A 144,179-nucleotide genomic window follows, 5' to 3' on the forward strand; every position below is an offset into this window, starting at 1 on the left:
AGATAAACTGATAAAGATAAACGAACATAAATAGCTCCTGAAGAGAAGATTGGTAGGAGACTGGATGCAGTGTGGGAACATGGCAGAGGTAGAGGATCCAATGAGTGACCTGGAAGAACTAGTCTAGAAAAAAGGAAGCAAATTCCAAAAGAGAAGGAAGAATGACGGGACATGACAATGAGCTTAGGGAATCATCATTTCCAGGAATTGAAAGAGGTGCCTCTTGTAGGAGAAGTAAGAGTGAGTGAAAGAAAGAGGGCTGAACATGAGGGCTGAAAATGACCCTCATCTGGTAGCACAAACAGACGTCCACAATCAGAGGCAAGGAGATACTACCATCACCTTCCAAAGAAGCAGAGCACCAAAAGACATAATGTCCTTCCCCCTGGAAAATCTAGGCATGTAGGAATTCTCTTTAGGCAAATAGGCATCGGAGAATAGTTTGTCCATAGCCCAGTCACTGACTTCAAGAGGAAAAGCTATACCAGCTCTCGAAGCAGGCCGGATAGCTCAAGCAACACCCGGCCAAGCCAAAATCCTTATCCCCTGCATTTCTGAACAATGACAGAGCAGCGGTTCTTGTCTAGAACCAGGAGGTATTCAGAAGTCAAAGGTTGGGTCCCTTGTTGTGTCCATCAGTTCAGATGCGGCCTTCAGATCAACTCATGATTCCAGCGTCTTGGCAATGAGTGTGGTCTCAGGTTCTCTGCTCAGGGGCAAGTAAGCTTCTCCCTCTCCAGCTCCAACCCCTGATTGCGATCTCTCTGTCTATCTGTCCAATACGTGCATGTGTATAATTTGACAAGATAAAAAAAAAAACCAGGGTACAGTAATTGATTGGTGCCAGAGGATGTTTTCTTGAATTTGGGCCTACGTTCCTGTGGAGGGTAGCCAGGTACAGAGAACCTCTCACCATCCTAAAATGCCCGACCTTCGCTTCGAGCTCCCTCATTTATTCTACTGCTCTTTGTCTCCCTGGATCTCCTCACCAACCTGAAGCATCTGCTGTCTGTCGTGCTGTACTGACCCCTTGATAACAATTGTGCATCTTCTCTGGGCTCCATTAGAACATGCTCATCTTCTGCAAGAGGCACTGTTTGCTTATCTCATGAAACAATTTGGGGATGATCATGAGAGGGTGAATGCAGGCTTGTGCTGCCACAGTTCCATGCAGTTCCTCAGAGGGTAGCTGCTCCAACCTGAGGGAGTGCTCAAGGTTCTTCCACATTAGAATCCTCTTCAATGTGTCCTTTTGAACATAAAAGTTGTCTTCCTGAAACGGTTAGGAAGTCTTTCAGATGGCTTCACTTGGGTTTTAGGTCTCTTCAAACATGCTCTCCATTTGCTCCTGTGGACTCCAAGTACATGAGTCCATCCTGGACCTAAGGATAAGGGTCTGCCTTGATGCATGGTCATTTTTGAGGATTGGGAGGCCTTGTTGGCACCGTTTGTGGAGACGCTCAAGGTACTCGTGTCCTCGCTGTGGAAGACTCCAGACATGCTTTGGCACGGTTGCGGGGGTTCATTTGGAGCTCTCCTTGGGTGGCCATTTTCCTGTTCAGAAGCACCGTGATAGGGTGGGAGGGCCTGACCCTTTTGCTGGGCTCAGATTTCCTCCCCTGAGTCTTTGCTTGAGGCCACATTGTTTCTAGGCCTGTCATGGTTAAGATGGAATGGTGGATGATTGCCTTTCTCTGGAGTCCAGAGGACTGGAGCTGACAGTCATGACCAAACACTACGAACTTGGCCATGGAGAAGGTGACACCAACTCGCATTGCAAACTGCCTTGATTTGAGACCCAAGCAGCTCCAGCAGTTTAGGACGGCTTGGTGTCCTCTTGTCCCACCCATGACTACTCCAGCCAAGTGTAGTGATCAGGCGTGGGTTGATGAGGAGTGGTTGCTATGACCTCAAAGCTTTGTGACATCACAGATGCTGGCTTCACTGTAGCAGCTGTCCCTCTCCAATGACCTTGGCGTCCTATGGCTTTAGGTAGGAAGCCCCGGGAAGGACAGAAGAAGAGCCCTCTGAGTCTGATGAAATACTCAGGTTGTCTTGGGGGTTAATGTCCCACTTCCCCTTTCTAGACTAAGAAGAAAGAAAATGACGTTCAGTATACCTTTCTTTAAGCCAACATTTCCCCAGATACGGAAAGGTGTCCTATTTCCACTAAAATCTCTAGAGAGCTCAAGACACAGGAGACCTCGTGTGTATCAACAGCTCTCCGTGGGTTTTGTCATCCTGTGGGTGAGAGCGTCCTTTGTCAGCGTCTTTTGCCTATGGGTCAGTGATGAGTAAGGTTGGAAGGTCCCTTTTCGAGGAAAAGGGTGAGGGCTTCGATATCCGGTGCTGTCTGTGGCCTCATCTCCTAGTGTTCTGAAATGCATGGCCAGGGATTAGGACTCTGTCTCCCTGGTTTTCCCTTAATTACCTTTGCAAAGTCTTCGAGGAGACTGACCTTCGGCATCACAGCTAACTCTTAAGGGAGAGGCCTGGACTGCACCCGTTGTCATCATTAATTAACTATACTTGTTGTGGTACCGGGTATAGACACGCAGACCAAGTCTCTTTAGTCAGAATGAAAGGGACAGCCTATGCTGACGACTTGCAAGTCACATTCGAGCAGACCTTTGGAATGAGCCACAATGCCCTTACAAGGACTAGTGGATAAGGAAGGTTCAGTCCATTTTGGCAACACAGTATTTCTCAGCCGTTGAAGAAAATGAACCCCTGGACCTTGCCTTGACATGAATGTCCCATACCCTGCTGATGGGAAATGGAAAAGGCAAGCAGACAAAGGGAAATGTCATATGGCTTCCCAAAATATGTGCTTCGGGAGGAATACCTTGGCCCTTAGTAAAGGAAGGGAAAACTGAAGGGCAAGAAGTCAGAGAATGAGAACCACCAGGAGTGACTCAGGACTCTGAGAACCAAGCTGAGTGTTACAGAAAAGAGAACTGTTAAAGGGGTGTTCAGGAGTTGTGGCATATATTAGGAGGAGCACTGGGACGTACATGCAACTAAAGCATCCGTGAATACTCTGTCAAAAACGGATGATGGATGATAGGCAGGCTTTCTCAACAAAACAGCAACAACAACAACAACAAAAATTCAGAGGAAAATAATCTGGCCCTTTCAAAACCAAAGGAAGTCACAGGGAGAAAAGGAAAGCATTATATTGTTTATTATCTTTCCTTATTGAAATGACATGGGATTGCTTTACCAAAATGTCCTTCTCTGAATTGTGTCTTTATTCTTGTGACTTATAGTCTACCCGCCTCTTCCATCTCTGGAATCGATGAGAGAACATGGCAATGTTTTCGCTCAATACCTAGAAGAGTGGCCCAGGAAAATGACTTGGACCTGGCCTTCTGTGTGTTGGCAGGTGTTGGATTACTGATTCAAACGCTTCAGTCACTACTAGAGAGCTGAGATTTTGTAAGTTTCCTGACCTAATCTTGGGAGTTGCTATGTGTCTGATAATTTATCCTCTTCTCTCCGGTCTTGGATTTGCTAGCATAAATGTGTGGATGTGTCTCTTAGGATATTCTTTTTTCCTTTCTACCAGTTCTCAATTTGTTTTATACTTTCAGCTGTGTTCTTGTCTCCCTTTTTATCCCAGTAATGGCTTCTGCAGTTTCTTCATGATAAAGACACTGAATTGTGAGATCTCCTGATTTTTTTTCCTATTGGTTTGTTTGTATTTTCTTTATTTCGATAACTATATGCATTATTTCATTTTTTCTGTTAACTTTGGAATTTGGTTCTTCTTCTTCTTGTTCCTTCAACATCGAGGTGGGTTGCTTTACTTTTTTTTTTTTTTTTTGGTGTTTTAAATTTTGGAAATGCATGCATTATCCCTATATGGTTTCCCCATGAAATGTTTTGGCATCACCCCATAAGTTTCTTGACATTCCTTTGTTCATAGCTCTTTCTGTTTTTCCTTTGGATTTTCTTTCTTACATTCATTGCTATTTCGTGACGTGTTGTGTTTTCCAACTTTTAGTGTCTGGCTGTATTTCCAATTTGAAAGTGATATCTTCCCGTTTTCATACCTTCATGATCATAAGTGCACCAGATAGGTTTTGACTTCTCTTCCATTAATTACCACTGGATTTGGACTCCAGATCATGACCTGTGATATACAAAGTTTGGTCTGCCTTTGAGAAGAACATATCTTATTGTCCTCAGATATGCAATCTTACTCATGGATCCCCAAAGCTCAGGAGGTCTAGAGAGCCAATGTGGACGTCCGTTATTCCTTAACACCTTTCCATCCCGATGATCTGTGCTGTGCTTAACGTGGATATCATAGTCCCCAACAATATTGGATTAAAGTCCCCATCTCCCTTCCTCTCTGTTCATATGCTTCCAACGTTTAGATAAACCAATGTTTTTGGTGTATATGTTGGCAATTCTTCCAGGTTTCTGGTGTTTGGATGCTCCATCAAGACAAAACACCTTCTGCTAATCTTTTGTCACTCGGAGGCATAAAATCGCTCCATTTGACGTAGGCACAATCACTTTGGCTCTCTTCCCCTTGGCAATAGTGTAACCTACGTTTTCCCAATATCTTCGCTTTCAAGCCATATGTATGTTTATATAGGAAGGAAATTTCCTATTGTCAACAGAAGGTCGAGCTTTTTAATATTTTTGTTTTTTTATGGATCTTTTTTGCCTTTTTTTTTTTTTTTTTTGGTGATTTCAAGCACACTTATGAAGTGCTTGTATTGTCGGGAGTCTTTAATCCTGAATACTGAATTACCTATTGATAGGTAAGTAGTTCACATTCTCATTTCAGTTGGCTTCTGACTTGGATTCTCTTTGCATTTCCCCTTTATGGTATTTTCTTTGGGGTTGCTTCCTTAGTGTGATTCTGACTTCTTCTCCCTCTTTAGCGTGTCTTATCTGTGAGTGTGTTCAGGTGTGTGTGCATGTGCCAGTGTTAATGTGTGTGTGGTCTGTGTGTGTTTCACATAACACTTATAATTAAATTTCAAGTGATAAGAATTCGGTCTCTTAAGGATAGCAACTGAATTTGAAATGCCTTGAAAAATCACATTCCATTCATTTCGGAACATCTTCTGCAAGGGACGTGATCTATTTTCCTCTTCGAAAAACACGTATTCTCACAAAACTGCCTTTAAACAAACACCAAATTTTTGTGCCTCATAAGAATAGATTTTTTGTCCCTATATCCCTTGCTTTTTCATATATTTCTTGACTGTCTTGAGGCAGTGAAATCTTCTGGTTTTTGTCCTACTGAGACAAACAGTTTGTTTGTTTTCTTTTTGAGAATGATAGATGTGTTGAAGCCCAATGGTCTCCGCAACCCTGCCACATGAGACAAGTGGAAGAATTCATTCTGGCTTATGTCTTAGTAAGAATTTGCAGTGACATGGAGGACAGTGAGATGGTAGTAGTGTCTAATAACCTCGTGTTTGTCTTCAGCCATGAAAGCAACAGAAAGAAGACAACATAAACTGCAACAGGGTGGATATTGACCTGAAGCCTACAAAGTAATCTCCACAGCGAAGAGAATGGAAGTCGCAGAGACTAAGGGAGAAGGTTGGAGACATGGCTCAGTGGAGATTTGTGTGGTTCATGCATCAGAGGGCAGAGATACCATTCAAAGGACAAAGGCACAGGAAAGCAGGGCTCACTGGGAACCCACAAGGAACCTGTATCCCAGTGCCATTGGCTGTTATGAGCATAGGATCTGAAGGGCACAAGTTCTTGAAACACAAGTCGTGAGGGCTAGATTTTTCAAATCAGCAGACTTGGCAGACATTGGCTCGAAAGAACACCACGTTTTTCCTGCATAGGACACCAACAAGCAACCAGGTGCAGACAGCCTGGAGACAATGATCAGAGACAATACCAGGAGAAGAAGTGGGAAGATGGTGGTACCTGGCAGTGCATCCATGAGAGGCAGTGTTCGTGGAAATGACTCAATGGGGGCATAAGAAATTTAGGGCTCTCTCACCAGCAGCATCAAGACAGAGCTATTGGCCAAGAAGGACAGTGAGGACATTTGCTGCCAAGCCTGCCAACACGAAATCCCAACCATGGAACACTTGGAGGACTGCCTTCCTCAGTCCAAGATGCTTAGTCCACGGAGAACAGACTCTCCCATTGGGCACGAGAAGAAAGCCTTGACCACATGCTCTCTTCTGAACACAGCATTGTGCAGGCCTGCATTCTTTAGAGTTGGTGGAATGTCTCCTTTCACAGGCACACCAGAGCCCACCTAGGTAAACCTCAGCATATTCAGCCCAGACCAAAAACACATCAAACGTCAGGAAAGGAGGGCCCTAGCAGTTGACTGATCTCAAGGAAGGGTCAGACGTACACAACAGATGGCATGCATGCCATACACATACACAAACACACACACACACACACACCAAAATCCCTTAAGGGTCAGCCCTTGGTCACTCCGGGATCTCATCTTTATAAAGAAATTAACCTCAGGATAGAAGACAGAATGAGATATTCAAATACAGAGAGGTATACAGAGACCTAGTTCCAAGGCAAAGATGGAAGAATCAATTGATGCCAAGGTAAAAGAACAAGAAATTATCCAGGCTAGGCAATCGGGGTGAAATCTCTACATATAAAAAGCCTAAGGGGATTGAAAGCAGCGGCCTGGATACTCCCTGTACATCAGAAAACATAGAAGATATCAGAGAGTCTCGAACCACAGAGATAAAACTAAAAATATAAAAGAACATAAAGAGCTACTGAAGAGAAGATTGGTAGGAGACTGGATGCAATGCCCGGGAACATGGCCGAGGTAGAGGATCCAATTAGTGACATGGAAGAACAAGCCTAGAAAATAAGGAAGCAAATTCTTGAGAGTAGGCAAAATGATGGAACATGAGAATGAGTTTAGAGAATCATCAACTCCAAGGAATTGAAAGAGGTGCCTCTTGTAGGAGAAGTAAGAGTGAGAGAAAGAAAAGAGGGCTGAACATGGATTTGAGAAATCGGGGATGAAAATGACAATCATCTGGGAGCAGGAACAGAAGTCCAGAATCAGAGGCACAGGTGATTCTCATCAACTTATACAGAAGCAGAGCGCCAAAAGACATTGTGTAATTCCCCCTGGAAAATCTAGGCATGGAGGAATTCTCTTTAGGCAAATAGGCATTGGAGAATAGTTTGTCCATAGCCCAGTCTTGACTTCAAGAGGAAAAGCTATACCAGCTCTCAAAGCAAGCCGGATAGCTCAAGCAACACCAGCCCAAGACAAAACCTTATCCCCTGTACTTATGAACAATGACAGAGCAGCGGTTCTTGTCTAGAAACAGGAGGTATTCGGAAGTCAATGGTTGGGTCCCGGGTTGTATACATCAGTTCAGAGGCGGCCTTCAGATCAACTCATGATTCCAGGGTCTTGGCATTGACTCTGTTCTTAGGTTCTCTGCTCAGGGGCAAGTAAGCTTCTCCCTCTCCAGCTCCACCCCCTCACTGTGATCTCCCTGCTTCTCTGTCCAATACGTGCATGTGCATATATTGATAAGAAAACAAAAACAAAACCAGGCACAATAATTGACTGGGGCCAGAGGATGTTTAATTGAATTTGGACCTAGGTTCCTATGGAGGGTAGCCAGGTACCGAGAACCTCCCACCATCCTAAAATGGTCGACCTTCTCTCAGAGCTCCCATGTTCAATCTCCTGTTCTTTGTCTTCCTGGATCTCCTCACCAACCTGCAGCATCTGCTGTCTGTTGCGCTGTACTGACCCCTTGTTGACACATTGTACATCCTCTCCTGGCTATATTACAACATGCCCATCTTCTGCAAGAGGCACTGTTTGTTTATATCATAAAACCATTTGGGGGATGGTCATGAGATGGTGAAGGCAGGCTTGTGCTGCCACATCTCCATGCAGTTCCACAGAGGGTAGCTGCTCCACCCTGAGGGAGTGCTCAAGGTTCTTCCACATTCAAATCCTCTTCAATGAGTCCTTTTGGTCATATAAGTTGTCTTCCTGAAACGGGTGCGGATGTCTTTCAGATGGCTTCATTTGGGATATGGATCTCTTCCAACATGTTCTCCTTTTGCTCCTGTGGACTCCACATACATGAGTCCATTCTGGATCTTAGGGTGTAGAGTCTGCCTTGGATGCATGGTCATTTTGGAAGTTTGGGAGGTCTGTTGGCACCGTTTCTGGAGACGCTCGAGGTAATCGAGTACTCCCTGTTGAATTCCAGACATGTCTCTGAGAAGGTTGCGGGAGTTCACTTTGAGCTTTCCTTGGGTGGCCCTCTTCCTGTTCAGAAGCTCCATGATTCGGTGGAAGGGCCTACCTTTACAAAGGCCAGGATTTCCTACACTGAGTCTTTGCTTACAGTCTGATTGATTCTTGGCCTATCCTGGTTAAGATGGAATGAGGGATTCTTGCCTTTCTCCAGAGTCCAGAGGGCTGGTGCTGAGAGTCACGACCAAACACTGCGAATTCGTCCATGGAGAAAGTGAAACCGACTCACTTCGTAAACTACCTGGGTGAGAGACCCAGGCGGCTCCAGCGGTTTGGGACGGCTTGGGGTCCTCTTGGCCCACCCAAGACTACTCTAGTCAAGGGTTGTGATGCGGTGTGGGTTAAAGAGGAGTGGCTGAAATGACATCAAAGCTTTGTGACATCACAGATGCTTGCTTCACTGAAGCAGCTGTCCCTCTCCCATGACCTTGGTGTCCTATGGCTTTAGGAAGCCCCGGGAAGGACAGAACAAGATCCCTCTGAGCTTGAGCAAGAACCCAGGTTGTCTTGTGTGTTAATGTCCATCTTCCACTTTCTAGACAAAGAGGAAAGGATATGACGTTCAGTATAGCTTCCTTAAGCCAACATTTCCCCAGAGATGGCAAGGTGTCCTATTTACACTACAGTTTCTAGGGATCAAGACACAGTGAGGCCTCATGGATATCAACAGCTCTTCATGGGGTTTGTCATCCTGTGGGGAGAGCGACCTTTTTCAGCGTCTTTTGCCTATGGGTCAGTGATGACTAAGGGACAGAATCCCCTTTTCAAAGAAAAAGGTGAGGGCATCGATACATGGTGCTGTCTTTGGCCTCATCTTCTAGTATTCTGAAGCATGCAGCTAAGGGATTAGGGCCTGTCTACCTGGCTTTCCCTTAAACCCCTTTGCAAAGTCTTTGAGGTGAGTGACAATCTGCATTAGAGCTATCTCTAAGGAAGAGGCCTGGACCGCACCTATGGTTATCATTAGTTAACTGTACTTGTTGTGGTAACGGGTATAGATATGTTTAACAAGTCTCTTTAGTCAGAAGGAAAGGGATGGCCTATATTGATGGCTTGCAAAGGCCACTCGAGCAGACCTTTGGATTGAGATGCAATGCTCCTGCAGGACTAGTGGATAAGGAAGGTTTGGCCCATTTTGGCAGCACAGTATTACTCAGCCGTGGACGAAAATGATCCCCTGGACCTTGCCTTGACATGAATGTCCTATGCTTCGCTGATGTGAAATCGAAAAGGCAAGCAGACAAAGGGAAATATCATATAGCTTCCCACAATATATGCCTCCAGAGGAATACCTTTGCCCTTAGTAAAGGAAGGGAAAACTGAAGGGGAAGATGTCAGAAAAGGAGACCCACCCGTAGTGACTCAGGACCATGAGAACCAAGCTGAGGGTTACAGAAAAGGGACGCATGCAGGGAATGAGGGAACTGCTAATGGGTGTTCAGGAGTTGTGGCATAAATTAGGAGGAGCACTAGGTCGTAATGCAACTAAGGTATCCGTGAATACTCTGTCAAAAACGGATGATAGATGATAGGCAGAATTTCTCTACAGAATAGCAACAACAACTACAACAATTCAGAGGAAAATAATCTGGCCCTTTCCAAACCAAAAGAAGGCACAAGGAGAAAAGGAAAGAATTATTTTTTATTTATCTTTCCTTATTGAAATGGCATAGGATTTGTTTTCTTAAAATGTCCTTAACTGAATTGGGTCTTTATCCTTGTAAATTGGAGTCTACCCGCCTCTTCCATCTCTGGAATCGATGAGAAGACAGGACAATGCCTTCGCTATATACCTAGAAGAGTGGCCCAGGAAAATGACTTGAACCTGGCCTTCTGTGTGTTGGCAGGTGTTGGATTACTGCTTCAAACGCTTCAGTCAATACTAGAGAGCTGAGATTTTGTAGGTTTCCTTACCTAATCTTGGGAGTTTCTATGTGTCTGGGAACTTAAACTTTTCTCTCTGTTCTTGGATTTGTTAGCATAAATGTGTGGATGTGCCTCTTTGGTTATTCTTTTTTTTTTTCTACCAGTTGTCATGTGGTTTCATACTTTCAGCTGTGTGCTTGTCTCCCTGTTTTATCCCAGTAATGTCTTCTGCGGTTTGTTCATGTTTTCAAAACTGAAGTGTGAGATCTACTGATTTTTTTTCCTATTAGTTGGCTTGTGTTTTCTTTAATTCAATAATCATATGTATGATTTCATTTTTTCTCTTAACTCTGAAATTCGGTTCTTCTTGTTGTTCCTTCAGGCATCCAGTTAGGTTGCTTTTTTTTTTTTTTTCGGTGTATTTAAGTTTTGGAAATGCACGCATTTAACCCTATATGGTTTCCCCATAAAATGTTTTGGCATCATCCCATGAGTTTCTTGACATTCCATTTCATGGCTCTATCTGCTTTTCCTTTGGATTTACTTTCTTGCATTCATTGCTCGTTCGTGAGTGTGTTGTGTATTCCAACTTTTAGTATCTGGCTGTATTTCCAATTTGAAAGTGATATCCTTCTGTTTTTATACCTTCGTGATCATAAGTGCAGAGGATAGCTTTTTACTTCTCTTCCCTGAATTATGACTGGATTTGGACTTGAGCTCATGACCTGGGATAGACAAAGTTAGGTCTGCCCCTGGAAAGAACATATCTTATTGTTCTCTGAGACGCAATCTTACTCATGGATCCCCAAAGTTCAGGTATTCTAGAGAGCCCATGGGGACGTCTGTTATTCCTTACCACCTTTCCATCCAGATGATCTGTCCTGTGCTTAACGTGCATATCATAGTCACGAACAATATTGGATTAAAGACCGCATCTGTCTTCCTGTCTGTTTATAGGCTTCCAACGTTAAATACACCCATGTTCGTGGTGTATATGTTGGCAATTTTTCCAGGTTTCTGATGTTTGGATGCTCCATCAAGACAGAACACCTTCTGCTAATCTTTTGTCTCTCGAACGTATAAAATACCTCTAGCTGCCTTAGGCACAATCATTTTGGCTCTCTTCTCCTTGGCAATAGCATAACCTACGTCTTCCTAATTTCTTCACTTTCAGGCTATGTGTATCTTTATAGCCGAAGGATATCTCCTATGGGCAACAGAGGACGAGTTGTTTAATATTTGTAGTTTTCTTATGGATCTTTTCTGTCTTTTTTTTTTTTTTTTGTAATTTCAACCACTTCTACAAACTGTTTGTATTGTTGGGAGACTTTAATCCTGAATGCTGAATGAATTTTTGATAGGTAAGTAGTTCACTTTGTCATTTCGATTGGCTACTGACTAGGATTCTCTTTGCCTTTCTCCTTTATGGTATTTTCTTTGTGGTTACTTCATTAGTGCGATCTCACTTCCTCCCCATCTTTTGCGTATCTTATCTGTATGTGTGTGTTCGTGTGTGTGTGTGCATGTGCATGTGTTAATGTGTGTGTGGTCTGTGTGTGTTTCACATACATTACTATTAAATTTGAAGATAGGAATACGGTCTCTTATGGATAACAATTCAATATGACATGCCCTGAAAACTCACATTCCATCTGTTTCAGGAACAAACCCTGCAAAGAATATCATCTTTTGTCCTCTCCAATAAACACGTATTCTCACAAAACTGCCTTCAAATAAACACCACATTTTGGGTAACTCATTAGAATCTTATTTTTGTCCCTATACCCCTTGCTTTTTCATATATTTCGTGACTGTCACGAGGGAGTGAAATGGTCTGTTGTCTTTATGAGAATGATAGATGTGAGGAAGCCAAATGCTCTCCACAACACTGCCACATGAGGGAAGTGGGGGAATTCATTCTTGCTTATGTGTCAGTAAGAATTTGCGGTAACTTGAAGGACAGTGAGATGGTAGTAGTGCCTAATAACCTCGAGCTTGTCTTCAACCATGAAGGCAACAGGAAGATGACCACAACAACTGCAATGGAGTGGAAATTGACCTAAAGCCTACAAAGTAAAATACACAGAGAAAGAAAGGTAGTCACAGAGTCTATGAGAGAAGGTGGGAGACATTACTCATGGCACCTTTGGGTGGTTTGTGAAGCAGAGGGCAGTGATCCCATGCAGAGGACAAAGGCACAGGAAAGCAGGGCATACTGGGAACCCAGGAGGAACCTGTTTCCTAGTGCCATTGGCTGTGAAGTGCACATGGTCTGAAGGGTACGAGTTCTGGACAACACAAGGCTTGACGGTGGCAGTTTTCAGATCAACAGGCTTGGCAGATATCAACTCGGAAGAACACCATCTTTTTCCTGCATAGGACACCAACAAGCATCCAGGTGCAGACAGCCTGGAGACCATGATCAGAGACAATACCAGGAGACGCAGTGTGAAGATGGTGGGTCCTGTCAGTGCATCCGTGAAATGCAGTGTTCGTGGTGATGTCTCAATGGAGACATAATAAATTTTGGGCTATCGCACCAGCAAAATCAAGACCAAGCTACTGGCCTAGCAGGATGGTGAGGACATTTGCTGCCTAGCTTGCCAACACGAAATCCAATCCGTGGATCACTTGGAGGACTGCCTTCCTCATTCCAAGTTGCTTAGTCCAAGGAGAACAGATTCTCCCATAGGGGACAAGAAGAAAGCCTGACCACGTGCTCTCTTCTGAACACAGCATTCTGCAGGCCTGCATTCAGCTGAGTTGGTGGAATGTCTCCTTTCACAAGCACACCAGAGCCCACCAAGGTAAACCACAGCATATTCAGCCTGGACACCAAACACATCAAATGGCAGGCCAGGAGAGACACTACAGATGACTGGCCTCAAGGACAGAGTCAGCCACAAACACAGTGGATGGCATGCATGCCACACACATGCACACACAAACACACAAACGCACATACACACAACGCACACACTCGACAAACCTTAAAGTCTAGTCCGTGGTCACTCCAGGATCTCTTCTTCCTAAAGAAATTATCCTCAGTTTAGAAAACAGAATGCGTTTTTCGAATACAGATCGGAGATAGAGATCTAGATCCAAACCAAAGATGGAAGAATCAATTGATGCCAAGAAAAAAAGAACAAGAAATGATCACGGCTAGGCAATCAGAGTGAAACCTCTACATAGAACACGCCCAGTGGTGTATTGAAAGCAGCGGCCTGAATACTCTCTGTCCATCCGAAAACATAGAAGATATCAGAGAGTCTCGAACCACAGAGATAAAACTGATAAAGATAAAAGAACATAAAGATCTCCTGAAGAGAAGATTGGTTGGAGGCTGGATGCAAAGTCCGGGAACATGGCATAATTGGAAGATCCAAATAGTGACTGGGAAGAATAAGCCTAGAAAGTAAGGAAGCAAATTCTAAGAGAAAAGGCAGAATGATGGAACATGATACTGAGCTTAGGGGATCATCATCTCAAGGAATTGAAAGAGGTGCTCTTGTAGGAGAAGTAAAAGTGAGAAAAAGAAAGAGGTCTGAACATGGATTTGAGAAATCATGGTCAAAAATGACCCTCATCTGGGAGCAGAAACAGAGGTTCAGAATCAGAGGTACAGAGGACTCTCATCTCCTTTCACAGCAACAGAGCACAAAAAGACATAGTGTCATTCCCCCTGGAAAATCTAGGCATGGAGGAAAATCTTTTGGCAATAGTCATGGGTGAATAGTTCGTCCATAGCCCAGTCACTGACTTCAAGAGGAAAAGCTATACCAGCTCTCGAAGCAAGCCAGGATAGCTCAAGCAACCCAGCCCAAGCCAAAATCCTTATCCCCTGCATTTTTGAACAATGACAGAGCAGCTCTTTTTTCTAGAACCAGGAGGTACTCAGACGTCAATGGTTGAGTCCCGGGTTGTGTCCATCAGACCAGAGGCGGACTTCAGATCAACTCATGATTCCAGGGTCTTGGTATTGAATCTGGTCTCAGGTTCTCTGCTCAGGAGCAAGTAAGCTTCTCCCTCTCCAGTTCCACCCCCTGATAGGGATCTCTCTGCCTCTCTGTCCAATACGAGCATGCGCATAGTTGTACAGGATAACAAAGACAAAACCAGTGAACAATAATTGACTGGGTCGTGAGGATGTTTTATTGAATTTGGACCTAGGTTCCTATGGAGGGCAGCCAGGTACAGAGAACCTCCCACCATCCTAAAATGCCCGACCTTCACTCAGAGCTCCCTTGTTCATACTCCTGTTCTTTGTCTTCCTGGATCTCCTCACCAACTCGCAGCATCCGCTGTCTGTCATGCTGTACTAACCCCTTGTTGACACATTATGCATCCTATCAGGGCTCCAAGGAACATGCCCATCTTCCACAAGAGGTACTGTGTGCTTATCGCATGAAACCATTTGGGGGATGGTTATGAGAGGGTGAAGGCAGGCTTGTGCTGCCACATCTCCATGCAGTACCACAGAGGATAGCTTCTCCACCCTGAGGGAGTGCTCAAGGTTCATCCACATTCGAATCCTCTTCAATGCGTCCTTTTCTACATACATTTTGTCCTCCTGTAACGGGCACGGAAGTCTTTCAGATGGCTTCACTTGGGCTACGGGTCTCTTCCAACATGCTCTCCATTGTCTCCTGTGGACTCCAAGTACATGAGTCAATCCTGGACCTAAGGTTCTAGGGTGTAGAGTCTGCCTTGGATGCATGGTCATTTTGGAAGATTGGACGCCTTGTTGGCACTGTATCTGGAGACGCTTGAGGTCTCATTCCTCACTGTGGAAGACTCCAGACATGTCTTTGGCATGGTTGTGGGGGTTCACTTTGAGCTTTCGTTGAGTGGCCCTGATGGATTGAGGGATGCTTTGCCTTTCTCCGGAGTCCAGAGGGCTGGTGCTGACAATCACGAGCAAACTCAAAGAAATGGGCCATGGAGAAGGTGACACCAACTCGCTTCGCCAACTGCCTTGATGAGAGACCCAGGCAGCTGCAGTGGTTTGGGACGGCTTCTGTTCCCCTTGCCCACCCATGACTACTATAGACAAGTGTACTGAACAGGCAAGGGTTGATGAGGAGTGGTTGCTACGACCTCAAAGCTTTGTAACATCACAGATGCTGGATTCACTGAAGCAACTGTCCCTCTCCCATGAACTTGGTGTCCTATGGCTTTAGGTAGGAAGCCCCGGGAAGGACAGAACAACAGCTTTCTGAGCCTGAACAAGAACTCAGGTTGTCTTGTGGGATAATGTCCCACTTCCCCTTTAGAGACAAAGAGGAAAGAAAATGACATTCTGTATACATTCATTTAGGCCACCATTTCCGCAGAGACATTAAACTGTCCTAGTTCCACTACAATTTCTAGAGATCTCAAGAAATGGTGAGGACTCACAGGTATGAGCAGCTCTCCGTGGGGTTTGTCATCCTGTGGGTGAGAGCATCCTTTTACAGCGTCTTTTGCCTATGGGTCAGTGATAACTAAGGGAAGGAAAGTCCCTTTTCAAGGGAAAAGGTGAGGGCACAGATATATGGTGCCGTCTGTGGCCTCGTCTCCTAGTGCTCTGAAACACGCGGCTAAGGGATTAGACCTCTGTCTACCTGGCTTTCGCTTAAAGCGCTTTGCAGAGTCTGCGAGGAGGGTGACATTCTGATCAGAGCTAACATTTAAGGAAGAGGCCTGGACCGCACCCATTGTCATCATTAGTTAACTGTACTTGTTGTTGTAACGCGTATAGACATGTTGACCAAGTCTCTTTAGTCAGAAGGAAAGGGATGGCCTATACCGATGGCTTGCAAGGCCCATTCGAGCAGACCTTTGGAGTGAGCCACAATGCCCTTGCAAGGATAGTGGATCAGGAAGTTTGAGTCCATTTCGGTACCACAGTATTCCTCAGCCGTTGAAGTGAATGAACCCCTCGACCTTGCGTTGACATGAATGTCCCATGCCTGGCTGATGGGAAATGGAAAAGGCAAGCAGACAAAGGGAAATATAATATGGCTTCCCACAATATGTGCCTCGGGAGGAATACCTTGGCCCTTAGTAAAGGAAGGGAAAACTGAAGGGCAAGAATTCAGAGAAGGAGACCTGCCAGGAGTGACTCAGGACCCTGAGAACCAAGTTGTGGGTTACAGAAAAGAGAACTGCTTAAGGGGTGTTCAGGAGTTGTGGGATATATTAGGAGGAAAACTAGGACATATATGTAACTAGCATCCATGAATACTCTGTCAGAAATAGATGATGGATGATAGGCAGGCTTTCTCAACAGAACAGCAACAACAACAAAAATTCAGAGGAAAACATTCTGGCCCTCTCAAAACCAAAGTAAGTCACAGGGAGAAAAGGAAGGAATTATATTTTTTATTATCTTTCCTTATTGAATTGACATGGGATTGCTTTACTAAAATGTCCTTATCTGAATTGGGTCCTTATCCTTGTGATTTAGAGTCTACGTGCCTTTTCCATCTCTGGAATCTATGAGAGGAAATGACAATGCCTTCACTAAATACCTAGAAGAGTGGCCCAGGAAAATGACTTGGACCTGTCCTTCTGTGTGTGTTTGCAGGTGTTGGATTACTGCTTCAAACGCTTCAGTCAATACTAGAGAGCTGAGTATTTGTAGGTTTCCTGACATAATCTTGGGAGTTTCTATGTTTCTGGGAATTTATCCTTTTCTCTCAGTTCTGGGATTGCTAGCATAAATGTGTGGATGTGCCTCTTAGGTTATTCTTTCTTCCTTGCTACCAGTTGTCATGTGGTTTCATACTTGCAGCTGTCTGCTTGTCTCCCTGTTTTATCCCAGTAATGTCTTCTGCAGTTTTTTCATGTTTTCAAAGCTGAAGTGTGAGATTTCCTGATTTATTTCCTATTGGTTTGTTTGTATTTCCTTAATTTTGATAATCACATGTATGATTTGAATTTTTCTGTTAACTTTGGAATTCGATTTTCTTCATCTTGTTTCTTTGGTTGTCCAGTTAGGTGGGTTTCTTTCTCGGTGTTTTTAAATTTTGGAAATGCATGCATTTAACCCTATATGGTTTTCCCATAAAATGTTTTGGCATCATCCCTTAAGTTTCTTGACATTCCTTTGTTCATGGCTCTTTCTGCTTTTCCTTTCGATTACCTTTCGTGCATTCATTGCTAGTTCGTGAGTTTGTTGTGTTTTCCAACTTTTAGTGTCTGGCTTTATTTCCAATTTGAAAGTGATATCTTCCTGTTTTCATACCTTCGTGATCATAAGTACACAGGATAGGTTTTGACTTCTCTTCCATGAATTACGAATGGATTTGGACTCGAGCCCATGACCTGCGATAGACAAAGTTATGTCTGCCGCTGGGAAGAACATATCTTATTGTCCTCAGAGACGCAATCTTACTCATGGATGCCCAAAGTTCAGGTGGTCTCGAGAGCCCATGTGGACGTCTGTTATTCCTTAGCACCTTGCTATTCGGAGGATCTTTCCTGTGCTTCACGCGGATATCATAGTTCCCAACAGTATTGGATTAAAGTCGCCATCTCCCTTATTCTCCGTTCATAGGCTTCCAACGTTTAGATACACCCTTGTTCGTGGTGTATATGTTGGCAATTCTTCTAGGTTTCTGTTGTTTTGATGCTCCATCAAGACAAAACTACTTCCGCTAATCTTTTGTCTCTCAAAGGCATAAAATCACTCTCGTCTACTTAGGCACAAACACTTTGGCTCTCTTCTCCTTGGCAAGAGCATAACATACGTCTTCCCAATTTCTTCACTTGAAAGCTATGAGTATCTTTATAGTCGAAGGAAATCTCCTATGGTCAACAGAAGGTCGAGCTTGTTTAATATTTGTTTTTTTCTTTGGATCTTTTCTAGCTTTTTTGGTTTGTTTTTGAATTTCAACCACTCTTACAAAGTGTTTTTATTGACAGAAGACTTTAGTCCTGAAAACTGAATGAATTATTGATAGGTAGTACCTCACTTTCTCATTTCGGTTGGCTTCTCACTTGGATTCTATTTGCCTTTCCCCTGTATGGTATTTTCTTTGGATTTCCTTCATTAGTACGATTCCTCCCTTCCTACCCACCTTTTGCATGTCTTATCCTTTTGTGTGTTCGTGTGTGTGCATATGCATGTGTTAATGTGTGTGTGGTCTGTCTGTGTTTCACATCACACTTATTATTAAAATGCGAGTGATAGGAATTTGGTCTCTTATGGGTAGCAATTCAATTTTACATGCCTTGAAAACTCACATTCCATCAGTTTCAGGAAAATCTCCTGCAAGGAATGTCATCTCTTGTCCTCTTCGAGAAACACGTGTTCTCACAAACTGCCTTCAAACAAACACCACCATTTTAGTTCTGCATAAGAGTCGTACTGTTTGTCCCAATACCCTTGCTTCTTCATATGTTTCTTGACTGTCATGAGGGAGTGAAATTGTCTCTTTGTTGTCTTTCTGAGAATGATAGATGTGATGAAGCCCAATGCTCTCCGCAACACTGCCATATGAGACAAGTAGAAGAATTCATTCTTGCTCTTGTCTCAGTACGAATTTTCGGTGACATGGATGAAAGTGTGATGGTAGTAGTGTCTAATAACTTCATGCTTGTTCAGCCATGAAGGCAACAGGAAGACGACCACAACAACTGCAATGGGGTGGAAATTGACCTGAAGCCTACAAGGTAAACTCCACAGTGAAAGAGAAAGGAAGTCGCAGAGATGATGGAAGAAGGTTGGAGACATTGGCTCAGGGGATATTTGGTTGTTTCGTGGATTAGAGGGCCGTGAGGCCATACAAAGGACAAAGGCACAGGAGGCAGGGCACACTGTGAACCCACAAGGAACATGTTTCCCAGTGCCGTTGCCTATGAAGCTTAGAGGGACTGAAGGGTACAAGTTCTTGACAACACAAGTCTTGAGTGCTGGAGTTTTCAGATTAGCAGGCTTGGCAGACATCGAATCTAAAGAACACGTCTTTTTCCTGCATAGGACACCAACCAGAAACCAGGTGCAGACAGCCTGGAGGCAATGATCAGAGACAATACCAGGATATGCAGTGGGAAGATGGTTAGTCCTGGGAGTGCATCCGTGAAAGGCAATGTTCCTGGAGGTGTCTCATGTGGACATCATAAATTTTGTGCTCTTGCACCAGCACCAACAAGACAGAGCTACTGGCCAAGACAGGTACGTGAGGACATTGTCTGCCTACCCTGTAACACGAAATCCTAACCATGGAAGACTTGGAGGACTGCATTCCTCAGTCCAAGATGCTTAGTCCAAGGAGTACAGACTCTCCCACAGGGGACGAGAAGAAAGCATTGACCACATGTTCTTTCTGAACACAGCATTCTGCAGGCCTGCATTCTGTTGAGATGATGATTCCAGGGTCTTGGCATTGACTCTTGTCTCAGGTTCACTGCTCAGGGGCAAGTAAGCATCTCCCTCTCTAGCCCCACCCCCTGATTGGGATCTTTCCGCCTCTCTGTCCAATGTGCCTGTGCATCGTTGGACAAGATACCAAAGACGAAAGCAGTGCACAATAATTGACTGGGCCTGAAGATATTTTATTGAATTTGGACCAAAGTTCCTATTGAGGGCAGCCAGGTACAGAGAACATCCCACCTCCTAAAATGCCCGACCTTCGCTCGGAGCTCCCTCGTTCATTCTCTTGTTCTTTGTCTTCCTGGATCTCCTCACCAACCTGCAGCATCCACTGTCTGTCGTGCTGTACTGAACCCTTGTTGACACATTGTGCATCCTCTAGGGGCTCCATTGGAACATGCCTATCTTACACAAGAGGCACTGTTTGCTTATCGCATGAAACCATTTGGAGGATGGTCATGAGAGGGTGAAGATAGGCTTATGCTGCCACATCTCCATGCAGTTCCACAGAGGGTAGCTGCTCCACCCTGAGGGACTGATCCAGGTTCTCCCACATTCGAATCCTCTTCAATTGTCCTATAGACATACGAGTTGTCTTCCAGAAATGGGCACAAAAGAGGTACACATGGCTTCACTTGGGCTATGGGTGCATTCCAACATACTCTCCATTGGCTCCTGTGGACTCCAAGTACATGAGTCCATCCTGGACCTAAGAGTCTGCCTTGGATGCATGGTCATTTTGAAGATTGGGAGGCCTTGTTGGCCTCGTTTCTGGAGACGCTCGAGGTACTCGTGTCCTCGCTGTGGAAGACTCCAGACATGTCTTTGGCACGGTTGCGGGGCTTCACTTTGAGTTTTCCTTTTGAGTCCCTTTTCCTGTTCAGGAGCTCCGAGATTGGGTGGGAGGGCCTCATTCTTGCGCATGGCTAGGATTTCCTCCCTTGTGGCTATGCTTCCGGTCTGATTGTTTCTTGGCCTGTCGTGGCTAAGATGGAATGAGGGATGCTTGCCTTTCTCCGGAGTCCATAGGCCTGGTGCTGACATTCACAACGGAAACTACGAATTGGGCCATGGAGAAGGTGACACCGACTCGGTTCTCAAAATGCCTGGTGAGATACCCAGGCGGCTCCCGAAGTTTGGGACGGCTTGGGGTTTTCTTGTAACACCCATGATTACTCCAGCCAGTGTAGTGATTAGGCATGGGTTGATGAGGAGTGGTTGCTATGACCTCAAAGCTTTGTGACATCAAAGATGCTGGCTTCACTGAAGCAGCTGTCCCTCTCCCATGACCTTGGTGTCTTATGGCTTTAGGTAGGAAGCTCCAAGAAAGTCAGAACAAAAGCCTTCTGAACCTGATCAAGAAATCAGGTTGTCCTAAGGGGTTATGTCCCACTTCCCCTTTCTAGAGAGAAAGAGGAAAGAAAATGACATTCAGTATACCTTCCTTTAGGCCAACATATTCCCGGAGACGGCAAGGTGTCCTATTTCCAGTACAATTTCTAGAGATCTAAAGAAACAGTGAGGCCTCACGGGTATGAGCAGCTCTCTGTGGGTTTTGTCATCCAGTGGGTGATAGCGTCCTTTCTCAGCGTCTTTTTCCTTTGTTAGGTGATGACTAAGGGACGGAAAGTCCCTTTTCGAGGAAAAAAATGAGGGCATCGATATATGGTGCCGTCTGTGGCCTCGTCTCCTAGTGTTCTGAAACACGCGGCTAAGAGATTAGGCCTCTGTCTACCTGGCTTTCACTTAAAAACCTTTGCAAAGTCTTCGAGGAGTGTGATATTCTGCATCAGAGCTAACACTTAAGGAAGAGGTCTGGACCACACCCGTTGTCATCATTATTTAACTGTACTTGTTGTGGTAACGGGTATAGACATGTTGACCAAGTCTCTTTAGTCAAAAGGAATGGGACGGCCTATACCGACGACTTGCAAGACCCATTCGAGCAGACCTTTGGAGTGAGCCTCATACCCTGGCAAGGTCTAGTGGATCAGGAAAGTTGGGTCCATTTCGGCACCACAGCATTCCTAAGCAGTCGAAGTGAATGAACCCCTGGAACATGCCTTGACATGAATGTCCCATGCCTCGCTGATGGGAAATGGAAAAGGCAAGCAGACAAAGGGAAATATCATATGGCTTCCCACAATATTTGCCTCTGGAGGAATACCTTGGCCCTTAGTAAAGGAAGGGAAAACAGAAGGGAAAGAAGTCAGCAATGGAGACCCACCAGGAGTGACTCAGGAATTTGAGAACCAAGCTGAGGGTTACAGAAATGAGAACTGCCTAATGATGTACAGGAGTTTTGGCATATATTAGGGGGAGCACTAGGACGTACATGCAACTAAAGCATCCATGAATACTCTGTCAAAAACGGATGATGGATGATAGGCAGGCATTCTCAACAGAACAGCAACAACAACAACATAAATTCAGAGGAAAACAATCTGGCCCTCTCAAAACCCAAGTTATTCAATGGGAGAAAAGGAAAGAATGATATTTTTAATTATCTTTCCTTATTGAAATGACATGGGATTGGTTTCCTAAAATGTCCTTCTCTGAATTGGGTTTTTATCCTTGTGAATTAGAGTCTACCCGCCTCTTCCATCTCTGGAATCCTTGAGAGGACATGACAATGCCTTCGCTAAATACCTAGAAGAGTGGCCCAGGAGAATGCCTTGGACCTGGCCTTCTGTGTGTTGGCAGGTGTTGGATTACTGCTTCAAACGCTTCAGTTAATACTAGAGAGCTGAGATTTTGTAGGTTTCCTGACCTAATCGTGGGAGTTTCTATGTGTCTGGGAATTTATCCTTTTCTCTCAGTTCTTGGATTTGCTAGCATAAATGTCTGGATGTGCCTCTTAGGTTATTCTTTTTTCCTTTGACATGTTGTCATGTGGTTCCATACTGTCAGTTGTGTGCTTCTCTCCCTGTTTTTTTACAGTAATGTCTTCTGCGGTTTTTTCATGTTTTCAATACTAAAGTGTGAGATCTCCTGATTTTTTTCCTATTGGTTTGTTTGTATTTCCTTAATTTGATAATCACATGTATGATTTCTATTTTTCTGTTAACTGTGGTGTTCGGTTTTTCTTCATTCGGTTGCTTCAAATGTCCAGTTAGGTGGCTTTCTTTATTGGTGTTTTTAAATTTTGAAAATGCACGCATTTTACCCTATATGGTTTCCCCATAAAATGTTTTGGCATCATCCTCTAAGTTTATTGACATTTCTTTGTGCAGGCTCTTTCTGCTTTTCCTTTCGATTTTCTTTCTTGCATTCACTGCTAGTTCATGAGTGTGTTGTGTTTTCCAACGTTTAGGGTATGGCTATATTTCCAATTTGAAAGTGATATCTTCCCGTTTTCATACCATCATGATCATAAGTGCCCAGGATAGGTTTTGATTTCTCTTCCATGAATTACGACTGGATTTGGACTCGAGCTCATGACCTGCGATAGACAAAGATAGGTCTGCCGCTGGGAAGAACATACCTTATTTTCCTCAGAGATTCAATCTTACTCATGAATCCGCAAAGTTCCAGTGGTCTCAAGACGGACATCTTTTCTTCCTAGGCTCCTTCCCATTCAGATGATCTGTCCTATGCTTAACGTGGATATCATAGTTGACAACAGTATTGGATAAAATTCGCCATCTCCCTACTTGTGTGTTCATAGGCTACCAACGTTTAGATACACCATGTTCTTGGTGTATATGTTGGCAATTCTTCCTGGTTTTGTTGTTTTGATGCTCCATCAAGACAAAACACCTTCCGCTAATCTTTTGTCTCTCGAAAGCATAAAATCATTCTCGCTGATTTAGGCACAAACACTTTGGCCATGTTCTCCTTGGCAAGACCATGTCCTGGGTCTTCCCAATTTCTTTTCCTGAAAGCTTTGCATATCTTTTTAGTCGAAGGAAATCTCCTATGGGCAACAGAAGGTCGAGCTTCTTTAATATTTGTTGTTTTCTTATGGATCTTTTCTACCATTTTTTTTTTTTTTTTTGGTATTTCAAACACTGCTACAATCTGTTGTATTGAAGGGAGACTTTAGGAATTATTGATAGGTAATAGTTCACTTTCTCATTTCGGTTGGCTTATCATTGGATTCTATTTGCCTTTCCCCTTAATTGTATTTTCTTGGGGTTGCTTCATTGGTACGATTCCTCTCTTCCTCCCCATCTATGGCATGTCTTATCCTTCTGTGTATTCATGTTTGTGTGCATGTGAATGTGTTAATGTGTGTGTGGTCTGTGTGTTTTTCACATAACACTTATGATTAAATTTCGAAGGATAGGAATTCAGTCTCTTATGGGTAGCAATTAAAATTGACATACCTTGAATACTCACTTTCCATCAGTTTCAGGAAAATCTTCTGTGAGGAATGTCATCTCTTGTCCTCTTCGAGAAACAGGTGTTCTCACAAAACTGCCTTCAAACAAACACCACCATTTGAGTTCCTCATTAGAGTCGTACTGTTTGCCCCAATACCCTTGCTTTTTCGTATGTTTCTTGACTGTCATGAGGGAGTGAAATCGTCTCTTTGTTGTCTTTCTGAGAATTATAGATGTGACGAAGCCCAATGCTCTCCGCAACACTGCCATATGAGACAAGTGGAAGAATTCATTCTTGCTTATGTCTCAGTATGAATTTGCAGTGACATGGAGGACAGTGAGATGGTAGTAGGGTCTAATAACCTCGTGCTTGTCTTCAGCCATGAAGGCAACAGGAAGATGACCACAACAACTGCAATGGGGTCGAATTTTACCTGAAGCCTACAAGGTAAACTCCACAGCGAAAGAGAACGGAAGTTGCAGAGATGATGGGAGAAGGTAGGAGACAAAGCTCAGGGGTGATTTGGTTGGTTTGTGGATCAGAGAGCCGTGATTCCATGCAGAGTGTAAAGGCACAGGAGAGCAGGGCACATTGAGAACCCACAAGGAACCTGTCTCCCAGTGCCCTTGGCTGTGACATGCAGAGGGTCTGAAGGGCACTAGTTCCTGACAACACAAGTCTTGAGGGCTGGAGTTTTCAGCTCAGCAGGCTTGGCAGACATCGACTCGAAAGAACACTGTCCTTTTCCCTTATAGGACACCAACAAGCAAGCAGGTGCAGGAGCCTGGAGACAATGATCAGAGACAATATCAGGAGACGCAGTGGGAAGATGGTGAGGCCTGGGAGTGCATCCGTGAAAGGCAGTGTTTTTGGAGATGTCTCAATGGGGACATAAAAATTTTGGGCTCTCGCACTAGCAGCATCAAGACAGAGCTGCTGGCCAAGAAAGGTAGTTGATGACATTGGATGCCTACCCTGCCAACATGAAATCCCAACCGTGGAACACTTGGAGGACTGCTTTCCTCAGTCCAAGATGCTTTGTCTAGGAGAAAAGACTCTCCCATAGGGGACGAGAAGAAAGCATTGACCACATGTTCTCTCTTAACACAGCATTCTGCAGCCCTGCGTTCTGTTGAGTTGATGATTCCAGAGTCTTGGCATTGACTCCTGTAGGTTCTCTGATCAGGGGCAAGTAAGATTCTCCTTCTCCAGCTCCACCCCCTGATTGGGATCTCTCTGCCTCTCTGTCCAATACGTGCATGCGCATCGTTGGACAAGATAACAATGACAAAACCAGTGCACAATAATTTACTGGGGCCAGAGGATGTTTTATTGAATTTGGACCTAGGTTCCTATGGAGGGCAACCAGGTACTGAGATCCTCCCACCATCCTAAAATGCCCGACCTTCGCTCGGATCTCCCTTGTTCATTCTACTGTTCTATGTTCCTGGATCTCCTAAATAACATGCAGCATCCGCTGTCGCGCTGTACTGAACCCTTGTTGACACACTGTATCCTCTGAGGCTCCATTGGAACGTGCCCATCTTCCGCCAGAGGCACTGTTTGCCTATCGCATGAAACCATGTGGGAATTGTCATGAGAGGGTGAAGGCAGGCTTGTGCTGACACATCTCCATGCAGTTCCACAAAGGGTAGCTGCCCCACCCTGAGGGAGTGCTCCAGGTTCTTCACATTCGAATCCTCTTCAATTGTCCTTTTAGACATACAGGTTGTCTTCCTGAAACGGGCACGAAAGTCTTTCAGATGGCTTCACTTGGGCTATGGGTCTCTTCCAACATGCTCTCCGTTGGCTCCTGTGGACTCCAAGAACATGAGTCCGTCCTCGACCTAAGGTTCTAGGGTGTAGAGTCTCCCTTGGATGCATGGTCATTTTGGAAGATTGCGAGTCCTTGTTGGTACCATTTCTGGAGACACTTGAGGTACTTGTGTCCTCGCTGTGGAAGACTCCAGACATGTCTTTGTCACAGTTGTGGGGGTTCACTTTGAGCTTTCCTTGGGTGTCCGTTTTCCTCTTCAGAGCTCCGTGATTGGGTGGGAGGGCCTCACCCTTGCGCAGGGCTCGGATTTCCTCCCCTGAGCCTATGCTTTCGGACTGATTGTTCCTTGGCCTGTCGTGGCTAAGATGGAATGAGGGATTCGTGCCTTTCTTCGAATTCCAGAGGGCTGGTGCTGACAGTCACGACCAAACACTACGAATTGGGCCTTGGAGAAGGTGACACCGACTCGCTTCGCAAAATGTCTTGGTGAGAGACCCAGGGAGCTCCAGCGATTTGGGACAGCTTGGGGTCTTCTTGGCCTACCCATGATTACTCCAGCCAAGTGTAGTGATCAGGTGTGGGTTGATGAGTCGTGGTTGCTATGACCTCAAAGCTTTGTGACATCACAGATGCTGGCTTCACTGATGCAGCTGTCCCTTTACGATGATATTAGTGTCCTATGGCTTTAGTTAGGAAGCCCCGGGAAAGACAGAACAAGAGCCCTCTGAGCCTGGTCAAGAACTCAGCTTTTCTTGTGGGTGTATGTCCCACTTCCCCTTTCTAGACACAAAGAAGAAAGATAATGACATTCAGTATACCTGCCTTTAGGCCAACATATCCCGGACCAGCAAGGTCACTTATTTCCACTACAATTTCTAGAGATCTCAAGAATCAGTGAGGCCTCGTGGGAATGAGAAGCTCACCATGGGGTTTGTCATCCTGTGGGCGAAAGCGTTCTTTGTCAGCGTCTTTGCCTATGGGTCAGTGTTGACTAAGGGACGGAAAGTCCCTTTTCGAGGAGAAAGGTGAGGGCATCGGTATATGGTGCTGTCTGTGGCCTAGTGTCTGAAACACGCAGCTAAGGGATTAGGCCTCTGTCTACCTGGCTTTCCCTGAAACACATTTGCAAAGTCTTCGAGGAGAGTGACATTCTGCATCAGAGCTTACTCTTAAGGGAGAAGCCTGGACCGCACCTGTCGTCATCATTAGTTAACTGTACTTCTTGTGGTAACGGGTATAGACATGTTGACCAAGTCTCTTTAGTCAGAAGGAAAGGGAGGGCCTATACCGATGGCTTGCAAGGCCCATTCGAGCAGACCTTTGGAGTGAGCCGCAATGCCCTTGCAAGAACTAGTGGATCAGGAAGTTTGGGTCCATTTCGGCACCACAGTATAACTCAACCGTCTAAGTAAATGAACCCCTGGACCTTGCAATGACATGAAGGCCTCATGCCTGGCTGATGGGAAATGGAAAAGGCAAGCAGAGAAAGGGAAATATCATATGGCTTCCCAATATGTGCCTTTCCAATTTGAAAGTGATATCTTCCTGTTTTCATACCTTCGTGATCATAAGTGCACAGGATAGGTTTTGACTTCTCTTCCATGAATTACCACTGGATTTGGATTCAACCTCATGACCTGGGATAGACAAGGTTAGGTCCGTCGTGGGAAGAACATATCTTATTGTCCTCAGAGACGCAATCTTACTCATTGATCCTCAAAGTTAAGGTTGTCTTGAGAGCGCATGTGGACGTCTTTTATTCCTTATCTCCTTCCCATCCAGATGTTCCGTCCTGTACTTAACGTGGATATCATATTTCCCAACAGTATTGGATTAAAGTCACCATCTCTCTTCCTGTCTGTTCATAGGCTTCCAACGTTTAGATACACCCTTGTTCGTGGTGTATATGTTGGCAATTCTTCCAGGTTTCTGTTATTTTGATGCTCCATCAAGACAAAACAACTTCCGCTAATCTTTTGTCTCTCGAAGGCATAAAATGTCTCTCGCTGACTTACGCACAAACACTTTGGCTCTCTTCTCCTTGGGAATAGCATAACCTACGTCTTCCCTGTTTCTTCACTTGCAAGCTATGAGTATCTTTATAGTTGAAGGAAATCTCCTATGGGCAACAGAAGGACGAGCTAGTTTAATATTTGTTGTTTTCTTATGGATGTTTTCTAACTTTTTTTTTTTTTGATTTGGAATTTCAACCACTCTTACAAACTGTTTGTATTGATGTGAGACAGTGAGGTTACAGAGACCTAGATCCAATGCAAAGATGGAAGAATCAATTGATGCCCAGGTAAAGGAAGAAGGAATGATTACGGCTAAGCAATCACAGTGAAACCTCACATAGAACACGCCCGATGCTGGTTGGACAGCAGCGGCCTAGATACTCATTGTACATCAGAAAACATAGAAGATATCAGAGAGTCTCGAAACACAGAGATAAAACTGATAAAGATAAAAGCACCTAAAAACTCCTGAGGGGAAGATTGGTAGGAAACTGGATGCAAACTCCGGGAAAATGGCAGAAGTGGTGGATCCAATTAGGAACCGGGAAAAACAAGCCTAGAAAATAAGGACGCAAATTCTAAGAGAGAAGGCAGAATGATGGAAGGTGATAATGAGCTTAGGGAATCTCCAAGTTAATGAAAGAGGTACCTCTTGTCGGCGAAGTAAGAGTGAGAGAAAGAAAAGAGGGCTGATCCTAGATTGGAGAACTCGGGGCTGAAAAGGACCCTCACCTGGGAGCTGAGACAGACTTCCAGAATCAGAGGCACAGAGGACTCCCATCACCTTCCACAGAAGCGGAGCACCTAAAGACATATTGTCATTCACCCTGGAAATTCTAGGCATGGAGGTATTTTATTTAGGCAAATAGGCATCGGAGAATACTTTGTCCATAGCCCAGTCAGTGACTTCAAGAGGAAAAGCTATACCAGCTCTCAAAAAAGGCCGGATAGCTCAAGCAACACCAGCCCAAGCCAAAATCCTTATCCCCTGCATTTCTGAACATGACAGAGCAGTGGTTCTGTCTAGAACCAGGAGGTATTCAGAAGTCAATGGTTGGGTCCCGGGTTGTGTCCATCAGTTCAGAGGCGGCCCTCAGGTCAACTCATGGTTTCAGGGTCTTGGTATTGACTCTGTTCTCAGGTTCTCTGCTCAGGGGCAAGTAAGATTCTCCCTCTCCAGCTCCACCCCCTGATTGGGATCTCTCTGCTTCTCTCTCCAATACTCGCATGCGCACGTTGGACAAAATAACAAAGACAAAACCAGTGCATGATAATTGACTGGGGCCAAAGGATGTTTTATTGAATTTGGACCTAAGTTCCTATGGAGGACAGCCAGGTATAGAGAACCTCCCAGCATCCTAAAATGCCCGACCTTCGCTCGGAGCTCCCTTGTTCATTCTCCTGTTCTTTGCTTTCCTGGATCTCCTCACCAACCTGCAGCATCCGCTGTCTGTCGCGCTGTACTGACCCCTTGTTAACACATTGTGCATCCTCTCGGGGCTCCATTGGAACATGCCCATCTTCCTCAAGAGGTACTGTTTGCTTATCGCATGTAACCATTTGGGGGATGGTCATGAGAGGGTGAATGCAGGCTTGTGCTGCCACATCTCCATGCAGTTCCACAGAGGGTAGCTGCTCCACGCTGAGGGAGTGCTCCAGGTTCTTCCACATTCGAATCCTCTTCAATGCGTCCTTTTGGACATACAAGTTGTCTTCCTGAAATGGTCACCGAAGTCTTCCAAATGGCTTCACTTAGGCTATTGGTCTCTTCCAACATGCTCTCTGTTGGCTCCTGTGGACTCCAAGACCATGAGTCCTTCCTGGACCTAGGGTTCTAGGGTGTAGCGTCTGCCTTGGATGTATGGTCTTTTAGGAAGATTGGGAGGCCTTGTTGGCACCGTTTCTGGAGATGCTCGTGGTACTCCTGTGCTCGCTGTGGAGGACCCCAGACATGTCTTTGGCACGGTTGCGAGGGTTCACTTTGAGCTTCCCTTGGTGGCTCTTTCCTGTTCAGATGCCCCATGATTTGGTGGGAGAGCCTCACCCTTGCGCAAGTCTCGGATTTCCACCCATGAAACTTTGCTTGCGGTCTGTTAGTTTCCTGGCCTGTCGTGGCTAAGATGGAATGAGGGATCCTTGCCTTTCTCCGAGGTCCAGAGGGCCGGTGCTGACACTCATGACCAAACACTACGAATTGGGCCATGGAGAAGGTGACACCAACTTGCTTCACAACCTGCCTTGGTGAGAGACCCAGGCGGCTCCAGCGGTTTGCGATGGCTTGGGGTCCTCTTGGCCCACCCATGACTACTCCAGTCAAGTGCAGTGATCAGGCCTGAGTTGATGAGGAGTGGTTGCTATGACCTCAAAGCTTTGTGACATCACAGATGCTGGCTTCACTGAAGCAGCTGTCTCTCACCCATGACCTTGATGTCCTATGGCTTTAAGTACGAAGCCCGGGGAAGGACAGAACAAGAGCCCTCTGAACCTGATCAAGAACTCAGGATGTCTTGTGGGTTAATGTCCAACTTCTCCTTTCTGGAGACATAGAGGAAGTAAAATAACATTCAGTATACCTTCCTTTAGGCCAACATATCCCCGGAGACGGCAATGTGTCCTTTTCAACTACAATTTCCAGATATCACAAGAATAGGTGAGGCCTCGCGGGTATGAGCAGCTCTTCATGGGGTTTGTTGTCCTGTGGGTGAGAGCGTACTTTGTCAGCGTCTTTTGCCTATGGGTCAGTAATGACTAATGTACGGAAAGTACCTTTCCGAGGTAAAAGGTGAGGGCATCGATAAATGGTGCTCTCTGTGGCCTAGTGTCCTTGTGTTCTGAAACACGCGGCTAAGGGATTAGGCCTCTGTCTTCCTGGCTTTCCATTAAACACCTTTGCAAAATATTCAGGGAGAGTGACATTGCATCAGAGCTAACTCTCAATGAAGAATCCTGGACCAAACCCGTTGTCATTATTAGTAAATTGTACTTGTTGTGGTAACTGGTATAGACATGTGGACCAAGTTTCTTTCCTCAGAAGGAAACGGACGGCCTATACCGACGGCTTGCAAGGCCCATTCGAGCAGACCTTTGGAGTGAGCCGCAATGCCCTTGCAAGGACTAGTGGATCACGAAGTTTGGGTCCATTTCGGCACTACAGTATTCCTCTGCTGACGAAGTGAATGAACCCCTGGACCTTCCCATGACATGAATGTCCCATGACCTGCTGATAGGAAATGGAAAAGTCAAGCAGACAAAGGGAAATATCATATGGCTTCCCACAATATGTGCCTCGGGAGGAAATACCTTGGACCTTAGTAAAGGAAGGGAATACTGAAGGGCAAGATGTCAGATGAGGAGACCCACCAGGAGTGATTCAGGACTCTGAGAATCCAGCTGAGGGCTACAGAAAAGAGAACTGCTTAATGGGTGGTCAGGAGTTGTGGTATATATTAGGAGGAGCACTGGACGTACATGCAACTAAAGCATCCGTGAATACTCTGTCAAAAACGGATGATGGATGATAGGCTGGCTTTCTCAACAGAACAGCAACAACAACAACATAAATTCAGAGGAAAACAATGTGGCCCTCTCAAAACCAAAGGCTGTCACAGGGAGAAAAAGAAAGAATTATATTGTTTATTATCTTTCCTTATTGAAATGACATGGGATTGGTTTCCTAAAATGTCCTTCTTTGAATTGGGTCTTTATCCTTGTGAATTAGAGTTTACCCGCCTCTTCCATCTCTGGATTTGATGAGAGGACATGACAATGCCTTCACTAAATACCTAGAGGAGTGGCCCAGGAAAATGACTTGACCTGGCCTTCTGTGTGTTGGCAGGGGTTGGATTACTGCTTGAAATGCTTCCGTCACTACTAGAGAGTTGAGATTTTGTAGGTTTCCTGACCTAATCTTGGAAGATTCTATGTGTCTTCGAATTTATCCTTTTCTCTCCGTTCTTGGATTTGCCTGCATAAATGTGTGGATGTGCCTCTTCGATTATTCTTTTTTTCTTTCTCCGAGTTGTCATTAGGTTTCATACTTGCAGCTGTCTGCTTGTCTCCCTGTTTTATCCAAGTAATGGCTTTTGCGGTTTGTTCGTGTTGTCAAAACTGAAGTGTGAGATCTACTGATTTTTTTCCTATTTTTTTTTTTTTTGTAGTTCCTTAATTTTGATAATCACATTCTTATTTCAATTTTTCTGTTATCTTTGGAGTTCGGTTTTTCTTCATCTTGTTCCTTCAGTCATCGTTTTAGGAGGCTTTCTTTTTCGGTGTTTTTAAATTTTGGAAATGCATGCATTTAACCCTATATGGTTTCCCCATAAAATGTTTTGGCATCATCTTATAAGTTTCTTAGAATCCCTTCGTTCATGGCACTTTCTGCCCTTCCTGAAGATTTTATTTCTTGCATTCATTGCTAGTTCGTGAGTGTGTTGTGTTTTCCAACTTTTACTGTCTGGTTGTATTTCCAATTTGAAAATGATATCTTCCTGTTTTCATACCTTCGTGATGATAAGTGCACAGGATAGGTTTTGACTTCTCTTCCATGAATTACGACTGGATTTGGACTCGTGCTCATGACCTGCGATAGACAAAGTTGGGTCTGCCGCTGGGAAGAACATATCTTATTGTCCTCAGAGACGCAATCTTTCTCATGGATTTCCAAAGTTCAATTGGTCTCGACAGCCCATGTGGACGTTTTTAGCACCTTCCCATCCAGATGATCTGTCCTGTGCTTATCGTGGAAATCATAGTTAACAGCAGTATTGGATAAAAGTCGACATCTCCCTTCCTCTGTGTTCATAGGCTTCCAACGTTTAGATACACCCTTTTTCGTGGTGTAGATGTTGGCAATTCTTCCAGGTTTCTGTTGTTTTGCTGCTCCATCAAGACAAAACACCTTCCACTTATTTTTTGTCTCTCGAAGGCATAAAACCACTCTCGCTGACTTAGGCACAAACACTTTGGCTCTCTTCTCCTTGGGAAGAGCATAACCTTCTGTTCTGATTTCTTCATTGCAAGCTAAGGGTATCTTTATAGTCGTAGAAAATCTCCTATGGGCATCAGAAGGATGAGCTTGTTTAATATTTGTTGCTCTCTTATGGATATTTCATAACATTTTTTTTTTGGTTAGGAATTTCAACCACTTACAAGCTCTTTGTATTGACGGGAGACATTAGTTCTGAGTACTTAATGTATTATTGATAGGCAATAGTTCACTTTCTCATTTCAGTTGTCTTCTCACTTGGATTCTATTTGCTTTTCACCTATATGGTATTTTCTTGGGGTTGCTTCATTGGTACGATTCCTCGCTTCCTCCCAATTTTGCATGTCTTATCCTTGTGTGTGTTCATGTGTGTGTGCATGTGCATGTGTTAATGTGTGTGTGGTCTTTGTGTCTTTCACATCACACTTATTATTAAAATATGAGAGAATGGAATTCGGTCTCTTATGGGTAGCAATTCAATTTGACATGCCTTGAAAACTCACATTCCATCAGTTTCAGGAAATCTCCTGCAAGGGATTCATCTCTTGTCCTCTTCAAGAAACACGTGTTCTCACAAAACTGCCTTCCAACAAACACCACCATTTGAATTCCTCATTAGAGTCATACTGTTTGTCCCCATACCCTTGCTTTTTCGTATGTTTCTTGAACTGTCATGAGTTAGTGAAATCGTCTGTTGTTGTCTTTCTGAGAATGATAGATGTGACAAAGCCCAATGCTCTCTGCAAGACTGCCATAAGAGACAAGTGGAAGAATTTCTTCTTCCTTATGTCTCAGTATGAAATGCGGTGATATAAAGGACAGTGAGAAGTTAGTAGTGTCTAATAACCTCATGCTTGTCTTCAGCCATGAAGGCAACAGGAAGATGACCACAACAACTGCAGTGGGGTGGAAATTGACTTGAAGCCTACAAGGTAAACTCCACAGCAAAAGAGAACAGAAGTTGCAGAGATGATGGGAGATGGTCTGAGACATGACTCAGGGGAGATTTGGTTAGTATGTGGATCAGAGGGCCGGAGCCCATGCAGAGGAGCAAGGCACAGGAGAGCACACCTGGAACCCACAAGGAACTTGTTTCCCAGTGCCGTTGACTGTGACATACAGAGGGTCTGAAGGGCACGTGTACTTGACAACACAAGTGTTGAGTGCTGAAATTTTCATATCAGCAGTCTTGGCAGACATCGACCTGAAAGAACAACATCTTATTCCTCCATAGGACACCAACAAGCAACCACGAGCAGACAGCCTGGAGACAATGATCAGAGACAATACCAAGAGACGCAGTGGGAAGATGGTGAGTCGTGGGAGTGCATCCGTGAATGGAGTGCATCAGTGTTAATGGAGATGTCTCAATGTGGACATAATAAATTTTGGGCTCTCACTACAGCAGCATCAAGACAGACCTACTGGCCAAGAAAGGTAGGTGAGGACATAGGCTGCCTAGCCAGCCAACACGAAATCCAAACCGTGAACACACGGAGGACTGCCTTCCTCAGACCAAGATGCTTAGTCCAAGGAGAACAGATTCTCCCATAGGGGACGAGAAGAAAGCTTTGACCACATGTTCTCTTCTGAACACAGCATTCTGCAGGCCTGCGTTCTGCTGAATTGGTGGAATTTCTCCTTTCACAGGCACACCAGAGCCCACCATGGTAAACCTCAGCATATTCTGCCCGGACCCCAAAAACACCAAATGGCAGGAAAGTTAGAAGCACGGCAAATGACTGGCCTCAAGGACAGGGTCAGCCACAACACAAACAGCAGATGGCATGCATGCCACATACACACACACACACACGCACCCATGCACTCAACAAACATTAAGGGCCAGCCCTGGGTCACTCCCGGATCTCTTCTTTTCAAGAAATTACCCTCAGGTTAGAAAACAGAATGAGTTTAACGAATACAGAGAGGTGACAGAGACCTAGATCCAATGCAAAGATGGAAGAATCAATTGATGCCCAGGTAAAGGAAGAAGGAATGATTACGGCTAGCCAATCAGAAGGAAACCTCTACATAGAACACGCCCAATGCGGGGTTGAAAGCAGCAGCCTGGAGACTCACTGTACATCAGAAAACATAGAAGATATCAGAGAGTCTCGAACCACAGAGATAAAACTGATAATGTTAAAAGCACCAAAAGAACTCCTGAAAAGAAGATTGGTAGGAGACTGGATGCAATGTCAGGGAACATGGCAGAAGTGGTGGATCCAATTAGGGAACGGGAAGAACAAGCCTAGAAAATAAGGACACAAATTCTAAGAGAGAAGGCAGAATGATGGAACATGATAATGAGCTTAGGGAATCTCCAAGGAAATGAAAGAGGTGCCTCTTGTAGGCGAAGTAAGAGTGAGAGAAAGAAAAGAGGGCTGATCCTAGATTGGAGAACTCGGGCTAAAAATGACCCTCATCTGGGAGCAGAGACAGAGGTCCAGAATCAGAGGCACAGAGGACTCCCTTCACCTTCCACAGAAGCGGAGCACCTAAAGACATAGTGTCATTCACCCTGGAAAATCTAGGCATGGAGGTATTCTCTTTAGGCAAATGGGCATCGGAGAATAGTTTGTCCATAGCCCAGTCACTGACTCAAGAGGAAAAGCTATACCAGCTCTCAAAAGAGGCCGGATAGCTCAAGCAAAGGCAGCAAGAGCCAAAATCCTAATCTCCTGCATTTCTGAACAATGACAGAGCAGCGGTACTGACTAGAACCAGGAGGTATTCAGAAGTCAATGGTTGGGTCCCGGGTTGTGTCCATCAGTTCAGAGTCGGCCTTCAGATCAATTCATGATTCCAGGGTCTTGGCATTGACTCTGTACTCATGTTCTCTGCTCAGGGGCAAGTAAGCTTCTCTCTCTCCGGCTCCACCCCCTGATTGGGATCTCTCTGCCTCTCTGTCCAATACTTGCATGCGCACGTTGGACAAGATAACAAAGAGAAAATCAGTGCAAGATAATTGACTGGGGCCAGAGGATGTTTTATTAAATTGGACCTAGGTGCCTATGGAGGGCAGCCAGGTACAGAGAACCTCCCACTATCCTAAAATGCCTGACCTTCGCTCGGAGAACACATGTTCATTTTCCTGTTCTTTGCCTCCGTGGATCTCCTCACCAACCTGCAGCATCCGCTGTCTGTCACGCTGTAATGACCCCTTTTTAACACATCATGCATCCTCTCGGGGCTCCATTGGAACATGTCCATCTTCCACAAGAGGCACTGTTTGCTTATCGAATGTAACCATTTGGGGGATGGTCATGAGAGGGTGAAGGCAGGCTTGTGCTGCCACATCTCTATGCAGTTTCACAGAGGGTAGGTGCTCCACCATGAGGGAGTGCTCAAGGTTCTTCCACATTCGAATCCTCTTCAATGCATCCTTTTGGACATACAAGTTGTCTTCCTGAAACGGGCACCGAAGTCTTTCAGATGGCTTCACTTGGGCAATGGGTCTCTTCCAACATGCTCTCTGTTGGCTCCTGTGGACTCCAAGAACATGAGCCCGTCCTGGACCTAAGGTTCTACGGTGTAGATAGAGTCTGCCTTGGATGCATGGTCTTTTTGGAAGATTGGCAGGCCTTGTTGGCACCGTTTCTGGAGAAACTCGAGATACTCATGTGCTCGCTGTGGAAGACTCCAGACATGTTTTTGGCCCTGTTGCGGGGGTTCACTTTGTGCTTCCCTTGGGTGGCCCTTTTCCTGTTCAGATGTTCTGTGATTTGGTGGGAGGGCCTCACCCTTGCGTTGTGCTCGGATTTCCTCCCCATAACCTTTGCTTGCGGTCTGTTAGTTTTTTGGCCAGTTGTGGCTATAATGGAATGAGGGATCCTTGCCTTTCTCCGAGGTCCAGAGGGCTGGTGCTGACACTCACGACCAAACACTACGAATTGGGCCATGGAGAAGGTGACACTGACTCGCTTCGCAAACTGCCTTGGTGAGAGACCCAGGCGGCTCCAGCAATTTGGGACGGATTAGGGTCCTCTTGGCCCACCTATGACTACTCCAGTCAAGTGTAGTGATCAGGCCTGGGTTGATGAGGAGTGGTTGCTATGACCTCAAAGCTTTGTGACATCACAGATGCTGGCTTCACTGCAGCAGCTGTCCCTCTCCCATGACCTTGGTGTCCTATGGCTTTAAGTAGGAAGCCCCAGGAAGGACAGAACAAGAGCCCTCTGAACCTGATCAAGAACTCAGGATGTCTTGTAGGTTAATGTCTAACTTCCCCTTTCTGGAGACATAGAGGAAGGAAAATGACATTCAGTTTACCTTCCTTTAGGCCAACATATCCCCCGAGACGGCAAGGTGTCCTTTTTCACTACAATTTCTAGATATCTCAAGAAAAGGTGAGGCCTCGCGGGTATGAGCAGCTCTCCATGGTGTTTGTCGACCTGTGGGTGAGAGCGTACTTTGTCAGCGTCTTTTGCCTAAGGGTCAGTGATGACTAAGGTATTGAAAGTCCCTTTCCGAGGTAAAAGGTGAGGGCATCGATATATGGTGCCGTCTGTGGCCTCGTCTCCTAGTGATCTGAAACACGGGCTAAGGGATGAGGCCTCTGTCTATCTGGATTTCCCTTAAACACCTTTGTAAAGCCTTCAAGGAGATTGACCTTCTTTCAGAGCTAACTATCAATGAAGAGGCCTGGACCGAACCAGTTGTCATTATTAGTTAACTGTACTGTTGGGGTAACGGGTATAGACATGTTGACCAAGTCTCTTTAGTCAGAAGGAAAGGGACGGCCTATACAGACGGCTTGCAAGGCCCATTCGAGCAGACCTTTGGAGTGAGCCACAATGCCCTTGCAAGGACTAGTGGATCGGGAAGTTTGGGTCCATTTAGGCAGCACAGTATTCCTCTGCCGTCGAAGTGAATAAACCCCTAGACCTTGCCTTGACAGGAATGTCCCATGCCCTGCTGATGGGAAATGGAAAGGGCAAGCAGACAATGGGAAATATCATATGGCTTCCCACAATATGTGCCTCGGAAGGAATACCTTGGCCCTCAGTAAAGGAAGAGAATATTGAAGGGTAAGAAGTCATAGGATTAGCCCCACCAGGATTGACTCAGGACTCTGAGAATCCAGCTGGGGGTTACATAAAAGAGAACTAATTAATGCGTAGTTAGAGATGTGGCATATATTAGGAAGAGCACTAGGACGTTCATGCAACTAAAGCATCCGTGAGTACTCTGTCAAAAACGGATGATGGATGATAGGCAGGCTTTCTCAACAGAACAGCAACAACAACAACATAAATTCAGAGGAAAGCAATCTGGCCCTCTCAAAACCAAAGGAAGTCACAGGGAGAAAAGGAAAGAATTATATTGTTTATTGTCTTTCCTTATTGAAATGACATGGGTGGGTTTCCTAAAATGTCCTTCTTTGAATTGGGTTTTTATCCTTGTGAATTAGAGTTTACCCGCCTCTTCCATCTCTGGATTTGATGAGAGGACATGACAATGCCTTCACTATATATCTAGAAGTGTGGCCCAGGAAAATGACTTGACCTGGCCTTCTGTGTGTTGGCAGGGTTTGGATTACTGCTTGAAATGCTTCCGTCACTACTAGAGAGCTGAGATTTTGTAGGTTTCCTGACCTCATCTTGGATGATTCTATGTGTCTGGGAATTTATCCTTTTCTCTCAGTTCTTGGATTTGCTAGCATAAATGTGTGGATGTGCCTCTTCGGTTATTCTTTTTTCCTTGCTACCAGTTGTCATGTGGTTTCATACTTGCAGCTGTGTGCTTGTCTCCCTGTTTTATCCCAGTAATGGCTTCTGCGGTTTGTTCGTGTTGTCAAAACTCAAGTGTGAGATCTCCTGATTTTTTTCCAATTGGTTTTTTGTATTTCTTTAATTTTGATAATCACATGTATGATTTAAATTTTTCTGTTAACTTTGGAGTTCGGTTTTTCTTCATCTTGTTCATTCAGTCGTCCTTTTATGTGGCTTTCATTTTAAGTGTTTCTAAATTTTGGAAATGCATGCATTTAACCCTATATGGTTTCCCCATAAAATGTTTTTGCATCCTCCTCTAAGTTACTTAGAATTCCTTCATTCATGGCTCTTTCTTCTTTTCCTTTGGATTTTCTTTCTTGCATTCATTGCTAGTTCGTGAGTGTGTTGTTTTTTCCAACTATTAGTGTCTGTCTGTATTTCCAATTGAAAGTGATATCTTCCTGTTTTCATACCTACGTGATCATAAGTGCACAGGATAGGTTTTTACTTCTCTTCTATGTAGTACAACTGGATTTGGACTCGAGCTCATGACCTGTGATAGACAAAGTTAGATCTGCTGCTGGGAAGAACATATCTTATTGTCCTCATAGACTCAATCTTATTCATGGATCCCCAAAGTTCAGGTGGTCTCGAGAGCCCATTTGGACGTCTGTTTTCCTAAGCACCTTCCCATCCAGATGATCTGTCCTGTGCTTAACGTGGATATCATAGTTCCCAACAGTATTGGATAAAATTCGGCATCTCCTTTCTGTGTTTTCATGGTCTTCCACGGTTTAGATACACCTTTGTTCATGGTGTATATGTTGGCAATTCTCCAAGGTTTCTGTTGTTTTGATGCTCCATCAAGACAAAACAACTAAGGCTTATCTTTTGTCTCTCGAAGTCAAAAAATCACTCTCGCTGACTTAAGTACAAACTCTTTGGCTCTCTTCTCCTTGGGAATAGCATAACCTATGTCTTCCCGATTTCTTCACTTGCAAGCTATGAGTATCTTTATAGTCGAAGGAAATCTACGATGGGCATCAGAAGGACGAGCTTGTTTATAATTTGTTGTTTTCTTATGGATCTTTTCTAACATTTTTTTTTTTTTTGGATTTGGAATTTCAACCACTCTTACAAACTGTGTGTATTGACGGGAGACTTTAGTCCTGAATGTATTATTGATAGGTAATAGTTCACTTTCTCATTTCGGTTGGCTTATCACTAGGATTCTATTTGCCTTTCACCTATATGGTATTTTGGGGGGGTTGCTTCATTGGTACGATTCCTTGCTTCCTCCCCATTTTTGCATGTCTTATGTTCGTGTGTGTTCATCTGTGTGTTCATGTGCATGTGTTAATGTGTGTGTGGTCTGTGTGTGTTTCACATCACACTTATTATTAAAATACGAGAGATTGGAATTCGGTCTCTTATGGGTAGCAATTCAATTTGACATGCTTTGAAATCTCACATTCCATCAGTTTCAGAAAATCATCTGCAAGGAATCTCTTGTCCTCTTCAAGAAACACGTGTTCTCACAAAACTGCCTTCCAACAAATATCACCATTTGAATTCCTCATTAGAGTCATACTGTTTGTCCCAATACCCTTGCTTTTTCGTGTGTTTCTTGACTGTCATGAGTTAGTGAAATCGTCTGTTTGTTGTCTTTCTGAGAATGATAGATGTGACAAAGCCCAATGCTCTCTGCAAGACTGCCATAAGAGACAAGTGGAAGAATTCCTTCTTCCTTATGTCTCAGTACAAATTGCGGTGACATGGAGGACAGTGAGATGGTAGTACTGTCTAATAACCTCATGCTTGTCTTCAGCCATGAAAGCAACAGGAAGATGACCACAACAACTGCAGTGGGGTGGAAATTAACCTGAAGCCTACAAGGTAAAAGCCACAGCGAGGGAGAACGGAAGTTGCAGAGATGATGGGAGAAGGTCGGAGACATGGCTCAGGGAAGATTTGGTTGGTTCGTAGATCAGATGGCCAGATCCCATGCAGAGGACCAAGGCACAGGAAGCAAGGCACACTGGGAACCCACAAGGAACCTGTTTCCCAGTGCCATTGACTTTGACATACAAGTGTATGAAGGGCACTAGTACTTGACAACAAAAGTGTTGAGGGGTGAAATTTTCATATCAGCAGTCTTGGCAGACATCGACCTGAAAGAACACCATCTTTTTCCTGCATATGACACCAACAAGCAACCAGGAGCAGACAGCCTGGAGACAATGATCAGAGACAATACTAAGAGACGCATTGAGAAGATGGTGAGTCATGGGAGTGCATCCGTGAATGGAGTACATCAGTGTTAATGGAGATGTCTCAATGTGGACATACTAATTTTGGGCTCTCACAACAGCAGCATCAAGACAGACCGACTGGCCAAGACAGGTAGCTGAGGACATAGGCAGACTAGCTAGCCAACACGAAATCCCAACCTTGGAACACCTGGAGGATGCCTACCTCAGTACAAGATGCTTAGTCCAAGGAGAACAGTTTCTCCATAGGGAACGAGAAGAAAGCTTTGACCACATGTTCTCTTCTGAACACAGCATTCTGCAGGCCTGCGTTCTGCTGAATTGGTGGAATTTCTCCTTTCACAGGCACACCAGAGCCCACCATGGTAAACCTCAGCATATTCAGCCCGGACCCTAAAACACCAAACGGCAGGAAAGGAGAGGCACTGCAAATGACTGGCCTCAAGGACAGGGTCAGCCACTACACCAACAGCAGATGGCATGCATGCCACATACACACACACACACACACACACACACACACAAACACGCACCTATGCACTCAGCAAACATTAAGGGCCAGCCCTGGGTCACTCCCGGATCTCTTCTTCCTAAAGAAATTACTCTCCGTTTAGAAAACAGAATGAGTTTAACGAATACAGAGTGGTGACAGAGACCTAGATCCAATGCAAAGACGGAAGAATCAATTGATGCCCAGGTAAAGGAAGAAGGAATGATTACGGCTAGGCAATCAGTGTGAAACCTCTACATAGAACATGCCCGATGCGGGTTTGAAAAAAGCGGCCTAATACTCGCTGTACATTGGAAAACATAGAAGATATCGGAGAGTCTTGAACCACAGAGATAAAACTGATAATGTTAAAAGCACCTAAAGAACTCCTGAAGAGAAAATTGGTAGGAGACTGGATACAAAGTTCGGGAACATGGCAGAAGTGGAGGATCCAATTAGGGACCAGGAAGAACAAGCCTAGAAAATAAGGATGAAAATACTAAGAGAGAAGGCAGAATGATAGAACATGATAATGAGCTTAGGGAATCTCCAAGGAAATGAAAGAGGTGCCTCTTGTAGGAGGAGTAAGTGTGAAAGAAAAAAAGAGTGTTGATCCTAGATTGGATAACTCGGGGCTGAAAAGGAACCTCATCTGGGATCATAGAAAGTGGTCCAGAATCAGAGGCACAAGGACTCCCTTCACCTTCCACAGAAGCGGAGCACCTAAAGACATAGTGTCATTCCCCCTGGAAAATCTAGGCATGGAGGTATTCTCTTTAGGCAAATGGGCATCGGAGAATAGTTTGTCCATAGCCCAGTCACTGACTTCAAGAGGAAAAGCTATACCAGCTCTCGAAGCAGGCCGGATAGCTCAAGCAACACCAGCCCAAGCCAAAATCCTTATCCACTGCATTTCTGAACAATGACAGAGCAGCGGTTCCGTCTAGAATCAGGAGGTATTCAAAAGTCAATGGTTTGGTCCTGGGATGTGTCCATCAGTTCAGAGGCGGCCTTCAGATCAACTCAGGATTCCAGGGTCTTGGCATTGACTCTGTTCTCAGGTTCTCTGCTCAGGGGCAAGTAAGCTTCTCCCTCTCCAGCCCTAGACCCTGATTGGGTTCTCTCTGCCTCTCTGTCCAATACGTGCATGTGCACGTTGGACAAGATAACAAAGACAAAACCAGTGCACGATAATTGACTGGGGCCAGAGGATGTTTAATTGAATTTGGACCTAGGTTCCTATGGAGGGCAGCCAGGTACATAGAACCTGCCACCATCCTAAAACCGGACTTTCGCTCGTAGCTCCCTTGTACATTCTCCTGTTCTTTGCCTTCCTGGATCTCCTCACCATCCTGCAACACCCGCTTTCTGTCACGCTGTACTGACCCCTTGTTAACCCATTGTGCATCATCCCGGGGCTCCATTGGAACATGCCCATCTTCCGCAAGAGGCACTGTTTGCTTATCGCATGTAACCATTTGGGGGATGGTCATGAGAGGGTGAAGGCAGGCTTGTGCTGCCACATCTCCATGCAGTTCCACAGAGGGTAGCTGCTCCACGCTGAGGAAGTGCTCAAGGTTCTTCCACATTCGAATCCTCTTCAATGCGTCCTTTTGCACATACAAGTTGTCTTCCTGAAACGGAAGGGCAGTCTTTCAGATGGCTTCACTTGGGCAATGGGTCTCTTCGAACATGCTCTCTGTTGGCTCCTGTGGACTCCAAGAACATGAGCCCGTCCTGGACCTAAGGTTCTAGGGTGTAAATCTGCATTGGATGCATGGTCTTTTTGGAAGATTGGGTGGCCATGTTGGCACCGATTCTGGAGACGCTCGATGTTCGTGTGCTAGCTGTGGAAGACTACAGAAATGTCATTGGCACGGTTGCGGTGGTACACTTTGAGCTTCCCTTGGGTGGCCCTTTTCCTGTTCAAATGCCCCGTGCTTTGGTGGGAGGGCCTCACCCTTGCGATGTGCTCGGATTTCCTCCCCTGAGGCTTTGCTTGTGGTCTGTTTGTTTCTTGGCCAGTCGTGGCTAAGATGGAATGAGGGACCCTTGCCTTTCTCCGAGGTCCAGAGGGCTGGTGCTGACACTCACGACCAAACACTACGAATTGGGCCATGGAGAAGGTGACACCGACTCGCTTCGCAAACTGCCTTGGTGAGAGACCCAGGCGGCTCCAGCGGTTTGGGACAGCTTGGAGTCCTCTTGGCCCACCCATGACTACTCCAGTCAAGTGTAGTGATCAGGCCTGGGTTGATGAGGACTGGTTGCTATGACCTCAAAGCTTTGTGACATCACAGATGCTGGCTTCACTGAAGCAGCTGTCTCTCTCCCGTGACCTTGGTGTCCTATGGCTTTCAGTACGAAGCCCCAGGAAGGACAGAACAAGAGCCCTCTGAACTTGATCAAGAACTCAGGAAGTCTTGGTGTTTAATGTCCAACTTCCCCTTTCTGGAGACATAGAGGAAGGTAAATGACATTCAGTATACCTTCCTTAAGGCCAACATATCCCTGGAGACGGCAAGGTGTCCTTTTCCACTACAATTTCTAGATACTGCAAGAAAAACTGAGGCCTCGCAGGTATGAGCACTCTCCATGGGGTTTGTCGCCCTGTGTGTGAGAGCGTACTTTGTCAGCGTCTTTTGCCTATGGGTCAGTGATGAGTAAGGTATTGAAATCCTTTTCCAAGGTAAAAGGTGAGGGCATCGATATATGGTGCCGTCTTTGGACTCGTCTCTTAATGTTCTGAAATATGCAGCTAAGGGATTAGACCTCTGACTTCCTGGCTTTTCCTTAAACACCTTTGCAAAATCTCCGAGGAGAGTGACATTATGCATCAGAGCTAACTCTCAATGAAGAGGCCTGGAACAAACCCGTTGTCATTATTAGTTAACTGTACTTGTTGTGGTAACTGGTATAGACATGTGGACCAAGTCTCTTTTCTCAGAAGGAAAGGGACGGCCTATACAGATGGCTTGCAAGGCCCATTTGAGCAGACCTTTGGAGTGAGCCACAATGCCCTTGCAAGGACTAGTGGATCAGGAAGTTTGGGTCCATTTCGGCACCACAGTATTCCTCTGCCGTCGAAGTGAATGAACCCCTAGACCTTGCCTTGACATGAATGTCCCATGCCCTGCTGTTGGGAAATGGAAAAGGCAAGCAGACAAAGAGAAATATCATATGGCTTCCCACATTATGTGCCTCGGGAGGAATACCTTGGCCCTTAGTAAAGGAAGGGAATACTGAAGGGCAAGATGTCAGATGAGGAGACCCACCAGGAGTGATTCAGGACTCTGAGAATCCAGCTGACGCTTACAGAAAAGAGAAAGGCTTAATTGGTGTTCAGGATGTGGCATATATTAGGAGGAGCACTAGGACGTACATGCAACTAAAGCATCCGTGAATACGCTGTCAAAAACGGATGATGGATGATAGGCAGGCTTTCTCAACAGAACAGCAACAAGAACAACATAAATTCAGAGAAAAACAATGTGGCTCTCTCAAAATCAAAGGAAGTCACAGAAAGAAAAGGAAAGAATTATATTGTTTATTATCTTTCCTTATTGAAATGACATGGGATTGGTTTCCTAAAATGTCCTTCTTTGAATTGGGTCTTTATCCTTGTGAATTAGAGTTTACCCGCCTCTTCCATCTCTGGATTTGATGAGAGGACATGACAATGCCTTCACTAAATACCTAGAGGAGTGGCCCAGGAAAATGACTTGACCTGGCCTTGTGTGTTGGCACGGGTTGGATTACTGCTTCAAATGCTTCCGTCACTACTAGAGAGCTGAGATTTTCTAGTTTTCCTGACCTAAACTTGGAAGTTACTATGTGTCTTGGAATTTTTCCTTTTTTCTCAGTTCTTGGATTTGCTAGCATAAAGGTGTGTATATACCTTTTTGGTTATTCTTTTTTCCTTTCTCCCAGTTGTCATGTGGTTTCATACTTGCAGCTGTGTGCTTGTCTCCCTGTTTTATCCAAGGAATGGCTTTTGCGGTTTGTTCGTGTTGTCAAAACTGAAGTGTGAGGTCTCCTGATTTATTTCCTATTGGTTTGTTTGTATTTCCTTAATTTTGATAATCACATGTATGATTTCAATTTTTTTGTTAACTTTGGAGTTCGGTTTTTCTTCATCTTGTTCCTTCAGTCCTCCTTTTAGGTGCTTTCTTTTTCGGTTTTTTAAAATTTTGGAAATGCATTCATTTAACCCTATATGGTTTCCCCATAAAATGTTTTGGCATCATCCTCTAAGTTTCTTAGAATTCTTTCTTTCATGGCTCTTTCTTCTTTTCCTTTGGATTTTCTTTCTTGAATTCATTGTAGTTCGTGAGTGTTTGTGTTTTCCACTTTAGATCTGGCTGTATTTCCAATTTGAAAGTGATATCTTCCTGTTTTCATACCTTCGTGATCATAAGTGCACAGGATAGGATTTGACTTCTCTTCCATGTATTACGATTGCATTTGGACTCGAGCTCATGACCTGCGATAGACAAAGTTAGGTCTGCCGCTTGGAAGAACATATCTTATTGTCCTCAGAGACGCAATCTTTCTCATCGATCCATAAAGTTCAGGTGGTCTCGAGAGCTCATGTGGATGTCTGTTATTCCTTAGCACCTTCCCATCCAGATGATCTGTCCTGTGCTTAACGTGGATATCATAGTTAACAACAGTATTGGATAAAAGTCGACATCTCCCTTCCTCCTGTGTTCATGGGCTTCCAACGTTTAGATACACCCTTGTTCGTGCTGGATGTGTTGGCAATTCTTCCAGGTTTCTGTTGTTTTGATGCTCCATCAAGACAATACACCTTCCGCTTAGCTTTTTTTCTCTCGAAGGCATAAAATCACTCTCGCTGACTTAGGCACAAACACTTTGGCTCTCTTCTCCTTGGGAATAGCATAACCTACGTCTTCCCTGTTTCTTCACTTGCAAGCTATGAGTATCTTTATAGTCGAAGGAAATCTCCTATGGGCATCAGAACGACGAGCTTGTTTAATATTTGTTGTTTTCTTATGGATCTTTCCTAACTTTTCTTTTTTTTTTTTTTTGGAATTTCTACCATTCTTATAAACTGTTTGTATTGACGGGAGACTTTAGTCCTGAGCGCTGAATGTATTATTGATAGGTAATAGTTCACTTTCTCATTTCAGTTGGCTTCTCACTTGGATTCTATTTGCCTTTCACCTATATGTTATTTTCTTGGGGTTGCTTCATTGGTACGATTCCTCGCTTCCTTCCCATATTTTGCATGTCTTATATTTGTGTGTGTTCATGTGTGTGTGCATGTGCATGTGTTAATGTGGGTTGGGTCTGTGTGTGTTTCACATCACACTTATTATTAAAATGTGAGAGAATGGAATTCGGTCTCTATGGGTAGCAATTCAATTTGACATGCCTTGAAAACTCACATTCCATCAGTTTCAGGAAATTTCCTGCAAGGGATGTCATTTCTTGTCCTCTTCAAGAAACACGTGTTCTCACAAAACTGCCTTCCAAAAAACACCACCATTTGAATTCCTCATTAGAGTCATACTATTTGTCCCAATACCTTGCTTTTTCGTATGTTTCTTGACTGTCATGAGTTAGTGAAATCGTCTGTTTGATGTCTTTCTGAGAATGATAGATGTGACAAAGTCCAATGCTCTCCGCAAGACTGCCATAAGAGACAAGTGGAAGAATTCCTTCTTGCTTATGTTTCAGTACGAATTGCGGTGACATGGAGGACAGTGAGATGGTAGTAGTGTCTAATAACCTCATGCTTGTCTTCAGCCATGAAGGCAACAGGAAGATGACCACAACAACTGCAGTGGGGTGGAAATTGACCTGAAGCCTACAAGGTAAACGCCACAGCGAAAGAGAATGGAAGTTGCAGAGATAATGGGAGAAGGTTGGAGAAATGGCTCGGGGGAGGTTTGGTTGGTTCATGGATCAGAGGGTTGGGACCCATGCAGAGGACCAAGGCACAGGAGAGCAAGGCACACTGGGAGCCCACAAGGAACCAGTTTCCCAGTGCCGTTGACTGTGACATACCGAAGGTCTGAAGGGCTTGAGTACTTGACAACACAAGTGTTGAAGGCTGAAATTTTCAAATTAGCAGGCTTGGCAGACATCGACCTGAAGGAACACCATCTTTTTCCTGAATATGACACCAACAAGCAACCAGGAGCAGACAGCCTGGAGACAATGATCAGAGACAATACTAAGAGACGCAGTGGGAAGATGGTGAGTCGTGGGACTGCATCAGTGAATGGAGTGCATCAGTGTTAATGGAGATGTCTCAATGTAGACGTAATAATTTTGGGGCTCTCACAACAGCAGCATCAAGCCAGACCTACTGGCCAAGACAGGTAGGTGAGGACATAGGCTGCCTAGCCTGCCAACCCGAAATCCCAACCGTGAAGCTCCTGGAGAACTGCCTTCCTAGGTCCAAGATGCTTAGTCCAAGGAGAAGAGATTCTCCCATAGGGGACGTTAAGAAAGCTTTGACCACATGTTCTCTTCTGAACACAGCATTCCGCAGGCCTGCGTTCTGCTGAGTTGGTGGAAATTCTACTTTCACAGGCACACCAGAGCCCACCAAGGTAAACCTCAGCATATTAAGGCCGGACGCTAAAGACACCAAACAGAAGGAAAGTAGAGGCACTGCAAATGACAGGCCTCAAGGACAGGGTAAGCCACTACACAAACAGCAGATGGCATGCATGCCACATACACACACACACACACACACACACACAAATGCATGCACTCAACAAACATTAAGGGCCAGCCCTGGGTCACTCCTGGATCTATTCTTCCTAAAGAAATTATTCTCAGCTTAGAAAACAGAATGTTTAACGAATACAGAGAGGTGAAAGAGATCTAGACCCAATGCAAAAATAGAAGAATCAATTGATGCCGGGGTAAAGGAAGAAGGATTGATTCTGGCTAGGCAATCAGAGTGAAACCTCTATATAGAACACACCCGATGCAGGGTTGAAACCAGCGGCCTGGATACTCGCTGTACATCAGAAAACAGAGAAGATATCAGAGAGTCTCAAACCACAGAGTTAAAACTGATAAAGATAAAAGCACCTAAAGAACTCCTGAAGAGAAGATTGGTTAGAGACTGGATGCAAAGTCCGGGAACATGGCAGAAGTGGAGGATCCAATTAGGGACCGGGAAGAACAAGCCTAGAAAATAAGGACGCAAATTCTAAGAGAGAAGGCGGAATGATGGAACATGATAGCGAGCTTAGGGAATCTCCAAGGAAATGAAAGAGGTGCCTCTTGTAGGCAAAGTAAGAGTGAGAGAAAGAAAAGAGGGCTGATCCTAGATTGGAGAACTCGGGGCTGAAAAGGACCCTCATCTGGGAGCAGAGAAAGTGGTCCAGAATGAGAAGCACAGAGGACTCCCAACACCTTCCACAGAAGTGGAACACCTAAAGACATAGTGTCATTCCCCCTGGAAAATCTAGGCATGGAGGTATTCTCTTTAGGCAAATAGGCATCGGAGAATAGTTTGTCCATAGCCCAGTCACTGACTTCAAGACGAAAAGCTATACCAGCTCTCGAAGCAGGTCAGATAGCTCAAGCAACACCAGCCCAAGCCAAAATCCTTATCCACTGCATTTCTGAACAATGACAGAGCAGCGGTTCTGTCTAGAACCAGGAGGAATTCAGAAGTCAATGTTTGGGTCCGGGTTGTGTCCATCAGTTCAGAGGCGGCCTTCAGATCAACTCATGATTCCAGGGTCTTGGCATTGACTCTGTACTCAGGTTCTCTGCTCAGGGGCACGTAAGCTTCTCCCTATCCTGCCACACGCCCTGATTGGGATCTATCTGCCTCTCTGTCCAATACGTGAATGTGCACGTTGGACAAGATAACAAAGACAAAAACAGTGCACAATAATTGACTGGGGCCAAAGGATGTTTTATTGAATTTGGACCTAGGTTCCTATGGAGGGCAGCCAGGTACAGAGAAACTCCCACCATCCTAAAATGCCCGACCTTCGCTCGGAGCTCCCTTGTTCATTCTACTGTTCTTTGCCTTCCTGGATCACCACACCAACCTGCAGAATCTGCTGTCTGTTGCGCTGTACTGACCCCTTGTTAACACATTGTGCTTCCTCTCGGGGCTCTATTGGAACATGCCCATCTTCCGCAAGGGGCACAGTTTGCTTATCACATGTAACAATTTGGGGGATGGTCATGAGAGGGTGAATGCAGGCTTGTGCTGCCACATCTACATGCAGTTCCACAGAGGGTAGCTGCTCCACCCTGAGGGAATGTTCAAGGTTCTTCCACATTCGAATCCTCTTCAATGCGTCCTTTTGGACATACAAGTTGTCTTCCTGAAACGGGAAGGGAAGTCTTTCAGATGGCTTCATTGGGCTATGGGTCTCTTCCAACATGCTCTCCGTTGGCTCCTGTGGACTCCAAGAACATGGGTCCGTCCTGGACCTAAGGTTCTAGGGTGTAGAGTCTGCCTTGGATGCATGGTATTTTTGGAAGATTGGGAGGCCTTGTTGGCACCTTTTCTGGAGACCATCGAGGTACTTGTGTGCTCGCTGTGGAAGACTCCAAACATGTCTATGGCACGGCTGCGGGGGTTCACTTTGAGCTTCCCTTGGGTGGCCCTTTTCCTGTTCAGATGCTCCATGATTTGGTGGGAGGGCCGCACCCTTGCGCAGGGCTCTGCTTTCCTCATCTGAGGCTTTGCTTGCGGTCTGTTAGTTTCTTGGCCAGTCGTGGCTAAGATGGAATGAGGGATCCTTGCCTTTCTCGAGGTCCAGAGGGCTGGTGCTGACACTCACGACCAAACACTACGAATTGGGCCATGGAGAAGGTGACACCGACTCGCTTCGCAAACTGCCTTGGTGAGAGACCCAGGTGGCTCCAGAGGTTTGGGACGGCCTGGGGTCCTCTTGGCCCACCCATGACTACTCCAGTCAAGTGTAGTGATCAGGCCTGGGTTGATGAGGAGTGGTTGCTATGACCTCAAAGCTTTGTGACATCACAGATGCTGGCTTCACTGAAGCAGCTGTCCCTCTCCCATGACCTTGGTGTCCTATGGCTTTAAGTAGGAAGCCCCAGGAAGGACAGTACAAGAGCCTTCTGAACCTGATCAATAACTCAGGATTTCTTGTGGGTTAATGTCCAACTTCCCCATTCTGGAGACATAGAGGAAGGAAAATGACATTCAGTATACCTTCCTTTAGGCCAACATATCCCCGGAGATGGCAAGGTGTCCTTTTCCACTACAATTTGTAGATATTTCAAGAAAAGGTGAGGCCTCGCGGGTATGAATAGCTCTCCGTGGGTTTTGTCGTCCTGTGGGTGAGAGCGTACTTTGTCAGCGTCTTTCGCCTATGGGTCTGTGATGACTAAGGTACGGAAAGTCCCTTTCCGAGGTAAAAGGTGAGGGCATCGAAATATGATGCTGTCTGGGGCCTAGTCTCCTAGTGTTCTGAAACACACGGCTAAGGGATGAGGTCTCTGTCTACCTGGCTTTCCCTTAAATACCTTTGCAAAGACTTCGAGGGAGTGACCTTATGCATCAGAGCTAACTCTCATTGAAGAGGCCTGGACCGAAACCATTGTCATTATTAGTTAACTGTACTTGTTGTGGTAACGGGTATAGACATGTGGACCAAGTCTCTTTAGTCAGAAGGAAAGGGACGGCCTATACCGACGGCTTGCAAGGCCCATTCGAGCAGACTTTTGGAGTGAGCCGCAATGCCTTTGCAAGGAATAGTGGATCAGGAAGTTTGGGTCCATTTCGGCACCACAGTATTCCTCTGCCGTCGAAGTGAATGAACCCCTGGACCTTGCCTTGACATGAATGTCCCATGCCCTGCTGTTGGGAAATGGAAAAGGAAGGGAATACTGACGGGCAAGAAGTCAGAGAAGGAGACCCACCAGGAGTGACTCAGGACTCTGAGAATCCAGCTGAGGTTTACCGAAAAGAGAACTGCTTAATGGGTAGTCAGGAGTTGTGGCATATATTAGGAGGAGCACTGGACGTACATGCAACTAAAGCATCCGTGAATACTCTGTCAAAAACGGATGATGGATGATAGGCAGGCTTTCTCAACAGAACAGCAACAAGAACAACATAATTTCAGAGGAAAACAATATGGCCCTCTCTAAACCAAAGGCAGTCACAGGAGAAAAGGGAAGAATTATATTGTTTATTGTCTTTCCTTATTGAAATGACATGGAATTGGTTTCCTAAGATGTCCTTTTTTGAATTGGGTCTTTATCCTTGTGAATTAGAGTTTATCCGCCTCTTCCATCTCTGGATTTGATGAGAGGACATCACAATTCCTTCACTAAATACCTAGAGGAGTGGCTCAGGAAAATGTCTTGACCTGGCCTTCTGTGTGTTGGCTGGGGTTGGATTACTGCTTCAAATGGTTCCGTCACTACTAGAGCTGAGATTTTGTAGGATTACTGACCTAACTTGGATGTTCCTATGTGTCTGCGAATTTATCCTTTTCTCTCAGTTCTTGGATTTGCTAGCATAAATGTGTGGATGTGCCTCTTCGGTTTTTCTTTTTTCCTTTCTCCGAGTTGTCATGTGGTTTCATACTTGCAGCTGTGTGCTTGTCTCCCTGTTTTATCCCAGTAATGGTTTCTGCGGTTTGTTCGTGTTGTGAAAACTGAAGTGTGAGGTCTCCTGATTCATTTCCTATTGGTTTGTTTGTATTTCCTTAATTTTGATAATCACATGTATGATTTCATTTTTCTGTTAACTTTGGAGTTCGGTTTTTCTTCATCTTGTTCCTTCAGTCGTCCTTATAGGGGGATTTCTTTTTCAGTGTTTTTAAATTTTGGAAATGCATGCTTTTAACCCTATATGGTTTCCCCATAAAATGTTTTGGCATCCTCCTCTAAGTTTCTTAGATTTCCTTCGTTCATGGCTCTTTCTTCTTTTCCTTTGGATTTTCTTTCTTGCATTCATTGCAGTTCGTGAATGTGCTGTGTTTTCCACTTTAGTTTCTGGCTGTATTTCCAATTTGAAAGTGATATCTTCCTGTTTTCATACCTTTGTGATCATAAGTGCACAGGATAGATTTTGACTTCTCTTCCATGAATTACGACTGGATTTGGACTCGAGCTCATGACCTGCGATAGACAAAGTTAGGTCTGCTGCTGGGAGGAACATATCTTATTGTCCTTAGAGACGCAATCTTTCTCATCAATCCCCAAAGTTCAGGTGGTCTCGAACGCCCATGTGGATGTCTGTTATTCCTTAGCACCTTCCCATCCAGATGATCTGTCCTGTGCTTAACGTAGATATCATAATTGCCAACAGTATTGGATAAAATTCGCCATCTCTCTTCCTGTGTGTTCATACCTTCCAACGTTTAGATACACCCTTGTCCGTGGTGTATATGTTCGCAATTCTTCCAGGTTTCTGTTGTTTTGATGCTCCATCAAGACAAAACAACTTCCGCTTATCTTTTGTCGCTCGAAGGCATAAAATGACTCTCGCTGACTTATGCACAAGCACTTTGGCTCTCTTCTCCTTAGGAATAGCATAACCTACGTCTTCCCTGTTTCTTCACTTGCAAGCTATGAGTATCTTTATAGTCGAAGGAAATCTCCTATGGGCAACAGAAGGACGAGTCTGTTTAATATTTGCTGTTTTCTTATGGATGTTTTCTAACTTTTTTTTTTTTTTTGATTTGGAATTTCAACCACTCTTACAAACTGTTTGTATTGACGAAAGACTTTAGTCCTGATACTGAATGTATTATTGATAGGTAATAGTTCACTTTCTCATTTCGGTTGGCTTCTGACTTGGATTCTATTTGCCTTTCACCTATATGGTATTTTCTTGGGGTTTCTTCATTGGTACGATTCCTTGCTTCCTTCCCATATTTTCCATGTCTTATCATTGTGTGTTTGCATGTGCATATGTTAATGCTGTGTGGTGTGTGTGTGTTTCACATCACAATTATTATTAAAATACGAGAGAATGGAATTCGGTCTCTTGTGGGTAGCAATTCAATTTGACATGCCTTGAAATCTCACATTCCATCAGTTTCAGGAAATCTCCTGCAAGGAATGTCATCTCTTGTCCTCTTCAATTAACACGTGTTCTCACAAAACTGCTTTCCAAAGAACAGCACCATTTGAATTCCTCATTAGAGTCATACTGTTTGTACCAATACCCTTTCTTTTTCATATGATTCTTGACTGTCATGAGTTAGTGAAATCGTCTGTCTGATGTCATTCTGAGAATGATAGATGTGACAAAGCCCAATGCTCTCCGCCAGACTGCCATAAGAGACAAGTGGAAGAATTCATTCTTGCTTATGTTTCAGTACGAATTGCGGTGACATGGAGGAGAGTGAGATGGTAGTAGTGTCTAATAACCTCATGCTTTTCTTCAGCTATGAAGGCAACAGGAAGATGAACACAACTGCATTGGGGTGGAAATTGACCTGAAGCCTACAAGATAAACTCCACAGCGAAAGAGAACGGAAGTTGCAGAGATGATGGGAGAAAGTTGGAGAAATGGCTCAGGGGAGATTTGGTTGGTTAGTGGATCAGAGGGCTGGAGCCCATGAAGAGGACCAAGGCACAGGAGAGCAGGGCATACTGGGAACCCACAAGGAACCTGTTTCCCAGTGCCGTTGACTGTGAGACGCAGAGGGTCTGAAGGGCACGAGTACTTTACAACACAAGTGTTGAAGGCTGAAGTTTTCCTATCAGCAGGCTTGGCAGACATCAACTTGAAGGAACACAATCTTTTTCCTGCATATGACACCAACAAGCGACCAGGAGCAGACAGCCTGGAGACAATGATCAGAGAGAGACAATACTAAGTGACGCACTGGGAAGATGGTGAGTAGTGGGACTGATTCCGTGAAAGGCAGTGTTCGTGGAGATGTCTCAATGTGGATATAATAAATTTTGGGCTCTCGCAACAGCAGCATCAAGACAAAGCTACTGGCCAAGACAGGTATGTGAGGACATAGGCTGCCTAGCCAGCCAACTCGAAATCCCGACAGTGGAATACTTGGAAAACTGCCTTCCTCAGTCCAAGATGCTTAGTCCAAGGACAACGACTCTCCCATACGGGACGAGAAGAAAGCTTTGACCACATGTTCTCTTCTGAACACAGCATTCTGCAGGCCTGCGTTCTGCTGAGTTGCTCGAATTTCTCCTTTCACAGGCACACCAGAGCCCATCAAGGTAAACCTCTGCATATTCAACCCGGACCCTAAAAACAACAAACGGCCAGAAAGGAGAGCTACAGCAAATGACTGGCCTCCAGATCAGGGTCAGCCACAACACAAACAGCAGTGGCATGCATGCCACATACACACTCACAAACACACACACACGCACGCACTCAACAAACCTTAAGGGCCAGCCCTGGGTACTCCGGATCTCTTCCTCCTAAATAAATTACCCTCTGGTTAGAAAACAGATGAGTTTAACGAATACAGAGAGGTGACAGAGACTTAGATCCAATGCAAAGATGAAAAAATCTATTGATGCCCAGGTAAAGGAAGAAGGAATGATTATGGCTAGGCAATCAGAGTGAACCCTCTACATAGAAATCGCCCGATGCGGGATTGAAAGCAGGGGCCTGGATACTCGCTGTACGTCAGAAAACATAGGAGATATCAGAGGGTCTCGAACCACAGAGATAAAACTGATAAAGATAAAAGCACCTAAAGAACTCCTGAAGAGAAGATTGGTAGGAGACTGTACACTGCAGCTCCATGCAGGATCCCATGATCTTACCTCCAGAGGCTTTTCCAAAAATTCCAATGCTGTTTCAGTTCTCATCATTTGAATTCGGGTGGCCCTCCAAAGATAGGGTCCTTATTCAAAGGAGCGAGACTGATACAAAGTGAAGGTCAAGCAAACGTTAATTTTGCACAAAGCATCGAGAATCATATTGACCGGTCAGGGCCTTCTCTTGCAAAGTGGCAACCCCTCCCAGCCTCAGAGACTGACATTTATAGCGGTAGTTTAGCCAGGCTATACAGACGTGGCCAATGAGATAACAATACAGAAAAAACTGCACAGTCGTGCTAAGTCTGCTACACCACAAAAACAAAAATGCTAGGTAACACATGGGTGGACAATTGGATCTCAATTTACCCTAGTAGATATATGCGTGCCCCTCTAATGGGATGTCTTCACCTGGCCTGATTCACCCTTGTATCTAGGCTTTGAGTGTAAGCTCCTCTGGGAGGAGTAGGGTCAATTTTGTTTACAGCATGGGTTCAATATAAGTTTACTGCAGAAACACAAAATGACTCCCTCTGGCCTAGCGGAACTTATAATGAGTAGCTGTAGCATCCCTAGAAATAGAGCCAAGATGACTTCCAAATCTTCAAAACTGACGATTTACCAAAGGCAGATTCTACATCCTAGAACCTTAGGTCCAGAATGGACTCATGTACTTGGAGTCCACAGGAGCAAGCATGGAGCATGTTGGAAAAGACCCATAGCCCAAGTGAAGCCATCTGAAAGACTTCCGTGCCCGTTTCAGGAAGACAACTTGTATCTTCAAAAGGACGCATTGAAGAGGATTCAAATGTCAAAGAACCTGGAGCATTCCCACAGGGTCCTGCAGATACCCTCTGGAGGAGTACATGTAGATGTGACAGCACAAGCCTGCCTTCACCCTCTCATGAACATCCCCCAAATGGTTTCATGGGATAAGCAAACAATGCCTCTTGTGGAAGATGGGCGTGTTCTAATGGAGGCAGCAGAAGATGAACAGTGGGACAACAAAGGGCCATTAGAGAGCCACAGACAGCGTATGCTACAGGTTGGTGAGGATATTCAGGAAGACAAGGAACTGGAGAATGAACATTGGAGCTCTGAGCGAAGGTCTGGCATTTGAGGATGGTGGGAGGTTCTCTGAACCTGGCTGCCTTCCATAGAGATCTAGGTCCAAATTAAAGAAAACATCCCCTGGCCACAGTCAATCCTTTTACGCCGGTTGTGTTTTTGTCTTTTTGTCAAACAATGCACATGCACATATTTGACATAGAGACAGAGAGATCACAATCAGGGTGTAGAGCTGGAGAGGGAAAAGCTGACTTACCCCTGAGCAGGGAACCTGAGACCAGAGTCGATGCCAAGACCTTGGGATCATGAGTTGAGCTGAAGGCCGCCTCTGAAGTGATAGGCACAATCCATGACACAATCTTTGACTTCTGAATACGTCCTAGTTCTAGACGTGAACCACTGCTCTGTCATTGTTCACAAATGCAGGGGAAATGGATTTTGGCTTGGGCTGGTGTTGCTTGAGCTATCTGGCCTGCTTTGAGAGCTGGTATAGTTTGTCCTCTTGAGGTAAGTGACTTGGCTATGTACAAACTACACTCCCACGCATATTTAGGTAAAGAGAATTCCTCCATTGAATGAAACTATGTCTTGTGGTTCCATGCTTCTGTGGATGGTGATGTGAGTCCTCCTTGCCTCTGAATCTGGATCTCTGTTTCTGCTCCCAGATGAGGGACAGTTTTAGCTCTGAATTCTCAAATCCATGTTCAGCCCTCTTTTTTTTCTCTCACTCCTACTTCTCCTACAATAAGCACCTCTTTCTATTCCTTGGAGTCAATGACTTTCCTAAGCTCATTGTCATGTTTCATCATTCTTCCTTCTTTCTTTGGATTTGCTTCCTTATTTACCATTCCTTTTCTGCCAGGTCAAAAATTTGGTCCTTTGCTTCTGCCAGCTTCTTGGACTTTTCCTTCAGTCTGCTACCAATCTTTTCTTTAGGAATTCTTTTTTATTTTATTTTATTTTATTTTATTTTATTTTATTTTATTTTATTTTATTTTATTTTATTTTATTTTATTTCTATCAGTTTAATCTATGTGTTTTGAGACTCCCTGATATCTTTCTGCTTTCAATCCTCCATTGGGCGTGTTATATGTGAGGTTTCACTCCCATTACCTGGCCATGATCATTTCTTGTCTTCTTCCTTGGCAACAATTGATTCTTCCATGTTTGTCTTGGATATAGGTCTCTGACTTTTTCTCAGTATTTGAAAAATCAATTCTGTTTTTTATCATGATGGTAATTTCTTTAGAAATAAGATATCATGGAGTGCCCAAGGGCTGGCCCTTGAGGGAGTCTCGGGTATGTGTGTGTGGCATGCATGCCCTCTGCTGTTGTATCATAGCTGCCCCCTGTCCTTGAGACCAGTCATCTGCAGAGGCTCTCTTTGCCAGCCATTTGGTGTGTTTGGGGTCTGGGCTGAATAGGCTGAGGTTTAGCTTGGTGGGATCTGGTGTGCCTGTGAAAGGAGAAATTCAACCTTCACAACAGAATGAATGCCTGTAGCATTCTGTGGTCAGGGGACAGCCTGTGGACAGGGCTTTCTTCTAGTCCCCTATGGGAGAATCTGTGCTCTTAAAATGAAGCAAGTTGGACTGAGGAACACAGTACCCTATGTGTTCCATGGTTAGAATTTCGTGTTTGCAGGAGAGGCTATTAAAGCCCTCACCAACCTGTCTTTGGCCAGTAGCTCGGGCTTGATGCTGCCTGTGCGAGAGCCCCAAATTTCTTTTGCCCCCATCAAATCATCTCCAAGAACACTGCCTCTCACTAATGTACAGCCAGAACCCACCATCTTCCCACTGTGTCACCTGGTATTGTCTCTAATCGTGGTTTCCAGGCTGTCTTCACCTGGCTATTTGTTGGTGTTCTCTGACAGAGAAATACAGTGTTCTTTTGAGTTGATATGCCAAGGCTGCTGATCTAAAATCTCCAGGCCTCAAGGCCCTTTGTTGGCATGAACTAGTATGATTCAGACCCCCTGATGGTCAGAATCAATGGAATTGGAGAACGTACTCCTTGTGGGTTCCAAGTGTGCTCCCATCTTTTGTGGCTTTGCCCATTGCATTGTCTCACTGCCTTCTGAATTACCAACTTTCCACTTTTCCCCTAAACCATGTCTCCAATCTTCTCCCATAGTGATTGCAACTTATTCTCTCTTTTGCTATGGAGTTTGCTTTGTGGGCTCCAGTTCATTTCTGCCATGTTGAAGTTGATGTGGTAATCTTCCTGTTGTGTTCCTGGATAAAGACAAGTCTGGAGTTACCAGACACTACTACCATCTCACTGTCCTGAAAAAGCCCCACAGAATCTTACCCAGCCATAAGCAAGAATGAATTCTTTCCACTTGCCTCATGTGGCAGAATTGTGGAGAGCATTAGCCTACGTCACATCTATCAGTCCCAGAAAGACAAATAACATACAATTTTACTCTCTCATGACTGTCAAGAGACATATGAAAAAGCAAGGGAAAAAGGGACAAATAATACGACACTACCCAGGCACACAAAATGTGGTGTTTGTTGAGGTCAGGTTTGAGAGAATATGTGTTTATCAAAGAGGACAAAAGATGACATTCTTTGTAGGAAATGTGGCTGAAAGAGAGGGAATGTGAGTTTTCAAGGCATGTCAAATGGAACTGCTATCCATTAAATACCGACTTCCTATCTCCATCAATTTAATTATAATTGTTATTTGAAACACACTCAGCACACACACACACACACACACACACACACACACACACACAGATAAGACACACAAAAGATGGGGAGGAAGTGAAGAATAGCACTAATGAAGCAAACCCAAAAGAAAAGAACTGAGAGAAAAGGATAAATTCCAAGACACATATTCACTCCAAAGATTAGGTCAGGAAACCTACAAAATCTCAGCTCTGTAGTAGTGACTAAAGCGTTTGAAGCAGTAATCAAACCCCTGTCAACACACAGATGGCGAGGTGCAAATCATTTCCTGTGCAACTCTTCTAGACATTTAGAGAAGGCAATGCCATTTTCTTCTCATCAATTCCACAAATGGAGGAGGTGGATGAACTCCACTTTACTAGTATAAAGACCCAATTCAAATAATGACATTTTAGGAAATAAATTATATTCCATTTCAATAATTAAACATAATAAAAATATAATTCTTTCCTTTTCTCTGTCTGTCTTCACCTGCATTTGAAAGGGCCAGCTTGTTTTTGTATTATTTTGTACTGTTGAGGAAGCCAGCCTGTCATCCATCATCCATTTTTGACAGAGTATTCACTGATGCTTCAGTTCCATATATCACCTAGTACTCCGCCTAAGATATGCCAGAACTCTTCAACACCCATTAGCCCGTTCCCTCATTCCCTGCATGTCTCTTTTTTCCTTGACTCTCAGCTTGATTCCTCAGAGTTCTGAGTTACTCCTGGTTTGTCTCCTTCTCTGACTTATCCCCTTCAGTTTTTCCTTCTTTCTACTAAGGGCCGTGGTATTCGTCCTAGGGCACATATGAGAGAAGCCATATGATATTTCCCTATGTCTCCTTGCCCATTTCATTTCACAAACCCAGTCCTGTGGCATTCATGCGAGTGCAAGAATCAAGAGTTCATCCTCCCTAATGGCTTAGGAATACTCTGTTGCCAATATGGACCACACCTTCTTTATCCACTAGTCTTGGCAAGGACATAGCAGCTCAATCCTCAGTTCTGTTCAAGTGAGCCTTGCAGATCATCGATATAAGCCATTAATTTTCCTTTGATTAAAGAGACTTGGTCAACAGGGTTATACCCATTAACACAGTAGGTAGAGATAAATAATGGTAACAAGGAGTGTTGTCCATTGCTCCTCCTTAAGGATTAGCTATAATGTATAGTGTCACTCTCTCATGCAAAGGATGACAAACCCCAGAGAGACGGGATGATATACAAGAGGCCTTGTTGTTTCTGATATCTCTAGATATTTCAGAGGAAATAGGAAAACTTTGCCATCTCTGGAGAAAGGTTGGCCTAAAAGATCATTTTCCTGGGCCACTTTTCTAGGTATTTAGTGAAGGCATTGTCATGTCCTCTCATCAAATCCAGAGATGGAAGAGGCGGGTAAACTCTAATTCACAAGGATAAAGACCCAATTCAAAGAAGGACATTTTAGGAAACCCACCCAATGTCATTTCAATAAGGAAAGATAAAAAACAATATAATTCTTTCCTTTTCTCCCTGTGACTTCCTTTGGTTTTGAGAGGGCCACATTGTTTTCCTATGAATTGATGTTGTTGTTGCTGTTCTGTTGAGAAAGCCTGCCTATCATCCATCATCCATTTTTGACAGAGTATTCATGGATGCTTTAGTTGCATGGACGTCCAAGTGCTCCTCCTAATATATGCCACAACTCCTGACCACCCATTAAGCAGTTCTCTTTTCGGTAACCGTCAGCTGGATTCTCAGAGTCCTGAGTCACTCCTGGTGGGTCTCCTTCTCTGACTTCTTGCCCTTTATTATTCCCTTCCGTAAGTGGGCCAAGGTATTCCTCCCGAGGCACATATTGTGGGTAGCCATATGACATTTCCCTTTGTCTGCTTGCCTTTTCCATTTCCCAACAGCAGGGCATGGGACATTCATGTCAAGGCAAGGTCCAGGGGTTCATTCACTCGTCAGCAGAGGATTACTGTGGTGCCGAAATGGACCCAAACTTCCTGATCCACTAGTCCTTGCAAGGGCATTGCGGCTCACTCCAAAGGTCTGCTCGAATGGGCCTTGCAAGCCTTCGGTATAGGCCGTCCCTTTCCTTCTGACTAAAGAGTCTTGGTCCACATGTCTATACCCGTTACCACAACAAGTACAGTTAACTAATAATAACAACGGGTTCGGTCCAGGCCTCTTCATTGAGAGTTAGCTCAGATGCAGAATATCACTCTCCTCAAAGACTTTGCAAAGGTATTTAAGGGAAATCCAGGTAGACAGAGGCCTCATCCCTTAGCCACGTGTTTCAGAACACTAGGAGACGAGGCCACAGACGGCACCATATATCGATGCCCTCACCTTTTACCTCGGAAAGGGACTTTCCGTACCTTAGTCATCACTGACCCATAAGCAAAAGACGCTGACAAAGTACGCTCTCACCCACAGGACGAAAAACCCCACGGAGAGCTGCTCATACGCGAGAGGCCTCACCTTTTCTTGAGATATCTAGAAATTGTAGTATAAAAGGACACCTTGCCGTCTCCGGGGATATGTTGGCCTAAAGGAAGGTATACTGAATGTCATTTTCCTTCCTCTATGTCTCCAGAAAGGGGAAGTTGGACATTAACTCACAAGACATCCTGAGTTCTTGATCAGGTTCAGAGGGCTCTTGTTCTGTCCTTCCCGGGGCTTCCTACTTAAAGCCATAGGACACCAAGGTCATGGGAGAGGGACAGCTGCTTCAGTGAAGCCAGCATCTGTGTTGTCACAAAGCTTTGAGGTCATAGCAACCACTCCTCATCAACCCAGGCCTGATCACTACACTTGACTAGAGTAGTCATGGGTGGGCCAAGAGGACCCCAGGCCGTCCCAAACTGCTGGAGCCGCCTGGGTCTCTCACCAAGGCAGTTTGCGAAGCGAGTCGGTGTCACCTTCTCCATGGCCCAATTCGTAGTATTTGGTCGTGAGTGTCAGCACCAGCCCTCTGGACCTTGGAGAAAGGCAAGGGTCCCTCATTCCATCTTAGCCACGACTGGCCAAGAAACTAACAGACCGCAAGAAATGCCTCAGGGGAGGAAATCCGAGCCCTGCGTAAGGGTGAGACCCTCCAACCAAATCATGGAGCATCTCAACAGGAAAAAGGCCACCCAAGGGAAGCTCAAAGTGAACCCCCGCAACCGTGCCAAAGACATGTCTGGAGTCTTCCACAGCAAGCACATGAGTACCTCGATGGTCTCCAGAAACGGTGCCAACAAGGCCTCCCAATCTTCCAAAAAGACCATGCATCCAAGGCAGACTCTACACCATAGAACCTTAGGTCCAGGACGGACTCATGTTCTTGGAGTCCACAGGAGCCAACGGAGAGCAAGTTGGAAGAGACCCAAGCCCAAGTGAAGCCATCGGAAAGACTTCTGTGCCCGTTTCAGGAAGACAACTTGTATGCGCAAAAGGACCCATTGAAGAAGGTTCGAATGTGGAAGAACCTTGAGCACTTCCTCAGCGTGGAGCAGCTACCCTCTGTGGAACTGCATGGAGATGTGGCAGCACAAGCCTGCCTTCACCCTCTCATGACCATCCCCCAAATGGTTACATGCGATAAGCAAACAGTGCCTCTTGAGGAAGATGGGCATGTTCCAATGGAGCCCTGAGAGAATGCACAATGTGTTAACAAGGGGTCAGTACAGCACGACAGACAGCGGATGCTGCAGGTTGGTGAGGAGATCCAGGAAGGCAAAGAACAGGAGAATGAACAAGGGAGCTCCGAGCGAAGGTCGGGCATTTTAGGATAGTGGGAGGTTCTCTGTACCTGGCTGCCCTCCATAGGCACCTAGGTCCAATTTAATAAAACATCCTCTGGCCCCAGTCAATTATCTTGCACTGATTTTCTCTTTGTTATCTTGTCCAACGTGCGCATGCAAGTATTGGACAGAGAGACAGAGAGATCCCAATCAGGGGGTGGAGCTGGAGAGGGAGAAGCTTACTTGCCCCTGAGCAGAGAACCTGAGAACAGAGTCAATGCCAAGGCCCAGGAATCATGAGTTGATGTGAAGGCCGCCTCTGAACTGATGGACACAACCCGGGATCCAACAATTGACTTCTGAATACCTCCTGGTTCTAGACAGAACCGCTGCTCTGTCATTGTTCAGAAAGGCAGGGGATAAGGATTTTGGCTTGGCTGCTGTTGCCTGAGCTATCCGACCTGCTTCGAGAGCTGGTATAGCTTTTCGTCTTGAAGTCAGTGACTGGGCTATGGACAAACTATTCTCCGATGCCTATTTGCCTAAAGAGAATACCTCCATGCCTAGATTTTCCAGGGGGAATGGCACTATGTCTTTAGGTGCTCCGCTTCTGTGGAAGGTGTTGGGAGTCCTCTGTGCCTCTGATTCTGGACCACTTTCTCTGCTCCCAGATGAGGGTCCTTTCCAGCCCCGAGTTCTCTAATCTAGGATCAGCCCTCTTTTCTTTCTCTCACTCTTACTTCACCTACAAGATGCACCTCTTTCATTTCCTTAGAGATTCCCTAAGCTCACTATCATGTTCCATCATTCTGCCTTCTCTCTTAGAATTTGCGTCCTTATTTTCTAGGCTTGTTCTTCTCGGTTCCTAATTGGATCCTCCACTTCTACCATGTTCCCGAACTTTGCATCCAGTCTCCTGCCAATATTCTCTTCAGGAGTTCTTTAGGTGTTTTTATCTTTATCAGTTTTATATCTGTGTTTCGAGACTCTCTGATATCTCCTATGTTTTCTGATGTACAGCGAGTATCCAGGCCACGGCTTTCTATCCTGCATCGGGCGTGTTCTATGTAGAGGTTTCACTATGACTGCCTAGTCGTAATCACTCCTTCTTCCTTTACCCCAGCATCAATTGATTCTTCCATCTTTGCATTGGAATCGTACCAATGAAGAAACCCCAAGAAAATACCATATAGGTGAAAGGCAAATAGAATCCAAGTGAGAAGCCAACCGAAATGAGAAAGTGAACTATTACCTATCAATAATACATTCAGTACTCAGGACTAAAGTCTCCCGTCAATACAAACAGTTTGTAACAGTGGTTGAAATTCTAAATCAAAAAAAAAAAAAAAAATAGAAACATCCATAAGAAAACAGCAAATATTAAACAGACTCGTCCTTCTGTTGCCCATAGGAGATTTCCTTCGACTATAAAGATACTCATAGCTTGCAAGTGAAGAAACAGGGAAGACGTAGGTTATGCTATTCCCAAGGAGAAGAGAGCCAAAGTGTTTGTGCATAAGTCAGCGAGAGTCATTTTATGCCTTCGAGAGAAAAAAGCTAAGCGGAAGGTGTTTTGTCTTGATGGAGCATCAAAACATCAGAAACCTGGAAGAATTGCCAACACATCCAGCACGAACAAGGGTGTATCTAAACGTTGGAAGCCTATGAACACACAGGAAGGGAGATGGCGACTTTTATCCAATACTGTTGGCAACTATGATATCCAGGTGAAGCACAGGACAGATTATCTGGATGGGAAGGTGCTAAGGAATAACAGACGTCCACTTGGGCATTCGAGACCACCTGAACTTTGGGGATCCATGAGTAAGATTGCGTCTCTGAGGACAATAAGATATGCTCTTCCCAGCTGCAGACCTAACTTCGTCTATCACAGGTCATGAGCTCGAGTCCAAATCCAGTCGTAATTCATGGAAGAGAAGTCAAAACCTATCCTGTGCACTTATCATCACGAAGGTATGAAAACAGGAAGATATCACTTTCAATTGGAAATACAGCCAGACACTAAAAGTTGGAAAACACAACAAACTCACGAACTAGCAATGAATGCAAGAAAGAAAATCCAAAGGAAAAGAAGAAAGAGCCATGAAGGAAGGAATTCTAAGACTCTTAGAGGATGATGCCAAAACATTTTATGGGGAAACCATATAGGGTTAAAAGCATGCATTTCCAAAATTTAAAAACACTGAAAAAGAAAGCCACCAAAAAGGACGACTGAAGGAACAGAATGAAGAAAAACCGAACTCCAAAGTTACCAGAAAAATTAAAATCATTCATGTGATTATCAAAATTAAGGAAATACAAACAAACCAATAGAAAAAAAAATCAGGAGATCTCACACTTCAGTTTTGACAACACGAACAAACCGCAGAAGCCTTTACTGGGATAAAACAGGGAGACAAGCACACAGCTGCAAGTATGAAAGCACACAACAACTGGTAGCAAGGGAAAAAGAATATCCGAAGAGGCACATCCACACATTTATGCTAGCAAATTCAAGAACTGAGAGAAAAGGATAAATTCCCAGACACATAGAAACTTCCAAGATTAGGCCAAGAAACCTACAAAATCTCAGCTCTCTAGTTTAGACGGAAGCATTGAAGCAATAATCCAACCCCTGACAACACACAGAAGGCCAGGTCAAGTCATTTTCCTGGGCGACTCTTCTAGGTATTTAGTGAAGGCATTGTCATGTCCTACATCAAATCCAGAGATGGAAGAGGCGGGTAAACTAATTCACAAGGAAAAAGACCCAATTCAAAGAAGGACATTTTAGGAAACCAATTCCATGTCATTTCAATAAGGAAGGAAAGATAATAAACAAATAATTCATTTTTTTTTCTCCCTGAGACTTCCTTTGGTTTTGAGAGGGCCACGTGTATCCTCTGAATTTATGTTGTTGTTGTTGCTGTTCTGTTGAGAAAGCCTGCCTATCATCAATCATCCGTTTTTGATAGAGTATTCACGGATGCTTTAGTTGCATGTATGTCCTAGTGCTTCTCCTAATATATACCACATCTGCTGACCACCCATTAAGCACTTTTCTTTTCTGTAACACTCAGCTTGGTTCTCAGAGTCCTGAGTCACTCCTAGTGGGTCTCCTTCTCTGACTTCTTGCCCTTCAGTTTTCCCTTCCTTTACTAAGGGCCAAGGTATTCCTCCCGAGGCATATATTGAGGGAATCCATATGATATTTCCCTTTGTCTGCTTGCCTTTTCTATTACCCCTCAGCCAGGCAAGGGACATTCATGTCAAGGCAAGGTCCAGGGTTTCATTCACTTCGACGGCTGAGGAATACTGTGGTGTCGAAATGGACCCAAACTTCCTGATACACTAGTCCTTGCAAGTGCATTGTGACTCACTCCAAAGTTCTGCTCAAATGGGCCTTGCAAGCCGTCAGTATAGGCCGTCCCTTTCCTTCTGACTAAAGAGACTTGGTCAATATGTCTATACCCATTACCACAAAAGTACAGTAAACTAATGATGATGACGGGTGTGGTCCAGGCCTCTTCCTTAAGAGTTAGCTCTGATGCAGAATATCACTCTCCTCGAAGTCTTGCAAAATTTTTTAAGTGAAAGCCGGGTAGAGAGGGGAAAAATCCCTTAGCCGCGTGTTTCAGAACACTAGGAGACGAGGCCACAGACTGCACCATATATTGATGCCCTCACCTTTTTCCTCGAAAAGGGACTTTCCGTCCCTTAGTTATCACTGACCCATAGGCAAAAGACTCTGACAAAGGAGGCTCTCACCTACAGGATGACAAACCCCACGGAGAGCGCTCAACCCGGGAGGCCTCACCGTTTCTTGAGATCTCTAGAAATTGTAGTGGAAATAGGACAACTTGCCGTCTCCGGGGATATGTTGGCCTAAAGGAAGGTATACTGAATTTCATTTTCTTTCCTCTTTTCTGTAGAAAGGGGAGTGGAACCTTATCCCACAAGACAACCTGAGTTCTTGTTCAGGCTCAGAGGGCTCCTACTCTGTCCTTGTTGGGGTGCTTCTGACATAAGCCATAGGACACCAAGGTCATGGGAGAGGGACAGCTGCTTCAGTGAAGCCAGCATCTCTGATGTCACAAAGCTTTGAGGTCATAGCAACCACTACTCATCAACCCACGCCTGATTACGACACGTGGCTGGAGTATTCATGGGTGCGACAAGTGGACCTCAAGCTGACCCTAACCGCTGGAGCCGCCTGGTTCCCTCATCAAGGTAGTTTGCGAAGTGAGTGGGTGTCACATTCTCCATGGCCCAATTCGTAGTGTGTAGTCGTGACTGTCAGCACCAACCCTCTGGACTCCGGAGAAAGGCAAGCGTCCTTCATTCCATCTTAACCATGACAGGCCAAGAAACTATCAGACCGCCAGCAAAACCTCAGGGAAGGAAATCCGAGCCTTGTGCAAGGGTGAGGCCTTTACACCCAAATTCGGAGCTCCTGAACAGGAAAAGGGCCACCCAAGGAAAGCTCAAAGTGAACCCCCGCAACCGTGCCAAAGGCATGTCTAGATTCTTCCACAGCGAGGACACGAGTACCTCGAGCTTCTCTAGAAACGGTGCCAAAAGGCATCCCAATCTTCCAAAACCATGCATCCAAGGCAGACTCTACACCCTAGAACCTTAGGTCCAGGATGGACTCATGTACTTGGAGTCCACAGGAGCCAACGGAGAGAGTGTTGGAAGAGACCCTTAGCCCAAGTGAAGCCATCTGAAAGACTTCCATGCCCGTTTCAGGAAGACAACTTGTATGTCCAAAAGGACACATTGAAGAGGATTCGAATGTGAAAGAACCTGGAGCACCCCCTCAGGGTGGAGCAGCTACCCTTTGTGGAACTGCATGGAGATGTGGCAGCACCAGCCTGCCTTCACCTCTCATGACCATCCCCCATTGGCTTCATGCGATAAGCAAACAGTGCCTCTTGTGTAAAATAGGCATGTTCCAATGGAGCCCCGAGAGGATGCACATTGTGTCAACACGGGGTCAGTACAGCACGGCAGACATTGGATGCTGCAGGTTGGTGAGGAGATCCAGGATGACAAAGAACAGGAGAATGAACAAGGAGCTCTGAGGGAAGGTCGGGCATTTAAGGATGGTGGGAGGCTCTCTGTACCTTGTTGCCCTCCATAGGAAGCTAGGTCAAATTTCAATAAAACATCCTCAGGCCTCAGTCAATTATTGTGCACTGGTTTTGTTTTGTTATATTGTCCAACGATGCGCATGCTCGTATTGGACAGAAAGGCATAGACATCCCAGTCAGGGGGTGGAGCTGGAGAGGGGGAAGCTTACTTGAGACCAGATTCAATGTCTAGACCCAGGAATCATCAGTTGATATGAAGGCCGACTCTGAACTGATGGACACAACCCGGGACCCAACCATTGACTTCTGAATACCTCCTGGTTCTAGACAAGAACTACGGCTCTGTCAGTGGTCAGAAATGCAGGGGATAAAGATTTTGGCTTGGGCTGGTGTTGCTTGAGCTATCCGGCCTGCTTCGAGAGCTGGTATAGCTTTTCTTCTTGAAGTCAGTGACTGGGCTATGAACAAACTATTCTCCGATGCCTATTTGCCTAAAGAGAATACCTCCATGCCTAGATTTTCCAAGGGGTTGGCACTATGTCTTTTGGTGCTCTGCTTCTTTGGAAGGTGATGGCAGTCCTAGGTGCCCCTGATTCTGGACCTCTGTCTCTGCTCCCAGATGAGGGTCGTTTTCAACCCCAATTTCTCCAATCTATGTTCAGGGCTCTTTTCTTCCTCTCACTCTTACTTCTCCTACAAGAGGCACTTCTTTCAATTCCGTGGAGATTCACTAAGCTCAATTTCCTGTTACACCATTCTGCCTTCTCTATGCAGGAAAATGACGTTGTTCAAAGGTATTCCTCTGGAGGCATATATTGTGGGAAGCTATATGATATTTCCCTTTGTCTGCTTGCCTTTTCGATTTCACATCAGCGAAGCATAGGACATTCATGTCAAGGCAAGGTCCAGGGGATCATTTTCGTCCACGGCTGAGTAATACTGTGCTGCCAAAATGGGCCAACCAAACCTTCCTTATCCACTAGTCCTGCAGGAGCATTGCGTCTCAATCCAAAGGTCTGCTCGAGTGGCCTTTGCAAGCCATCAATATAGGCCATCCCTTTCCTTCTGACTAAAGAGACTTGTTAAACATATCTATACCCGTTACCACAACAAGTACAGTTAACTAATGATAACCATGGGTGCGGTCCAGGCCTCTTCCTTAGAGATAGCTCTAATGCAGATTGTCACTCACCTCAAAGACTTTGCAAAGGGGTTTAAGGGAAAGCCAGGTAGACAGGCCCTAATCCCTTAGCTGCATGCTTCAGAATACTAGAAGATGAGGCCAAAGACAGCACCATGTATCGATGCCCTCACCTTTTTCTTTGAAAAGGGGATTCTGTCCCTTAGTCATCACTGACCCATAGGCAAAAGACGCTGAAAAAGGTCGCTCTCCCCACAGGATGACAAACCCCATGAAGAGCTGTTGATATCCATGAGGCCTCACTGTGTCTTGATCCCTAGAAACTGTAGTGTAAATAGGACACCTTGCCATCTCTGGGGAAATGTTGGCTTAAGGAAGCTATACTGAACGTCATATCCTTTCCTCTTTGTCTAGAAAGTGGAAGATGGACATTAACACACAAGACAACCTGGGTTCTTGCTCAAGCTCAGAGGGCTCTTGTTCTGTCCTTCCCGGGGCTTCCTAAAGCCATAGGACACCAAGGTCATGGGAGAGGGACAGCTGCTTCAGTGAAGCAAGCATCTGTGATGTCACAAAGCTTTGATGTCATTTCAGCCACTCCTCTTTAACCCACACCGCATCACAACCCTTGACTAGAGTAGTCTTGGGTGGGCCAAGAGGACCCCAAGCTGTCCCAAACCGCTGGAGCCGCCTGGGTCTCTCACCCAGGTAGTTTTCGAAGTGAGTCGGTTTTACTTTCTCCATGGACGAATTCGCAGTGTTTGGTCGTGACTCTCAGCACCAGCCCTCTGGACTCTGGAGAAAGGCAAGAATCCCTCATTCCATCTTAACCAGGATAGGCCAAGAATCAATCAGACTGTAAGCAAAGACTCAGTGTAGGAAATCCTGGCCTTTGTAAAGGTAGGCCCTTCCACCGAATCATGGAGCTTCTGAACAGGAAGAGGGCCACCCAAGGAAAGCTCAAAGTGAACTCCCGCAACCTTCTCAGAGACATGTCTGGAATTCAACAGGGAGTACTCGATTACCTCGAGCGTCTCCAGAAACGGTGCCAACAGACCTCCCAAACTTCCAAAATGACCATGCATCCAAGGCAGACTCTACACCCTAAGATCCAGAATGGACTCATGTATGTGGAGTCCACAGGAGCAAAAGGAGAACATGTTGGAAGAGATCCATATCCCAAATGAAGCCATCTGAAAGACATCCATACCTGTTTCAGGAAGACAACTTATATGACCAAAAGGACTCATTGAAGAGGATTTGAATGTGGAAGAACCTTGAGCACTCCCTCAGGGTGGAGCAGCTACCCTCTGTGGAACTGTATGGAGATGTGGCAGCACAAGCCTGCCTTCACCATCTCATGACCATCCCCCAAATGGTTTCATGATATAAGCAAACAGTGCCTCTTGCAGAAGATGGGCATGTTGTAATATAGCCAGGAGAGGATGTACAATGTGTCAACAAGGGGTCAGTACAGCACAACAGACAGCGGATGCTGCAGGTTGGTGAGGAGATCCAGGAAGACAAAGAACAGGAGATTGAACATGGGAGCTCTGAGAGAAGGTCGACCATTTTAGGATGGTGGGAGGTTCTCGGTACCTAGCTACCCTCCATAGGAACCTAGGTCCAAATTCAATTAAACATCCTCTGGCCCCAGTCAATTATTGTGCCTGGTTTTGTTTTTGTTTTCTTATCAATATATGCACATGCACGTATTGGACAGAGAGGCAGGGAGATCACAGTGAGGGGGTGGAGCTGGAGAGGGAGAAGCTTACTTGCCCCTGAGCAGAGAACCTAAGAACAGAGTCAATGCCAAGACCCTGGAATCATGAGTTGATCTGAAGGCCGCCTCTGAACTGATGTATACAACCCGGGACCCAACCATTGACTTCCGAATACCTCCTGTTTCTAGACAAGAACCGCTGCTCTGTCATTGTTCATAAGTACAGGGGATAAGGTTTTGTCTTGGGCTGGTGTTGCTTGAGCTATCCGGCTTGCTTTGAGAGCTGGTATAGCTTTTCCTCTTGAAGTCAAGACTGGGCTATGGACAAACTATTCTCCAATGCCTATTTGCCTAAAGAGAATTCCTCCATGCCTAGATTTTCCAGGGGGAATTACACAATGTCTTTTGGCGCTCTGCTTCTGTATAAGTTGATGAGAATCACCTGTGCCTCTGATTCTGGACTTCTGTTCCTGCTCCCAGATGATTGTCATTTTCAGCCCCGATTTCTCAAATCCATGTTCAGCCCTCTTTTCTTTCTCTCACTCTTACTTCTCCTACAAGAGGCACCTCTTTCAATTCCTTGGAGTTGATGATTCCCTAAACTCATTCTCATGTTCCATCATTTTGCCTACTCTCAAGAATTTGCTTCCTTATTTTCTAGGCTTGTTCTTCCATGTCACTAATTGGATCCTCTACCTCGGCCATGTTCCCGGGCATTGCATCCAGTCTCCTACCAATCTTCTCTTCAGTAGCTCTTTATGTTCTTTTATATTTTTAGTTTTATCTCTGTGGTTCGAGACTCTCTGATATCTTCTATGTTTTCTGATGTACAGGGAGTATCCAGGCCTCTGCTTTCAATCCCCTTAGGCTTTTTATATGTAGAGATTTCACCCCGATTGCCTAGCCTGGATAATTTCTTGTTCTTTTACCTTGGCATCAATTGATTCTTCCATCTTTGCCTTGGAACTAGGTCTCTGTATACCTCTCTGTATTTGAATATCTCATTCTGTCTTCTATCCTGAGGTTAATTTCTTTATAAAGATGAGATCCCGGAGTGACCAAGGGCTGACCCTTAAGGGATTTTGGTGTGTGTGTGTGTGTGTTTGTGCATGTGTATGGCATGCATGCCATCTGTTGTGTACGTCTGACCCTTCCTTGAGATCAGTCAACTGCTAGGGCCCTCCTTTCCTGACGTTTGATGTGTTTTTGGTCTGGGCTGAATATGCTGAGGTTTACCTAGGTGGGCTCTGGTGTGCCTGTGAAAGGAGACATTCCACCAACTCTAAAGAATGCAGGCCTGCACAATGCTGTGTTCAGAAGAGAGCATGTGGTCAAGGCTTTCTTCTCGTGCCCAATGGGAGAGTCTGTTCTCCGTGGACTAAGCATCTTGGACTGAGGAAGGCAGTCCTCCAAGTGTTCCATGGTTGGGATTTCGTGTTGGCAGGCTTGGCAGCAAATGTCCTCACTGTCCTTCTTGGCCAATAGCTCTGTCTTGATGCTGCTGGTGAGAGAGCCCTAAATTTCTTATGCCCCCATTGAGTCATTTCCACGAACACTGCCTCTCATGGATGCACTGCCAGGTACCACCATCTTCCCACTGCTTCTCCTGGTATTGTCTCTGATCATTGTCTCCAGGCTGTCTGCACCTGGTTGCTTGTTGGTGTCCTATGCAGGAAAAACGTGGTGTTCTTTCGAGCCAATGTCTGCCAAGTCTGCTGATTTGAAAAATCTAGCCCTCACGACTTGTGTTTCAAGAACTTGTGCCCTTCAGATCCTATGCTCATAACAGCCAATGGCACTGGGATACAGGTTCCTTGTGGGTTCCCAGTGAGCCCTGCTTTCCTGTGCCTTTGTCCTTTGAATGGTATCTCTGCCCTCTGATGCATGAACCACACAAATCTCCACTGAGCCATGTCTCCAACCTTCTCCCTTAGTCTCTGCGACTTCCATTCTCTTCGCTGTGGAGATTACTTTGTAGGCTTCAGGTCAATATCCACCCTGTTGCAGTTTATGTTGTCTTCTTTCTGTTGCTTTCATGGCTGAAGACAAACACGAGGTTATTAGACACTACTACCATCTCACTGTCCTCCATGTCACTGCAAATTCTTACTAAGACATAAGCCAGAATGAATTCTTCCACTTGTCTCATGTGGCAGGGTTGCGGAGACCATTGGGCTTCAACACATCTATCATTCTCAAAAAGAAAACAAACAGACTGTTTGTCTCAGAAGGACAAAAACCAGAAGATTTCACTGCCTCAAGACAGTCAAGAAATATATGAAAAAGCAAGGGATATAGGGACAAAAAATCTATTCTTATGAGGCACAAAAATTTGGTGTTTGTTTGAAGGCAGTTTTGTGAGAATACGTGTTTTTCGAAGAGGAAAATAGATCACGTCCCTTGCAGAAGATGTTCCGAAATGAATGGAATGTGATTTTTCAAGGCATCTCAAATTCAGTTGCTATCCTTAAGAGACCGAATTCTTATCACTTGAAATTTAATTATAAGTGTTATGTGAAACACACACAGACCACACACACATGAACACTGGCACATGCACACACACCTGAACACACTCACAGATAAGACACGCAAAAGAGGGAGAAGAAGTCAGAATCACACTAAGGAAGCAACCCCAAAGAAAATACCATAAAGGGGAAATGCAAAGAGAATCCAAGTCAGAAGCCAACTGAAATGAGAATGTGAACTACTTACCTATCAATAGGTAATTCAGTATTCAGGATTAAAGTCTCCCGACAATACAAGCACTTCATAAGTGTGCTTGAAATCACCAAAAAAAAAAAAAAGGCAAAAAAGATCCATAAAAAAACAAAAATATTAAAAAGCTCGACCTTCTGTTGACAATAGGAAATTTCCTTCCTATATAAACATACATATGGCTTGAAAGCGAAGATATTGGGAAAACGTAGGTTACACTATTGCCAAGGGGAAGAGAGCCAAAGTGATTGTGCCTACGTGAAATGGAGCAATTTTATGCCTCTGAGTGACAAAAGATTAGCAGAAGTTGTTTTGTCTTGATGGAGCATCCAAACACCAGAAACCTGGAAGAATTGCCAACATATACACCAAAAACATTGGTTTATCTAAACGTTGGAAGCATATGAACAGAGAGGAAGGGAGTTGGGGACTTTAATCCAATATTGTTGGGGACTATGATATCCACGTTAAGCACAGCACAGATCATCGGGATGGAAAGGTGTTAAGGAATAACGGACGTCCACATTGGCTCTCTAGACCTCCTGAGCTTTGGGGATCCATGAGTAAGATTGCGTATCTGAGGACAATAAGATATGTTCTTCTCAAAGGCAGACCAAACTTTGTATATCACAGGTCATGATCTGGAGTCCAAATCCAGTGGTAATTAATGGAAGAGAAGTCAAAACCTATCCGGTGCACTTATGATCATGAAGGTATGAAAACGGGAAGATATCACTTTCAAATTGGAAATACAGCCAGACACTAAAAGTTGGAAAACACAACACATCACGAAACAGTATATGGTCTACTTTTGAGAAGGTTCCATGTGCACTTGAGAAGAACGAGTGTTCTGCTCTTTTAGGAAGGAGTGTTCTGTATATGTCTATGAGGTCCATCTGGTTCAATGTGTCATTCAATGATTTTGTTTCTTTATGAATTTTCTGCATGGATGCTCTGTCAATTTCTGAGAGAAACATGTAAAGATCTCCTACTATTAATCTATTCATATCAATATGACTCTTTATCTTGACTAACCTTTTTTCTCATGTAATTGGTTGCTCCCATATCGGGTACACAGATATTTACAATTGTTAGATCATCTTGGTGGATAGTCTCCTTAAGAATGATGTAGTGTCTTTCTGTATCTCTGACTACTGCCTTTAGTTTAAAATCTAAATTATCTGATATGAGAATCGCTACCCCGGACATCTTTTGAGGCCACTTTCAGTCTGGGTTTATCTTTAGGTTCATAATGGGTCTCTAGTAGACACCATATGGATAGGTCCTTTCGTTTAATCCAATCTGCAACCCTGTGTAATTTTATGGGCGCATGTATGCCCTTCACATTGAGAGTGTTTATTGATAGATATGTTTTTTATTGACATCACGTTTCTTTGAAACCTTTTATTCTGTAGATTTTTTCTATATTTCTGTTCAATGCTATTCTTAGGATCTTTCCACTTTTATAGAACTCCCCTTAATATTTCCTGCAGTGTCGGTTTGGTGGTTGCATAGTCCCTTAAGCCTTGCCGTTCTTGAAAACTATTTCCCCATCGATTTTGAATGTCAGTCTTGCTGGATAAAGTATTCTTGGTTGCATATTCTTCTCATTTAGTACCCTGAAAATATCTTGCCTGCCCTTTCTGGCTTGCCAGGTCTCTCTGGACAGGTCTGACATGATTCTGATCGGCTTTCTTCTGTATATAAGAATCCTCTTTGTCATAGCAGCTTTAAAGCGATTGTATCTATACTTATGATTTCTAAATTTTACTATCAGTGCCCTTACATTTTTTTTTTTGGAATCTATAATTTTAGGGGGAGACTGTTCTGCCTGTAGAACATGAACACTGGTTCCATTCATGAGATTAGGAAAATTTTTATAAAGATGTTGTTCCACTATATCTTCTAGACTTCTTTCACTACATCTTCCTCCTCCACTATATCTTCCTCCCCTTCAGGAATTCCAATAATTCTGACATTGGTACATTTGATGGCATCATTTATTTCCCATATTCTGTTTTTGTAGCTTCTAAATTTGTGCCAGACTTCCTCCTGATACTTTCTCTGTCTTTTTTTCCTGCAGATCATTAATTCTATCTTATTTTGTGGTTACCCTAGCTTTTAGAGAATTTAGATTAGATTGGAACTGATTGAGAGCATTGTGAACATCATCCCTAGTGGTTTTAGTTCTTCCCTTACATTGTGAATGTCATCCCTGGTGGCTTTCAGTTCTGCTCTAATCAATTTTGTTTGATCATGCATGGCTTTCTGCAACCTAGCTATTGTGAGCCTGAATACTCTTTCCGACATACTGAATATGTTGATAGCCATTAGGTCAGTTGCAGAAGGCCCATCCATTTTTCTTCTGTTGTGCATTCCTCCTCCAAGTCATTTTTGTGAGAGATGACTGAACGGATGCAGGTGGATGTATCGACCATGTTGTAGTGAAAGTACACCCTGGGATGCTTTTGAGCAATAGGATTCCCGACCCAAACAAGAGAAAAAAGAAAAGAGAAAGAATAGAGAGAGATAGAAAGATAAAAGAGAAGGCTCAGCCCAAATGGGCCCCAAGGAAAATTTGTGAAGTATACAAACAGAAACAGACAAACAAAAAACTGATAAAATTATAGGCAAATAAAAAAAGAAACTCGGCAAAAAGAACCCCAAATATAAGATTTATATATTGTTAGGACAAACAAGAAAACATGGAAACTTTGGCAGAGAAAAATGATGTGAGTGTGGTTATCAATTCTCAGTGTGGGCGAGGAAGATTGTGTTGATTCTTCCTGGATGTATCTTGATATCTTTGTTAAAAAAAACTCAACTTATCTAAGATATAGTGGGATTAAAAATTGGTTTACCTATAGGGGTAGCATTGATTGGAGAAAGGGGATTGCCATAATGTTAAATTCTATACGAATATTAGAAAATAAAAATTATAAAGAAACAAACTGGTCTAAACTAAACTCAAATTTTAAAAAAAAATGAAAAAGAAAAAATGCAAAAGAGAACACAGGTGTATATACCAAAAGTTCAGATTAGAAGGTTATTATATAATTAGATTTTCTGGACATCTCACTGTGATGATAAATATGTTAATACAGCAAAGACGATTCTAAGGTGGAAATACATAACCATCCAAGCATCCCTCAAAAAAAATTGAAAAATTCAGAACACACCAACTGTCTGTACACCTTAAAGAACTGGAGAATCAATAACAAATAAAACCAACTCCACACATAAGAAGGGAAATAATCAAGATTAGAGCTGAGATCAATGAGTTAGAAACCAGAGATACAGTAGAATGTTTCAATGAAACTAGAAGCTGGTTTTTTGAAAGAATCAATAAGATCGATAAATCATTGGTGACACTAATCCAAATGAAAATAGAGAAAGCTCAAATTCATACAATTATGAATAAAAAGGGAGAGATCACAACGAACACCAAGGAAGTAGAAACAATCGTCATAAATCATTATCAACAGTTAAATGAATATAAGCTAAGCAATCGAATGAAATGGATGCATTCCTGGAAAACGATAAACTCTGAAATTGCACCAGGAAGAAATTGACAACCTGTATAGACCAATATCTAGTAACGAGATTGAAGTGGTGATCGAACTAGAGCGTATCATGCTTAGCGAAATAAGTCAAGCAGAGAAAGACAACTATCATATGATCTCCCTGATATGAGGAAGTGGTGATGCAACATGGAGGCTTAAGTGGGTAGGAGAAGAATAAATGAAACAAGATGGGATTGGGAGGGAGACAAACCATAAGTGACTCTTAATCTCACAAAACAAACTGAGGGTTGCTGGGGGGAGGGGGTTTGGGAGAAGGGGGTGGGATTATGGACATTGGGGAGGGTATGTGCTTTGGTGAGTGCTGTGAAGTGTGTAAACCTGGTGATTCACAGACCTGTACCCCTGGGGATAAAAATATATGTTTATAAAAAATAAAAAGTTAAAAAAAAAAAAAAAAAAAACCTCCCAAAAAACAAGAGCCAAGGACTTGATGGATTCCCTGGGGAATTCTACCAAATTTTCAAAGAAGAAATAACACATATTCTCCTGAAGCTGTTTAAAAAAAAGAAAAAACTGAAGCAGAAGGAAAACTTCCACTCTTTTTGAAGCCAGCATTACCCAGATCCCCAACTAGGCAAAGACCCTACCAGAAAGAATTTCAGACCAATATCACTGATAAATATTGATGCTAAGATTCTCAACAAGATCCTAGCAAACAGGATCCAACAGGACATTAAAAAGATTATCCACCATGACCAGTTTAGATTCATCCCTGGGCTACAAGGATGGTTCAACATTCGCTAATCAATCAATGTCATAGAAAAAATTAATATGAGAAGAGACAAGAACCACATGGTCCTCTCAACCGATGCAGAAAAAGCATTGAACAAAATCCAGCACCCGTTCCAAATTAAAATGCTTCAAAATATAGGAATAGAGAGAACATTCCTGATCTTCATAAAATATATCTATGAAAGACCCACAGTGAATATCATCCTCAATGGGAAAAAGCTTGCAGCCTTCCCATTCAGATAAAGAACATGACAAGGATGCCCACTCTCACCACTCTTGTTCAACACAGTATTAAAAGTCCTAGCAATATCAATCAGAAAATAAAGAAAAATAAAAGGTATCCAAATTGGTATGAAGAAGTCAAACCTTCTCTCTTTGCAAATGACATTATTCTTTATATGGAAAACCCAAAACACTCCACCCCCAAACTACTAGAACTCATAAAATTCAGCAAAGTGGCAGGATACAAAGTCGCTCTACAGAAATCAGTGGCTTTCTTATACACTAGTAATGAAAATAAAGAAAGGGAAATTAGATAATCGATTCTATTTACTATAGCACAAAGAACCATAAGATACCTGGGGATAAAACTAACGAAAGAGGTAAAGTATCTGTACTCGAGGAACTACAGAACACTCATGAAAGCATTTGAAGAAGACACAAAAAGATGGAAGAGCATTCCATGTTCTTGGATCAGAAGAATAAACATTGCTAAAATGTTTATACTGCCTACAGCAATCTATACTTTTAATGCTATTCTGATAAAAATTCCACCGATACTCTTCAAAGAGCTGGAGCAAATAATGCTAAAATTTGTATGGACTCAGAAGAGACCCAGAATCGCTAAGGAAATGTTGAAAAACAAAAATAAAATGGGGGGCATTACGTTACCTGATTTCAAACTTTACTACAAAGCTGTGATCACCAAGACAGCATGGCACTGGCATAAAAACAGACACATAGACAAGTGGAAGAGAGTAGAGGGCCCAGATATGGACCCTCAACTCTATGGTCAATTAATCTTTGACAAGGCAGAAAAAAATATACAATAGAAAAAGACTATCTCTTCAACAAATGGTGCTGGGACAACTGGGCAGCTATATAGGAGAATCAAACGGGACCATTATCTTACACCGTACACAAAGATAAACTCAAAATGGATTAAAGACCTCAATGTGAGACAGGAATCCATCAAAATATTACAGGAGAACATAAGCAGTAATCTCTTCGATATCAGCCACAGCAACTTCTTTCAAGATATATCTCCAAAGGCAAAGGAAACAAAAGCAAACATGAACTTTTTCAACTTCATCAAAATTAAAAAAAAACAGTCAAGAAAACAAAGAGGCAACCCACGGAATGGGAGAAGGTATTTGCAAATGACAGTACAGACAAAAGATTGATATCCAGGATCTATAATGAACTCTTAAAACTCAACAGACACAAAACAGACAATCATATCAAAAAATGGGCAGAAGATATGAACAGACACTTCTCCAATGAAGATATACAAATGGTTATCAGACACATGAAAAAATGTTCATCATCACTAGCCATCAGGGAGATTCAAATGAAAACCACATTGAGATATCACCTTACACCAGTTAGAATGGCAAAAATTAGCAAGACAGGAAACAACATGTGTTGGAAAGGATGTGGAGAAAGGGGAACCCTCTCACTGTTGGTGGGAATGCAAGTTGATGCAACCTCCTTGGAGAACAGTATGGAGATTCCTCACGAAATTAAAAATAGAGCTTCCCTATTACACTGCAATTGCGATACTGGGTATTTACCCCAAAGATACAGATGTAGTGAAAATAAGGGCCACTTCTACCCCAATGTTTATAGCAGCATTGGCCACGGTCGCCCAACTGTGGAAAGAACCAAGATGCCCTTCCATGGACGAATGGATAAGGAAGATGTGGTCCATATACACTATGGACTATTATGCCTCCATCAGAAAGTACGAATACTCAACTTTTGTAGCAATATAGACGGGACTGGAAGAGATTATGCTGAATGAATCAAGTCAAGCAGAGAGAGTCAATCATCCTATGGTTTGACTTCTTTGTGGAGCATCACATATATCATGGAGGACATGGGGAGATGGAGAGGAGAAGGGAGATGGAGGATATTGGAAGGGGAGGTGAACCATGAGAGACTATGGACTCTGAAAATCAATCTGAGGATTTTGCAGGGGCGGGGGTGTGGGCGGTCTGGCTACCAAGTGGTGGCTATTATAGAGGGAATGAATTGCATGGGGCACTGGGTGTTGTGTAAAAATAATGAATACTGTTAAGCTGAAAATAAAAAATTTACTTAAAAAAATCTATATAAAAATCCAGAATATTGGGAATGAATTAAAATTAAAGTTGTATCTATGAAATAGTGGTGGTTGTTCTCTTGTAGTCTTTTAATTTTTTACTTTGCTGGTTTTATTTCTGAGGGAGGGGCCTGCCACGTGGGTTTTCAGTCAATGATGTTACCTGATTTAAGTCCTCCCTCCCCGCTCATGGGGGTGGGCTCTGAGGAAACCGGTTTTTTTCAGGCTTTTGTTTTTGTTTTTGTATTTGTTCACTTTTTCCCTCTCGCCTTGACTGCTTTTGATGGTTCTTGGAGTTTTAGAGGAAAGTAAACTGCAGCCTGACCTCCCTGACAGAGAGAAACCTCTATCTGCTCCTCTGTAGGTTCTGCAGGGCACATATAAATTCCCTTTTGGCCAATGGCAGAGCTTATATTGAGATACGGTCCCAGGGGAGGCAGGATCTTTTGCTTGTACTGAAAACCACAGCAGCAGTGTGGGCAGCTCCAGACCACCATAGTGGTTCCAAGAAGTGACTGCACACTGAGATTTTCCCACTGGCCTGGGCTTGGAGCACCTGGTCTTTCCGGGTCTAAGAGCGCCGGGCATGTGACACCTTTCATAGGGGAGGGTGTGGGTCACAGGCGCCTCTTAGGCTCTGATAGTATGTCAAGGGTTTAAGAGCACCAAGCTGGGCCTTCAGGCAGGGGAAGGTGAGGGGTGCACGTGTCTCAGGCAAGGCTCGGCAATTTGCTGTATGGTGTGGCTCCCACCCCTTAAAGAAACTGGACACAACACACCTCAGGTGCACTGGTGGCTCAGGAACAAGGAGCTGGTTAATCTGCCACACTCTCTCTAGCTCAGCACCAGAAAATTCTAAACTTGTTCCGGGACATAAGCCCCTGTCCTTAGCCGCCTCAATTGTCAGTGATCCTTTAACCCCGTGATCCTTTGCTGTTTTTGAGTGCTTTCAACATGAGTCCAAGTTAATGGTGGTCCCAAGACAGAGGGCACTCTTGTATTGGGGCATTACTTTCCAATCGGTCGACTCTGGTGGCTCTTTCCCCCTTTATATCTTCCGATATCAGACAAAGAGAAATAAAAGGTATTAAAATTGGCAATGAAGAAGTCAAACTTTCTCGCTTCGCAGATGACATGATTCTTTATATGGAAAACCCCAAAGACTCTATCCCCAAATGTCTAGAACTCATACAACAATTTAGCTACATGGCAGGATACAAAGTCATATATGGAAATCAGTGGCTTTCTATACACTAACAATGAAAATGCATAAAGGAAAATTAGAGAATCGATTCCATTTACTATAGCACCAAGAACTATAAGATATCTGGGAATAAACCTAACTGAAAAGGTAAAGGAGCTGTACTTGAGGAACTACAGAACACCCATTAAAGAAATTGAAGAAGACACACACAAAAAAGGAAGATCATTCCATGATCTCGCATTGGAAGAAAAAACATTGTCAAAATGTCTATACTGCCTAGAGCAATCTATCGTTTTAATGCCATTCCTATCAAAATTCCACCGGTATTTTTCAAGGAGCTGGAGCAAATAATCCTAAAATTTTGTATAAAATCAGAAGAGACCCAGAATTTCTAAAGAAATGTTGAAAAACAAACATAAAACTGGGGCATTGCGTACCTTATCTCAAGATTTACTACAAAGTTGTGATCACCAAAACAGCATTGTCCTGGCATAAAAACGGACACATAGACGAGTGGAATAAAGAGGATAGCCCATATATAGACCCTCAACTCTATGGGCAAATAATCTTCGTCAAAACAGGAAAAAATATACAGTGGAAAAAAGACAGTCTCTTCAATAAATAAATGGTGATGGGAAAACTGGACATCCATTTGTAGAAGAATGAAACTCGACCATTCTCTTACACAGAGGTAAGCTCAAAATGGATAAATGACCTCAAGGTGAGACAGGAATCCATCAGATCCTAGAGGAAAACATAGGCAGTAATCTCTTCGATATCAGCCACAGCAACTTCTTTCAAGATATGTCTCCAAAGGCAAAGGAAACAAAAGTAAACATGAACTTTTGGGACTTCATCAAAATCAAAAGCTTCTGCACAGCAAAAGAAGCAGTCAACAAACAAAGAGGCAACCCACGGAATGGGAGAAGCTATTTGCAAATGAGAATAGAGATAAAAGGTTGATATCCAGGATCTATAAAGAACTCCTCAAACTCAACATATACAAAGCAGACAATCATATAAAAAATGGGCAGAATATACGAACAGACACTTCTCCAAAGAAGACCTACAAATGACTATCGGACACATGAAAAAATGTTCATCATCACTAGCCCTCAGGGGGATTCAAAGGAAAACCACATTGAGATACCACCTTACACCAATTATAATGGCCCAAATTAGCAACACAGGATCAACATGTGTTGGAGAGAATGTGGAGAAAGGGGAACCCTCTTACACTGTTGGTGGGAATACAAGTTGGTGCAGCCAGTTTGGAAAACAGTGTGGAGATTCCTCAAGAAATTAAAAATGAGCATCCCTATTACCCTGCCATTACACTATTTGGTATTTACCCCAATGGCACAGATGTAGTGAAAAGAAGGCCCGTTTGTACCACAATGTTTATAGCAGCAATGGCCACGGTTGTCAAACTGTAGAAAGAAACCAGATGGACAAATGGATAAGGAAGATGTGGTCCATATAGACTGTGGAGTATTATGCCTCCATCAAAAAGGATGAATACACAACTATTGAAATACCATGGACAGGACAGGAAGAGATTATGCTGGAGACAATCAAGCAGAGAGAGTCAATTATATATGGTTTCACTTATTTGTGGAGCATCACAAATAACATGGAGAACAAGGGGAGATGTAGGAGAGAAGGGAATTGAGGTAAATTGGAAGGGAAGGTGAACCATGAGAGACTATGTACTCTGAAAACCAAGCTGAGGGTTTTGAATGGGTGTGGGATGGGTAATTGGGAATACTAGCTGGTGGGTATTAGAGAGGGCATGGATTGCATCGAGCACTTGGTGTAGTGCAAAAACAATAAATACCGCCAGACTGAAAAGAAATTTAAAAAAAATAGAAAGTAAACAATAAACTGGTAACTTAAATTAAAAAAAAATTACTGTGTACCAAAAATTCTTGTATACCTTCCCATTTTATTTTTGTTGTTTTTATTTAAATATAATTGATGTACAGTGTTATATTAGTTTTGGATGTACAATAAAATAAATCAACAATTCTAAAAAACAAACAAACAAATAAACAACAACAACAACAAAACTGGCCCTTTCAAAAGCAGTTGAAGACCTACAGTGAAAAGGAAATAATTATATTTTATTATCTATACTTATTAAAATGACATGAAATTAGAGTCTAACTGAGTCCTCCATTTCTGGAATCAATGAGAAGACACGACATTGTCTTCCTTAAATGTCTAGAAATGTTGACCAGTAAAATGATAGAGAAGGGACTTTCTGTATGGGTCAGTCTTTTCTGACCCTTAAGGAAAAGACGCTGGGAAAGGACTATCACCCACATGATGACATACCTCTGAGAGCTGATAATACCCAAGATGCCTCACTGTTTCTTGAGATCTCTAGAAATTGCATTGAAAATAGCAAAACTTTGCCATCTCTGGAGAAATGTTAGTCTAAATGAAGCTACACCTAACATCATTTCTCATTTCTTTGTATACAAAGGGGACGTGGGAAATTAACACACAAGACAACCTAAGTTCTTGACTAATCTAAGAGGGCTCTTTTTCTGTCCTTCCCGGGTCTTAGTACCTAAAGCCATAGGACTCAAATGTCATGAGAGAGGGACTGCTGTTTCAGTGAATCCAACTTCTGTGATGTCACCAAGGTTTGAACTCAAAGCAACCACTCCTTTTCAACCCACGCCTGATCACTACTCTAGGATGGAGTGGTCATGGGTGGGCTTAGAGGATCCCAAGCCCTCCCAAACCACAGGAGCTACCTGGATCTCTCACGAAGGCAGTTGTGAAGTGAATCGGTGTCATGTTTTCCATGGTCAAATTCGTAGTCTTTGGTCATGACTATCACCACCAGCCTCTGGACACCAGAGAAAGGCAAGAATCCACCATTCCATCTTACCCATGATAGGACAAGAAAGATTCAGGCATCAAACAATGACTCAGGGGTGGAACTCCATGCCCCGCACATGTCTATGGTCCTCCCACTCAATCAGGGAGCTTCTGACCAGGAAAAGTGCCATCAAGTAAAATTCCCAGGGAACACCCAAAACCATGCCAAAGACATGTCTGGAGTCTTCAACAGTGAGGAAACGAGTAAACCTAGTGTCTCCAGACACCGTGCCAAAACGGTCTCCCAATCTTCAAAAGTGACCAAGCACAAGGGCAGACCCTACACCCGAGAACCTGAGGCCCAGTTCGGACTCATGTACTTGGAGTCCACAGGAGCAAGCGCAGAGCTTGTTGGAAGAGAACCATAACCCAAGTAAAATCATTTGAAAGACTTTCGTGCACGTTTCAGGATGACAACATGTATCTCCAAAAGGAAGCAAGGATGAGAATTTGAATGTTGCAGAACCTTGAGCATTCCCACAGGTTGGTGCAGCTGCCCTCTGGGAAATTGAATGGAGATGTGGCAGCACAAGCCTGCCTTAACCCTCTCATGACCATCCCCCAAATTGTTCATGCGATAAACAAAAAGTGCCTCTTTCAGAAAATGGGCATGTTCTAATGGAACCAGGAGAGGATGAACAATGTGAAAACAAAGGGACACTAGAGCGGGACAGACAGCAAATGCTACAGGTTGGTGAGGAGATACAGGAGGACAAAGAATAACAGAGTGAAAAGGGGAGCTCAGAGTGACGGTCTGGCATTTCAGGATGGTGGGAGTTGCTCTGTACCTGGCTTCATTCTATAGGGACCTAAATCCAAATTAAATAAACCATCCTCTGGCCCCAGTCAATACTTGTACACTGTTTTTTGTTTGTTTATTTGTTTTTGTTTTTTGCCAAAATATCGGCATGCATGTATACGACCGACAGACTGGGAGATCACAATAGGGGATGGAGCTGGAGAGGGTGAAGCTGACTTGCCCCAGAGCAGGGAACCTGAGACCAGAGTCGATTCCATGACCCTGGGCTCATAAGTTGAGCTGAAGGCGGCCTCTGTACTGATGTACACACCACAGGACCCAATCTTTGTCTTCTTAATACATCCTATTTCTAGACAAAAACCAGTGCTCTGTCATTGTACAGAATGCAGGGGATACAGATTTTCCCTTGGGCTGGTGTTGCATGCTCTATGCAACCTCATTCAAGAATGGGTATATCTTGTCTTCTTGAAGACCGTGACTTGGCTATGGACAAACTATTCTCCCGAGCATATTTTGGTTAAGAGAATTCCTCCTTGCTATATTTTGCAGGGGGAATGACACTATGTCTTGTGATGCACTGCTTCTGTTGACGTAGATGGGACACTTCTGTGTCTCTGAATCTGGATCTCTGTTTCTGCTCCCAGATGAGGGACATTTTCAGCTCTGATTTCTCAAAGACATGTTCAGCACTCTTTTTTCTCTCTCACTCCTAGTTCTCTTAAATTAGGCACCTCTTTCCTTTCCGAAGAGTTGATGACTTCCCTAAGCTCATAGTCGAGTTCCACCATTCCTTTTTCTCTCTCTGGATTTGCTTCTGTATTTTCCAGTATTTGTCTTCTAGATTACCAATTTGATCCTCTGCTTCTGCCACCTTCCTGACTTTTGCATCCCGTTTGTTTCCAAACTTTTCATCAGGGACTCCTCATTTTATTATTTAAATCACTTTTATCTCTGTGGTTCGAGACTCCCTGATGTCTTCTGTGTTTTTCTGGTGTACAGTGAGTATGCTGGCTGCATATCCGGGTGTGTTCCATGTAGACGTTTCACTTTGATTGCCTAGACAGGATCATTTCTTGTTCTTTTTCCTTGTTGTCAAATGATTCTTCCATCTTTGCATTCGATCTAGGTCTCTGTCTTCTTCTCTTTATTCAAAAAGTCCTTTCTGTTTTCTACCCTGAGAGTAAATTCTTTAAGATGACGAGATCATGGAGTGCCCAAGGTCTGGCCTTTGTGGGAGTCTCAGATTTGTGTAGCATGCATGCCCTGTGCTGTTGTTTTGTGGCTGTCCCCAATCCTTGAAACCAGTTATCTGAAGAGGCTCTACTTGCCTGTCATTTGGAGTGTTTGGTGTATGGATGAATATGGTGAGGTTTAGCATCGTGGGCTCTGGTGTGCCAGTGAAATGAGACTTTCAACCCAAACAATAGAATGAAGACCTATAGAATGCTGTGGTCAGGAGAAATCACGTGGGCAGGGCTTTCTTCTATCCCCCTATGGGAGATTCTATTCTGGGAAAAAGCTACTTGGTTTGAGGATGGCAGTACCCCCTGATTTTCATGGTCAGGACTTCATGTTTGCAGTTTCGGCAGCTAATGTCATCACCATCCTGTCTTTGGCCAGTACCTCCATTTCATGCTGCTGGTACGAGAGCCCAAAATTTCGTGTACTCCCATCGAGTCATCTCCATAAATACTGTTTCTCACGGATACCCTGCCAGAACCCACCCTCTTCCCACTGTGTCTCCTCTGATTGTTTCTGATCATGGTTTCTGGGCTGTCTGCACATGGTTGCTTGTTGAGGTACTCTCCATGATAAACACAGTGTTCTCTAGAGTCGATGTCTGCCAATTCTAATGATCTAAATACTCCGGACTCGAGACCATTTGTTAGCAAAAACTCGTGCCATTCAGACTTTCTGCAGGTCGAAACCACTGGCATAAGGATGCATGCTCCTTTGGGGTTCCCAGTGTGCACTCTCCTGTGCCTTCTTTCTTTGGATTATCTCACTGCCCTCTGAAGCACCAATCCCCTATCTCCCCTAATCACGTCTCTAGTCTTCTCCCAAAGTCTCTGCGACTTCTTTTATCTTTTGCTGTGGCATTTACTTTGAAGGCTTCAGGTCCATTTCCTCCATGTTGCACTTGATATAGTAATCTTTTAGTTGTGTTGCTGGCTAAAGACAAGCCTGGAGTTCCCAGACACTACTAACATCTCACTGTCCTCCAAAAGCACCACGGACTCTTGCCCAGCCATAAGCAAGAATGAATTCTTTACACTTGCCTCATGGAGCATAATTGTGGAAAGCATAGGGCTATGTCACATCTATCAGTCTCAGAAAGACAAATAACATACGATTTTGCTCTCTCATGCTAGTCAAGGAGCATGTGAATATGCAAGGGAAAAGGGGACAAACAATACTACTCTAACCAGGCTCTTAAAATTTGGTGTTTTTTTGAAGGCAAGTTAGTGAGAATATGTGTTTATAAAAGAGGACTTAATGGGACATTCCTTGCAGGAAATGTGGCTGAAAGTGATGGAATGTGGGTTTTCAAGGCATATCAAATTGAATTGCTATCCATAAAGGAAAGAAATCTAACTACTGATATTTCATTATAATTGTTATGTGAAACACACAGACAACATACACACGCACACATACACACACAAATAAGACACACAAAAGATGGGGAAGATGGGAGGAATCGCACTGAAGGAAGCAAACCCAAAGGAAAATACCATAAATGGGAAAGGCACTGAGAATCCAAGTCAAAAAAACAACGAAAATGAGAAAGTTAACTCTGTACACATCAATAATTAGTTGAAGTATTCAGGACTAAATACTCCTATTCCTATAAACACGTTGTTGGAAGGATGAAAATTGAAAAAAAAAAGGCAAAAAAGACCAACAAGAAAACAAACAAACAGACAAACAAACAAAACAAAACCAGCTCGACCTTATGTTAGCCATAGGAGATCCTTCGACTATAAAGATACAATAGCTTGGAAGTTATGGATTTGGGAAAACATAGGTAGTGCAATTGGCAAAGATAAGAGAACCAATCCATTGGTGCCTATGGCAGATAGAGAAATGTTATGCCTTCAAGAGACAAAATATTACCAGAAGGTGTTTTGTCTTGATTGAGCATCAAAACTTCAGAAACTTGGAAGAATTGCCAACAGATACACCACCAACTTGGTTGTATCTAAATGTTGGAAGCATATTACCAGAACAGAAGGGAGTTGGGGACCACAATCCAATATTTTGAGGACGATGATATCCACTTTTAGCACAGGACAAATCATGCAGAGGGATAGGTGGGAAGGAATAACAGACGTCATCATGGGCTCTCTAGACCACCTGAGCATAGGAGAAACATGCATAAGATTGTGTCTCCGAGAACCATAAGAGAAGTTCTTCCCAAGGGCAGACCTAACATTGTCTATCAGATCCTGTGCTGAAGTAAAAACCCAGTAATAATTAATAGAAGAGAATTCATATCCTTTCTTATATACTTATGACCACAAAGATATGAAAAAGGAAAGAAATCACTTATGAATGGGAAACACAGCCACACACTAATAGGTGGAAAACACAAACACTCCCAAACTATCAATGCCTTAAAGAAGGACAATCAAAAGGAAAGTCATAAAGTACTTTCAACAAAGTAAAGTAAAGAAACTTATGAGATGATGCCAAAACATTCTTTGGGGAAAGAATATAGGGCTAAATGCGTTTATTTCAAAAAATTCAAAGCACCAAATAAAAGCAACCTAACCGATGGCATAAGGAACTAGAAAAAGATGAAATGGAATCCAAAGTGAACAGAAAAAGAGAGATAATATATATGATCATTGGAATAAAAGAAATACAAACAAAACAATAGAAAAAAATCTGGAGAACTCAATTGTCAGTTTTGAAAACTTTAACAAACGGGAATAGCCATTACCTGGATTAAACAGGGAGACTAGCATACAGATGAAATTATGAGATCATATGACAACTGATAGAAAGGAAAAAAAAATAACCGAAATGACACATCTACACAATTATTCCAGCAAATCCAACACTGAGAAAAAGGATAAAATTCCAACACTAAGAAAAAGGCTAAATTCCAAGACACATATCAAATTAGGAACACATATTAAGTCAGGAACCCTACAAAACCTTAGCTCTCTAGTAGTGACTAAAGCGTTTGAAGCAGTAATCCAACACCTCCCAACACACAGAAGGTCAGATCCAAATCATTTTTCTGGTCAACATTTCTAGACATTTGATGAAGTCAATGTCGTTTCTTCTCATCAAATCCACAAATGGAGGAGGCAGGTAGACTGTAATTTACAAGTATGAAGACCCAATTCAGATAAGGACATTATAGGAAACAAATTCCATGCCATTTTCATAAGTAAAGATAATATAAATATAATGTTTCGTTTTCTCTGTCTATCTTTACCTGCTTTTGAAAGGGCCAGTTTGTTTTTATTTTAATTTTTTGTTCTGTTGAGGAAATAGGCCTATCATCCATCATTCGATTTTGACAAGTATTCACGATGCTTTAGTTCCATATATGACCTAGAGTTTATCCTAAAACTCTAAGATGTTCCACAACTTCTCAACACCCATTAGCCAGTTCCCTCATTTCCTGCATGTCTTTCTTTTCTGTAACCTCAGAGTACTGAGTCACTTCTGGTTTGTCTCCTTCTGTGACTTCTTCCCCTTCCATTTCCCCTTCTTTCTACTAAGGCCCATGGTATTCATCCTGGGGCACATATGAGAGAAGCCATATTATATTTCCCTTTGTCTGCTTGCCTTTTTCATTTGGCATCCTGTGACATTCATGTCAATGCAAGTACCAGGGGTTCATCCTCTCTGATGGCTGAGGAATACTCTGTTGCCAATGTGGACTGCACCTTCTTTATCCAATAGTCCTTGTGAGGGCAATGCAACTCAATCCACAGTTCTGATCTATTGGGCCTTGCAGGCCATCCATATAAGCCGTTCATTTTCCTCTGATTAATGAGAAGTAGTCAACATGGCTATACCCATTACCACAGCAGGTAGAGTTAAAACTAAGATGACAAGGAGTGCTCTCATGGGTTCTTCCTTAAGGGTTAATTATCATGCAGAATATCAATCTTCTTGAAGCATTTGAAAAGCTGTCCAAGGTAAAGCCAGGTAGACAGAGCCCTAATCCCTTATGAATAGTGTTTCTTAACACGAGGAGATGAGGACACAGACAGCATAATACATACATATTCTAACATTTATCCTTGAAAAAGGACTTCCCGTCCCTTAGTCATTACTGACCCATAGGTAAAAGATGCTGAGCAAGGACTCTGTTACCCACAGGATGACAAACATCACAGAGAGCTGATGATACCCAGGGCCCCACTGTTTATTGAGATCTCTAGAAATTGCAGTGGAAATAGGAAAACCTTGCCATCTCTGGAGAAATGTTGGCCTAAAAAAAAAAAAAAAAAAGGTATGCTGTACATGCTGTACATCATTTTCTTTTCTATTTTTCTAGAAAGGGGAAGTGGAAATTAACACATAGACAACCTGAGTTCTTGATCAGGCTCAGGGCTCTTTTTAGCCCTTCCCTGGCTTCCTACCTAAAGCCATAGGAATCAAAGGTTATGAGAGAGGGACTGCTGCTTCAGTTAAGACAGCTTCTCTGATGTCACAAAGCTTTGAGGTCATAGCAACCCCTCCTCCCCAAACCACGCCTGATCTACACTTGGATGTTGTAGTCAGGAGTGGTCCAAGAGGATCCACAGCTCCCCCAAATACTGTAGCCGCCTGGGTCTCTCACCAAGTCAGTTTGAGAAGCGAGTCAGTGTAGCATTCTCCATAGCCGATTTTGTAGTCTATTGTCGTGACAGTTACCAAAGCCATCTGGACTCCGGAGAAAGACAAGTATCCCCCAATCCATCTTACCCACGAAAGGCCAAGAAAGAATCAGGTCTCAAAAAAGAGACAGGAGATGAACTCCATGTCCTGCATATGTTATGGTCCTCCCTCCCAATCAGGGCGCTTCTGACCAGGAAAAGTGCCACCCAAGGAAATCTCATAGAGAACACCCGCAACCCTGCCAAAGTTATGTCTGGAGTCTACAACAGCAAGGATATGAGTTCCTCTAGCATCTCAAGAAATCATGACATAGGGCCTCCCAATCTTCAAAACTGACCAAGCACCAAAGTCAGACTCTACACCCTAGAACCTGAGTCCCAGGATGGACTCATTTACTTGGAGTCCACAGGAGCAAGCATGAAACATGTTGGAGGAGACCTATAGCACAAGGGAAGCCATCTGAATGGCACTCTTGCTCGTTTCAAGATAAAAACGTGTATCTACAAAAGACAAATGGAAGAGGACTCGAATGATGCAGAACCTTGAGCATGCCCACAGGGTGGTGTAGCTACCCTCTGCAGAACTGAATTGAGATATGGCAGCACAAGCCTGCCTTAACCTTCTCATTACCATCCCCCAAATGGTTTCAGGTAATAACCAAATGGTGCTTCTTGCAGAAGATGAGCATGTTCTAATGGAACCAGGAAAGGATGAACAATGTGACAACAAAGGGCCACTATACTGGGACAGACAGTGGGTGATACAGGTTGGTGAGGAGGTACAGGAAGACAAAGAACAGGAGAATGGACAAGGGAGCACAGAGTGAAGGCCTGGCACTTTAAGACGGTGGGAGGTGCTCTGTACCTGCGTGCATTCCATAGGGACATAGGTCCAAATTAAATAAACAATACTCTGGCCCTAGTAAATCATTGTAAACTTTTTAAAATTTATTTATGTCCAACAATATACATGAACGTACTTGAGAGAGAAACAGAAAGATCACACTCACGGGATGGAGATGTGGTGGGGAATCAGAGTTGCCCTTGAACAGGGATCTTGAGACCAGAGACAAGGCCATGGACCCTGGTATCATGAGCTGAGCTGAAGGCCGTTTCTGAACTGATGGACACACCCCAGGACCCAATCTTTGTCTTCTTAATACCTCAGAGTTCTAGACAGAATCACTGCTCTGTCATTGTTCAGAAATGCAGGGGATACGCATTTTGGCTTGGGCTGGTGTTGATTGTTCTATCCGACCTGCTTTGAGAGCTGGTATAACTGGTCGCCTTAAAGTCAGTGACTTGGCTATGGACAAACTACTCTCGCACACATTTTTGCATTACGAGAATAACTCCCTTGCTATCTTTTGCAGGGGGGATGACACTGTATTGTATTGCTCTGAATCTGTTGATGGTGATGGGAGTACTCTGTGCCTCTTAATATGGAGCTCTGTTTCTACTACAAGATCAGGGACATTTTCAGCTCTGATTTCTCAAAGAAATATTTGGCCTTCTTTATTCTTTCACTCCTAGGTGTACAAGAATAGGCACCTCTTTTTTTTTTTTTCTTGGAGTTGATGTTTTCCATAAGCTTATTGTCATGTTCCATCATTCTTCCTTCTCTCTTTCACTTACCTTCCATTATTTTCCAGTATTTTTCTACCACGTCACTAATTGTATCCTCTGATTCTGCCAGCTTCTTGGCCTTGCAACCAGTCTACTACCAATCTTATTATCAGAGACCCTAGATTTTATTTTTTTATCACTTTTATCTCTGTGGTAGGAGACTCCCTGATGTCTTCTGTCTTTTTCTATGTACAGTGAGTATTCTGGATATTGCTTTCAATCCTTCATTGGGCTTGTTACATTTAAAGGTTTAACTTTGATTGCCTGGCTATGATCATTTCTAATTCTTTTCCTCAGCATCAATTGAGTCTTCCATCTTTGCATTGGATCCATGTCTCTGTCTTCTTCTCTCTATTCACAAAGCCCATTCTTTTTTCTACCCTTAGGGTAATGTCTTTAGGAAGAAGAGATCATGGGGTGGCCAAGGTCTGGCCATTGAGGAAGTCTCGGGTGTTTGTGGAGTGCATGCCCTCTGTTGTTGTGTTGTGGCTGTCCCCTGACATTAAGACAGTCATCTGCAGGGTCTCTCCTTGCATGCCATTTTAGTGTTTCTGTGCTGAATATGGTGTGGTTTAGTTTGGTGTGCACTGGTTTGCCTAAGAAAGGAGACGTTCAACCAACTCAACAGACAAACGCCTGCAGAATGCTGTGTTTTAAAGAGAGCATGGTAGAAGGGCTTTCTTCTAGTCCCTTACTGGGGAATCTGTTCTTCTTTGGCTAAGCAACTTGGACTGAGGAAGACAGTCTCCACAGTGTTCCATGGTTTGGACTTCGCTTTTGTACGTGAGGCAGCTAATGTCCTCACCGTCCTGTCTTTGCCAGTAGTTCGGTCTTTATGCTGTTTGTGCTAGAGCCCCAAATTACTTTTGCCCCCATCAAATCATCTCCACGAGCCGTGCCTCTCACAGATACACTGCCAGAAACCACCATCTTCCTTCTGTGTCTGCTGGTACTGTCTCTGATCATGATTTCCAGGCTGTTTGCACCTGGTTGTTTGTTGGTGTCCTCTCCAGGAGAAACACAGTGTTCTCTCAACTCGATATGTGCCAAGACTGATGATCTGAAAACTCCAGACTCAACACCCTTTGTTGGCAAGGACTTGTACCATTCAGATAAGCTGCTGGTTAGAGCAAGTGGCATTGGGAAACATGCTACCTGTGGGTTCCCAGTGTTCTCGTCTCTCCTGTGCCTTTGTCTTTTGCATTGGCTTACTGCCGTCTGAAGCACCACCGCCTACTTCTCCCTAAGCCATGTCTCCAATTTTCTCCCATAGTCTCTTTGACTTCTTTTCTCTTTTACTGTAGAGGTTGGTCTGTAGGCTTCAGGTCAATTTCCACCAAGTCACAGTTGATGTAGTCATCTTCCAGTTGTGTTCATGGCTGATGACAAGCCTGGAGTTCCCAGATACTACTAACATCTCACTATCTTCCAAAGGCATCACAGACTTACCCAGCCATAAGGAAGAATGAATTCTTGCCACTTGCCTCATGTGGCAATGTTGTGGAGAGCATTGGGCTATGTCACATCTCTGAGTCTCAGAAAGACAAATAACGTATGATTTCACCCCGTCATGGTAGTAAAGAAACATGTGAAAAAGCAGGGGAAAATGGACAAGCAATACTACTCTAACCAGACACTTAAACTTTTGTCTTTCTTTGTAGGCATGTTAGTGGGAATACGTGTTTATAAAACAGGACAAAATGGGACATTCTTTGCAGGAATTGTGGCTGAAAGTGATGGAATGTGAGTTCTCAATGCACATGAAATTGATTTGCTATCCATAAAATGCCAAATTCCTATCTCTTGAAATTTTCTTATAAGTGTCATGTGAGAGGAAACAAGATGATGGGCAAGTAAGAGGAGGTGCCATTTCAACCTGTACTCCAAATTGAAGTTATTTCCTACCTAAGAATTCTGATTACCCATGAAAACAGCCTGAGATCAGAATTATATATGTCTGGATCTCTGCCAGCGCAGAAGTCATCAGTGGGCAGGAAAAGTGGAGTGAGAACGTTGGACTGTTACTGAAATAAACAAAAGTTCAAGGGACCCACCCAAGGCCACCAATTGGAAAGTAATCCCCCAATACAAGAGTGTTCTGAGTCTGGGGACCAGCACTAACTTGGACTCTGGTTGAAAGCATTCAAAAAGTGCAAAGGATATTGAAAGTAAATTGTGTGAATCATGGCAGCTAAGGACACGGGCTTAAGTCCCCACACCCAGTACAGATTGCCTGGTGCTGAGCCAAAGAGAGTGTGTTGGAAAAACGATGTTTTGGTCCCTGAGCCAACAGCACACCCATGATCATGTGGGGTTCAGCTCCTGTTAGGGGCTTAGAGCCTCACCAAGCAGCAGAGCAATGAGACTTGCTAACAGAGCCTGAGACACCTGCACCCCTTACCATCCCCTGAGAAAGGTGTGCAAAGGCCCAGTCCATTGCTTAGACCCGTGCCATACTATCAGAGCATGAGACACGCGTGCACCCCACACACTCTCCTGAGAGAGGTGCGTGAAGGCCCAGGCTCATGCTCTCAGACACGCACCCTTCTATCAGAGCCTGAGACACGTGTGACCCACACCCTCCCCTGAGAGAGTGCTTGCAAGCCCAGAACTCTTAGACAGAGAAAGACCAGGCACTCCCAGCCAGGGCCAGCATGAAAATCTCAGTGTGGGATGGCAATTGGAACCTCTCTGATGGTCAGGAGCTGCCTAGACAGACACTGCTGCAATGGTTTGGGTACAAGCAGAAGATTCTGTGCTCCCTGGGACTACGACTCAAAATTTGCTCTGGCAGCAGGCAAGGGCGAATTTATATGAGCTCTGCAGCACCCACAGGTGAGAAGACTGAGGATTATCTCTGAGAGAGAGAACAGGGTGCAGTTTGCTTTCATCTCCAAAAGCCATCAAAAGAGGTCAAGGCAAGAGAAAAAAAAAATAACAAACATAAAAACCTCCGAAGAATAAAGACCTGAAAAAACAGGATTCCTCAGAGCCCATCCCCTTGAGAGGGGTGGGAGAATTTAAATCAGGGAACATCATTGACTGAAACCCACGTGACAGGCCTCTGCCTCAGAAAACCAACCAGGAAAGAAAAAAAGACTACACAACAACAACCACTGCTACTTCATAGATACAACTTTTATTTTTAACTCATTCCCACTATTCTGGTTTATTTGTAATATATAGATAACTTTTTAACCTATTTACCTGCAAACTGAGATGTCCAGTATATCAAATTCCATATTAACCTTCTAACCTGAACTTTTTGATACATACACTTTTTTTTTTCATTTGCATTCTAATTTTTTAAAAAATTTAGTTTAGTTTAGTCTAGTTTATTCCTTTTTCATTTCTATTTTCTAATGTTCATATAGAGTTAAACTTCAAGGTAATCCTCTTTTCCCAAACAATGCTATACCTATAGGTAAAGAAATTTTTTATTTTTTTAATTCATTTTTTATTTATCTTATAGTTATATAAAATTCATATTAAAGTCACATAAAAGTCACATAAAAGTCATATTCAGAGTCATAGCCAAGACCCTGGAATCATGAGTTGATCTGAAGGCCGCCTCTGAAATGATGGACACAACAAGGGACCCAACCTTTGACTTCTGAATACCTCCTGGTTTTAGACAAGAACCGCTGCTCTTTCATTGTTCAGAAATGCAGGGGATAAGGATTTTGGCTTGGTCAGGTGTTGCTTGAGCTATCCGACCTGCTTCGAGAGCTGGTATAGCTTTTCCTCTTGAAGTCAGTGACTGGGCTATGGACAAAGTATTCTCCGATGCCTATTTGCGTAAAGAAAATTCCTCCATGCCTAGATTTTCCAGGGGGAAGGACACTATGTCTTTTGGTGCTCTGCTTCTGTGGAAGGTGATGGGAGTCCTCTGTGCCTCTGATTCTGGACCTCTGTTTCAGCTCCCAGATGAGGGTCATTGACAGCCTGATTCTCAAATCCATGTTCAGCCCTCTTTTTTTTTCTCTCACTATTACTTATCCTACAATAGGCACCTATTACCTTCTTTTTGGATGATGATTCCCTAAGCTCATTGTCATGTTCCGTCATTCTTCCTTCTCTCTTAGAATTTGCTTCCTGATTTTCTAGGCTTGTTCTTCCAGGTCACTAATTGGATCCTCTACTTCTGCCAGGTTCCCAGACTTTGCATCCAGTCTCCTACCAATCTTTTCTTTAGGAGCTCTTTAGGTTCTTTTATCTTTATCAGTTTTATCTCTGTGGTGGGAGATTCTCTGATATCTTCTATGTTTTCTGATGTATAGGGAGGATCCATGCCGCTGCTATCAAACCCACATCGGGCGTGTTATATGTAGAAGCTTCACTCTGATTTCCTAGCCGTGATCCATTCTTGTTCATTTTCCTTGGCATCTATTGATTCTTCCATCTATATTAGATCTAGATCTCTGTATCCTCTCTGTATTCGAAATACTTATTCTGTTTTCTATCCTGTGGGTAATTTATTTAGGTAGAAGAGATCATTGAGTGTCCAAGGGCGGGCCCTTAAGGTTTGTCTAGTGTGTGTGTGTGTGTGTGTGTGTGTGTGTGTGTGTGTGGCATACATGCCATCTGATGTTTGTGTTGTGGCTGATGCTGTCCTTGAGACCAGCCATCTGCAGTAAATCTCCTTGCCTGCTGTTTGGTGTGTTTGGGGCCTGGCCTGAATATGCTGAGGTTTACCTTGGTGGGCTCTGGTGTGCCTGTGAAAGGAGACATTCCACAAAATCATCAGAACGCAGACCTACAGAATGCTGTGTTCAGAAGAGATCATGTGTTCAAGGCATTCTTCTCATCCCCTTTGGGATAGTCTGATCTCCTTGGAGTAAACAACTTGGAGTGAGGAAGGCTGTCCCTCAAGTGTTCCATGGTTGGGATTTCGTGTGGGCAGAGTCGGCATCTAATGTACTCACCATCCTGTATTGGCCAGTAGCTCAGTCTTGATTCTCCTCATGTGGGAGCCCAATATTTCTTATGCCCCCATTGATACAACTCCACAAAAACTGCCTCTCATGGAGGCACTGCCAGGACCCACCATCTTCCCACTGCATGTCCTGGTATTGTTGCTGATCATGGTCTCCAGGTTGTCTGCACATGGTTGCTTGTTGGTGACCTATGCAGGAAAAACACGGAGTTCTTTCGACGTTATATCTGCCAAGCCTGCTGATCTGAAAACTCCAGCACTCAAGACTTGTGTTGTCAAGAACTCGTGCCCTTCAGACCCTCTTCTAGTCACAGCCAATGGCACTGGGAAACAGGTGCCTTGTGGTTTTCCAGCATTCCCTGCTCTCCTGGGCATTTGTCCTTTGCAAGGGATCACTGCCATCTGATGCATGAACCAACGAAATCTCCTATAAGCCATGTCTCCAACCTCTCCCTTAGTCTCTGGGACTACCTTTCTTCTTGTCGAGTTTCCCTTGTAGGCTTCCGGTCAATGTCCACTCCGTTGCAGTTGTTCTGGTCATCTTCCTGTTGCCTTCTTGGCTGAATACAAGCACGAGGTTATTAGATACTACTACCATCTCACTGTCCTCCATGTCACCACAAATTCTTACTGAGACATAAGAAAGAATGAATTCTTCCACTTGCCTCATGTGGCAGTGTTGCGGAGAGCATTGGGCTTCGTCACATCTATCATTCTCAGAAAGACAACAAACAGATGATTTCACTCCGTCATGACAGTCAAGAAACATATGAAAAAGGAAGGGGTATAAGGACAAACAATACGACACTAATGAGGCACCCAATCGTGGTGATTGTGTGAAGGCAGTTTTATGAGAATACGTGTTTATTGAAGAGGACAAAGCGCCAAGGTATTCCTAATGAGGCACATATTGTGGGAAGCCATATGATATTTCCCTTTTTCTGCTTGCCTTTTCATTTCACATCAGCCAGGCATGGGACATTCATGTCAAGGCAAGGTCCAGGGCGTTCATTCTCTTTGACGGCCGAGGAATACTGTCTTGCCAAAATGGACCAAGCCTTCCTTATCCACTAGTCCTTGCAAGGGCATTGCAGCTCACTGCAAAGGTCTGCTCGAATGGGCTTTGCAAGCCTTCGATATTAGCCGTACCTATCCTTCTGACTAAAGAGACATGGTCAACATGATTATACCCGTTACCGCAACAAGGACAACTAATGATGACAACGGGTGCTGTCCGGGCCTCTTCCTTAGGTTTAGCCCTGATGCAGAATGACACTCTCCTCTAAGACTTTGCAAAGGTGTGTAAGGGAAAGCCAGGTAGACAGAGCCTTAAACCATTAGCCCTGTTTTCAGAAAACTAAGAGATGAGACAACAGATAGCACCATATATCTTTTTCCTCGAAAGGGGACTTTCTGTCCCTTAGTCATCACTGAGCCATAGGCAAAAGAAGCTGAGAAAGGACGCTCTCACACACAGGATTTCCAAACCCATGGAGAGTTGTTGATACCCTTGAGGCCTCACCGTTTTTTGAGATCTCTAGAAATTATAGTGGAAATAGGACACCTTGCCGTCTCTGGGAAAATGTTGGCCTATAGGAAGGTATACAGAACATCATTTTCTTTCCCCTTTTTCCAGAAAGCGGGAGTGGGACACTAACCCACAAGACAACCTGAGTTCTTGATCAGAATGAGAGGTCTCTTGTTCTGTCCTTCGGTGGCTTCCTACCTAAAGCCTTAGGACACCAAGGTCATGGGAGAAGGACAGCTGCTTCAGTGAAGCCAGCAATTGTGATGTCACAATGCTTTGAGTTCATAGCAAACACTCCTCATTACATCACGCCTGATCACTACAATTGGCTAGAGTAGTCGTGGGTGGGCCAAGAGCACCCCAGGCCGTCCCGAACCGCCGGAGCTCTCTGGGTCTCTCACCAAGGCAGTTTGCGAAGCGAGTCGGTGTCACCTACTACATGACCCAATTCATAGTGTTTGGTCCTGATTATCAGCACCAGCCCTCTGGATTCCAGAGAAAGACAAGTATCCACCATTCCATCTTAACCACGACATGCCAAGAAACAATCAGGCCTCAAGCAAAGCCTCAGGGGAGGAAATATGAGCCCGGCACAAGGGTCAGGCCCTCCCACCCTATCACAGTGCTTCTGAAAAGAAAAATGGCCACTCAAGTAGAGCTCAAAATGAACCCCCGCAACCGTGCCAAAGACATGTCTGGAGTCTTCCACAGCGAGGACAGGAATACCTCGAGCATCTCCAGAAACAGTGCCAACAATGCCTCCCAATCTTCAAAAATGACCATGCATCAAGGCAGACTCTACACCCTTAACCTTAGGTCCAGGTTGGACTCATGTCCTTGGAGTCCATAGGAGCAAACGGAGAGCATGTTGGAAGAGACCCATAGCCCAAGTGAAGCCATCTGAAAGTCTTCCCTGCCCGTTTCAGGAAGACAACTTTTATGTCCAAAAGGACGCATTGAAGAGGATTCGAATGTGGAAGAATCTTGAGTACTCCCTCAGGGTGGAGCAGCTACCCCGGTGGAACTGCATGGAGATGTGGCAGCACAAGCCTGCCTTCTAACTCTCATGACCCCCAGCCAAATGATGTCATGTGATAAGCAAACAGTGCCAGTAGTAGAAGATGGGCATGTTATAATGGAGCCAGAAGAGAATGAACATGTGTCAACAAGGGGTCAGTACAGCGTGACACACAGCGGATGCTTCAGGTTGGTGAGGAGATCCAGGAAGAGAAAGAACAGCAGAATGAACATTGGAGCTCCGAGCAAAGGTATGGTATTTTAGGATTTTGGGAGGTTCTCTGTACCTAGCTGCCCTCCATAGGAACCTTGGTCCAAATTCAATAAATCATCCTCTGCCCCCAGTCAATTATTGTGCCTGGTTTTGTTTTTGTTATCTTGTCAAACGATGCGCTTGCACTTATTAGACAGAGAGACCAAGAGTTCACAATCAAGGGGTAGAGCTGGCGAGGGAGAAGCTTACTTTCCCCTGAGCAGAGAACCTGAGACCACAGTCATTGCCAAGACCCTGGAATCATGAGTTGATCTGAAGGGTGCCTCTGAACTGATTGACACATCCTGGGGCCCAACCGTTGACTTCTGAGAACCTCGTGGTTCTAGACAAGAACCGCTGCTCAGTCATTGTTCAGAAATGCAGGGGATAAGGGTTTTGGCCTGGGCTGGTGTTGCTTGAGCTATCTGGCTTTCTTCGAGAGCTGGTATAGCATTTCCTCTTGAAGTCAGTGACTGGGCTATGGACAAACTATTCTCCCATACCTATTTGCTAAAGTGAATTCCTCCATGCCTAGATTTTCCAGGGGTAAATGGCACTATGTCTTTTGGTGCTCTGCTTCTGTGGAAGGTGATGGGAGTCCTCTGTGCCTCTGGACCTCTGTTTGTGCTACCATATGAGGGTCATTTTCAGCCCCGATATCTCAAATCCATGTTCAGCCCTCTTTTTTTCACTCACTCTTACTTCTCCTACAAGAGGTACCTCTTTCAATTCCTGGAGATGATGATTCCCTAAGCTCATTGTCATGTCCTGTCATTCTTCCTTCTCTTTTAGAATTTGCTTTCTTATTGTCTAGACTTGTTCTTCCAGGTCACTCATTGGATCCTCTACTTCTGCCATGTTCCCAGACTTTGCATCCAGTCTCCTACCAATCTTCTCTTCAGGAGCTATTTATGTTCATTTATCTTTATCAGTTTATCTCTGTGGTTCAAGTCTCTCTGATATCTTCTATGTTTTCTGATGTACAGGAAGTATCCAGGCCGCTGCTTTCTATACCCCATCAGGCGTGTTCTATGTAGAAGGTTCTCTCTGATTGCCTAGCCGTGATCATTTCTTGTTCTTTTACCTTGGCGTCAGTGGATTCTTCCATCTTTGCCTTGGATATAAGTCTCTCTCTACATCTCCATATTCTGAATGCTCATTCTTTTTCCATCCTGAGGTTAATGTCTTTAAGAAGAGGAAATCAGGAGTGACCAAATACTGGCATTTAAGGGATGATGGGTGTGTGTGTGTGAGTGTGTGTGTGCGTGTGTGTGTGTGTGTGTGTGATACATGCCATCTGCTGTTGTGTTATGGCTGACCCTGTCCTTGAGACCAGTCAACTGTAAAGGCCCTCCTTGCCGGGCGTTTGGTGTGTTAGGGCCCGGGCTAAATATGCTGAGGTTTCACTTAGTAGGGTCTAGTGTGAGTGTGAAAGGAGACCTTCCACAACCGAATAGAATGCAGGCCTGCAGAATGCTGTGTTCAAAAGAGAGCATGTGGTCAAGGCATTCTTCTTGCCCCTATGGGAGAATGTGTTCTCCTTGGACTAAGCATCTTGGACTGAGGAAGGCAGTCCTCCAAGTGTTCCACGGTTGGGTTTTTGTGTCGGCAGGGTAGGCAGCAAATGTCTCACCATCCTGTCTTGGCCAGTGCTCAGTCCTGTTGCTACTGGTTTGAGAGCCGATCATTTCTTATGCACCCATTGAATCATTTCCACAAACACTGCCTCTCACGGATGCACTGCCAGGACCCACTCTCCTCCAACTACATCTCCTGGTATTATTTCTGATCATGGTCTCCAGGCTGTCTGCACCTGGCTGCTTGTTTGTGTCCCCTACAAGAAAACACGGTGTTCTTTTGAGTCAATTTCTGCCAAGCCCGCTGATCTAAAAACTCCACCCCTCAAGAATTGTGTTGTCAAGAACTCAGACCCTCTGTTCATCACAGCCAATTGCACGGGGAAACAGGTTCCTTGTGGGTTCCCAGTGGGCCCTGTTCTCCTGTGCCTTTGTCCTTTGCATGATATCACTGCCCTCTGATGCACGAACCACCCAAATCTCCCATGAGCCATGTCTCCAAACTTCTCCCATAGTTTCTGCGACCTCCGATCTCTTACTCTGTGGAGTTTACTGTGTAGGCTTCAGGTCAATTTCCACCCCGACCCCATTATTGTTGTCATCTTCCTTTTGCTTTCATGGTTGAAGACAAGCATGAGGTTATTAGACACTACTACCATCTCACTGTCCTCCATGTCACCGCAAATTCTTACTGAGACTTAAGCAAGAATGAATTATTCCATATGTCTCATGTGACAGGCTTGCAGAGAGCTTTGGGCTCTGTCATATCTATCATTCTCAGAAAGAAAACAAACAGACGATTTCACTCCCTCAAGACAGTCAAGAAACATATGAAAAATCAAGGGGTATAGGGACAAACAATACGATTCTAATGAGGCACACAAAATGTGGTGTTTGTTTGAAGGCAGTTTTGTGAGAATACGTGTTTATGGAAGAGTACAAATGATGACATTGCTTGCAGAAGATGTTCTTGAAACGGATGGAATGTGAGTTTCTAAGGCATGTCACATTGAATTGCTAACCTTAAGAGACCCAACTCCTACCTCTGGAATTTAATTATAAGTTTTTTGTGAAACACACACAGACCACGCACACATTAAGACATGCACATGCACACACAGACGAACACACACACAGAGAAGACATGAGAAAGAGGGGGAGGAAGTGAGAAATCGCACTAATGAAGCATCCCCAAAGAAAATACCATAAAAGGGAAAGGCACAGAGAATTCAAGTCAGAATTCAACCGAAATGAGAAAGTGAACTTCTTACCTAACAATAATTCATTCAGCATTCATGACGAAAGTCTCCCGTCAATACAAACATTTTGTAGGTGTGGTAGAAATTAGAAAAAATAAAATAAAATAAAACAAACAAACAAACAAAAAACCAGAAAGGATCCATCAAAAAACAACAAATATTAAACAAGCTCGACCCCTGTTGCCCATAGGAGATTTCCTTTGACTATAAAATACACATAGCTTGAAAGTGAAGAAATTTGGAAACGTACGTTATGCTCTTGCCAACGAGAAGAGAGCCAAAGTGATTGTGCCTAAGTCATCTAGAGTGATTTTATGCCTTTCAGAGACAAAAGAGAGCGGAAGGTGTTTTGTCATAATGGAGCATCAAAACATCAGAAACCTGGAAGAACTGCCAACATATATACCAGAACATGGCTGTATCTAAACGTTGGAAGCATATGATCAGAGAGGAAGGGAGATGGGGACTTTAATCCAATATTGTTGGGGACTATGATATCCACGTTAAGCACAGCACAGATCATTTGGTGGAATGGTGGTAAGGAATAACAGAGGTCCACATGGGCTCTGGAGACCACCTGAACTTTGGGGATCCATGAGTAAGATTGCGTCTCTGAGGACAATAAGATATGTTCCTCCCAGCGGCGGACCTAACTTTGTCTATCGCAGGTCATGAGCTCGAGTCCAAATCCAGTCGTAATTCATGGAAGAGAAGTCAAAACCTATCCTGGGCTCTTATGATCATGAAGGTATGAAAACGGGAAGATATCACTTTCAAATTGGAAATACAGCCATACCCTAAAGGTTGGAAAACACAACACACTCACGACCTAGCAATGAATCAACAATGAAAATCCAAAGGAAATGCAGAAATAGCCATGAACAAAGGAATGTCAAGAAACTTATGGGGTGATGCAAAAACATTTTATTGGGAAACCATAAAGGGTTAAACGCATGCATTTCCAAAATTAAAAAAAAAACGAAAAAAAAAAAAAAAAAGGAACCTAACTGGATGCCTGAAGGAGCAAGTAGAAGAAGAGCCTAACTCCAAAGTTAACAGAAAAAATGAAATCATATATATGATTATAAAAATAAAGGAAATACAAACAAACCAATAGAAAAAAAAAATCCGGAGATCTCACACTTCAGTTCTGAAAACATGAACAAACTGCAGAAGCCATTACTGGGATACAGCAGGGAGACAAGCTCACAGCTGAAAGTATGAAACCACATGACAACTGGTAGAAAGGAAAAAAGAATAACCTAAGAGGCACATACACACATTTATGCTAGCAAATCCAAGACCGGAGAGAAAAGGTTAAATTCCCAGACACATAGAAACTCCCACGATTAATTAGGTCAGGAAACCTACAAAATCCCAGCTCTCTAGTAGTGACTGAAGCGTTTGAAGCAGTAATCAAACACCTGCCAGCACACAGAAGGCCAGGTCCAAGTCATTTTCCTGGGCCACTCTTCTAGGTATTTAGAGAAGGCAATGTCATGTCCTCTCATCAATTTCAGAAATGGAAGAGGTGGGTAGACACTAATTTACAAGGATAAAGACCCAATTCAGATAAGGACATTTTAGGAAACAAATCCCATGCCATTTCAATAAGGAAAGATAATAAAAACTATAATTCTTTCCTTTTCTCCCTGTGCCTTCTTTAGGTTTTGAAAGGGTCACATTGTTTTTCTCTGAATTTTTTTGTTGAAAATCTTAGAATTCTTCTTGGAATTTTTTTGTCATTTTTTTTGACACAGTATTCACGGATCTTTTAGTTTCATATGCGACCTAGTGCTTTTCCTAATATATGCCACAGCTCCTGAACACCCATTAAGCATTTCACTTATTCCCTGCATGTGTCTCTTCTCTGTAACACTCAGCTTGGTTCTCAGAGTCCTGAGTCACTCTTGGTGGGTCTCCTTCTCTGCATTCTTCCCATTCAATTTTCCTTTCCTTTACTAAGAGCCAAGGTATTCCTCCTGAGGAACATATTGTGGAAAGCTATATGATATTTCCATTGTTCTGCCTGTCTTTTCCATTTCCCATCACCCAGACATGGGAAGTTCATGTCAATGTAAGGTCCAGGGGTTCATCCTCCCCGATGGCTGAGGAATACTCTGTTACCAAGATGGACCACACCTTCTTCATCACTAGTCTGCAAGGACCTTGAGGCTCAGTCCACAGTTCTGCTCAAGTGGGCTTTGCAAGCCGTCGATATAGGCCATCCCTTTCCTTTTGACTAAAGAGACTTGGTCAACATGTCTATACCCGTTCCATTACAAGTACAGTTAACTAATGATGACAACAGGTGTGGTCCAGGCCTGTGCCTGAAGAGTTAGCTCTGATCAGAACGTCACTTTCCTTGAAGACTTTGCAAAGTTATGGGAAAACCAGGTAGACAGAGCCCTAATCCCTTAACCTTGTGTTTCAGAACTCTAGGAGATGAGGACAAAGGCAGTAGCATATATCCATGCGCTCACCTTTTTTCTCAAAAAGGAACTTTCTGTCCATTAGTCATCACTGACCCGTTGGGAAAAGACACTGACAATGGACTTGCTCACCCACAGGATGACAAACCCCATGGAGAGCTGTTGGTACCCAAGATGCCTCACTGTTTCTTGAGATCTAGAAATTGTAGTGGAAATAGGACACCTTGCTGTCTCTGGAGAATTGTTGGCCTAAAGGAAGGTATAATGAACATCATTTTTTTCCTATTTATCTAGAAAGGGGAAATGGGACATTAACCCACAAGACAACCTGAGTTCCTGATCAGGCTCAGAGGGCTCTTGTTCTATCCTTCCTGGGGCTTCCTACCTAAAGCCATAGGATACCAAGGTCATGGGAGAGGGACAGCTGCTTCAGTGAAGCCAGCATCTGTGATGTCACAACGCTTTGAGGTCATAGCAACCAATCCTCATAAACCCATGCCTGATCACTACACTTGGTTGGAGTATTCATGGGTGTGCCAATAGGACCCCTAGCCATCCCAAACCGCTGGAGCCGCCTGGGTCTCTCACCAAGGCAATTTGTGAAGCGAGTCGGTATCACCATCTCCATGGCCCGATTCGTAGTGTTTGGTCCTGACTGTCAGCACCAGCCCTCTGGATTTCGGAGAAAGGCAAGAATCCACCATTCCATCTTAGCCAGGAAAGGTCAAGTAACAATCAGGCCTCAAGCAAACCTCAGGGGAGGGAATCTGAGCCCTGCACAAGGGTTAGGCCCTCCCACCCATTCACCAATCTTCTGAACAGGAGAAGGGCCACCCAAGGAAAGCTCAAAGGGAACACCCCCAATCATGACATAGACATGTCTGGAGTCTTCCACAGTGCAGACACAAGTGTTACGGTTTTTAATCAAAGGAGCAAGACTGATACAAAGCGAAGGTCAAGCAAAGCTTAATTTCATTCCAAACATCGAGAATCATACTGACTGGTCAGGGCCTTCTCTTCCAAATTCGACCCCCTCCAGCATCACAGACTAACATGTATAGATGTAGTTTAGCTGGGCTATACACAGGTGGCCTTGAGATTACAATACACAGAGAAAACTGCACAGTGGTGCTAGGTCTGCCAGACATAGAAAAAAACTGCTAGTAACACACGGATGGACAATTGAATCTCAATTTACCTAGTAGATATAAGCTCCCCACTGACTGGATATCTTCATCTGCCCTGACCTGCCCTTATATCTAGGCTTTGAGAGTAAATACCTTTGGAAGGGGCAGTATCAATCTAAATTTACTGCATGAGGTCAATCTATGTATACTGCATAAACACAAAATGATTCCCCCTGGCCACCCAGGCTCTTACATTCCTCTCTATTCTTTGGAGATTAGTCCAATCCTTGACTTTTCATCCAGTTCTACATTCTCTGGTTATAAAGGGTTTATTGAGCATGTAATTCTAACATTTTTATCGCTCTCATTTTCTTTTGTACATGACACTAGTGTACAGTCGGCTGTATATTTACACTAGTGTAAATGACACTAGTGCACAGTCGGCTGATGACTTACCCATTTACCGCTTCATAGAACCCTTTCCATTTTTTTTTCTAATTTCCTTTATCTAATTAACTACCTATACTTTACATAAACAGGTAAAAATAGGAGCAACAACAAACTCATAGTCTTTTCAGTCTTAGATTTAGTCCACAGTGAACGGGATCTTTGGCTGTGGCTTCCACCTTTTGGGGTCATCTTCATCCTTGGCTCGTTTGATGTGACATGCGTGAATCCAGGCCCTGATGTGTTCTACTTTTACTGCTGTGGTGTAGTCAGGGTAACAGTAAAAGGTCCCATCCAGCGAGGCTCCAAGCTTCCCACTTGATAATGTCATATCCAAACCAAGTGATTGGGTTGGAAAAGAAGTGGTTCCACCTCCGTATCCATACCAGTGTGGGCAGTCTGGATCCCTGCATTTTTTTTTTTTAATACAGACTGTAATGCCTGCAGTGACTGGAGTACAGACTGATCAGTCATTTCTGCTAGGGCAACCTTTTGTAGCCGAAAACAGAGCGGGAGCAGGGGTTCTCCCAAACATTTCAAATGGGGTCACCCTGTTTAAATAGTGTGTACATCTTGCCCTGAGTAGGGTGAAAGAAAGCAGATCCACCCATCCACTGCCCGTCTCCAGGGTTAGTTTTGTCAAGGTCTCTTTAAGAGTCCGGTTTATTCTCTCTACATGCCCAGAACTCTAGGTCTGATAGGCACAATGTAGTTTCCAATTTGTGCCCAGGGCCTTGGCCAATTCCTGTGAGACTGAACTCAAAATGCAAGGCCATTGTCTGACTCAACCGTGAGAGGCAGCCCAGACCTAGAAATTATTTTTCTTGTAGCTTTCTGGCTATCACTCCTGCCGTCTCATGTTTCTCGGAAAAAGCCTCAACCTGGCCTGAAATGGTATCTACAAAAACTAACATATACTTGTCCCCATATTTTCCGGGTTTTATTTCTGTAATATCTATTTTCCAATAAATTCCTGGTACCCTACCTCTTTCTCTTTTCCCTCTTCCAATTCTAGTTCCTCCCACATTAACTGCCTGGCACTGAGCACATCTATCAACTATATCCTGAACCATACACCGTAATTTTGAAGCCTGGAAGTTCCTTGAGTTTGAGTGACCCCAGGTGAGTACCCTGATGTATCTGGTCTACTAATTTCTTACCTAGTCTTCGAAGAAGAATTAAATTTCCTCTTTTAGTCTTAGCCCAGTCTCCTTTATAATATAATTTAGCCATTTTTATAAATACTTTAAATCTTCCTCTGAATACTCCAGTTTATCTGGTAGGGATAGATCCAGGTGTGTAACCAGCTCTTGCATTGTTTCTCAGGCTGCTTGCTTTAAATCTCGATCTGATAATTGGTTTCCTTTTGAAATCAGATCAGTCCCCTTTTGGTGTCACAAGACATGCATAACAGCCACCTCTTTTGGGTCCCAATATTTCTCTTCTGTTTTAATTCCTTTTCCTTCTGCTGTTAATAGGCTCCTTACTTTGTAAGTAGCTCCATGTATATGGAGAGTAGCAAAGACATACCTGTGGTCCGTATTGATGTTGGTGGTTTTACCTTTAGCCATCTGCAGTGCCTTAGTGATTTCAATCAGTTCTGCTTGTTGTGCCGAAGTTCCATGTGGCAGGGTGCTGCCCAGAATTCCTGCTCAGGATAAACTACCACAGCCCTCACATACCTCACATACCTCTTTCCATGAACAGAGTCATGTCTGCATCTGGGAAGGGCATGTCTCTGAGATCCAGTCTTATTCCTGTGACTTGGTTTAGGACCTCCGCACAGTTGTGTGGATGTTCAGCCAGCTCCTCTGGGAGCAGTGTGGCTGGATTTAGCACCACTTGTGGCTGTGAGATCACTCTTGGTTTGTTGAGGAGGAGGGCCTGATACCCTGTCACTCGGGTGTTCACCATCCATCAGTCAGTTGGAGTCTACGAAGGTCCGCGATAGCGTGTGTGGTGGTCAAGATGAGATTTTGACCTAATGGTCTAGCATTATATCTCATTTGGTTAAGACCTACATGTCCAACAAATTTAATTCCATTTGTCATTCAAGCAACCCTTCACAGTTTCAGGTTACCAAAGACTTTGGAAGCCACTTTAACAATTACCCATTAAAACCTTGAGACAGACAAATAACTATCTCCACTTCAGATGCCATGCTCTCCCGCCAACAAGGGGGAGGGGCTAGGCAGTCCACATCAGGCCAGAGAAGGCAAAGAATTCCCCAAAACAAAGAGGGTTTCGGCAGCTGCTGGGGAATATTTTTTAAAGTCTTTGGCTCAAGGTCGGTTCATCCCACAGTGCCAGTTCTGCTTACCAAAAGTGGTCCATTAGGCACTCATATTCCATGCTCAGCTCCAATGAGCATCAGCATGGGCACCTTAACTCACTCTTAGACTAACCCCAGTTGGCTACAGTCATAGCCCTTAACACACGAAATGAGTGAGTGAGAAGCCTCACATCTATTATGAAGAACAGAGAGATGAAAGTCAGAGTCCCTTTACTCTCTGCTTGCCCCATTCCTTCAATCATAACAAACAATACAACAGACAACAAAAGGACCAGGCAAAGACAACCGTAGGCCCAAAGATTCTTACCCATAACCTGCCACTGGTGGGGGTTTTCTTTATCCCCTGATCGCCTAGGAGGACTCGAACCCCCAAACCGCCCAGGGGGACTTGAACCCCCTGAATGTCTAGGGGTACTCGAACCCCCCTGACTATCCAGGGGGACTCGAACCCCCTGGAGTTCACCTAGGGGTATTTGAACCCCCTCTAACCGCAAAGGGGAACTCGAGCCCCCTGACCATCTAGGGGGAATCGAACCCCCTGACCACCCAGGGGGACTTGAACCCCCATACGATCTACCAGCAGAGGATGGGGCATCTCCGCATCCACACCAGCTCTGGGGAGCATGGCTGCTGCCAACTTCTACCAGTGGGCCATACCCTGCAGCTCCATGCAGGATCCCATGATCTTACCTCCAGAGGCTTTTCCAAAAATTCCAATGCTGTTTCAGTTCTCATCATTTGAATTCGGGTGGCCCTCCAAAAATAGGGTCCTTATTCAAAGGAGCGAGACTGATACAAAGTGAAGTTCAAGCAAACGTTAATTTTGCACAAAGTATCGAGAATCATATTGATCGGTCAGGGCCTTCTCTTGCAAAGAGGCGACCACTCCCAGCCTCACAGACTAACATTTATAGCGGTAGTTTAGCCAGGCTATACAGAGGTGGCCAATGAGATAACAATACAGAAAATAACTGCACAGTTGTGCTAAGTCTGCTACACCACAAAAACAAAAATGCTAGGTAACACATGGGTGGACAATTGGATCTAAATTTACCCTAGTAGATATATGCGTGCCCCTCTAATGGGATGTCTTCTCCTGGCCTGATTCACCCTTGTATCTAGGCTTTGAGAGTAAGCTCCTCTGGGAGGAGTAGGGTCAATTTAGTTTACTGCATGGGTTCAATATAAGTTTACTGCTGAAACACAAAATGACTCCCTCTGGCCTAGCAGCCCTTTAACGAGTACTTGTAGCGTCTCTAGAAATCGAGCCAAAATGTCTTCCAAGTCTTCAAAACTGACGATGTACCAAAGGCAGATTCTACGTCCTAGAACCTTAGGTCCAGAATGGACTCATGTACTTGGAGTCCACAGGAGCAAGCATGGAGCATGTTGGAAAAGACCCATAGCCCAAGTGAAGCCATCTGAAAGACTTCCGTGCCCGTTTCAGGAAGACAACTTGTATCTTCAAAAGGACGCATTGAAGAGGATTCAAATGTCAAAGAACCTGGAGCATTCCCACAGGGTCCTGCAGATACCCTCTGGAGGAGTACATGTACATGTGACAGCACAAGCCTGCCTTCACCCTCTCATGAACATCCCCCAAATGGTTTCATGGGATAAGCAAACAGTGCCTCTTGTGGAAGATGGGCGTGTTCTAATGGAGGCAGCAGAAGATGAACAGTGGGACAACAAAGGTCCATTAGAGAGCCACAGACAGCGTATGCTACAGGTTGGTGAGAATATTCAGGAAGACAAGGAACTGGAGAATGAACATTGGAGCTCTGAGCGAAGGTCTGGCATTTGAGGATGGTGGGAGGTTCTCTGAACCTGGCTGCCTTCCATAGAGATCTAGGTCCAAATTAAAGAAAACATCCCCTGGCCACAGTCAATCCTTTTACGCCGGTTGTGTTTTTGTCTTTTTGTCAAACAATGCACATGCACATATTTGACAGAGAGACAGAGAGATCACAATCAGGGTGTAGAGCTGGAGAGGGAAAAGCTGACTTACCCCTGAGCAGGGAACCTGAGACCAGAGTCGATGCCAAGACCCTGGGATCATGAGTTGAGCTGAAGGACGCCTCTGAACTGATAGGCACAATCCATGACACAATCTTTGACTTCTGAATACGTCCTAGTTCTAGACGTGAACCACTGCTCTGTCATTGTTCACAAATGCAGGGGAAATGGATTTTGGCTTGGGCTGGTGTTGCTTGAGCTATCTGGCCTGCTTCGAGAGCTGGTATAGTTTGTCCTCTTGAGGTAAGTGACTTGGCTATGTACAAACTACACTCCCACGCATATTTAGGTAAAGAGAATTCCTCCATTGATAGCTTTTGCAGAGGGAATGAAACTATGTCTTGTTGTTCTATGCTTCTGTGGATGGTGATGTGAGTCCTCCTTGCCTCTGAATCTGGATCTCTGTTTCTGCTCCCAGATGAGGGACAGTTTTAGCTCTGAATTCTCAAATCCATGTTCAGCCCTCTTTTTTTTCTCTCACTCCTACTTCTCCTACAATAAGCACCTCTTTCTATTCCTTGGAGTCAATGACTTTCCTAAGCTCATTGTCATGTTTCATCATTTTTCCTTCTTTCTTTGGATTTGTTTCCTTATTTACCAATCCTTTTCTGCCAGGTCAAAAATTTGGTCCTTTGCTTCTGCCAGCTTCTTGGACTTTTCCTTCAGTCTGCTACCAATCTTTTAAAGATGATTCTAAATGTTATTTAGAGAGACATTCTGTTCTTAATATATTTCAAATATTCTACACAAGGCAAAGTGGATCCAAGTAATCTGTAGGCAAAATAAGATTTTAGAGAAGTATATGTTTCCAACAGTATTTATAAAATATTACCTTTATGTAAGGCATCATCCTGGACTTTGTGGAAAACACACAAAGGAGTAAGAAGTGGCCCTTCAAGAAACATATACAATATCAAGGTTTAACATGAAGCAGCATGTCTTCTCTAAGTAAAAAAACATTGTACCAACTGACTTTACTGAAACTTTATATTTATTGCTCTCATTTTAGGTCATAGTGTCCTTCTGCATGCAGGCTGCTATAACGGACATGATATAGACTGAATAGCTTATAAAGAACAGGAATTTATTTCTCACAGTTCTAGAACTGAGAAGTTCAAGATTAAGGAATGGGCAGATCCAGGGAGAGCCCACTTCCTCATAGATGGCTATCTTCTCACTGTAAACGTACATGATGAATGAATCAAGAGAACTCTCTGGGGTCTCCTTTAAAAGGACTGTAAACCCACTTATAACCTAATCACCTCCCAAAGGCCCCTATGTTTTAACACTATCACTTCCAGAGTTAGATTTTGTAATATGATTTTGGGAGACATAAACATTCACACCAAAGTATATATAAACAAAAGAGACACAAAAACAACAAACAACAAAAATTATTTTAACTACCTATTATTTTCAACTACATAAAATTTTAATTTGTTTCCATATAATATTAAATAACTCATTTGAGTGATTCACTTATATCCAATGCATCTGAGTGCAATTAAATTTGCTTACCCAACATATCCAGCAGCATATTTCTTCAGACTATCCCATTCCCCACCTTACAGGATTTACCACAATTAGAAGACAGGGGATAGAGGATAGATAGATAGATGTATACATAAACACACTTGTACATACACATATGCATATTTTTTCCTGTTAATGATACTCATGCAAAGAAAATTTAAGCTCAAGGAAACCTGTCTTGTGTGTTACTTAATATCCAGTTTTTAGTCAACATCCAAAAACAAATAATCCAATAAAAACATGGATAGAAGACATGAACAAGTGTTTCCCCAAAGAACACATTCAAATGTTCAGTAGATACATGAAAAGATGTCCATCATCATGTATCATCAGGAAATTGCAAAGCAAAACTAGAAAGAGATAACACCTCACACCTGTCAGAATGGCTAACATCAACACTACAAGAAACAAAAGGGGTTGGAGAGGATGTGAAAAAGTAACACTTGTGGGGGCTGCCTGGGTGGCTCAGTGGGTTAAGCCTCTGCCTTCAGCTCAGGTCATGATCTCAGGGTCCTGGGATCAAGTCCCACATTGGGCTCTCTGCCAGGCATGGAGCCTGCTCCCTCCTCTCTCTCTCTACTTGTGATCTCTCTCTGTCAAATGAATACAATCTTAAAAAAAAAGAAAAAGTAACAATTGTGAACTGTTGGTGGTGATGCAAACTGATACAGCCATATTTGAAAACAGTATGGAATTTCCATAAAATTTAAAAATAGAAGTCCTTTGTGATCCAACAATCCTGATGGTGTGTATTTACCCAATGAATTTAAGAAAACTTATTCAAAGGGATGCTAGCACCCCTATGTTTATCGCAGCATTATTTGTAAAGCTAAGATATGGAAAGAGCGAAGTATCCATCAATTGATGAATAAATAAAGAATAAGTGGTATGTATATACAATGGAATATTATTCTGCCATAAAAAAGACTGAAATCTTGCCATTTGCAATAACATGGCTGGAACTAGACAGTATAATGCTAAAAGTGAAATAAGTCAGTCAGAGAAAGACAAATACCTTTACTCATATATGGAATAAAAGTAACAAAACAAACAAGCAAAGGGGAAAATAATAACACATAGAAAGAGAAACAAAGCTAGAAACAGACATTTCATAACGGAGAACAAACTGATGGTTACTTGAAAGGATCTGAAAGGAGTGATGGATTAAATAAGTGATGGGGGTTAATTAGAGCACTTGTCATGATGAGCACCGAGTGCTGTATGTTATATTGTACACATGAAACTAATACAACCATATATGTTAACTAACTGGATTTCAAATGAAAATTTTTTAAAATCCCAGTTTTTAGCTCACATTCTGGCTTACAAAAGGGATTTAGTCAGGAATTTGGAGATTAGTTAATGAACAAATAAGGGGTGAACAGGCAGTTGTTAGATAAAATTACTATCCTTTCTGGCATGACTTATACCTTTTATCTAGAATTAATTTTAGCACTTTAGACTCTTCCTATTTTATTTTGAGTCATTAAACAAAAATTTCCTCAAAGGTCCTTAGACTCCATCCAATTTGAGCAACAGTGTGAGAGAGGAAATGGTGTCCAGGAGGAAAAAAAAAAAGATAAAACTACTTTTGTTTACTAGTGAATGCATAGTTCTTCCACAGAAGAAGCTCTAAATGGTCATGGCTCCAGCTTTATATGTGTTCAGTCATATGTTCAGAAGTAGGTAACACTATCAAAAAATATAAAGCATCTGAGATTATTTTCCCTTATTTGAAAGCTTGTGTATGAGTCTGCTGTGGTTTCTTGGGTGTTGATAGAAGACGCAGACTCAGGGTTCAGAAATAATATAGTTTATTATTCACAGCATTAGAGGTAGCCAGAATATTAACAGTATTTGTGTGTGTGTGTGTGTTTCTGTGTTTGTGTGTGTGTGTGTGTGTGTGTGTGTGTGTGAGTGTGTGTGTGTGTGTGTAGGGGTGGGAGTTATATATCAGTTCTGAGCCTCAGTTCCCACAAGAAGAATCAAAACAGAGGCAGATAATATTTGCAAACACAACAGGTTAAGTTAAAAAAAAAGATACTATTTCTGTCCTCCAAGTCTATTCAATACAACCATCTTCAAAGGATGGTCTAGAACAAATAATAAATGCAGAAATGTAAGCAACCAATTGAAAAGTGTCTCCCAAGAAACACACTTTGAGAGTCTTCCTTTGACAAAAATACTATAGGATATTACATGAATCAGGTGCATTGAATACTGGAAGGTTAAAATTACAAGGGACCAAATATTTTTAAGCAGTCTGGCATCCAGTAGAGTTCAAATAGGTTTTATAAGATTGAGGAAAGAAGCCATCAAAACCTGGGCCCAGGGGCGCCTGGGTAGCTCAGTGGGTTAAGCCTCTGCCTTTGGCTCAGGCCATGATCTCAGGGTCCTGGGATCGAGCTCTGCATCAGGCTCTCTGTTCAGCAGGGAGCCTGCTTCCCCCCCTCTCTCTGCCTCTCTGCCTACTTGTGGTCTCTGTCTGTCAAATAAATAAATAAAATCTTAAAACAAAACAAAACAAAACAAAAAACCTGGGCCCAATTTTCCAAAAAGTATGATTCTGATTCTAGTCTCTATGATGTTATCCCTTGAAGACAATGTCTCTAATTGAGTTGAATTAGTTTACTAAAGAGCATACCCCCATTTGTTGTAGGAGATGAACAATATGCAAGAGGCAAAATGCCACGTGGAAGCCACCTGGTCTTCAGTGGAATATAGAATCAGTTCCTTTGGGATGAATTTGTTCCACATTTGACTTCCCACTTAAGGGAAAATAAGAGTGCCTTCCAATAGATTTTAAATAGGAAATGACAACGGAAGCTTATACAAGATTATAAAATGGGAAATTTCATTTAGATAAGCAATAATTTCAAAGTCATCTTCTTAATATTACAGACTCTTCACATAATCATAATTTTATTTTGGTATTATATGGTAATTTCAAATATAGTAAATATAAAGAATTTACCTCTGTAATTATAGCGATTCTGGTCGTAGTTTAATGGCAACAAAACTTCAAGTTAGAAGTATGGTCTACCAATTATGAATACATTTGGAAATGGTGTGTCATCTTCACTCCACTTGTCTCACTAAAACAGTGAGCCAAAAAATGTAGGTCCAAGCTGTTTACTATGGTCAAAATGAGTTGCTTTTGCACTTGGTAAAGAAGCAGTCATATTTTGGAAGAAGAAACTGAGGCTATTAATATTTTCAACTTATTTTCAGAAAAGGAAAGAAAGGATAATCTAAGCTAAAGCCAAAATCTTACACAAGGTGGCAGGAGAATGATCTTTTCCCAGATAAAGGGTTTTTCAACTTAGCCATGTTAGGAGGAAGAAGAGATGAGACATTGTGGACTTGACTAACGTTTGTACACTGTTCAAAAAGTTTTCAAAATAATGTGTATTATTTTTCTTCTTTTAGTTGAGACAAAAACAAACAAACAAAAAACCACTAATGAGCTTACTCTTAAAAGGAGGTAAACAAGAAACTAGCAAAGATTGAGTGTTAGGTATTGTCCCCCTCTCCTTTTTTTTTAAAATTATGTTATGTTAGTTACCATACAATACATCATTAGTTTTTGAAGTAGTGTTCCATGATTCATTGTTTGTGTAAAACACCCAGTGCCCCATGCAATATGTGCCCTCCTTAATACCCATCACCAGGCTCACACATCCCCACATCCTTCTCATCTTTAAAACCCTCAGTTTGTTTCTTGGAGTCCATAGTTTTTCATGTTTCATTTCCCCCTCCAATGCCCCCACTTCATTTTTCCTTTCCTTCTCCTAATGTCCTCCATGCTATTCCTTAGGTTCCACAAATAAGTGAAACCATATGATGATTGACTTTCTCTGCTTGACTTATTTCACTTAACATAATCTCCTCCAGTCCCATCCATGTTGATGCAAAAGTTGGGTATTCATCCTTTCTGATGGCTGAGTGATATTCCATTGTATCCATAGATCACATCTTCTTTATCCGTTTGTCTGTTGAAGGGGATCTTGGCTCTTTCAACAGAATGGCTATTGTGGACATTGCTGCTATGAACACTGGGGTGCATATGGCCCTTCTTTCCAGTAAAATAGAGCTAGCCTATGACCCAGCGATTGCACTACTGAGTATTGACCTCAAAGATACAGATGTAGTGAAAAGAATTAGGTATTGTTAAAGCACAAATGCAGGGGATAGAAGTTATGGTACAGAAGAGGGAAGGGCAACCATATGGCAGAGTAGAATAAAGTAGCTCAGGAAGAAATTAGTCATATCCAGATATTGTAAGGCATGTGGGGTTGGCAGGGAGAGCATGAGAAATCATGAGAGAAGAGAGAGAAAATGGACCAGGCAGGAGGGTTTATAACATTTTAACATCTAAGGTAAGCATATGCAAAGCAGAATAGGGAAAGAAATAAACGTTTTTATAAGACTCAATACATAAGGAATAACGTGGAGGACACTGGGAGATGGAGAGAAGTGTGCTGGGGGAAATCGGAGGGAGAGACAAACCATGAGAGACTGTGGACTCTGAGAAACAAACTGAGGGTTTGGAAGAGGACGGTGGCAGGTGGTTGGGTGTGCCCAGTGGTGGGTATTAAGGAGGGAATTTATTACATGAAGCACTGGGTGTGGTGCATAAACAATGAATTTTGGATCACTGAAAATAAATTAAAAGAAAAAAAAAAGACTGACTACAGACATGGACCTCAGTGTAACACAGATATGGAACTCACTGGAATACCAGCCACTTCCCACAGACACACACAGACTATGATAATAATAAATAATAATGCAATTGAGAAAATTGCCTGCCAAATAATTTTTCCTCTTTTTTATTTTTATGATTATTATTTTTATTTTATTTTTAAAGTTTTTATATAAATTTCAGTTAGTTAAAATAAGGTTAATATTAGTTTCAGGTGTACAATATAGTGATCAACACTGCCATACAACGGCTTAAATAAAAAAATGAAAAAAAAAATTTTTTAAAGATTTTATTTTTAAAAACCTCTACACCCAAGGTGGATTTCAAACGTACAACGCCAAGATCAAGAGTTACATATTTTACTGACTGATCCAGCCAGGCACCCCAACAAATAAAAATTTTATAAAATTGTTGAGTTTGTGGGAGTCTCATTTGCTCAGTCAGTTAAGTGTCTGCCTTTGGCTCAGATCATGATCTCAAGAGTCCTGGGATCGAGCCCCATATTGCTCATGCGCTCTCTCTCTCTCTCTCTCTCTCTGGCTTTTGCTCTTAAATAAATAAACAAAATATTTTTTAAAAAAATTGTTGAGTTTGTTTAACTAGTTTTAAACTAGTAGACAGAGATGAAGATAAAGTATGATCTCATGGCAGGGAAAAATACAACTTACACGTTTTAAAAATAAAATGTGCAATGCAAGTTACATCACTTCTTTTATCACCACACAGGGACTTTCCCTACTGAGTTGTTGTAATGTAAGGACCTACTTTATATTTTTATATTTTAGCAAGAGGCTTCCATTGAGGTTAACCCTGAAACTGTCCTTGCTCCCCTTCCCCCAGGGGATTCACTTAAAAACAAGACCTGGAAATCAGCTCCAGGTAACAAAGACCATATACAAGGGTGGGTCAGGCCAGGTGGAGACATCAATCAGTGGGAGGGGTGGGCGGTGTTTGCATATTGTCTCCCTAGATACTAAGGAGTATGCCCCACTCTTCTGCCCTTTGGGAACCGTTTTGGCACCAATCCTAATCAAGGTGTAATAGGCTGGGTCAAATGTCTATACTAGGGTAAATTGAACCTCAATTGGTCACCTAGCCTCGCTGTGGAGTTTCCTGTGTGTGTTAAAATCTCATTGGTCACCTGTGCATGGCCAGGCCTGACTTTATGGCCTTTGCCCTTAAAAGCTAGACTGTGAAACAGTGAAGGGTTGCCTTCTCTCATAAGAGGTGTGGCTCTGAACGTTCAGTTAGATTCTTGATGCTTGGCATGAAATAAGGCTTTGCTTGACCTTCGCTTTACATCAGTCTCGCTCCTTTAATCATAGACCCATTATTGGGGCATAACAGTATTAATCTTATAGTTATAAGTCCACAATGCATCCATCATCCATTCTACCCCTTAACGTTCCCCTTTGGACAGACCCATGTTCTAGAACAAGCCTTATTTTATAGTGCCTTGTAGGAGATTTTTGCTGCTGCCTAAATTGCCTACTTTCCTCTCACCATTACCACAGAAATTGGGTCCACTGAAACAAAGGGGTAGTGTAAGAAATTAACAACTTCCATAAATCTCTTTAAATCATAAAGTATAAGATAGTGATACCTTTTTTTCTGCCACATAACCAATTCTTGCAAGAATAAGATCATATAAGAGAATTTACAACACATGCTAGCATTATCCTACTGGACCCAGATCATTTGTATGTTTCTCTGTCTCTGAGAAATGTAGTTATTTACATGACTGAAACCTACAAATTGTTTGATATGACTACTAATATCACCTACATTATTTTAAAGCCTGTTTAAGGCTTCGGAAATACATAGGTTTTGTAAACACTTATTAAGCATCTTGTATATATCAAACACTTTAAAAATCTCTGCTTTAGGGACGCCTGGGTGTCTCAGTTGGTTAAGCAGCTGCCTTCGGCTCAGGTCATGATCCCAGTGTCCTGGGATCGAGTCCCACATCGGGCTCCTTGCTCCGCAGGGAGCCTGCTTCTCCCTCTGACTCTTCCTTCCACTCTGTCTGCCTGTGCTCGCTCTCACTCACTCTCTCTCTGACAAATAAATAAATAAAATCTTTAAAAAAAAAATAAAAATCTCTGCTTTAAAAACAGAACAAAAAAACTCTACCTCAATGGAACTTTGAGTCTGAAAAAGATACAGGCAATATACAAGGCAACAGATAGAATAATTACATATTTGATTATATACTCCGAGGATGTCACATTAAATTGATATGAAAATGATGAGAAGGATCTGGATTTCTTGTCAAAATTTTTTGCCTTAAAAATAAATTGATATTTAGGGAAAGTTGTTACTGAAAGAGGTCCTGTGTCAACCAAAAATGTTAAACCATGATCTGAATAAATTTTCCAGTTGTGACCATTGCTTTGCTTAGCTGTCTTATATTAAGACTGAATTTAGTAATTCAGTCTCAGATTTCAGTAAGTCTTTTTTTTAATGATTTTATTTATTTATTAGAGAGAGAGAGGGAGGGGCAGAGGGAGAGGAAGAACCAGACTCCTTGCTGAGCAGGCAGCTGATGCATGACTGGATCCTAGTACCCTGGCATCATGGCCTAAGCTGAAGGAAGACACTTAACCAACTGAGCCACCCAGGCACTCTAGACTGTAAACTTCTTAAAGGTAAAAAAGTTTATTCTTCTAGAAGTTCCACAGACATTTCTAACATCCATAAGAAAGCAGGTACTGATGTAAAATGCCAGCAAATCAAATTATTTAGAAAAGAAAGAAAGAAAGAAAAGATATATCTGGAAAAGAGAAAAACAGAAAATCTAATAATACATTGAATTATTAGAGCAAAGAGTGGAGGAAGAGAAAATAAATATGAAATAGAGATTTCCACTAAAAGAAAAAAAATTGAATAAGGCAGGAGATTTAGAAAATTATTATGACAGACTTGAGAAAAAATAAAATAGGAGTTTTTAGAAAATAGCAATGAATGAAAAGGTAAATTGTTCCTACCTCTATAATATTAGCTGTTTGTTGTTGTTGTTGTTGCTAATTTACCTATTTAAGCTAATAAACAAAGAAAGGTTTCATTTAGGGATAAGGTTTCTATATATATATATATTTTTTCCAATATATATATACATAAATTTTCATTGTTAGAAAATGTGTCACAGAAAGTGTTTAAACTTTAAGATACAGATGCAACATGTAAAAAACTACATTGTTTGAACGTCTAATTTGTAAATGCTGTTAGAGGAAACTTGGTGGAAATGTCCTTATGTGGTTGTGTTTCTGGAACTAAGTATATTTATTAATAAGGAATAGTTTAAAATTATGAAATGACCAGGAGTGGACAATTTTCCTAATCCTATCAGCTCTTTGCAGCTCTTTTATTAGCCCCCTTCAGGAATACCAGCTTTATTTATCTAATTAAATTTTATATTAATATGCTTTTGACTTTTGTCCTTTCTCTTCATTCTGTTCTTTTTTTTTCCCGTCAATTACATGTTTCTGCTTAACAGCTACTATCAATTCTTTGATATGAATTCTCAGCATCAATTTACTAACTCCAGAGATGAAGCAGCATCAATATTTAGAAGCGAAGAATACAAAGCCTTGGGCATCTGGATGGCTCAGTCAGTTAAGCATCTGCCTTTGACTCAGGTGGTGATCCCAGGGTCGTGGGATGGAACCCCAGTTTGAACTTTCTGCTCAGCTGGGAGCCTACTTCTCCCTCTCCTTCTGCCTGCAGCTCCCTTTGCTTGCGTTCTCCCTCTCTTTGTCAACTAAATAAAATAAAGTAAAATAAAATAATGTAAATAATACATTTATTTATTTATTAAAATGCAATTATTACACAATACATAATGTATTGCATAATTATAATAATGATTAAATGATTTATTAAATATTTATATTAAATATATCGATTTAATTAAATAACTATTTTTTAGAATTTAAAATATTTCAAATTTAGATTGTTAAATATTAAATCATTGATTTAATAAATAAATATCTAAACATAATTAAATAAAATAATTTATTTATTAAAATGAATAAAATAATGTTGTCATTATCTGAGCATGTATTTTTAAATAGTCTAAAAACAACCATCTAATAAAGTCTAAATACATTGAGATCAGATATTTATACAAGTTCACCCAGACACTCAACCCACAGACAGTTTCAAAACATTTGTTTTTTTTAAAGATTTTATTTTTTTATTTGACAGAGAGAGATCACAAGTAGGCAGAGAGGCAGGCAGAGAGAGAGAGGAGGAAGCAGGCTCCCTGTGGAGCAGAGAGCCTGATGCGGGACTCGATCCCAGGACCCTGAGATCATGACCTGAGCCAAAGGCTGTGGCTTAACCCACTGAGCCACCCAGGAGCCCCTCAAAACATTTGTTTTTATCTATTACTCAAAATACGATTGTAATGTATTTATTTATAACTTTGATGTAGCAAGGAAACTTGGAGGAAAAGGAGACATTTGCTTTTAATATTTGAAAATTATTTTGTTGATTAAAAAAAAATAAAAACCTTAACACATGAGCATTTCTTCTTAAATAACACTGTGAAGTTTCTGAGTCGCATTCTATTAAAAGTGCTGATAAAATGGCCTCAGTTACTCATTTAAATTATCAGCTGAATGGGTAACAAATGAAGTAGAGAGCTTTTTAATTATTTATGAATGTATTGCTTGTGGATGGAGTGCCACATAGAGGCACCTCTCTTTTTGGCTTTGTTTTGTGAGCAGCAGTGGAATCTATGAATGAGATTAAACATAAGGACATTCACAGAAACTCTTAATGAACTTCTGGGGAAGGGCAATAAGTGCAAGGAAAAACTGCATCAAGACTAATTACAAATTTCAAGTGGTCATTGCTTAATTATAGAAACTTTTAAGTTCAAGTAATATATCTTTTTTATGAGCCTATCATATTGTATTAATTACCACAAACTGCACTCTTGAACACTTATCGTTTCACATATTTCTTATTCTTAGTACTTAAAAGTACCCTTATGATTGATAAGTAAATGGATTTTACTGACAATGCATTTATTTACATAAATAAATAATGCTGTTTATATATATAAAAACAATTGAATATGTGTATGTGTTCAATGAAATTTTTTTTTTCAAATTAACATCTTAATTCTACCACATTGGTTACAAATAGATATAGACTTTATAGATTCATCAAATATTTTATTCTCAAATTTATATCTCCTTTGTGAAGTAAAGGAAACTGTATATATTAAATATAATCCTATCACATGTAACAGTTACTAGTGCATCCCAGGACATACATAGGTCAGGTCCTACTCAAGGCATCACGGATAACTGGATTTAACTTTCTATCCTGGGAGTCTTCTGTATATTTCTGTGGCTTTTATACTACAATCAGGAGGAAGAATTCTTTTGCTAAAAGCTTCCAAATGACTATGCGAGTAGATTATTTGTAGACTAGTGATATAATATTATAGTTTAATATGTAAAGCATGATAAAATAAAATGCTATTGCCATATTTAATTTATTCAGAAAAGCATTCATTTAGTTATCAAGCATTCATTTGCTTTTTTAAAAGATTTTATTTATTTATTTGACAGACAGCACAAGTAGACAGAGAGGCAGGCAGAGAGAAAGGAAGGGAAGCAGGGTCCCTGCTGAGCAGAGAGCCTGATGTGGGGCTCTATCCCAGGACTCTGGGATCATGACCTGAGCAGAAGGCAGAGGCTTTAACGCACTGAGCCACCCAAGAGCCCCAAGCATTCATTTTCTTTATACAGAAGAGATAGAACAATATTATATAGTAGAAAACACAGTAAATAATCTAGAAACCTTGATCATTGTGTTTGGCAATTTTAGAACATAAAATTAGCTAAAGCTCAAGTGCAAGTTATATTTGTATCCTAGGAGGAAAAGTTAATTAAAAGTTTGTTTATTACCATAGTTTAACACTTCAACAAAATGATAATGAGTCAAAAATTAATGAATAAATGAAGTATACAATAAAAACAATAATCTTGAGTGTATGTGACTCACTGTAGGTATTGATAGGTTAGAAATCAAAGGGAAAGTATCTATAGGGTTTGTTCAGTTCCATGCTCATCAGATTAATAGGCTTTCTCATATTGCTTCCTTCAACACATTAATTTGTCTAATGAAGTTTTCAAGAGTTAAAGACAGTGATAGGTTCATGGCTGGAGAGAAGGTACAGAATCTAAGATAGTTCAGCAGTGCTTATTATTTAAGAGAAAGACAGCATGGGAGGTGAGGGGTGGAAGGAAAGGGATAAGAAGAGAGAATCTTAAGCAACCTCCTTGCCCAGCACAGAGCCTAAAGGGGCTTCATCTCATCGCCCTGAGATAACAACCTGAGCTGAAATCAAGAGTCAGATGCTTATCTAATTGAGTCACCCAAGTGCACCATTTTTTTCCCTGTATCTTTATTTTCATCTCTTTCTGTAACTGAGTTTCCCTTCAAAATCAGGACTTGCATACACAACCTAAATAATTATTTTGGGATTTGATCACGTGGAAGAGGAGAGAATGAGAAGAGCTAAGTGGTCCAGGAGAAACATATATGAGTTCAGACTGAGTGGATTATGATTGTGGACAACTGAGCATCAATCCTAATGCACAGAATACATCTCAGAATTATTTTCCTGAAACAAGAAAGAATCTGTTTAACCCACTGGCTTCTGCATCCTATCCACAGTGGTTAAAATTCATCCCAGAAGTAATTAATGTCCCTGACTTTTCTATTACTGGGCATGAGAGAGGAGCTGAGTGGGCTTGGTCAGTGTCCCACCTAATGAAAGGCAGAGCAGATTCAGGCAATATATATATATATATTGAACTAATATATATATATATATTGAACTAATATAATATATATATATATATATATTAGTTCTTTCCAAATTAGATTTAATGGGATTCTGTTTTTCATTCATGAATTCATTTTACATTTTATATTTTATCGATTTTTCTAAGCTTTGGCCAATATTCACTGCATTTTTGAATAGCTTTTATCTATTATTGTAAATCATTTTTCTGCTACATTTGTTTAGTCATGGTTATCCATTTCTTCTTCCAAGATTTTCAGATATGTGATATCAATTTCCAAATAAATTATTTAAAATGATTATTTTTTATACTAAACTTCTATGAAAAACATTGATATATGTATTATGGCATATTGTTCCCCTTTCAACTTATTTTTTAAAATGTGAATGTGCCTTGGCAAATATATATTGTTTCATTTTATGTTTATGTAGATTCTTCATAATTTTCCCAAGTTCATTGGCTTATGGTTTATATTTTTTTAATAATTTTCCTACTGCCAATTAATAGATTTTTTTCCATTACCTTGTCTAAGTTGCTATTGCCATTATAAGTAAAAAGCATCTGGAAATTTATATCCCTGTCCAGTTTCCTCAAATCACTCATTATTTTCCGGATCTAGTTGGATTTTCTTACAGGTTCCAGGTGGACAAGCTTTTGAACTGGTGCTAATTATTATTTGTTTGTTTCTGGCTTCCTGCATTTACCAGCTTAGGGATCATTTTTAACAATTATGATGAAATGAGGCATCATATTCTTATTCTCAACTTCATTAATAATGATATTAGTGTAACATGTCCTACAAGATAATAATAGATACATGTAAAATAATTTCATTGACCAAAAAAGTGGTGGAAAATGTAAATAAAGCACAGTGGCAGCCAACTAGTCATTTCAAGTTGAGCTATTTTTCCCCCTTTATCTCCCTGTCTCTTTAATTTCCTGTAGCACATTCCTACAAAGTATTTTAAGGTGTTTTATATGCACATACATAGAGATCATCATGGAGTCTAAATCTAATAATTCCTTGTCAGTTTTAAATATTTTAAGTATTGTTCATTCCTATGTCAGTTGTCTAGTAACTTTTTCTCCACACTGCACTTAATTGCAAGGAAATATTCAATTTTAATATAAATTAATTAATCACTTTAATAAATATTTTTACCTTATGGATTAATCTTTGATGCTTATTTATTAATTTTTTTTAACTTTTAAAATTTTATTTATTGAGAGAGAGAGTGAGAGAGAGAGAGAACAAGCACAAGCAGGGGAAGCTGCAGAGGGAGAGGGAAAAGAAGAAGCACGTTCCCCACCAAGCAGGGAGTCAAGCTCAGTCTCAGGGCCTTGGGATCATGATCTGAGGTGAAGGCAGAGGCTTAGCTGACTGAGCCACTGAGTCTAATTGTTATCTTTGATATTTAAGGAAATACTTTATCATCTCTAATTGATCCCCTATGTCACAAATACAGTTTTCTCTATGGTGCTATTAATTTTATTGTCTTCAAATGAGATTCTTTTTCTAGAAGCATTTTTAATCAGTCTCTTAGGTCTATAATTTAGTTTTTATACATTTCATTTAGTATTTTATTTTATCTTCATCATCTCTGAGTATTCCTGACCAGTACTCATTGGTCAAATCTTTCTTATTAATCTATTCCAAAAATTTGTTTGTTTCTATAATATTTTGTTATGACTGCTGTCGTTCTTAGGTTTTGCCTTTATATTCTTTTTGTTTTGTTTTGTTGTTTTATGCTTTGGTGTTTTTGTTGTATTGTTTTGGTTTTCTTTTGAATTAATACAATTAAACCTTTAGATTTCTTTCATACCTTTAATTATTGTCACTTATTTTCACAAATGATATTACCGTAGTACAGTAATTCTAAATATTTCTGAATTAGCTGTATTATTTCTTTTTAGGTATAAAGTTAACTTCCAGTTACATGGACTTAATATTTTGGTCATTCTATTCTAGTTTTATTGCCTTATCATTGGAAAATATAGCCTGATACTTAACTCTAGGGAATGATGTGGGAGAGCTAGGTTCTTGTCTCTTGGAGTCAAAGAAGGAATCTCGTGGGCAATGGAGAGTGAGGAAGTGACAGAAGTTTATCAAGTGAATATATAGAAAAAGCTCTCACAACTAAGAGGGGTCCCCACACAGTTAACAATGAGTGCCTTCAGGGTTTATTTTTTATAAAAAGGTAACCAGGCAACTTTAATCCTTTTAACATCTCTATCAATAACTCCTGCAATGGCTTACCTCCTTTTGAGGGTCTGATTATTCTTTTTTGGTTACAGGTGTTTATCATAGAGACACCCACCCCACATGACCCACTCCATACACCTAGGGCAGGGTGGTCCTCCATCCCACATGCCTAGATCAGGGTGCTCTTCCCGGGGTAGGGTGGTCCAATTTATCTCTTTACCACACCGCATTTTGGGGATTTCTGAGAGCCTGTTCACAAAGTTCCCTATGGATCTCTTCCTCCCTAGCCCCACCTGTCCGTTACTCATTTTGAGAGTTGATATTACCAAAGTACTGTAATTCTAAAAATTTCTGAATTAGCTGTATTATTTCTTTTTAGGTATGAAGTTAACTTCCAATTATATGAATTTAATATTTTGGTTATTGTTTTCTAATTTTATTGCCTTATTCTTGGAAAATATAGCCTGATATTTAACTCTAGGAATTTATTGGCATATACTTCTGGCCTAAATAATGGCCTGTTTGTGTAAGTGTTCAACTTATGCTTATATACTTACTGAAGACTATTGTTTTGGGGTCAGGATGGCTACATTTATTAATAGATCAGGACTATTAGATTCTCTAAATTTTGATGTCTCTTAATTTAATCTAATTAAATTATCAGTTAATGAAAGAAGTTAAATTTTTTATGTACTACTGCATCTAAACTTATCAAAGTCTTTTGCTATCATTAGACAAGTATGTCATCCTGTTTTTATACCAAGTCTTACATTAAAAAAAATCATACTATATGAAATATGAAATATTACTTATTATTATTATTATTATTTTTAAAGATTGTATTGATTGGGGTACCTGAGTGGTTCAGTCAGTTAAGTGTCTACCTATAGCTCAGGTCATAATACCCGGGTCCTGGGATAGAGCCCCGCAGGGGGTTCCCTGCTCAGTGGGGTGCTTCTTTCTCTCCCTCTGTTATTCCCCCTCCTGTGTGCATGTTTTTCTTTTCTCACTCTCTCTCAAATAAATAAGTAAAATTTAAAGATTATCTCTCTCAAATAAATAAGTCAAATTATTTTTCTCAATGGGAGGGAGAAGCAGACTCTCCACTGAGCAGGGAGCCTGATGCAGGGCTCAATACCAGGACCCTGGGATCATCACCTGAGCTGAAGGCAGACAACTTGAACCGACTAAGTCACCCAGGCACTCCAGTTGTTTATTTATTTATTTATTTTTATTATGCATATGTTTTATCTCTCTTTTCTTCAAGTCTTTTTTTCGATCTTTTTACTTTTTTACTTTTTTCATAAAACTGAATTATTTCAAGATGACTTGGTCATCCTCTTTTACCCCACCCCATAGGTCATAGAGTACATTTTAACTGTTAAAATATTAGTATTTAAGTGCTGCCTACACAAATTAAGGCAAATTATATGTGGTCTGTATTCCTGAAAATATTTTTTTTTATTATGCCTTCCTATTCCAATGACATTTTATAAGGATCTAAATGTTTACATTTGTGATTATTTTTTTCAAAATAATAAAGCTATTACTTCATTCTTTTTTATATCTGATGTTATTTAAAAAATTTCTGTCAGTCGGATTCTTGTTTCTTTATTAATGAATTATTTTTTTTCTCTCTAACACTTATGATTTTTTTTTGTCTTTGGTATGTATGCCCTAGTTTGGGATTCATAGAGTCAACTATAGTTATGAATATTTTCTTTCTTTTTTTGTATGTAAGTTTTAATCCAGTGTCTTGACTATTTTATCCTTGAGAAATAGATGTACATTAATATTCAAATATTTCTTTCCTTTTTCTTCTTTCATTTAAAAAAAGTCATTTATTTTATTTTATTTAAAAAAATATGTATTCATTTATTTGGAGTAGAGAGAGAGGTTCATGAAGAGTGGCTGATTATATACTTTCAATTTGGGAGGAGGTTAGGGATAGCTCAAGCCTCCAAGGTATTTTATAAACAAGGTTTCCAGGACCTTGAGGGGGGCTAGCTATTGTTAGGGAAAGGTCATTTATTACTATTTAGTAAAAACTCAGGGAAGAGACTCTTCTGATGTGTATCAGTGGGTATATGCTTGGGAGATGATTGCAAATGTATATCTTGAGGGCAGTGGTGGGGAATAGAGATAAAGAAGTTTCCAAAGTAATTTTTACATGTAAAAGTAGATTTTCAGTATCCTGGGGGGGTGGACTAAGAATGCTTTTTGCCCTGAGTAGATGTGTCCACATGGAAGCAGCTGAGTCCCCAGAGGAACTTCAAGGACTTGTCAACAGGCTATGAGTAGTAAGGAAATCTAATTTTTTCTCTAGCTTTTGTTCCACACGTATCACCTACATCTTACACCTCTTTTATATTGATAATTTTAATGCTTTGCTGGTATCCAGATGACTATATCCTTAAGTGACTTCTTATCTCTATTGAATCCATTACGTATTCTATCCATTGTATTCTTAATTCAACTAGATTACATATATTTAATCTATTAGTACCACTAGGTTCTTATTCTTGTTATTATTTCAAAATCTTTCCTTAATTCCTTACATTATTTATTGGGTATATTTTAAATCCCTGATATACTCACTTATTATATATAAGCTGTCAACCTTATTCTTATTTTGAGGTAGCTATATCTTTTTGGATTTTAGGATGAAAGAACCGCAGATCCCCTTACCCAAGAATCCAACACTGCCACTGGATGCAAACAGCAAGAGGTTTATTGTCACGCAGGTACCGGCGGGTGGTCGGCAGCTCCAGCTAACCGAGCACACCGACCAGAGTGAAGCGGGGTCTTTTATAGGAAGGTACAAACAAGTTTTGGGTGGGGCGCAACTGATTGGTGGACAGTTTGAACTTTTGAAAAAGGCATACTTGGTGTTAGTGGATTGGCCATGGAAGACCCCCCTCGCGGGAAGAGAAAAGGGGGAAGGGGAAACAAAGAGGGGAAGTTTGACCTTATTACTGGGCAGAAAGGCATCCTGTCTACGTGACCTATGTGACCATGCAGCCCCCTTGCCTACGTGATCTAGGGGACCATGCAGCCCCCTTGCCTACGTGACCTACGGGACCATGCCCCGGCTATTAGGAGAGGGTATCTTGTTCAAACAGGAGTCAAGTGTCATGCCCTAAAAGCCAAGCGGTTACAGAAAGGCAAAAGAGCAGTTACATTGAATTCAACCCTGGGGGAAGGGTCTTTTCATTGCAAGGGGAGGAGGGGTACTTTTACACAACAAAAGAGCAGTTAATTACTTAACGACGGGGGGGGGGGGTCTTTCAAGGACATCATACCAACAATGCCAAATAATTTTCAGTCAACAGCAGGATATCCAAGAATTCAACTAAATTCTGACACTATCTACCTGAACATAGCGTAAGATTTCATCAGTTAAGGGATCAGTCCTCCAAGACTATCTCCAACCCCATCTCAGATGCCAGTCTCACTGTAGGCCCCAGGTTATTACCTGTGCTTGTGACTGAGCAACTACAGGTTGGAGGTCCCAATGGCCTACTTCTTACGTTCTTTTAATTTGCTACAGGGACTCACAAAACTCAGAAAAATACTTACTTTATGTTTGCCAGCTTATTAAAAGATATAATAGAAGATTTAAATCAATAGATAGATAAAGAAGTGCACAGGGCAAGGTATGGAGAATGGGCACAGAGCTTCTATTACTTTCTGTAAGACTGCCACTCTTCCTGCCTTTTTATACATTTAACAAACTAAAAGCTTTCTGAACCCAGTCCTTTCAGGTTTTCTGTGGAGGCTTCATGACATAGTCATGACTGACTAAATCATTGTCATTTGCTGATCTAATCTCCAGCTCCTCTTCCCTCCCCAAATAATCCTGAATTGGGAGGAAGGGGAGGCATGTTGGGCAAAAAGTTATGAAGGCTTTCACCAAGTTGTTGGTCCTTCAGGCAAACAGCCCTTGCCTTGAGTGAGGTCTGAAGGTCACTTCATTAACATAACAAAACACACCTCTCTCACCCTTCTCACAGGAAATTCCAAGAGTTTTAGGAGATGTGAGTCAGTAGCCATGGTTGAAAACCAAATATTCAGATGACCAAAATATATTTCTTGTAAACCCCTATATTACCCTACATGCTTAAGTATTTAATTATGTGATCTTTTAAACTAATATTTTTCTAAGAGTCTAAACTGTTCTGTCAGTAATCTGGATTGGGAAGTGATGTATTGCCAAATTTCTGTCGTTTCAGTCCAGGAAGTCAAAGAGAAACAACAGGAGAGCCCCTTAGGGCAGGAAGTTCAAAGTAACAATGTTGACTACTACTCCCTTTTCTTGATTTGTTTTAAAACAAGCAAAGCATCTCTTCAGAGTTGCAGTTTAAAGACAAGAACATGCGGAATTGGGAGAAAAAAATAGTTAAATTTGGAGACTTGCAGAGGTAGAATCAGAGTAGTGAAAGCCATTACAGTAACGGAACTAACTGAGGTCAGTCTTTGCTGAATCACAGAAACAGGTGGAGTTGTCAAACAAAGGAATCTTTGTTTACAACATACAAGGAGATCACAGGGAATAAGTTCCAAAGCCTTGACTGTTTGAACAGGAGAGAGATTTTTACTTAGTATTTAAGATGAATACTCAGAAGGGAGAGTTTTATTATCCCGTGTATGGTTGGTCATAAGGTTGTGGATGCATGCACATCCACATATGTATTTGTACAATATGTATTGCATGTTCACCTGAATGAAGCTTGTATTCCACCGAGGGCAGAAACTTCAACGTTAGAATAAAGCAGAGGTAACTGTTGGACAAGGGAAAGGGACTCTGCAGGCTTCAAGAGCAGATATAAACTAGATGGGGTCTTGGGCTCATTTTCTGGGACAAGGAATGCAAGGCCTTGATTACTTTTGAAATAGCACTAGGAGTTTTACCACTGATTTATTGTCTCAATAGCTTAGGCTATTTCCTGGTCTGGTGGTGACTGTTAGTTTTCCCATTGCCTTGTTCCCTCAAAATCCTTAACTAGTGAGGTTTTTGCATTTCTTTGTAAGAGCCTCCCAGGAAATTTTGGAAGAAGTGTGCTTGGGCAAGTACACAGGTGGGGTACAGATCATTGAAAATAGCTGGGGACAAAAAATGACTTTTCTTATGTCAGGAAAACTATATCTCATCTTTAATTTTCTGGGAACCTCTAACTCTTTCTGCTGATGTTACCAGCAGGCATCTGAGATATTACTGATTGTTCTCTTGAACCTAAGGAAAAGGAAATATAGAAAGCAAATGACAAAACTTTAAAATCTATCCTGCAACTCATAATTCACTGCAGCCACCTCTCTGTCTTTCCCTTTCTCTTTTTCTCTCTTTCTATTTCTCTCTCACATATGCACAACACACGCAAATCAACTTAAAAAATTTTTAATTTTCCCTATTCCATTTTAATATACTTGAGGCATGATCATTTTCTTAGTAAATACAAGAAAAAATATCTAGGATTCCATCATTCTGTGTGATTAAAGTATTGAGGAATTTACTTCCAATAGCACTTATAAAAACATATTTTATTTAAGTAATATTATATAATCAGGGGCCTGCATTTTTCTTATTCTCCAACTAGTGTTATTTGGCAATTAATATTTTGTCAATCAATATTCCCCTATATCTGAATGTGTGGGCAGTGAGAGATGAGTTAGAGGCAAGGATGGTGAACACTCCCAACAACTGCAGACTACATATATCTTAAGCCATGATTTTCTTTGCAAAGGTCAACATTGATAATGTTCTAGTCATACCTCCGTGTACCAGGAAAGAAGTAGCATATTTCTTGAAAGACACAGCTATCAAAGATCCATTGAGAAACCGTAAAGATGGAGAAGGGATTTGCAAATTATATATCTGATAATGGACATCTACTCTGATTATTAAAAGATGAATAAAAATAAAAAAACCTTACTAATAACCAAACAGAGTATCCAATTTTACATGTGAAGGAAATAATGGAAGAGACATGTCACCAAAAGGATATGGATGGCTTATAAGCACATGACAAATTTCTCAACATTAAGACATTAAAGAAATACAAATTAAAATCATAATGAGACATGCTTACATATCTATTAGAATGGCTAAAATTATAAAGGCTAATTGTTCTTCGTCTGAGCTAAATTGAGAAGCAACAAAAAATCTAAACTGTTGTTGGCATATATCATGATACAACCACTTTGGAAAATAGTCTGAAAATTTTTTTAAATGCAAAATATGTTGCAGTTACACAAATAGCCATTTTACTTCTAGGCATTTAACCAAGAGAAACAAACCCTATGTTCATACAAGGACTTGTATATGAATTTCATAGCAGCTTTATTTTTAAGAATTGAAAACAATGGAAATGTTCATCAATGTCCATCAATAGAGCAAAGACAAATTATGATCTATTCATTAAAGAGATTACTATTCAACATCAAAATGAACTATTTACAGTTGGAGATTCTCAAAATAATGATGCTGAGAAAAGAAAAGCCAGGCAACGAATAATATATACTGTGTGATTCCATGACTATAAAAAATCTAGAAAATACAAATTTATATATAGTCACAGTCACCAAATATATTGGTGAGATTTTAGTGCCTTCTTCTGTGCTCCCATAGCTTCCTACACTTGGATCTCCGAGCATTTGTTACACCATGTGAAAATATGAACTCTTTTTCTTTACTCTGTCTTACTACAATAAGAATCCTTGAAATTTTATGGACATTTGAACTCTCAGTTATTAGCAGAAATTCTATCACACAGTAAGTTTCCAAATATAAAAGCCGGAGTTTTACAATGACTTCTAAGCTTTTACATGATCTAGCCACTCATTTAACCTCTGTGACCTCTTTCCCTGCTACTCTTCAGTCACTCACAGTGGCCTCCTTGCTATTCCTCAGATATGCCAGGCATGATCCAACCTTATGGCCTTCAAGATAGCCAATTCCTTTGTCTGGAGTGACCTTATTGCTGATAGTTCTGGACAAATTCATCACCTTTCCATACCTTTGTTCAATTGTCAGCTTCATTGTAACTACCCTGATCTTCCTATTAAAAATTTTAACTCCCCATCCCCTGCCTAGCAACCTTGATTTTTCTCACCCTGATCGAATTTTTCTTTTTCCCCATTATACTCATCAATTTTGAATGCACTATGCAATTTTTATTAAGGTTTATAGCTTTTAATTGTCTCACCCATGAAAATAAAAGTTCTACAAAGCCAAGTATTTCATTTACCAGTGTAGTCTGAAGTAATATCTGCCATATAATAGGTTCAATAGACAATTGGTAAATTTCAGAATAAATTAATGTTGAGAGTATACTGAATTTCATAAGTCATTTCAATAATTTTTTTCCAAAATATAAACTATGTAAAACATACCTTAAATTTACTTTCAAAATATTTTATAGCATATAATGGACAATATACATAAGCCTTAAAGAAACAATCATATAAATAACCATTTCATACCTACTTAAAAACTGCATAATACCGCACTCCTAGATCCTCTCTGAACGTTCTAAATTAACCCTTCAAAGGAAATACATTTTTAAAAATAACAGATTTTTTGTCAAATAATTTAATAAAATAAAAGTTTCATTCATCTATGTAGATCATAATAAATGTTTTTAATAAGCATGAAATTATAACTCTGAAGTGTGCTAAAATGAAACCACCTGCGAAGGGTGAGAGAACAAAAATAAACATCATTTTTCCAAATAAGAGGAATTTATTACTTTTGAATCCAAGCATGTGGATTTGTTCAAACTGGCAATAAAGGAATATGGAAACACAAACCATAGAAAGTCATATTTTAGATTTCTAAAAGACTTCAAAGTGAAGAGTATACATTTTTTAAATGCTACATAATGCTACATAATGACAAGATGACAGGTTGTGACAAATAGCATTTTAAAAGCTCTACTCATAATGGAATGGAAGGTGTCATTTCCCTATAATTTTATATATATCATTAATTTACTATATCTGTATACAACATATTACCAAACAGATGTTCATCAAAGACTAAATCATTTTTAATGGAACATAATAATTTGAACCTACATGTATTAATCATTTTTTTCGATCTAACATTTATAGTCTCGCTAAACATTTTATCAGTTGTCGACAAAATTCAAAAAAAATAGGATAAAAAGTCGTGTTTGGAAAAGTAGATTTTTTTTTTCAAATTTGCATTTAAATGAAAATATTTGATGATATTTTTAAAACTTTAAATGTAATTTTATATATATCTGACCTATCAGATGATATAAAATTTTTGGAGAAAATATGACATATTTTTTGATCTTGGTTGAAGGTATTAATAAAGAGCAACTGTTTGTATTATTTGTATTGTGATATCTTAGTTAATAAACATGAATAACTGGTATAAAATATGTTTTTTAAAAAATTTTATTTATTTACTTGACAGAGATCACAGGAAGGCAGAGAGGCAGCCAGAGAGAGAGGAATGGAAGCAGGCTCCCTGCTGAGAAGAGAGCCCACTGTTGGACTCAATCCCAGGAACCTGGAATCATGACCTGAGAAGAAGGCAGAGATTTTATCCCACTGAGCCACCCAGGCACCCTAAAATATGTGTTTATTTTATATATAGAATTATAGTTCTTGCCAGACTATGGAACTAGCTGGAACTGAATATGCCTCCTTCAAAGTCAGCTCTGGAGAAATTATGCAAGTGTAATATGGAACTATTTCAGATATTAACCAAAAACAAAGAAATGATGATAAATTCCTTAAAAGACTCAAAGTTGCTCTTGACTGGTATGTTTCAAGCTCTATTCCTGGTTTGAAGACAGGTTTTAACAGGCCTGTCACTGTAGAAATTATCTGGATGTTTAGAGGCTATCAGAACTGTACAAAAACCTTGAAGGGGTAAAGACTTGAAAATTCTTTAGAGAGATTAGCTCCCTAAGGCATTATTCCTACACACATTTTCCTCCAATCAATTAAGACTGAAGGATGAGGGGCACCTGAGTGGCTCTCTCATCACGTGGGTGGTGGGTTAAGCCTCTGCCTTCATCTCAAGTCATGGTCTCTGGGTCCTGGGATCCAGCCCCACATCGGGCTCTGCTCAAAAGGAAGCCTGCTTCCCTCCATGCTTGCCTGCCTCTCTGCTTACTTGTGATCTCTCTCTCTCTCTCTCTCTTTATCTCTGTGTCCAATAAATAAATAAAATCTTTAAAAAAAAGGCTGATGGATGATAAATTATGAAAACTGCTCCCTCCAAATGATGCTTCTTCATAAGGATTTAAGAATTTAAAATTGTAAGAATTTAAAATTGAAACTTGATCGTAGGATTTATCTTATAGAATAACATCAAGTAAAGGCAGTTATTATTAGTTTTGAAGTATTTGTGATTCTGAATTCTTGGCCTCATTAGTAAATTTATTTTTAAATTCTCCCATGGAGTGGTGATTGGCCTTCAGTCTTTCATTGATGTACATCATTGGGTCAAATGAGATGTGTGTGCCCAGAACTATATATAATCTTCTTTGTATTTCACTGGAGATGGCATTTCTGAGTTTTGTTCAATTGAATTTGGACAGATGTTTTAATAGTCACTTCTAGAGTTGGCCCTGGAGAATATCTTCTTTTCTCTTCTCGATTCTCTGAAAAACCCTGACTAATTCACATTATCACAGTGATATCACAATTCAAGTTTTTCCAAACACTATAGCTGCAAAATAGAAGGAAGCTACTCAGAATGTAATACTATTGTGAATGATTGAGAAAGAAAACATTATTATAATTAAGCTACCAGGTTTCAATGTATTTTATTGTTGCTTAGAAAATCCTAGCATACCCAGACTTTACAGAGATTTGATGATCCGAAGAGGAGCTGAACTCATGGACCAAAATAACTATGCATATAAAAAGTACAATTACTTACCTAAAAAAAGATGATGTGGTTAACTTTATATGGCAATCCAAGTGTTATTGGAACAGGAATTAAAAAAATAGCTTAGGGGCGCCTAGGTGGCGCAGTGGATTAAGCCGCTGCCTTCTGTTCAGGTCATGATCTCAGGGTCCTGGAATCAAGCCCCACATCGGGCTTTCTGCTCAGCAGGTAGCCTGCTTCCCTTCCTCTCTCTCTGCTCGCCTCTCTGCCTACTTGTGATCTCTCACTGTCAAATAAATAAGTAAAATATTTTTTAAAATAGCTTAAAAGTATATGATAAAATAATGATATAATATACAAAGAAAAGATACTATACTGTGAATATAAATAAAGTGAAAATTGTTGAAATAAAGAATACAATAAATGGAGATTAAGATGAATATAGCTGTAAAATGAATAAATGAGTTGGGAAAAACAAACAAACAAACAAATTAATGACTTCTGCCCAAATGCAGCAGAAAAGAAAAAAAAATAAAGAAAATATTTAAATAAGTACTGAGATAAATTTTGGAGAATTAAAGAAAGATAAAAATTACCAGACTTAAAATGATGCCAAACATGAGAAATCAGAAACAAAACAAAACAAAATCCACACACACACAAAACCACTCATATACATTATGGTGAGTTTTAAGAATACCAAAAACAGAGAAGAGCATAAATGATGCCCAAGAGAAGAACAGATCACCTAAAATGTACAAGAATAATACTGACAGCAGAATTCTCAATAGTAATAGCATATAAAGGAAACAGCTGGGGGTTTGTATAGATGGAAAAGATATTTGAAACTAGATATTATACATCAAGCCAAATTATTGATTAAATTTGAGAGCACAGTAAAAATACAATGAAGCATGTTAGGTCTTAGAACATTTATCACACAGAGACACACATTTTAGAAAACTTCCTTGGAGGACAGCTCAATTTAGATAGAGAAAACAGAATTATGTACTCAAAGGCACATTTTGAAGGAAGGATTGAATATAGTCTGCACTGCAAATATTCTTTAATCGTATGTTCTGAATTTCCTAAATTTAAGAAGTATTTGTTCAAATATTTATCTTTAAATAAACCCTAGGAGACTTTTTCTTGGATTCTGGAAAATCAGTCCATTTGGATACAAATCTTTTTGTCACTGATGGAAATTTTGATAGCCCTTAACAGTGGAATGCCTAATGTATTGTTACAGCAATTGTAATTTGCCAATACATGGGTGATGTGTGTGTGTTGTGTGTGTTTATTATTATTTTTGATGGTTTTACTCTTCTATGAGATTTTTAAGTAGACATAATTTTAATAAAATATGATTTGTTGAAATTTATCTGAGGTTATATATAATAAAATGAAATTTGTGTGAACTAAAGAAGTGCGTCTCCATTTTTTTAAGAGTAGACTGGTCTTTAAAAATTGTCCAAAGAAGTACATTATATTATTAAATTTGATAATATACAATAAAGTATTTATGGGCATATGGAACCATATCAAATTCTACTATTAATTCATATTAATAATTACCATAAGAGGAAAAAGGGATATTTTTCAAAATGAAAATTAGCGTATTTTTCAGAATATGATATAGTGTTATTCACTGAACAGAGGGAACAAATGTCAAAGTTTAACACAGTTTACAGAATGTTTTAACATAAATTGAAATTTAAATCTGACCCAATTTCACAGTTTTAAGTAAAATGGTAGCACTTATAGTTGGGGATGCCCAGCTTGCTCAGGGCGGAACACCGCCCCTTCACAGAAGCTGGGCAGCGGGGGATACCTCGTTGCTCATGGCGGAATGCAGCCCCCTCACAGAAGCTTCGCTGGCTGGAAGCCCGGCTGGCCCAGGGTGGAATGCCGCCTGCTTCAGGAAAGCGGAGCACCCGGGAACGACAGGTTAGCTCAGGGTGGAATGAAAACCGCCTGCCTCCCTTATCCGCCATAGAGCCATTCTCTTCCCAGAAGTGCTGTTGCTAGTTAGAAGAGTTCTTTCAATGTGCTTGTTTAACTATAAACTTTATCCTCCTTCTTGCTTGTCAGCAAGATGGGATTAACATTTGACCTTCCTCAATCCTTCTATTGGCTATTGTTTTCTTTCCAATAAAAGTGAGACTGTCCAGTTGCTCTTGGCAGACGTCCTTTTCGACTGTTGTCCCCTGCTCCCAGTCTTTTCCAGCTGACTGGTTCGTGCCTAATTCTTCTCTCGTCGCCATCTGGAAGCGGCACCCAAGTTTTCTTGGGCTTCCTGTTTTTGGTGTTCTGTTCCACTCATCTCTGCCACCGCCCCCAGGTCCTCAAAATGGTTTTCTATGGTATCTTCCAGAAAACTTCTGATGTCCTCTTTAGTATGTAGGCTACATCAGTAGGGAATAGCGTTAAAACCTCTTCTGTTCCATGTGGATATTCACGTTGTTGAGCACCGCTTGGTCAAAGTCTGCCCTTTTCTGTTGGTCTGTTTTCTCTGGTCACTTCAGGAGTCCTTTTGTAAGAAATCCTATCCCATCAGATGCTCCTCTCACTCTCTTTCTCCCTTACTCTTGCTCTGGCTTCTTTCTTCAGATTTGCCGGGGAATGACGAGTCCTTTTCATTCCTATGAAGATAGAAGAATTGGCTAATCCACAGATACCATTTTTAGTGATATACAAGTGTATATATATTAACTGATATGGAGATGTACATGTGCACCTACATATATATTCTTTAATCTATAAAGTATGGAGGTTGGATTAAGTCTGAAGTCTCTCATACAGCTTGATAACCTGTGACTCTTTGATCAATAACTTCCATTTTCCCACAGGTCAGAGAAATGGGAAAAAATGCACATATGAACATATGTAGCACATTAAAAAATGATCACAAATCCTATGACTCCCCATTCCCTTTGATTCACATGGGCTATGTGACTGTGTTAAACAGTGAAATAAACGTGTCAGTTTCAGGCCCAAGTCCAAAAGGAACCCCTCTCTTGGAACATTTGCTATTGGAGCTCTGAGTGGACAGGAAATAAGTCCAACAACCTTGTTACAAAGACTGCACGGAAGTGGAGGGCCATCTGAGCCTCATCTCCCAACTGTACCCATCAAAGTGACAGGCATGTGCATAAAGTCATCCTGAATCCTCTAGACCAAGCAGCCGCCTGCTGAAGGCCACCACCCACTGACCTCAGTTAATGCCGTATTAAGCATAAAAATTGCCCCATGAGATCCTGCCCTAATTTCTGACCCCCAAAACATATGTAATATGACAAAGGGTTGTTTTAAGCCCCCAAATTTTGAAGTCATTACATAACTAATTGGGTAACATGGCAAATACGTATCCAAACTAATGTAAATCAAGGAATATGTTTAAAGGCACCAAGTTATCTTAAAAAGTTCTCTGAACACACAGAAAAACAGAAAGAGACCCATAACTACAGAGAACAAATTGATCGTTTCCAAAGAGGAGGCAGCGGGTGGACAGGCAAAATGCGTGAAATACAGTGGGAGATAACAGGCTTCCAATTACAAAATTAATAAGTTGCAGGACGAAAGGCACAGCATAGGGAATATGGTTGGTGGTACAGTACGGCGAGCACAGCATAACATACAGACTTGTCAAATCTTGTTGTTTTATATCTGAAACGAATGCAACATTGTGGGTCAGCTATAATTCAATTAAAAAATCAAAGGAAGTTTAAAAAAATTAAAAGTGAGCTCTGTTATCCAAATAGGACATACGAGATGGATTTCCCATCATACCATAAATTGAAAACGACTTCTCTTGATAGAACAATGCTTTCCTTAGTCTTAGTCCCTACTCCCTCCACAAAAACAAAACAAAACAAAACAAAAAAAACAAAAAACAAAAAACAACTACTTTTGAAAAACATCTTGGTATTTTGAAAATTATAACTGCAGTGAGTGATGAGAGTGAAAACAAACTGATAATCCACGTTTCCTCATTTCTTATCCCTTTTATGAAGATGAACAGTAAAATCATATGTAAGAATTAACCAGAGAGAGGTCCATTTTCCACTCACTATAATCAAGCTGGAATTCTCAACTATTATTTAGTATTAGTTGATTCTGGTGGCAAATGCAAATATGGTTTCACTTCTTGGGCACATGAGGAAGATTTGGTTGGTGAAACAGACATACCAGGTTGGCCCAGGCCTGCACTGCCAGGGTTCAGAAAATTGCAAGATACAACCTGACACTTAAAACTTCCCATCAACAACTACCGCTGCCCCCCAAACATCTTGTTTCTTCCCACAGACAGCTCATACTGAGACCTGTCCACTGTCAGGGTCAAGCTAAAGGGGGATGCCCACAAACTAGGTGGGAAATGAGAGGATGCAACTGCAGCTCTCTGGGGATGCCTAAGGCCACTGAATGCCCCGTCATGATTCTCCAGCACAGATGGGGGCAGCCTGCACCACGTGGGTGGAGCTCGAGGACACAGAAAGTACTGGAGTGGCAGTCAACAAACAAATGTGTTTGTGTAACATATAAACCCCCATAGGGTTGTCAATTGGTGGGATTCACTTTTTCTAACTGTTCACCCCATGACATACAACTTCAGGAAACCCAGAGCCCATGGATTATTGTTGAAGGGCACATTCGGACTCAACCAAAGTGTAACTAAGCGTAATCATACAAATAAATACAAATATCATTAAAAAATCAATACCACCTCAACCTTTATTTTTCATTCCCAAATGAGCTTTTATGGGTTTTAATATCAATTAATGTGCTTATAGAACTGGTAAAAAAAAACAGTCAATGATGAAATTTTAAAATTACCACACTGCTTTCCCTAATTTCTGTTGATGTACTTTTATCTCACACAAAAATGAATTACTAAGGAATAAATCATACTTCACTGAACACGTTTCAGCTGAAATGATGCACCAAGATGTACAGCTTTGGTCAGGCTTATACTGTTGTTGTCAACATAGTATATAGGGTGTAAGAGCTACTGTCTTTTCCTTCTCCCATGAATATTAGTCCTAACAGATTCTTCACGTGGAAAGAAAACTTAGTCTAGAAGATACACTAATTCCTCTCCTCCCTGGTGAAAAATACTGTTAGAGGTATTAGTTTTAGATAGAGAAGCAAGTTCACTTTGGAAAAAAGCACACACACACAAAACCCTCCAACATGACCTTTAATACAGTGATAAGGGTGAAAGTGTAAACTTCATTTGGAAACAGCACTCAAAATACTGTTTTGAAGGGCCTTTACAACAGCGGTATACTCTTTGAAAAGATTTTTCAGATCAACTGATTGAATCATATTTAATTTACCTAGGGACAATTAGATAAAATTTAAAATTCCAAACAAAAACTTTTAGGACACAAATAAAATTATATGAGCTTTTATTCCTGCAACTATCTCCAAAATCTAATATTCAATGGTTTAAATTGCTGCATTTCTCATTTGCAATGCAGATGAAGAGAGGAACACAGCAGACACGTGTGAGATGAGGTGTGAGGCATAAAAGGGAGCACAGGAGGCAACTGACCAGCTGAATAGCGACTGCCCCAAAGATGACCATATCCTGAGCCCAAGAAGCTCTGAGTACTTTACCTTACCTGGCAAATGGGATTTAGCAAGCATGATTAAATTAAGGTGTGAGGGGGGAGAGATTATCCTGGATTACCTCGGTGGTCCCAATGTAATCATGAGGATCCATAAGGAGACAGGAGGATCAGAATCAGAAGGCAATGTGAAGTTGGAAACAGAGGGATAAAAGGTGGTGCAATGAAGGGCCACAAGTCAGGGAATGCAGGCAGCTTTAGAAGCAGGACAAGGCAAGAAAGTGGATTCTCCTCTAGAGCCTCCAGAAGGAACACAGGCTGCTAACACCCCAATTTTACCACACTGAGACTGATTTTTGAACTTCTGACCTCCAGAACTGCAAGATAATCAATTTGTGTTGTTTCAAGCCACTGAGAATTTGTCATTTGCTACAGTGGCACTAAAAACTACTAGAAGAACTCACTGAGACATATTGAGTCTGTACAATGGCAGGGACCATTTCTAGGTAGGACTATATTCAGGGTGTGGTAGTTAGTACTGGATCTGGAGAGTTGACTGCCAGCATCCTTCCTCCCTACACCCTCCCTGAACCCCAGTGCACTGTGTGCCTCCTCCACTGCAGCCCAGGTGACTCACAGGAAGCTGGCCCCATCCACACTGCAGGGAAGGGGTCTGTCATGGAAGCCAGTCATGTTTCTCCTGGGCCATTCACACAGCCAGCTGCACAGTCAGTGCCTTGTTACTGTTCTATGAGAGACAGTAACCTAGATTGTCCCACACACACAAACGGGAAGGGCTTTACAGAAATATCTGGGTTGTCTCTGAATGTGAACAAGAAAAGCAGTGCCCCCACTGCAGGCAGCCATCACACAGTCAGCAGGGGGTGGAAGACAAACTGGCCAGAGGGAAAAATGGAGAAAATCATGGAGACAGTGTGAATAAAACACATTCTCCGCAAGCACTGCCATGAGCTGCTTCTTCATGAGATTGAAGGTTTTTTTTTTTTTTTTTTAAATCTTTAAGACAGTTTGAGTTAGGATGAGACAACCATCCAAACTGATTCAGGAGGTCAGACTTTACGGAAACTAAGAAATCCAGATAATAAAAGTAGATGACTCACATGTGTGAAAAGTTTCCTTTCCCACTAAGGGCGGGGGGAAAACTAGAACCTTGAATTTGTGGCTATTCCGTTATACTTGCTATTTTTCATCACTCAAATGTATTTTTCAAGAATGAGGAAATTATTCTCAATAAATACAGTGATGTTTCCCTGAAAATTTGTAACCAAGTAGGGAACAGTCAGAGTCTCTAAACAGATTGTTTTGAATTGACTTAACAATCACACAAAATAGACTGTAAAATTTATCAAAGAGTGGGGCTGAGTTTCTTATATATGATTTCATGCAAATTTTTGTCTACCTGATGATTTTTAGTTTTTGTCTACAGAGTGAGTGAATAAAGGTGTCTCAACATGGTCCAGAAAAAATGGTGTTCCCTGGCTCACTATGAAATCCAGGGTCATTTCTGTTTCCTTTTCCATGAACTTCTCCTTCCTCTCATTTGGTCTGTTTTTCAATCGGACTGTTTGTCTTCTTCTCAATTTGTAGGCACGTCAGAGACATGAACTCCTTGAACAGCTGATGTTACAGATGCTTTTCACAGCCTGTTGCCCACATGCAGCTTTACTCTTTTTTGATATACAAATCTTTTTCAAATTTTTAAAATAAAGTGGCATGTCATTTCTTCTATGGCCTGTGGGTCTTATCTCTACCTAAGGTAGTCTACCACTTCCAAAATTTTTACATGCCCCTAGATTGTCTCCAAATTCTTTATCATTTTGTTTGTAGAGTTAGAACTTAAACCAATTTACAAGGTTAATCAATCTGACATCTGCTTACATATGTGATAGGAAGCAAGAGTTCTAAGAAAGAGAGTTCTTTCAGCTCTGAGGAATAGAGCTTAAAGTCAATATTCAATGATACTCTGTCTCATTTTCGAGAAGGAACTGGTGGTTTCTGTTTGGAACTCTGACAATTTTTTTCTTAGTCCCTGAAAGTCAAATAGGTTTACGTCTGTTTTGGTTTGAGTCTGTTCAGCTAATTCTCCCTGGGACTTGAAGGCTTTATGAACTGAAGGCATGACTGTTTTTCAGCTCAAGTAAATGCTGCATTAGTTCAGTTATAACTTCTGTTATTTTCTCCTTTTGTCCTCAGGGTACTTGCAAGGTAGATTTGGACCTGACCTCAGATCTTACTTATTCGTTTCTCATTTCCATCTCTTTGAAATTTTCCTCAGTGTTCTGGGATATTCCTTTGGAAAATCAATTTTGTGGGGCACCTGGGTGGCTCAGTGGGTTAAGCCACTGCCTTCAGCTCAGGTCATGATCTCAGGGTCCTGGGATCGAGTCCTGCATTGGGCTCACTGCTCGGTGGGGAGCCTGCTTCCTCCTCTCTCTCTGCTTGCCTTTCTGCCTACTTGGGATCTCTCTCTGCCAAATAAATAAAATCTTTAAAAAATCAATTTTGTTCTCAGCAGTGATCATTACTGTTTACAGGGTTCCTATTACATGTTACAACTAGTGAATTTAAGTTTCAAATCTTTCTTGTATTTTTATGTTTTAAAAGATTTATAAAATTTATTTGACACAGAGAGAAAGTGAGCACAGA

General features: G+C 42.2%; 1 long non-coding RNA gene across 1 annotated transcript in view; it reads right to left on the bottom strand.

Moving 5' to 3' along the window:
- Positions 1-138,153: 138,153 nt before the first annotated feature.
- Positions 138,154-144,179, bottom strand: part of LOC309856997 — a 13,088-nt gene continuing 7,062 nt past the window's right edge. The window contains exon 3 of the long non-coding RNA XR_014307438.1: positions 138,154-138,584. This is a non-coding gene — a long non-coding RNA (uncharacterized lncRNA). The remainder of the gene's footprint in view (positions 138,585-144,179) is intronic.

Source organism: Mustela nivalis (genome assembly GCF_964662115.1).
Source record: "Mustela nivalis genome assembly, contig: HAP1_SCAFFOLD_118, whole genome shotgun sequence".
NCBI classification, from domain to species: domain Eukaryota; kingdom Metazoa; phylum Chordata; class Mammalia; order Carnivora; family Mustelidae; genus Mustela; species Mustela nivalis.